The 144,179-nt window shown below is 39.0% G+C and overlaps 1 protein-coding gene across 1 annotated transcript; it reads right to left on the bottom strand.

Moving 5' to 3' along the window:
* Positions 1 to 26,088: 26,088 nt before the first annotated feature.
* fgf22 (fibroblast growth factor 22) lies at positions 26,089 to 136,053 on the bottom strand. The gene is made up of 3 exons (XM_060846039.1): positions 135,331 to 136,053; positions 33,950 to 34,053; positions 26,089 to 27,311 (listed from the first exon to the last, which is right to left on the bottom strand). The coding sequence occupies exons 1-3, from the start codon at positions 135,617 to 135,619 to the stop codon at positions 27,117 to 27,119; spliced, it is 588 nt and encodes a 195-aa protein (XP_060702022.1). The 5' UTR covers positions 135,620 to 136,053; the 3' UTR covers positions 26,089 to 27,116.
* Positions 136,054 to 144,179: the final 8,126 nt, after the last annotated feature.

The raw sequence follows: 144,179 nt of genomic DNA, 5'->3' as shown, positions 1-144,179 counted from the left end.
CGGTACAACAGTGTGTTACAAGGGGACATAAATTTAAGGTGAAGGTTGGAAGGTATAGGGGGAATGTCAGGGGTAGGTTCTTTACCCAGAGAGTGGTGGGGGCATGGAATGCGCTGCCTGTGGGTCAGAATCATTGGTGACCTTTTAAGCAGCAATTGGATTGGTACATGAATAGGTGCTTAAGCTAGGACAAATGTTCGGCACAACATCGTGGGCCGAAGGGCCTGTTCTGTGCTGTATTGTTCTATGTTCTAACTAAACAGTTTGAGTCAAAGGAGCTGAGAGCGTCTAACACGGTGAGTAGTGAAATTTATTGAGTGAGAGCTATTCAGAGGATTTTGAAAGGGGGGAAAAGAGGAAATGCCAGGAGGTTTACATTAACATGATTATGAATCTCTTTGAAGAGTCGTTGTGAAATCTAATTTAGAAATCAGACCATTAAGAAAGTGACTCACGGAGGGCTGGAATTAGGGAGTGTTCGGACGTTAGTAGATGGATAAATGGTTACATGCAATTGAACACTGATGACACATTGTAATGATTTTTTTTATTATAGTCTCCTTGTACTTTTTTTCAACTGTTGAGTTTGGATGTGTTGCTACTTGCCTTCGTTAGGTCAAAATGTTGCAAGTCCCTCCTCCCCCAGTGCGTGAGTCATACAGATTAGTGTCACTAAGGTTCGGGGTATTTGGGAGCTGGGTTATCTTGAGTTAGCAAAGTTCAATCACAGTCGTAGTACTCGGAAACTATAACTGTAAGGAGGGGGTGGCAAGGTGATGGTGAACATTGTCACTGGAAAGTCATGAGTAGGGTTTTGGTGATAAGATCATCTGGATCTGCTCTAACTAGTGTTAATGGCCTGGTTAGGCTGCTCCTGGAGTACCCAGTACAGGAAAGATATTATTATAGAGGGTTCACCAGGTTTGTTCTTGGGATGAACACAATTTAGGCAAACTGAGACTGATTCCTCTAGACTTTCAAACAATGAGATGATCTCATCGAAAGTAACAAAATACTTAAAGGGATAGACAGGGTAGAGCTGAAAATGTGTTGCTGGTTAAAGCACAGCAGGTTAGGCAGCATCCAAGGAACAGGAAATTCGACGTTTCGGGCCAGAGCCCTTCATCAGGAAGGGCTGATGAAGGGCTCTGGCCCGAAACGTCGAATTTCCTGTTCCTTGGATGCTGCCTAACCTGCTGTGCTTTAACCAGCAACACATTTTCAGCTCTGATCTCCAGCATCTGCAGACCTCACTTTTTACTAGACAGGGTAGATGCAGGTAAGATGTTTCCCCTGGTTGGAGAGATCAGAACCATGGGTAACAATTAAAAAATAAGAGGTCCCAATAAGGTCCAAGATGAGGAGAAATAGTTTTGCTTAGAGGGTTGTGAACATTTGGAATTCTCTATCACAGTGAGCTGATGAGCAGCACAGTGGCTCAGTGGTTAGCACTGCTGTTTCATAGCACCAGGAACCTGGGTTTGATTCCCTCCACACTCACTTCCCTCCAAGGCCCCAAGGGATCCTTCCATATCCGCCACAAGTTCACCTGTACCTCCACACACATCATCTATTGCATCCGCTGCACCCGATGTGGCCTCCTCTATATTGGTGAAACAGGCCGCTTACTTGCGGAACGCTTCAGAGAACACCTCCGGGCCGCCCGAACCAACCAACCCAATCACCCCGTGGCTCAACACTTTAACTCTCCCTCCCACTCCACCGAGGACATGCAGGTCCTTGGACTCCTCCACCGGCAGAACACAACAACACGACGGCTGGAGGAGGAGCGCCTCATCTTCCGCCTGGGAACCCTCCAACCACAAGGTATGAATTCAGATTTCTCCAGTTTCCTCATTTCCCCTCCCCCCACCTTGTCTCAGTCGGTTCCCTCAACTCAGCACCGCCCTCTTAACCTGCAATCCTCTTCCTGACCTCTCCGTCCCCACCCCACTCCGGCCTATCACCCTCACCTTGACCTCCTTCCACCTATCACATCTCCATCGCCCCTCCCCCTGGTCCCTCCTCCCTACCCTTTATCTTAGCCTGCTTGGCTCTCTCTCTCTCTTATTCCTGATGAAGGGCTCATGCTCGAAACGTCGAATTCTCTGTTCCTGAGATGCTGCCTGGCCTGCTGTGCTTTGACCAGCAACACATTTGCAGCTGTGATCTCCAGCATCTGCAGACCTCATTTTTTACTCTTGATTCCCGCCTCAGGTGACTGTGTGGAGTTTTTAAATTCCCTGTGTCTGTATGGGTTTCCTCTGGGTGCTCCAGTTTCCTCCCACAATCCGCAAAGATGATTGGCCCTTCAGTCCAACTTGTCCATGCTGACTAGATGCCCCACCTGTCCTAGTCCTTTTTGCCAGCATTTGGACCATATCCCTCCTAACCCTTTCTATTCATATACTCAACCAGGTGCCTTTTAAATGTTGTAATTGTACCTGTCCCCACCATTTCCTTTGGCAGTTCATTCCATACATGCACTACCTTCTGCATGAAAAAGTTACCCCTCAGGTCCTTGTTCAATCTTTCCTCTCTCACCTGAAACCTATGCCTTCTAGCTTTGGACTCCCCCACCCTAGGAAAATGTCCTTAACAATTCACTCTATCCATGCCACTCATCATTTTATGTACCACTGTAAGGTCCCTCATCAGTCTCTTGATGCTTCAGAGATAATAGCCCCAGCCTATTCAGCCTCTCCACAGAATTGTATGCAGTATTCTAAAAGTGGACTAACCAATGTCGCTGCAACATGACATCCCAACTCCTATGTTCAATGTTCTGTTCAATGAAGGCAAGTGTAACAAATGCCTTATTCTCCACCCTGTCTACCTGCATCCCTGTACAGTGTTACCATTATGTTAGTTTTAAATTTCAGATTTTTCTTTCCTTTAAATTAAGATATCATCATGAGGATTTGAATTCACACTCTGAGGACATTAGCTGGGGCTCTGGATTACTAGTAAAGTGATATTACCACCACACCATCACTGTCCCTAGTGCTTGATTGCCTCCTCACATTTCCTCATGCTTGTTGAGTGATGCGTCAAGCTATAGTTAGCAAATTGTCTCTATCTAATCAAGACAGAGATATCAATGGCCCTCTGTGACCAGTGGTTAATTTACTAGATAACATGATTGCTCCAGATATCTGTATTCCTCGCCCTCCCAACCATTCAAGTTCATATTTTCATTGCAGCAAATCATTTTCTATTCATTTGTGATAAAAGCATTCAGTTGCACAGTGTGCCCCCATCGTGCATCACTCCTGTTTGATCCACCTCCTAAATTTTTACAAGTAAGTTTTTACTAGACATAAAAAATGAGGTTCGCAAAACATCTGTTTGTTTTGCATCACACGCAAGTCCTTTGGCTGTACTTCAATATATACTGTTATCACTTTGTTCATATTGTACAAAATAATATGCTGTCATGTTTTCAATACCAGCAGTACAATCTATTTTACCATTGTAGAAAGTCTTAATCTGATCCAGTAGTTTCCGCTTAAGTGAATTATGAGCAAACATTGCAGATACTTTGGCTTTTCAGGTGGAAAAGGGGCATCTGACAAATGATCTTGGAGAGGCACGCAGATAGCTGAGAAAACACAGAAGGCAAATGCAGAATATTACCTTCACTTGTGAGAGGACAGGCTAGTGAAAGGATACCTTAGAAATGCTACGAAGAATTAAACTTTTCAGATAGTATGAACAATGGTTGGAATGATTCCCAGAGGAAATGTAGGTGTCAAAATCATTTAAGAAATGGTTAATGGTATGGAAAATGGTTTGCTCAGTGAGTGAAATAAAGACAGACCAAAAGGTCTTTCTCAATTGTCATGTGACCTCAAAACCTTTAGTGGGAGATGGCAGCATAGCCTTTTTAAAAAAAATGTAACCTATTTTTCTAATCAACATGTTCAGAGATATTATTACACAGGTGGGACTTGAACCTGGGCCTTCTGGCTCAGGGGTCAGGACACTATCACTGTGTTACAAGAGATTCCCTCCCCACCAGCTCAATTGTACTGTTACTGGACCAACAATCTAAATTGAACTAGGCTAATTACCTAAAGACAAGGGTTCAAATCCCACCATGATAGTTGGTGGAATCTACTTCATAGATCAGAAACATAAGTTCATCTAAATAATGGTGCATGTCTTCTTCCTGGGGGAGCCATGACACCTGACTCTGCCTGAAGGTGCTACTCAGGTCACTGTGGTCTCCGTAGTACGCAGGAATGGTTAGCATTAATATTATTCCCTGGATTAGCCACTTTGGAGCTGCAGGACTGGCTGCAACCTGGCTGCAGTGAGCTGGGAACACATTGGCCAGAGGCCTGCCCATAGCCTACTATGACAGGATCCCCTGGTTAACGGGTACTTCCATGGACTTTGGGAAGACTACTGCAAAGACCACATCATTTTATATTATTATTTTTAATTGTGGACTAAAATGGAAAACGGACAATTTGAAAAACCAAGTTATGTGAAAGGAATTGCTGCACTCTAATAAGCAAGTTACTGAAACCCATTGTGGTATTGTATTTACAGTTCTACATAGTTTAAGCAGTGAAGGGAGATGTCTAATGGAGGCCCTGACACTGGGGGGTGTATGCAGAATGCAATTTAGCTGGCAACAGGTAACTGATTGGTTTATGCAATTATGACCAATTGTGGATATTAAAGGTCATCAGCTGAATGATAACTTTCTGAATGCTATTTGGATAGCTAAACAGCTTATGTGTGACTGATACAGAGAAGCCTTCTCACTGCTGAAAGGAGTGAGTGAGTGCGTGCATCTGTGTAGTAAAAATGCCTGAAGCCTGAAAAAAGGTCAGCTAATTTCTCCCACCGGTTATTGAGAACTGTTATATTTCACTGGCAAGTAAGAAACCTTGTTTCTTGTGAAGAAGTGAAAGAACCTAGACTGAGGTGGCCAAAGAACTGATCGTCGCATCAAACAGAAGGAGCATCTCTGTAGACCTTTTAAACAGGTGCGACTGAACTGCATTTCCCAGATTTATTTCCCTCCGATAATAATGTCAATGATTTTGTTTATGTCTGTCCACATGTAGGTGAAGAGATTTAGAAGAGGTGGTTAGAGTGTTGATGACTAAAGCCATATGATGATAGCTGATTACTTGTTGTTAAAGTTATTTATTTGTAATAATTAGTGATTCCTGTTAAGTACAGGAATCTAGTCAATATCTTCTGTTATTGTTGTGGTTCTGTTCGCCGAGCTGGAAGTTTTTGTTGCAAATGTTTCGTCCCCTGGCTAGGCGACATCATCAGTGCTCTGGAGCCTCCTGCGAAGCGCTTCTTTGATGTTTCTTCCGGTATTTATAGTGGTCTGTCCTTGCCGCTTCCGGGTGTCAGTTTCAGCTGTCCGCTGTAGTGGTTGGGTCCAAGTCGATGTGTTTGTTGATGGAGTTTGTGGATGAATGCCATGCCTCTAGGAATTCCCTGGCTGTTCTCTGTCTGGCTTGCCCTATGATAGTAGTGTTTTCCCAGTCGAATTCATGTTGCTTGTTGTCTGAGTGTGTGGCTACTAGGGATAGCTGGTCATGTCATTTCATGGCTAGTTGATGTTCATGTATGTGGATTGTTAGCTGTCTTCCTGTTTGTCCTATATAGTGTTTTGTGCAGTCCTTGCATGTTATTTTGTAAACTACATTAGTTTTGCTCATGTTGGGTATCGGGTCCTTGGTTCTAGTGAGTTGTTGTCTGAGCGTGGCTGTTGGTTTGTGTGCCGTTATGAGTCCTAAGGGTCGCAGTAGTCTGGCTGTCAGTTCTGAAACGCTCCTGATGTATGGTAGTGTGGCTAGTCCTTTTGGTTGTGGCATGTCCTCGTTCCGTGGTCTGTCTCTTAGGCATCTGTTGATAAAGTTGCGCGGGTATCCGTTTTTGGCGAATACCTTGTATTCTGTTAACTTGATTCAACCAGATTGGGCATTTTGTGTGCTTTAATTAAATCATTAATTAAAGCCCTGATAGTGGTGGGGCTTGAGAATCAAGTTGAGACTATAGTTCTTTGACCTCCTTTCTCCAGGTAGTAAGAGATTGACTTCTTTGAAATGGAAGTGAGGAGGACCTGGGCATAGTATTAATGATAAAGGTAAAACAAACACCAGGTTCCATACCGCAAGAAGGAAATGACATTTAAAAAGTACAAAGGGTTTCCTGCAGGTGTCAGAGTTGTCCCTTGTAGTCTTAACTGAACTTCTGAAAACTAAGTTCCCTGATTTGGCAAGTAATTTGCCTGCAAAATGTAAGAAGGTGGAGATCATTAAAATATTAGCACGGTATTTGAGTTTAGTAGGTCGATAAATGAGATCAATAGTCTGTGTAGTGAAACATGGGAATCAGGTGATATTAAGATACAGTTAAAGTACTGTGAGCATGTAGAAAAAAATGAAAAAAAGCAGAAGATGGAGTTCAAAAATGAAGAAAAAAGCAAAGAATGGAAATGAGATGACAGCGATTAAAATTGTATAAGAAAAATACTACAGTTGAGAAAAGATGTTAGATGGTGGTTAAGTTGAGGAAAATCCTAATCATAGTCTAAAATCCAGTAAGGTAATGTTTAATTTTGTACAGTCCCTGCCAAAATGTAAGGAGGTGGATATGGAAGCATTCTCTATTTCCCTTTAGAAAATACCAAGACAAATGAATTGGCTGAAAGGAAATTAGACATTGCCAATGCAGAATAAGTTGACAGGCAAAGTACAGGAAGTTGTTGTGGTTCTGTTCGCCGAGCTGGGAGTTTTTGTTGCAAACATTTCGTCCCCTTTCTAGGTGACATCCTCAGTGCTTGGGAGCCTCCTGTGAAGCGCTTCTGTGCTGATTCCTCCGACATTTATAGTGATGTGTCCCTGCCGCTTCCGGGTGTCAGTTGCTGTCCGCTGCAGTGGCCGGTATATTGGGTCTAGGTCGATGTGTTTGTTGATAGAATTTGTGGTTGAAATTCATCAATAAACACATCGACCTAGGCCCAATTTACCGGCCACTGCAGCGGACAGCAACTGACAACCGGAAGCGGCAGAGACACATCACTATAAATGTCGGAGGAATCAGCATAGAAGCGCTTCACAGGAGGCTCCGAAGCACTGAGGATGTCACCTAGAAAGGGGATGAAACGTTTGCAACAAAAATTCCCAGCTCGGTGAACAGAACCACAACAACGAGCACCCAAGCTACAAATCTTCTCCCAAACTTTGAAAGTACAGGAAGTTTATGCTTCACTATCAGGGAGATTTCTAAGGATAATGATGCTGTACGTATACAGGTCAATGCCTGAAACGTACAGGCCAAGGTTTCTGAATTTAAGATAACAGCCTAGCAAACCTACATTGAATTGCCTCAAAATATTTATGTTAAAGAATTAAGCAAAGTAATTTTGACGGGCAGATGCAAGCAGTAAAAACTGAAACCATGTATGAAGTCCCTAAAGAGAGTATTCTGTTAGAGGAATTTAAAACAATCACTATCTTCCATGATTAGAACCCACATTGAGGGCCAAAGGGTTGCAACTGGGTGGTACAATGGTTAGTACTGCTGCCTCCCAATAGCAGGGACCTGGGTTCAATTCCAGTCTCGGCTGACTGTCTATGTGGAGTTTGCACATTCTCCATGTGTCTGTGTTGGTTTCTGTGAGCTGCTCTGCTTTTTATCCAAAGATGTGCAGATTAGGTGGATTGGTTATGCTAAATGATCCTGTAATGTCCAGGGATGTATAGGCTATGTGGGATAGCCACGGTAAATGTGGAGTTAAGGAGATAGGGTGGGATGGCCTTTGGAGTTTGATGCAGACCTGATGAGCCTTATTACCTCTTTCAGTACTGTAGAGAATTTATAATAAATTGCTAGACAGGCAGCAATAATGGCTGCTGATCCACAAAACTAAACCTTTTTTCTGTCATAAATTTTAAAGGGACAAGAAATAGGGGAGTGAGAGGAAGGGAAATATCCAGAGAAAAGAATGGATACCTGCGAATGTCTCAAAGTGGCCTCCAATCAGAAAGAAAAGTACTGAGTATGGAAATGAATATTGAAGGCCAAAGTATTTCCATTGTCACAAGTGAGACATATCTACCCAGAAAATTGCATGTCATGAGGACACCCCATCTTAATTATTGGAGTATATATGGGTGAGTCGAAAAGTGAATTGAACAGGAAAACACTACAGACCAACTTTTACTTGTATGTGATTGAAGGTAAACACAGCTGTGAAATGATTTTAGGATAAATAAGAGATGTAAAAGATTTTTTTTCTACATGAAGATAACCCCTTTAACTTTAAATGATGGAACAAAGCCCATAAATATACTGATGAGTGAAGGCAAAGTCACCATATTCTTACCATACCATTGGGCTATCTCTCAGTAGAGAGAGACAACTGGTGGTGGTGGTTCACAACATCTCAGACAAGGGAAGAAGTTGAGAAGGAGAGTCCTTCATGGTAACCTCAGCTAATGGAGGAATTGAACCCATACTGTTAAACGTATCACTCTGCATCACAAGCCAGCTATCCAGCCAACTGAATCAACGCTATAGAGACTACTCAAACTCCTTTGCAGGAGAATGATTTAGTTTTCCCTCTAGGGAGTTCAATTAAATCCAAAGTGTTTGTAGATTGAGTGCATAGAGAGTATATCCCAGTTCCATTGTACAAAATCCAGTTGGTGTGTAATTTGTTATCTGGGCTAGTGGTAGTTAAGAAATTATATGTGGACACAATAGTTTTATTCTTGGGGAATGATTTAGCTTTGTCAATGTTCATGGAATATCCAAATGAGGCTAAAGAGATAGAACAGTTGCAAGAACAGGTTCTGGGTATTTTCCCATTATGTATAATGACCAGAGTAAAAGATAAACAAACTCCATCACTAGAGGGCATAGTACTACTTGCAAGCAGAGGATAGCTGACGCTATACTTAAGAATGAGGATAATTAAAAAGATGTGTTTCCATGTCGTTGTTAATTAAAGCTCAAGAAACAGAGCCTGAGTTAAATAAGTTAGCACAGATAGCTCAAACTGAAGCTGAGGCTGAAGGAGTTCCAGAGTGCTATTATATTAAAAGCAGAGTCCTGATGAGGAAGTGGAGACACCCTCACAGACCTGCACATGAAGAATGAACAGTTGTTCGTCAAATAGTGTTACCCACAGATACTGGAAGGAGATATTGTGAATATCAGATGAAATTTCCATGGCTGGACCTATAGAAATATGGAGACTTCAATAAACTGGTATTCTACATGGCCAAGACTCCCTAAACACATAATGCAGTGCTGTAAACCATATCATATATTTCAGGCAGGAGGACAACATCAACATGTAATTAAACCACCACCCAGTTTTGAAGAAGCTTTTGGCTGTGAATTAGTACATTATATAGCATCACGATCAAAAATAAAAGCAGGATATCAGTGCATCGTTACCGTTATGGATATGACAATCTGATTTCCAAAAAGGATTCATTTTAATAATCCTTTCAGCAAAGGTAATAGATGAGAAGTTTACTCCAGTGTTTTTTTCTCATTAAATACTATCAGTTGAAATACAAACTGATCAAAGTTCTAAATATATGTCTAAACATTTCCAGGAAATCATCAGCATCTTGCATTGAAAGCAGTTGAAGTTGGCTGTGTATCATCCACAAACACAGTGAGTTTTGAAGAGATAACATCAGACTTTCAAAATTAGGGCATACTGTCATGAAAACCCATACGGATAGAACAAAGGATTAGATTCCTTATTATTTGCTACCATAAATTCCCCCCATGAATCTACTGAATTGAGTCCATCTGAAATGGTTTATGGTCATCAGATTAAAGGTCCATCTAATGGGTTCTTGGGGTGCAGTGGTAATGTCCCTACCCCTGGATGATAGGCCTGGGTTCAGATGTGTAATAACATCTTTGAACAGGTTGATTAGAAAAATAGATTAAATTAAAAGAAAAGGTCCATTAATATTGATTAGGAAGCTTGAAGCAAAAAGTCAAATTCTCAATGTTGGATTTTGTGTCTATGTTTCCAGAAAGACACTCAGGAACATTTAAGGATGTGGGAGCAGATTCCAGAAGCTGATGTACCAAATCAAAATTGAGGATCTGGCCAAACAAAATCTCTCTCTACTATAGCTAACTCATCCACACATTTTTCTTGCTATTGTACCACACTGATGTCTTCACTTGTATCCCATCATATCCCAAAATGCACTCCTTTAGTATTCACCCCTATATGACAATATATTGTAGGTGTGAAATATGCAGAAGAAATGATGACTCTAACTTTTAGAAATGTATAAACTCTATTTGATAGAGTTTAATTTAATAACCATCATTGCTAATTTGATTGTAATCACAAATCCATGTTCTTACCAATCCCCAAGAAACTTTCACTTGCTTTGGATAGGCAAGTCAAAAAGGATCAGAGCGTGGCAGGAAGGGAAGGTAATTGTAAACCTAAGAAAACACCAGCCAGAAGTTATAAACATAGTAAAAAGCAGAACGAAATGCTCTGTGTTTGAATGCATGTGGAATTCATAACAATAATTGATAGCACAAATAATAATAACGATATGTGATTTGGTGACCATAACAGGATCATGTCTGCAATATCGCGTTCTGAACATTCAGGAGAATATGACATTTATTAAAATTGGAAAGTCAGGAAATTGGTGAAGGTTTAACTCTGTTAGTTAAGGCTGGCTATGGTACAATAGAGAGAAATGACCTTTAGTTCTGGAGATCAAGGTGTCGATAAAGTTTGGGTGGATAAGATATAGTGAAGGTAAGAAGTTATTTGTGGGAGTAATGTGTAACCTCACCCCAGCAGTAATTGCACTATATGAAATGGCATACATGAAGACATACTGAGGATTTGTGAGAAAGGTAAGATGATAACAATGAATGATTTTAAACTACTTATAGTTTGGATGAATCAGATTGACAAAGATAGCTTGGAAAATGAGGATTAGTTAGATAGCAGGAAACAGTGCATAGGAATAAATATGTAATTTTCTGGTTGACAAGCCCTGTTGAGTAGAGTGTCACAGGGATCAGTGCTAGTGCCACAAATATTTACAATTTTTATTAAAGACTTAGGGACCAAAGGTATGGTTACTACATTTGTTGATGACGCAAAGGTAGGTAGGAAAGTAAGTTGTGAAGCAAGCTTAAGGAGTCTGAAAATGGATATATGCAGTTTAGGTGAGTGTTTAAAAAACCATAGGCGTATACTTTGGTAGGAAGAATAGACTAGTAGCATTTTATTGCAATATCTCAAGGTACACACGGATCTGAGTTTCCTAATAAGTGAATCAGAAAAGGTCAATAGGCCAGTAATTATAAAGAAAAATGGAATGTCGTTGTTTATTACAAGAAGAATGGAATATTCAAGTCGGCATGCTAAAGAAGAGTAATTTAACTTGAAATGCTATGGTGTTTTTCTCTCTCCACAGATACTCCCAGACCTGCTGATATTCTCCAGCACTTCTGTTTTGCTACAGTTGTACAGGGCATTGATGAAATCAAATCTGGAGTACAGGGAACTGTGATCAGTTTTGCTCCTTAGTTAGAAAAAGGTATAAATGTGTTCGAAGCAGTGCGGGAATGGTTCATTCAACTGATACCCAGAATGACTGGAGTGGGGAGGTCAAAGAGTGTTATGAGGGAAGGTTGGACACGTTAGACCCACAGTTTAGGATAATGAGGGATTAACTTATGGAGACATGAGTCTCTGAGGGAACTTAAGGGAGTGAACACTAAAAGGATGCCTGGGAGAGACTAGAATTTGGAGATGCTGATTAACTTTAAGGGGTCTCCTATTTAAGAAAGATTAGATGTTCTTTTTTCCTCAAAGTTCTGAGTCTTTGCAATTGTCTTCACCAGAGCGCAGTGGAGTCAGAATCAGAGAATACGTTTTAAGGCAGTCCTATTCTTGACTAACAAAGCAGTTAAAAGTTATTGGAAGAAGGTAATAATGTGGATATGAGTCCTCAACCTTATTGGTAATGATCTTATTGACTGACAGCACAGGTTTGAGCTGCCAATATGTCTACTCCTGTTCCTAGATTGTATATGTTTTTGAAATAAATTGGAGGACACTCAGAAGCTGAGTTATTTCAGTTAACAAATTGTCACCATCCTCTGAGATTGTATGTAGCAAGCATACTTTGCAGAACAGATGGATTCCAAAACTCTTGATTGCTAATGGTACAGACCACATACCTAATATCACTACACATATTTTATAACATGTGACGAACATTGCCGCAAAAATTGCCAAGTATCAAAATTTGTTTGGGGCCCTGTGTAAGATCATACAAGGAAAAATAAGCCAACTCTAAATCACCACCTCTGACCTGCAACAAAGAGAGAACATCTGCTGATGATACTATTGAATACATTATATCTTCCTCCCTCTCATGCTCACACATGAAGAATAACAGCTTGATCTTTAACTCAAGCACCAAAGATTGATGTATCACATTTAACATAAGATCTTAGGTCCCTTCACAAGGAAAGCAGAAGGTCAAAATCTGCCACTGAGTCACAAAAAATCCAACATACACGGGAGCATGCAATGCTGTATTTGGGATTTTTCTGGATTTTAGATTGCCCATTACACAATAAATGTAAGAATTATGTGAAAACACAACAAATTTTTGGTTTTTCAACCAGTCCATGTGTGGTTCCTAAATTGCAGACAGGATCAGTAAGCTTCATGGAGGAGTGAATTGGCTCTTCTACATTAGTCAAACAGCAAGTTGGTCACAGAAAGATGTTTTTTCCAGACCGCATGAATTAATGTTTAAAAAGGAACCAACTTAACAAGGCTTTCTTGAGTTAACAAAAGAGTGAGTTTATTAGTTACTAAGCATGCAAAGAAATAATAATGCAACATAAACAGATGTTAGGAATAAGGAGTGAGTCTGAAAAAAGAAAAATGTTAAGAAAAGACTGCCCGATCAGTCACTAATCATTTGTGAAGAGTAGAGAGCAGAACATTGTGGCCATTATAGAGGATGTGGCCAGTAGCATTGATGTAGTTGAAGAGGCAATTTTGAGATTTTTGCCTTTGCATGTCCTTTTTACAGGGCTGACTGGTAATACACAGAGTGAAAAAGTGTTTTTTTTAACCTTCCTTCTACCTGGAGTGCAAGGCTGTTTAATGGCTATCCTCAAACTATGCCCATCACAGATTAACATCAGGAGGTAACACGTTCAGACAAGTATTACAAACTGACCCAGACAAAGTTGCCCAATTTGTTATGGTTCCAGACAGGATATGCAAACTGTTAAGCTCCCAAATAAGGTGGGATGAATGGCTGCCTTTCTTTACACATTCATTCATCCCTTGATGGTTACAACAGGGTTATTTTGCAAATAATCCCTTCCTTTATGGATACTTTCCTCTCCGAACCGAATGAACACAAAATCTGATTGAAGATTTGTAGCTCGGGTATCCGTTGTTGTGGTTCTGCTCGCCGAGCTGGAAGTTTTTGCTGCAAACGTTTCGTTCCCTGGCTAGGGAACATCATCAGTGCTGTTGGAGCCTCGTGTGAAGCCATTTTGAAAGCCATTTCGAATGAACACATTTTAAAAGGAGCAAATGTAACTTAGCTTTTCTTGATTTAACTAAAAGGAATTAGTTCATTAATTATATACTTGAGAAGAAATGAGTATTAGATCTTGAGATTATCTACAGTGTGGAAACAGGCTATTTGACCCAACAAGTCCACACCGAGCCTCTGAAGAGTAACCCACCCAGACCCATTTCCCTCTGAATGATGAACCTAACACTATGGGCTATTTACCATGACCAATTCACCTAACCTGCACATCTTTGGATTGTGAGAGGAAACCCACATAGACACAGGGAGAAAGTGCAAACTCCACGCAGTCACCCAAAGTGGGAATCGAACTCAGGTACTTAGTGCTGTGAGGCAGCAGTGCTAACCACTGAGCCATGGTGAAACCCAAGTTACTGTCAGTATAGAAATACGAGGAGAATAATAAAAGATCAATTTTAAGAAAGAATTTGCAGATTAGTCTCTGAATTGTTCACTAAAGTGGATAGTTGAATTTTGTGGCATTTGCAATAGAGGCAATTTGTAATGCTAATGTTGGAAGTTGACCAGTTGGCATTCACAATCATTAGCTTTGCAAATTGGTTGAGATTCTGTAGTTCTGATTATTTTTGACTATTATTTGAATTCTGGCATTCAAGGTTGGAGAAAGTTCTTTTGTTGAGCTGCACCCTCACTCCTTCTATCCAAAGGAATGACAGCCCATTGGTCTGTCTCTCTCCAGGCAGTGACTTAATTTACTACCACCACCACTTTTGGCTGTACCACCCCTCTTTGGCAAAAAAAACACATTTTGGAGTTATAAATGAAAAATGTTCACAGAACTTCGGGTTCTGATGCATGATCATGACACCAGTGTTGAAGGCCCTTTTAAATCCAGTTTTGTGTCTATCCCTGGAAGGATAAAAAACAAACCTGTCTACAGGAGATGGGTTGCTGCTGAGAGGGTAGTCAGCCTCTTGCTATCTCTTCTTTTAGTTTTTCCATTTGAAGTCTAGGTGTGACCTTCAAGAATTCTGTTTCAAACAGCCACTGAATTTCCTGCAATCACCTTGGCTGGATCAATCCTATTTTAAAAGTGACACGTTAAATTAAAAGTTCAAAATGTCCATAGTGGGGTTGTGATCTGTAGTCATGGCACTGGTGTTGTGTTTAAATCAATGAGCTGGATTGTGAAAAGTGAAGGACAGGACAGCAGCTGAATGCTAGCACTTGAGGCATTTTATTAAATGTCCTAACATGTAAATAATATGTTTGGAAATGTTGAGTGGGAGTCAGAGAGCACAATGTCCAGTTTTTTTGACGATTCTGGTTTTTGGACATCCAGGTTTGAGGTACTGTACCTGTACAAGATGATCAACAATTTGTTAAAAATAATAGATATTAAGGGAAGTCTTAAAAGGGCAAAGCAAGTTAGAGAGGCAGAGAGTTTTGTAGAGAGGGATTTCCAGAATTTAGAGTTTAGATACCCTGTAGTGCGGCATCAGTTAAATTCAGAAATTTTCCAGTAGCCAAAATTAGATGAATGCAGATACAACACTGGCATCTACCTGACAACAGAAAAAATGGCCTTGGTAGGTCCTATACACAAAACGTAGGACTAATCCAACTTGGTCAATTACTACCTCATCAGTCTACACTTGATCCATGCTACCAACCAGCACTTGCTCAACAATAAACTGGTCATTGATGCTTAGTTTGGGAGAAAGCTCTCCATTAATTGGAGTCATACCTGGCATTAAAAAAAATGATGTTTATTGTTGTTGGAGATCAGTTACTTCAGCTCCAGGGCATCTGTGCAGGAGTTCCTCGGGTTAGTGTCCTTAGCCCAACCATCTTTAGCTGTTTCATCGTAACGCATCCATCATTAGATCAGAAGACAGGATGCACTGATGATCCAAGTGTACACACTTGGAGTATTGCATACAGTTCTGGCCACTGCATTATAGGAAGGATGCGGAAGCTTTGGAAAGGATTCGGGGTAGATTTACAAGGATGTTGCCTGGTATGGAGGGAAGATCTTGAGAGGAAAGGCTGAGGGACTTGAGGCTGTTTTTGTTAGAGAGAAGGTTGAGAGGTGACTTAATTGAGACATAAGATAATCAGAGGGTTAGATATGGTGGTCAGTGAGAGCCTTTTTCCTCAGATGAAGGGGACATAGCTTTAAACTGAGGGATGATAGATATAGGACAGATGGCAGAGGTAGTTTCCTTACTCAGAGTAGTATGGGCATGGAATGCACTGCCTGCAATTGTAGTGGACTTACCAACTTTAATGGTAGTCAAATGGTCATTGGATAAACATATGGATGAAAATGGAATAGAGTATGATAGATAGGCTTCAGCTTGGTTCCACAGGTCAGCGCAACATCGAGGGCCAAAGGGCCTGTACTTCGCTGTATGTTCTATGTTCAAAACAACTTTTAGCACCATTTCCAACTCTTCAGCTACTGAAACAGATAATGTCTAAATGCAGCAAGCTTGGACAATATCCAGTCTTGGGCTGACATATGCTAAGTACTAATGGTGCTAAACAACTGGCAAGCAATGACCATCTCCAACTGCAGAGAATCTAATCATCGCCCTCAATGGTCAATGGTATTATCATCACTGAATCCCCCACTAACACATCTTGGAAGTTTTCATTAACCAGAAGCTCAACTGGATTGGCCATATTAATGTAAGAGCAGTTCAGAAGACTGGGTGCCTGCAGCAAATAATTAATTCATCTCTTGAGTCCCCAAACCTGCCCACCATCTACAAGACACGAGTCGGGAATGTGGTGGAAAACTCCTTACATGCCAAGATGAGTGCAGCTCCAACAACACTCAAGAAGCTTGACACCATGCAGGACAAAGCAGCCTGCTTGATTGGCACCACATCCTCAAAACTTCACTCCCTCAATCACTGATGCTCAGTGACTGTGGTGTACACCTGAGTTCTGAAGAAGAATCAGTCTGGCCTTGAAACATTAACCCTGTTTTTCTGTCCACATATGCTGCCAGACCTGCCAAATTTCTCCAGTGTTCTTTGCATATGCTTCGGATTCTGGAGCATCCTGGGCCTTATCCTTTTCCCTTCAACAATAGCACTTGTCTTGACAATAAATCAGTGTCTCAAAGTACCTTAGGCATTTTCAATTATTTAATTCCAATTTATGTGTTTTTAAAAGGGTTTGCTGCAAACAAATAAGAACTATGGATATAAATCCAGTCATACCTGTAAAATGTCAGGTAAACTTCAAAGAGGGTGATTTAGCCGGAAGGGATAGCAAGGAAGATGACGATCTCCTCCCTCTAGGCTGAAAACTAACCCATGGAGACATTTTTCTTTTGATTTGCCCTTCTGGGAATATGCAAAAAAAGGTTAAAACCTGATTACAGCTCTTGGTGTGTTAGTGGACTGGAGCATCCATGTATACTGTCCAATGCATGATTGGTCACATTCAGGCACTGATGTGTTGTGAAGGTTACAGTTGAAGAACTACCCACTGTTCACACCTGAATTGTAAATAAAAGGATTGTCTTGCTTTGAATGCTAATGAACCAATAATGTGTTGGTTCAGACTTTAGGGTGGAGGCAATTTGCTCACTTCATTCCATAGTTTGAGGTGGTAGAGATAAAAGACTTCTTTATCTCTTTCAAAGAGGTAACTCAACAGTTACAGTGATTGTCCAATATTGGTCCTTATTACTGCAGAGTAAGCTGTTGTGAATAGTGCATAATGTTTACTTCCTCTTGCTTGAAGTAAGTGTTATTGATTACAAAGCAGTAAAGTCGATTGACATAAGTGCATACCAATTAGTGCTGGAGGCATATCCTCAAAGTCTGTACCCTCAGGGAACAGCCTGACCAAACGTACCTGGAATTTGAAAGGCTTCAGCAACTTGCTTTTGACCTCAAAGTCACAAGTTTGCCCACGTTACAGAGACCACAGATAAACACTTTCTGTTGAGTCAAGTAGCCTGAAGTTTATTTACAACATCATTTACAAGGGTATGATTATCCCAGATTTACATACTTAGTCTGGGTTTTGTACTTGTTAATGTCCCTGTACCTCATACACACTTAACCAATTGACTATACTGACTCCATTACACAAACAGAGTGACTGCAGGTGAAGCAGGTACCTTTATACTGGAATGTCGCGTGTCATAATGTCATGCAACTGTCTTAAAGAACTCTCTGGTTTGGAATCTAAGCCATAGTTCAACATATCATATGGGTGATCTCCATCTATCTGAAACTGAAAAGGCCATTGCTTCTAAAAATGCAGTCACTGTTATTTTTGAAGGCAAATATGCTGAGATAGTACATGTCATTTATTGATTATCATTTGGAATCTTGAACAATATGTATTGACTGACAGCAGAATATTGACCAAGACAGTTCTCTCTCCTGTGTTTTCGTGTTAAAAATTTGATAGCATAAATGAGAACAATGTTACTCCCATGCAAACTGACAGCTAAAATAAATATAGGTCCCATATTTCTGGCAACATATTCCTGATGAACCAGTAAAATGATGTTTTGTGGGCTCTTACTTGTAATGTGTCACAAACAATCTAAATTGACATGGAATAAATAAAATGGATGGACCTTTTAATAATACGGAATCCCACCATTCCAATAGAACCCACAACCAATGTGGTCGAATTTTTCTCCCCTTTATAGAGCAAGAATACAATTAATTAGCTCAATTTAAGCTACATGTAATACATTTCTATGAACATTCTTCTTTGTTAGTTTGGACAGAGTAGAGTTTTGCCCTGTGTCAAAAACTTCTGGGTTGAGATTCTAAATTTGTTTTGCAGGTTGTTAGAGACTGCAGACTGAATGTTTCTGCCAAAAGTACAGAGCATTTATGCAAGGACGGGGGCGATTTTGCAAGTTGCTAGGGGAAACCATTGCGCTTGTTTTCTAAACATTTTATGAAGGCTCCGTTCTAATATGTGCACAGTTTGCATTTCGCTCCTCTGGAAAAAGTCCGTGCTGTTTTCTCTTCATCTGTCTGTGATAGCTTCAGAAAACCAAGTGTTTGCCTGGTTCTGATTTTTACATATGTTCACAGTCAGTCATCCATAAGCCTGCCTGCACCAGCAACCCCAGTATTGTGCAGTCTATGTTGTTATTGTAAGTGAAGTGTAAGGCAAATGGCACAGCTCAGTCCTGCTTTTCCTTAGACAATATAATGTTATGATTGCTGGTATTGAATAACTGCATTGAATACCGTGCTCTGAATTACATCCACTTGCATATGTCCATCGAATAGCAGTGCAGGAAAAGAACATCTTGACTTAATGTTTAATGTCTCCCAATACTTCCATTGCAAAAAGTTTAACATGCAATCTTGTACTAATATTAAAAAAGGAAATATTTTGAAAATAACTGGAGCAAAATCTCCAGACTCCATTTCCAGGCTCAGGTTCACCTGAAACACCTGTCCATGATCTGGGAAACCTAAGCTGGTAAGGCCTCTTCCCAGCCCAGAGGGTACAAAAGCAGTAAATATAAAGTAATACTTGGGCATAAATGTACTAGTCATACTAGAGCATTGATCTGAGGGATACAAAACAAATCCGATCTGTTTGCATCATTCAACAAGTTTTACTGGTCTCTCCTTCTGGGGCTAGAAAACTGGAAATAAAACATCTTGCGGAACTGATTTTAACACTGTATAAGTGACTAGCATTGAATGGATTAATATTAAGCCCACAGCAACCTTAGGGTGTTCCAGCTGATGCTGGAGAGGAGTTTTTGGCATCGTCGTGAGATCAGTACAAAGAGGGTGGATTTGTTGTAAGTAGGGCTCTGTCTCAGCTGTTGCACTCCAGAAATGTGAGGCCAGAGATCTAGAAATTAAACACTATTAATCAGTTAGGAATAAATGGGAGTAGGATCTCACTATGGTTAAAATAATAGAAAGAACAATGTCTGATGATAAACAGTTTCTTACGTTACTTTTCACTAGTAATTTCTGCTTTTCGTTTCATTAGTAATAGTTCACATTGGAACATAGAAACAAGAGGAAGCAAAACCCTCAAGCTGCTGCCACCATCTGGGATCACCTCCACTGACTCATCTTTGATCCATGTCCATTAGTATTCTTACCAAATGATTATGTCTCAATCTCAGCCTTGAAAATTTCAATTGACCCAGCAAAAGTTAGCTTAGAATGATGCTTCTTTCTTTTCCCAATCTAGTGGCAAGTTACATGGTTTCACATTATGAGGATAGGCAATACAAATGACCCAGTAGTTGAACGCATCTCTCTGACTTACATTAATATGATTTTCTTTTCTCACTCAATGTAATCCCAAATCCAAGAGTATTTTCAGCCTTATTTGTTACAAAAGGTTTAAATGAATTAATAACAACAAAAAAAAACAAGTTTATTTTGAAGGGAAGTCAAGATGTAAAATACTTTTATCCAAAAGATACTGGGGGGGGAAAGTCCAATTAATTTAACTGTGAAGGTGGTCTTTAGGGGTTGTACAAGTGTATCTAGGCACATATTCCACAAAAGGAAAAATCTTGCATGACTTCAAATTGTGGTTACCCAGTAGTCATAAATGTGTAAAGCTTTCAGTTGGAAAATATACCTTTAGTTTGAAATATGACCTCCCATTTCCTCCCACAAAGTGACAGTACTGGCTGCACAACAGTGACTTGTACATTTTGTAGGAAAAAGAACACTGCGGGTAAGAAGTGTTTTATGCTCATGAGTCCAATGGTTCATTCACAAAGTACCATAGAACTTTTTTAAACAAAACAAGCTTAATCCCAAGTTCTTGTGCTTTGAAAAGCAGGAACAACTGCAGACCATAGAAGAGGGATTTAAAATGTTATTGTGCTTGTGATGGCTGGGGAATTAAATTTGTGGCACTCTGTCACTCTTGTGGATTCTGTGGGTATAGAGTGATTCAACCCTTCAGTTCTCCTTGAAAAAGAATTTGACATTTAGGGGATTGTCCAGTTTATTCATTCAATCAAGTCGTGAAAATAAACAACTGACATTAGGAAACAAAACAGAAGAAAATTACAGTTTTCCAAATGTCTGAGTTACAATTCCAACACAGATGCATCTAGCTCATAAACACAGTCCATCAAGAGCAATAATGACCACTTAATTCATAGAAGACAGAGCATCCTATTATAATGGTCTTGTAAAACTGCAAAAAGCAACTGCACTTGTTTTGTGTCAGTTAAGTTGTGTGTGTTTGGTTGAGCAAAGCATCTGAATGTTCCTTTTGATTAAGAATGGTGTGTCTACTGAAGGCTTTTTTTTAAAACTCAGATCAAAAGAGCCACTTTGATCTTGTTCTAAGTCCTACCACAGACTCTGTTTGTGCACTGCTGATTGAATCCCAAATTCATTAAAAACAAAATAATTACACCTTATCATCAGCTGCGTGGCTTTATCAAAATTTGCCTACAGAGGTGGTTGCATTTTCAGAAATATGATAAGATGTTGTGGGCTGGTCAGTTGGTGCTCTGTGATGATAATAAACCTCAGGACTTCAAAACAAAAAACAGAATGATAACACTTATTACAGGCCTTATTTCTTGTTGGGGTTTTGTCTTGAAGGGGTACACAAGACAAACTGCTTTGATAATTGCATGAATAATTTATCCTTGAAGATTCCCTTTAGTTAATGTTTCCAATATGATCAAAAGAGGGAACTCGGAAATATATAAAACCATATATATGAAACCTCACATATGAAATATACAAAACCTTATTACATCCCCCAAGCATTTCACATCCTGTTGATCTCTGCACACATGGCATAAATGTGAAATGACGAATGATCATTTTTCCTAAGTGATGTTGATTGAAGGAGGATCAGCCATCCTTTCTTCCAATATACCAGGGAAATTTTAACATTAACTATTGGACCTGGTACTTTCCATTCATCTGAAAGATAACATCTCCAATATTGTTGCCTCAACATTGCGCTGATGTGCTAGTCTAAATTGTGCTCTGATGTCATGGAGAGAGACTCAGCTCCGTGTTCTTTTGACACGGAAGTGAACATGTTACCAACTGAAGCAAGCAACTACTTTTATTAAAAGAATGAATTTGCAATTATGCTCCTGCTATGTGTGGAAGCTTATAGGTGTCTAATGATGTAGGCTAAGGGGAAATTTGCGGCAGAATTGAACGAGAGGTCCAGTAAGGCTGATCTTGACATCAGAAGCACCTCACATTTCCTTTGATGCTTTCCAGAAACAACATGATGAATTTTCCAGTAGGCAGCAGCAATTTGTCAATTAAGGGGCATTGTTGCTTGTTAAAAGCCTTGTTGATGGTCCAACTAAATCCATTAATATTCAGATTTCTATCTTACCAAATTCATCAAGCAATCCAGACGTGGACAAAAGTCAACATGGAAACCAGAACAGGTACGTGACGAATTCATCCCATCCCTTGTTCCGGAGGACCTCTGTGTTGGAGAGCGGGCTTCATCTCAGGGCACACTTCATGGGCAGCAGCCACCATACCTCACATCCATGGATCTTTGCATCTGCTATCTGCCAGCCCCTAAGAACCTTTATGATTCATTTGTGATACATGATGCTTCTGGACTTCAATGCTTCACCTTGGGCCACAACTATCATTGTAATGCTGCTGAAAGGACACTGTATGCCTATGGACACACACCCAGCTTATGAAATGGACTAGGCTGTATCTCTGCATTCTTTGATTGCTGTCATAGGACACAATCAATCTGAACCTACATGGATGCTGACAGCATCCCTACCTTGCATTGCCTTGCCACGCCTTTTTCCAAGTGATCTCAGTCAGTAATACCAGTCTCATATATCTCTTTTTTGCCTTTCCTTTGTGTCTGCACTAAATGGAAAGAAATGTGTCAGAAAGTCAAGTCAAGGGGAGATAACATTTGCTTAAGGGGTTCCAGGTACAGTCAGTCAATGGCAGTTTCCAATACCAGTACAGGGACTCAGAAATGGTTAGTCAAACACTCATGATGGTCAGAGCCAAAACGCTCTCCACATAACAGGTGAGGAGCTGAATGTTGGGCAGACCATCAGCCATCTCTTTCTGCCCCATTGGGGATTACTTTCCTCTTGGAATGATACAGAATAGGGTGGCACAGTGGCACAGTGGTTAGCACTGCTGCCTCACAGTGCCAGGGACCTGGGTTCAATTCCCGCCTCAAGCGACTGACTGTGTGAAGTTTGCACGTTCTCCCTGTGTCTGCGTGGGTTTCCTCCGGGTGCTCCGGTTTCCTTCCACAGTCCAAAGATGTGCGGGTCAGGTGAATTGGCCATGCTAGTGTTAGGTAAGGGGTATGGGTGGGTTGCGCTTCGGCGGGTCGGTGTGGACTTGTTGGGCCGAAGGGCCTGTTTCCACACTGTAAGTAATCTAATCTAATCTAATATTAAGGAAATCGAAGTGGCTGGCACAGCCATTATTTTTGAGGAGTTGGCCCGAAAAGTTGAGTAGGCAGTGCTAGCGGCATGCAGGTTTAGTGGTGTCAGGATTGGGGTGGGTGACAGTGAGCGAGAGAACATATTGCAGGCATTGAGAGTGTGAGATATGAGAGAGAAAATGATGGCGAAATGGAGAAAGTCATTGACCATATTCCTACATCGCTGTGTATCCCTTCGGATGCTGCTTTAATCAGGGTGGCAACTTTGGACTGGGATGTCATGGTCTGGTGTCATGGCCTCCGCTGCTGGTCCTGAGGGAACTGCGTCATTGACTTCCATGACGTGCCTGTAAATAGGTGGGGTAGTGCAGATGCAGATGTTCCCCTGTCTGCGATGTCCAGGGCAAATATCAGGAACCATATAGGGCAGCTCCAGACCGTCGGTGCCTATCCTGGTGCACAATGGGCTTTTAAAGATGAAGTGCAAGGGATGCCAGGGAATTCAGGGACTAGAATTGGGCAAATTTAGTAAGAATCAGTAAGAAACCTCACCAGGCCTCACAACAAAAATCCTTCAAAGAGCTCAACACACCTCAGACTTAGCCAAAATTGTGTAAAATTCAGCCCACTATAAGAGAATGGCTTTCAAGAGGATAGTAAACTTAGAATTGGTCCTCTCCTTAAACAGGGATGAGAGACAATCAGCATTGCATGAAAAGATATGAAATGTTAGCATGTTGCAATCTGAAAAACATGTATCCTATTTTTCACAATATACCAAAAATACCTTTAAAGCTTATACCTTTACACATGCTAAATTAACATTATTGGAAATAGAAGTCGTAAATTCAAGGATCCATTTCCCCTAATGCATAACTATAAACTAAGCAAAGCCATTTTCCCTAAAACATGCCTATTCTGCTTGGCAAATGGAACACCATTTGCCTTTCTTTAAATTAATAAAATTAAAGCATGCAACATTTTCGCAGAGAAAAGTAAAATCAAAGGTTTGTCCAACCACTCCTAGATAGTCTAACATCCTTTAATTTGTTTGGATTTGTAAGTGAAGATTTTATATCATTTTAATTATTATTGATAAATAACACAGAGATTGTGGGATTAAAGAGGGGAGAAGTGTGTGAAAGAGAGTTCAAAAATTAAATTAAAAATTAAAAATTGTCAAAAATTAAAGTATTTTTGTTGCCTTGGTAATAAAATATCATTACATTCAAAGTATTGTTTGTTTGTTTCATATAATAACTGCCATGGTTAACCTTAAATTAAGTTGGTTCAAATAAAAATTATTAAACACAATTTAATTTCTTCCAGATTGAATTTTCAATCTTTCAAAGGCTAAGAACAGAATTAGTGATATGGAAAACATTTGGAAACTTTTAAAAGAAAAACAAGCCGTAAAGTTCAAGTAAAGCATACTTGTAGAAACACATTGATATTGGGTGCAAGTTTACATTTGAGTCCTCAAAAATCCCTCCTAAAATAGGGTTTGACTTATACACCAAGTAATGTCAAGAAGTGTGGCACTGGAAAAGCACAGCAGGCCAGGCAGCATCCAGGAAGGAGGAGAATCAACGTTTCAAGCATAAGCCCATCATCAGGAATGTAGTGGAGGGAGGGAGCTGAGAGATAAGTAAAGGGGTGGGGCTGGGGGAAGGTAGCTGGAAAGGCGATAGGATGCAGGTCGAGGGTAATTGTGATAGGTCGGTGGAGTGGATAGGTGGTAAGGAAAATGGACAGGTCAAAACAGTGGTGCTGAATTGGAGGGTTGGGGGTGGGGAGATTTTGAAACTAATGAAGTCAATGTCGATGTTGATGCCATGTGGTTGAAGGGTCCCAAGGCAGAAGATGAGGCTTTCCAAAAGAGAACCATTGATGTAGTTGTGAGTGGTTCCCATTTTGAAATGTTGTCAGCATGCAATGCAAAGGGTGAGCATATCTTAAATTCCCAGACATCTTTACAACACAGTATCTCCAACCCGTTTGATCTCTTGCATCTGGTTATAAGGTATTGGTAAGTATTGATTCCTGAAGAAGGGCTCATGCCCGAAACGTCGATTCTCCTGCTCCTTGGATGCTGCCTGACCTGCTGTGCTTGTCCAGCTACACATTTTCAGCTCTGATCTCCAACATCTGCAGTCCTCACTTTCTCCTATTGATAAGTAAGCCACGTATACATGTGGTGAAACATTGGAAAAAACACATATCATGTTGTAGCTGCAAAGGAATGGTGGATATAATTCCAAATCAGGATGACGGATGACTTGGAAGAGATCTTATAGGTGGTAATATTCCCATCTATCTGCTGGTCCTGTTCTTCTAGTTGCTAGAAATCGTGGGTTTGGAAGGTGCTGTCAAAGGACCATTAGTGAGTTGCTGCTTTCCATCTTGTAGATGGTACACACTGTTGCCATTGTGCATAGAAATGGAGGGACTGAACATTGAAGATAGTGGCTGGGTTGCTAATCAAGCAGGCTGCATTGCTCTATATACTGTTGTCCTTGTTCAGTGTTATTGGAGCTCAATCCAGCCAACCAGTTTAAAGTCTCAGCTGAAAGACTACACATTCAACAGTAACACATTCCCTCAGTACTTTATTGGAGTGACATCCTAGACTTACTGCTCAATGTTTTCATGGGACTGAACCCACCATGTGGTGCCTTAGAGATGAGAGAGTTATCTAATGAGCCATACCTGTCATGGCTAAGATGATTAACAATGCTACACAAATTACAATCTTCCTTTCTCTTTCTTTACAGTCTGCAGACTGTGTATTTTGTTCAAGGCTATGTTTGAATTAAGAATTAATCTGATTGTCAGTATCAGAGCAGTAGGTGCCTTTGTGTATTCAACTCCAAATTTCTTTTAGTGTTAGACAGAGAGATTATAAGTAGAGCTCTGATACTTGAAAATATGTTGTTGAGTAAAGTTAAGCAATTGGTGAGGAATAATAATTGATTAACGTAACCATACTAGGAGATTTCGCTCAATATTTGCTTGCAACTGCCATTGATTTTTAGGCAATTTTTATTGCATTAATTCACAAATATGGTGAATACACAATAAAGGGTTCAGATAATGTCATAAACTGCAAGATTAATTAATAATTAGTAAGATACCACTTTATTCACTATGTTGTAAAAGAGTTAACACTTGAAGAAACACATTAAAAGCTTTAGGAATTCATCTCTTGCATGTGCTTTCTAAGAAAGAAAGAGATTTATTGAGTTGTTACATTACATGAAAGCCAGCTTCCCTGGTTCTGGTGTGATATTGGTAGTTTGGCAAATCCATTCCATTCCAATGAAATGTTTGATTGTATTAACCTACGAATAACACCATGATTTATATTTGCATAAATATGACCATTTCCTACAACAACATCAACCTGTGCAACATTTGCTACGTAGCACAGTCGTGAGCTGTAACAGAACAGTCACAAATCCATCTCTTCAGTGCTCACAATAAATCAGTTTGGACATCCCACATGTGGATCTTCCATGGTGGATCCAAAGTTGTTATGCAGTCAGGAACTTATGGAAGATATCTATTCATGGTTTGCTTGTACATAGTCTCTCTAAATCAGGTGCAAATTACAAATGCAGTCTTTCTTGGACTAGAGCATAGACTTCTGTGCAGTACAACAATTTTGAACTTTGGTATAGGTGCTCAACAATTATTCTGTCCTTTCTATCCTTCCCTCTCATCCAACTCCAGACACATATATAGTATTGTCAGTATTATTGTTCATGCTCTAAGCCAAAAAGAAAGCTTCTTTCAGGTTTCCTTATTTCAGAAAGAAACAAATAGTTCCATTAAATCCTACTGCTTTTTTCCCCCCTCTTCTGTCTATTGTGGCTGAAGGGTTTTCTTTTTCTCTACAGAAGTCCTACAGTTATATTGGTGAAGAGGTGCTGCAAATGGTCCCAAGAAAACGTATTTACAACAGTAAATGTTCTGTTGCTTGCGCAAGCTTTATGCAGAGAAAATAGCTCTGTATGTGAAATCCATGATTTAAAAAAAGGAAATGTGCATTTTTTTTGCAGCATCAAATGGCAAGACTTGGTAATGATGCACAATTCAGGGCATGTGAGCACAAGCTGATGTCTAGGGCACCATCATGGGTAGAAAGTGTGCTGAGAGATGTTTTCTCCTTGTTTTATGTCCCCGGCGAGGGGATCCCTTCCCATTTAATGAAATGAACATTTGCCGCCCTTTGTGCTTCCACTTCAGAGAGGCATAGGTATTGTAACCATTCTCTTCTATCCTTTCCTTAAACTTACAATTGTTGTTGTATTCTTCCTAGAAAAGGAACAAAAAGACAATCAACAGTTAAAGGACATTATCAAGCAATGATTTTTATCTTTTTTTTCACTTTTCTTACTTTATGGTTTCTTCATTTACCACCATCTCCAAAATACACATCTACACTACCCAGGGAGGGAAGCTTGCAAACCTCATCCCAGCATGGTACCAATGGAACTCTATAACTAACTGCTGGAAAGTGCAATGCAATGGTCCAAATGTGACTGTAAGGAGGAAAATCTTTTCAATGATGAGCCAGCAGGAATATAATGCCAGGGCTCAAATACCAGGACAGCTTAGAGATAATTCATTTATACAGAAGATGCTTGATTGTTTGTGACCAAGAATTCCATAATCTTTGGAGCAGAATTCATAACTTCTTTAAAAAGGGGATATAGACACCAGGCTTAAGAATGCAAATGCCTATGAGCGTGGCCAAGGGAGTGGGAAAAGACCAGTAATTTGTGAACATTTATGGAGAAAAACACCAGGATAAATCTAATGGGCCAATTGCCTGTTTCTGTGCTTTAACCACCTACAATTTGAAAAGTATTCACATTTATCCCTCAGCGAGTAGATTTGATGAGTATGCAATTTTAGTGGCAGAGTGGGTAAAGAGGCAGGCGGTATGTATGAAAATTTCCTTTGTTGCATCCATCGCCTGTACTTCCATTCAGAATAGGAGAATACTTTATGATTCTATGCATACAAGTATAGGCTATTTGGCCCTTTTGGCCTGAGCTGCCATTCAATATGATCATGGTTCATCATCCAACTCAGTACCCTGCTTGAGCTTCCTCCTCATAGTCTTTGATCCCCTTAGCTCTAAGAACCATATCTAACTTCTCCTTGAAAACACTCAATGTTTTGACACCAACCATATTCTGTGGCAGATAATTCCACAGGGTCACCACTTCCTAGATGAAGAAATTTCTCCTCATTTCCAATCCTAATTTGCCCACCCCTATAGTTTGTAAGCAAGATTACTTCAATCCTACTTCCAAAGAAGAATCACTGGACTCTCTCTCCACAGACATTGCCAGACCTGCTGAATTTCTCCAGCACTTTCTGTTTTTATTTCAGATCTCCAACATCTGCAGTATTTTGCTGTTACCTCAATCGCAATCAGAGACAGCAAACATGTAGTAGGAAGGATTGTTGGAAGTTTTTTTTATGTGTAAAAGAAATGTTTTGCTATTTGAATTCAGCGTTTTATTATGAATTACTATGAGAAATGTTTGGTTTCTATCTTTACTGCCAAAGTTTCCTTTCTCATTTGTCTCCACAAAAGGAGTTTCTAACCAGCTCGGAACAGGAGCTCACTGCAGACTTTTTCAAAGTATAAAGCCAGTCAGTCAAATATGAATTGTGCCATCTCCCCCTCACATTTACATGGTGGGTTTCACTCTATTTATCTGCCTACTTCAAGACCCTTCCCCCACTAGCAAAACAGAAGAATGAAAGTTGGAATGGCTGTTCAGTTCTCCAAGTCTGTGATGTAGTCTTCAGCAAAACCTTTAATCTGTAAATCATTAGCAACGACTGATTCATTTCAGTGTAGCTCGTTGACAGAATTTTCTATTCCTAACATTTAAGAGACATTGATGTGTCTGCTCCATCATTTTTCATTGCATTTCAGCCAAGAGACACTGAACTTCAGTTGACCTGCTGATAAAAGGTCAATGACCTGAAGGTTTCAGCCAATTGCGCTACAGTTGACATCATTGTCTGGAGCAAAGTGCAAGATAGTGGTGCGAGAAAAGCTGCAACTTGGAAAGTTGAGGATTACAAGGATTGAGATTCAAAGTGTTGAGTTATCAAACTCATCTTTGCAGGTTCTAAAAGGTCAGCTCACAGTGCTGCAAATTGTAAGGAGCACTGAACTGCAAGTAGTTTTCATCAAAATTACAATTATTGCATTCCATTGGGCTGGCTGACACTGCAATGCAGTGAGAAGGCCATGTTCTTTCCCACATTATAATTCACTAATTCACAGTCTTAGACTATAAAACATTTAACTGATGATTCCCGGAGTCAGCAAGTACATCAATACCCAGGTCATGAGTTTTTACCTGCCCCATTGTGAGTTTGAAATGTGGTTTGCAACTGAATCATGAATCATTCTACTTTATGCAGCATCTCTTCTTTCTGTCTATGTATGCACACACATATCACATAATAGTTAGAGAACAGAAGCCTGATCTACCAAACACAAATTAATTGTCGACACAGGAGTCTTCTCCCTCCATTTTTTAAATCTGTATCTGTCAGCGTAACTTTCTGTTGCTCTTTCCTCAATTATCTATCTTGCTTTCCCTTCATATTCATGACATTCCCTTCATATTCATGATATAACATTTTGAATAATATAGTTTGTTTACATACTTAAAAAACCTCAAGTGTTTAATACCACTGCAAAACATAACTTACGTTGCAGAATTGACCAACTCAAAGGAGCTTTTAAGATATTTTAGAAGCTTAAAGGTTAAACTTTCAGATTCCTCCCTGAGGAAAATAACACTAACTTAAAGGATGCAGATGCTGCAATCAAATATTTGTGTTACAGACATTTTCTCATAAAGTTCTTCAAAGATGTTTTAGATGGTTGAATACCTTTTGGTGCAACCAGGAAGGTACACAGATGTTTACAATGCAAAAAGAGGAACTCCACACAACACTAAAAAGAGATGTTCTGTGGAGAATGGGGTTCAATCATGTTGTTGAACGACAGTGAAAGAAGCATTTCTTCATTGCAGGAGCCTCGTGTCAGCACGGAGTCAAGAATATCTCAAAAGAAGGTGACAGTCCTTCTGGTGATATATTTAACATCAATGGGACTGTAATTTGCCCAGTACAGTGCCTTATAAGTGGGAGAAGTGCACTTTGTAGCTGGCTACATAATCCCTGGTTTGGCTGCTGAGGCTGCTCACCTGAGATGGGAAGCATTCCATTTTGTCAGCGATGAGCGCAAGAAAAGTTGATATCCCAGCTGACCCTGCCCCCACCCACCCATTTCCAGTCCAAGATAAAGAAAGACCAATTCACTGGGTAATTAGTGTGGTAAAACAAGTGCTTGTAAAATGTTTCTCAGATGACTCCAGGATAGTCTGGTGTATTGTGTTCCAGACCAAAGGCCGTAACCATGATATAGAAGCATGTGGTGAAATAGGAATTTACTGTGTGTCAGGTTATGAAAGATGATCCAGCTGATGTATTTCCTTTGTGTTTTGTTCCTTTGTTGCCCTTATCAGGGATGCAATTCATGACACTTAATATAGTATCAGTGGCAGGTATCAGAATCCACTCCAATGCAGGTTTGGGTGTAAAGTTCAGCAGAAGGCATTATTTTAACAGCTGCTATGTATTTAGTAAATAAATAATGTGGGCAAGTATAGGCTAATATCCTTGCCCTTTTCAGTTAATAAGTCCACAAAATTTGGGTACATTACTGAAGTAAAGTTACAGCCCAGAATCATGATCATTTTTCCTATTCTAGAGCAAAAATTGAACATATTACAGAGCAAGGTGACACTTTCACAATAACTGGCCAACAGAGAGGGAAAACATAAGGCAGGATTTGTGCTTCTTGCTGAGGGAGTGCAGGTCTCCATCTGCCGATTCAGGTGGAATGTAAAATGTTCAGGTGTCTGAGCCAATTTTCATCTCTCAGTAAAATCCACAAATATTGGCTTTGTTTGTGAGATTATTTTATTTACAAGACAACATATATTCATCTGCATAAGTGATGACACTTCAAAATGCAAATCAGTGCCCGTGAAGTCTCTGTGATGTTCTTTAAATATAGATAATGCAGAGAAATGCAACGTACTTCTTTCCAATCAGTAGTTAATCAAACATAATGGAAAATGTTTTATTTTTATTCATTTATGGAAAGTGGATATTGCTGTTAGTGCCCATCCATAAGTGCCCTGGAGAAGGTGGTGTTAAGTTGCCTTCTTGAACTGTTACATCCTTGAGATATAGGTTCACCCACAGCACTGATAGGAAGGGAGTTTTGAAATTTTCACTCAGTACCAGTGAAGGAATGGTGATATAGTTCCATGTCAGGAGAGTGTGTCATTTTCAGGAGAACATGCAGAGTCATGGTGTTCCCATGTGTCTGCTGCTCTTGTCTGTCTAGATAGTGGTTGGGAGTGTGGAAGGTGCTATTAGAGAAGCCTTGGTGAGTTGCTGCAGTGCATCTTGTAGATAGTACATACTGCTTCCATGGAGCATTGGTGGTGAAGGGACTGAACATTGAAGGTGGTGGATGGAATGCCAATCAAGCAAGCTGCTTTTTCCTGGATAGTTATTGTTAAGTGTTGTTGGAGTTGTACCGTCCAGTCATGGAGTGTCTATTCCAAAGCATCCTGATTTGTATCTTGTAAACAGACTTGCAGAGATAGGAGGGCAGGCTAGTCATTACCGAATTCCTAGTTGCTAATCGACTCTTGGAGCCAAAGTATGTATATGGCTCGTCCAATTCAGTCTCTGGTCAGTATTAAGCCAGGATATTGATAGTGGGAAATTCAGCAATGAAAATGTAATTGAGCACAAGATTAATAATTATAGTTATTACCTGAGAATTCACAGATGGTGCTGAACATTGTTCAACCAACAGTGAACATCCTATCCTGACTTCATGTTGTAACAAAGTTCATTAATGAATCAGCAAAAGATGGGTTAGCCAAAGATGCTACCTTGAGGAATTCCTGCAATAATGTCCCGGAGCTCAGATGTTGGATCTTCAACAACTCCAACCATTTTCCTCTCTGCCAGGTAATACTCCTACCAGTGGAGAGTTTTCCCCCAATTCCCATTGTCTCCACTTTTACTAGATCTCCTTGATGTCATACTCAGCTAAAAGCTGCCTTAACATCGAGGGCAATTATTCTCCCCTCATCTCAGAGGATCAGATATTTTGTTCATGTTTGGATCAAGATTGTAATAGAAGTCCACAGCTGAGGAGAACGCAAACTGAAAGTGAGCAGGTTATTGCTAAGCTAGTACCACTGGACAACACTATCGATGCACACTCTTCCACCACTTTGGAGATTATTAATAGAAGACTGCTAGAGCAGCAGTTGACTGAGTTTGATTTGTCCTATTCTTTGTAGACAGTGTATGCCTGGGAAATTTTAAACATTGATGCCAGTGCTTTAACTGCATTGGAACATTCTGGATATTGTTGGGGTTAATTCTAGAGCATAAGCCTTCATTACTGTGGCTAAAGTGTTGATATTTGTTTATATATTCCATGGGGTGAACCAACATTTGCTGAGAAATGGCATCTGTTATGCAGTAGAATTATGGTGGTCCATCCAATCAGTACATCTGTCTGAAGATGGAGGAAAATGCTTCAGCATTGATGTGCTGTGCTAACCATCATTGAGTGATCCCACAATGGGAGTATTTGAGGAGGTGTGCTACTTGTTATTTAATTATCCAACACCATTGATGATTAGTTGGCAGGACCGCAGAGCTTCAGTCTTTTGGTCATAAAATCACTTTTCGACATTGCATGTTGATTATGTTGTTTAGCATGCAAGGTGGCAGGTATTGTAGCATCACCAGGTTCATGCAATTCAATTTTCGTTATGCCTGGTGCTGTTCCTGGCATGCCTTCCTCTACTCTCCACTGAACAAAGATTGGTCTCCTGGTTCTGAGGAAGGGTCACTCAACCTGAAATGTTAACTCTGCTTTCTGTCCAGAAATGCTGCCAGACCTGCTGAGTTTTTGCATTTCTGTTTTTGTTCTTGATGTCAATGGTTTAGTGAGGAATAAGCAGACCATGAGTTTACAAATTGTGGTTGAGTGCAATTCTGATGTTGCTGAAAATCTACAGTGCCTTACAGACGCCCAGATTTGATTTGGCTGCTAGATTTATTTATGATCCATCCTATTTATCAAGATGGAGGGCATTCTCAAAGTCTCCACATTGACTCTGCAGTGGTCACTCCTACTGATGCTATCTTGAAGGGATGCATCTGTAATCGATCAGTGAGGCTGAATTCAGGTAGGTTTTATGTTTCTTGGTGGTTCTCTTAACACCTGCCACAGACTTAGTTTTCTTTGAGGACTTGGCCAATTCTGACAGTGGTGGTTCTGCCAAACACCAACTGGTGTTCAACATGGAGGAGTACTGATTCATCATGTGATAATTGGCATGAAGTTTCCTTGTACTTGCTTGAAATGATGCCATGAAATTTCAAGGTGTCTGGAGTCAATATAGTGGAATTCCAAAGCACTGCATACCACAGTACTACCATTGATCATTGGATGCCATTCTGACCCTGAGCAAAGGCCTTATACTGCAGTACTAGTAGTGGCCTCTGTTCCTGGTGATGCTGGTAGATCTGAAGAGCTGCCTGTTTCTGATTGGCCAGCAGTTCTTAGGAATGGGATGCTTTGCCTTGAAAGCCTTGTGAACCCCAACACCAGGCAATAGATTGCCAAGTTACAATTTAATGCACATCAGAGCTGTTGGAAGTCCACTTGGCAGGGTCGCCACTAGCATGTCAATCAATGGATGTGTCTGAGTGGCTATTACATTAAGTCTGATGTTTCTAAAGATAAATTATTGGATTTAGACTTTTAAATATGATGTGAAATTGTGCTACTTGTATAACCTTACCGTGCCGTATAGCTTTCCCTTCTTGTTCATGGCTAAATAAAAGCCAGTGTTGACCGCTTTGATTGCGACTACTCCAACATTAACTGACCTGATTTCCATTATACCTGTAAATGAAAGAGAAAATACATTTTAAGAATTTTATTTTCTCCCCATGTCTGATAAGCTCAACTTGTTGCATGGGGATATCACTGTCCCAATGATTCTATGTAGTTTTACATTCACGCTCAGAACAATTGTGCAACAGTTCATGTTGCATTTCCTTCACTTCTTATAGAACTTGCGTGTTTTACATGGTGAAGTAATAATGTGGGTTTTTCCAGTTGCTTTTAAACATAGACTGTCCTTTTTATAACATTCACATGCATTATTCTGTTCTGTTTTCAGGATCTAATTAATAATAAATATTGCCCGTTCAGAAAAATCTGCAAACTTAAGCCTTAATTATCTGACTAAGAGAGAAAAGAGGAATCTTGCTTTCATACTTTTTGATTGACTTCCCAAACATCATTACTGAAAATCAATTGGAAATAATTTCTGTGGCCAAGAGTAAGATGTGGCATTGTTCTATGGATTAACATGCAAGTTTTGTAGCACAGATTCTGAGGTCTGTTTCCAGATGTGCATTGTTAGGTATAGGAAAAAACTACATCTTCCATCTTAGTTTGAATAACGGAGGCTCTGTACTGAAAGATTGTCTTCCATTTTAACAAAAAGTTAAGACCAAATGAAAACACAGTAAAGAAAACTAGTTTGGAAATATGTGTACTGGCTCAAACTGGAGTTCCCTGTATGGGTATAGAGTCAACTAAGATCAGATTGCATTATTTCCAAGTTGTACTGTTTTTTTTTCCTTCTAGGAGTTCAATAGGAACCCTCAAACAAAGCTATAACCAAAGTGATAACAGGGCAAAATGATGAGAGCCCTGTAAGGATGGATGGATGTGGTCTTTGCATATTTAGTGTTACTGCTGCAAAGGGCAGTTGGCACTTGACCTTAACACTGAGAGTGAGAGGCAAGATGGGCTGAAAGGCTCATAGACTCATTGAGAAGCCCTGGGAAGCACGCCTGCTCTTCCTAACTCACAATAATTCTATCGTAAATATTTTCTTAAACATACCGTGGCCTCTTCTGGCCACTCCATGACTTTGCCAGGGTTTGGCCATTGGTAAGCCCCAAAATTTCAAACATTATGATACCACCATTTCTATGTAAATTAAGCCCAAATTGTGAGGTATACAGTTTTAATAGACGGAATAAAATGGTGTAGTTGGAACACTGCAGGAACGGTGGAAGATCCTCTACTCACTCTTACCCTTAATTCTCTCCTCACTTTCCACTGCACCATTCCCACTTTGTGGAGAGGTGTATGATGTGGGGTTAAATCTCATTGAACGGAACTCAATTTGTTTCTATGATTATCTCTCAGGCAATTATTTACAAAAAGATAAATTTGCCTCTGCAATCAAATTATTTCAGATTTAATGACTGAAAGATGACAGCTATGAAATCAGGCACACCATTTTTCATGTGGAAAGGAAAATGATTCTTGGGCCTGTAGCAGATGGATGTGTCTGTGAAGCTGTCAGGTTAAGTTTAACCTCTGATATTGTTCAGTTAATGCTGAGTCAGACAGAAGTTACAGTTTAATTTGCAGTTACAACAATCCTCAGCTTTGAAATATCCAAATAGATGGTATCTTATAATACCAACAAGACTGACATAGTGTTCCATTAAAAAAAAGGAAAAATTAATCATTGGGTGAAGAATACATTATTAACAGCAAATCCTGTTATCTATTACAAGGGATATGCAAATGACCATCCAGTTCTCTGAGAACTGTGAACAAAATCACAGAATACATTTCCCAAAACAACCAGGATCTTGCTCCAGTGTTGACAGTGGCTCTAAAGCAAGCATTGCAAGCTGAACAAATTTTTCCTACTGTGTAAAATCACTCCAAATTGTAATATAACAAGTTAGGTCCAATTGTGTTATATAAGGAGACAAACTGTACATTACCTTAGGAAGGAATGCAATATCACATGATGTTGCTCTCTCCTGCATCCCTTTGGCAAGACAAATTCACAGTAAGGTATACCAATACAAAGTTAATGTTTTCCTCATCCCTCAGCAGACTCTGTGTAAATATTCTTTGGCAGTGCATCAAGACCAAGAATATTATAAAGTTAAAAATCACATAACTCCAGGTTATAGTCCAACGGGTTTATTTGGAAGCACTAGCTTTCTGAGCGCTGCTCCATCAGGTAGCTGGTGTTGTGTGATTTTTAACTTTGTCTACCCCAGTCCAATACCGGCACCCCCACATCGAGAATATTGTACAACACAGAGGGAAATACCAGTAATTCCAAGACTTGGAAATGAACCTATTGGATGAATTGCACCTCCTCTTGAAGAATACAAGATGAGTCGGACTAGAATGTGTCATTTGCCAATTTTATTGTTTCTTCTTTCTGGGCAAATGCCATTAAAAATTCACTGACACTGTCTGACTTGCTGAGTTTCACTAATTCTTTTGTACATGTTTCAGATTCCCAGCACCTGCTTTTGTATTAGTTATTTGCTTCAATTAATTTCCAAGTTAGTGAGTGCCCAGGAAAAATAATCCTACATTGGTTTCATAGCTACTTTTGCATGTATGGCACATATGGGAGCTTTTTGAAAAACAAACTTATTCTTTTGGAAAACTCAGTATAATGTAGAAATTACAGAATTGATCTGAAGTTATCTTGCATCTGTTAGTATGGATCTCTAGTTTGGACCAGTACCATTATTTCCAAGTTTTACTGGTCTTTTTTTTCTGGCATTGTTGGCAGAGCCAACGTTGATTGTTTATCTCTAATTGCCCTTAAATTGAATGGCTTCCTAGGCAATTTCAGAAAGCAATGAAGAGACACCAACTTGAATTCAGCGGCACCTATGTCAGTCACATTGGGTAAAAGCAGATTTCCTTCTCTAAAAAGGCATTCATGAATCACATAGGTTCTTACATTAATGACAGTTTAACGGTCACCATTACTGAGCTTTTAATTTCAGATTTTATTTAGTGAATTTAAATGGCATGTTGGGGCTTAGATCATTAGTCTGAATTTCCAGATAACTAGTCCAGTGGTATAATCACCATGCCACCTTTCTCTGTCTAGTAGATGGGTGGGAATGTCATTTGTATCTGGTATTTCAGTCTCCATCACTGGCCACCCTAGTTTCAGTTCACAATGAGTACTTCCTGAAGCACAGCTCACTGTGGTTTCAATGGTTATCCATTAGTCATGTGCAAACTTTGACAGTGAACGCTGACAGCATTTTGATGAAAGAACAGCCCATACAATTCTGACCTCACCAGGCATCCCTTTACTGCACTCCCAGCAAAGGCTTCTAGATTGGAAAGTCAACTTTAGCTGAACTTGTCCTCCATAGTCCAGCAACAAGGAGGACAGTTGTAGCTACATTACAGTTACCTGTGTTGACATTGAGGAGCTCAATGCAGATCATGGGTTGACATCAGAAATTCTCTGCTCTGTAAAGCTGCCGAGCCCACACTGTCTCATATTTCTGAGCTACTGAGGGAAGTTACAATTCTTACATGTTAAATATCATCAGATTAGATGGCATGGCAACAGAAACAGGTCAGTTGGTCCAACCACAATGACAATAGCAATTAGGGTGTGCAAATGTACCTAAAGAAATCCCATGGAAGGAAGGATTGAATATCTAAGGCTCTGACATTTGCACTTGAGCAGCTCATTCATGGATAGACTGGGGGCTGGAGGTGGTTGGTGTCCAATATTTTACACCTTCACTATAGGACACCCTGCAGTTGCAGTTTACATTGGCTCTTTGATGATCTACCAGTCTTAATGGTTGTGACAGATGTCAATCACTTACTGGTGATTTAGCAGAATAGCTGTTGATCATGAACATCTAGGAAACCTCTCTAACCTATCTCCAAATGGCCGGCCTAAAACCACTGGGCAGGTAACCATCCTCACTGTGAATTAGCCTCCAGAAACATCCCATTGAGGTAACATGTCAGGCAACTGGTATGCCATCCTGCTGCATGAATTTGCCCAATTGCCCATCTTCTAACTCATGCAAATCTCCAGCCAAGTGGCTAAATGGCCTCCTAGATTCAAAGTCAGAACTCACAGGATTGAATATATTTTTTTGGATCAAAGCAATTGCAATGCACAACCATAGCAAAGATGATCAGGGGTATCAGTTGCTATGATTGCACCAGTCAGGATGGTGAGACTCAATGTGAAATTTTAAAATCAGATAATCACTCCTACAAAGAGCACAATCCATTTGCAAGAAGATGTGTTTGTTAATTTCAGTGTATCATTAAGTGAAAAATTGTCAGAACATTTTATCTCAACTGAAATGTACAATTATCTACCAGCTGATATCTTACTATTGAAAACATGAGGGCTGCAGGAGCTTAAGTCGCTACACCCAAGGAAGCAACTCGAGAGGGAAGTTATGTATATTCATATGAAAAATAATTGACTGTTGTAATATAATAGAACCAGCATCAAAACAAACTTGGTTTCCAAAACTAACTGGAGGCGAAGACATGCCACTTTCATAATCTGATGACCTATCATCACCTTGTTATGCATTTTTAAGTTGTATTTCCCTGCAACTGTCAATGTGTTGAGTCTTCTGGTATCTACAATCTTGTTGCTACGGGCTAGATGATACTATTTTATATGTCACTTTCCTAAAGCAATCAAACCTGAAAAGGTTCGCGTGTCAGGCTGTGACATTACTCATCACCCATAATTTCCAATGAATTCCAATAATGTAATTTGAACCAAAATTGGTAAAGTGTAAAATCAGACATTCTGTAACCAGAGATTGGGATTCAAGGCACTTCTCAGACAGAGCTGGAAAAATTCTACTCCGAATATAACGCATACTAAATGTAACAGAGTGCATCAATGTGAGACTATCTCAGAGCATTCATTTATGAACTTATGAGTGCTCATGGATTATAGATTGAAACAAAGGTTTTAGGAAAGTTTTGAGAAGTGAGGTACTCCCATCTATACAACCAGGAGACCGATTGATGTCTCTCATGGCCTTGGGAGTGTAGATTCACAACAATAGGGCTAGATTTAGGGTTACTGTGTAATGTTGAAGACAAGTCAGCAATCTCAGAGTGGCAATATATTAGTAAAAGCTGCCTTCACATATTGAATAGATCCAACATGAAAAGATTTGAAAATTTCAAGTTTTGATCAGTTGACAAATGAAGCAAATGACCATTGATTCTAAGCATTTTTAGTTTGCACTTTTTGCACTATTTGTGGGTTAGTGTTGTGCACCACTGCAATGAAGTCAACATGAAGTCAAACACTGCTGCCTGGAACTCATCTGGCAGCCCTGGAATCATTAAAGAAATGATAAGGAGAAGAAATAATATGATTATTTTTATAAGTATCATATCGAAAAGAGCACCATGGAAAAGCTTCAACTGGCATTGGAAAGGAGAGGGAACTGACTGAAATAGTTCATAATGCTTCGTAAACCACTGTGAAGGATATCGCTTTATTGGTGCGATGGCCTGCACCCAATTTCAGAGGCCAGCATTTCAACATGAGACACTGGCAAATGGTGCTTGTAGCAATTCTCTCATTCAGCTAACCAAACTTGAGCATATGAACTATAATAGCAATGGGCAAAAATAAACACTGAGGGACCTTATTTAAATGAGTTGGACTGAGTAAGAGTTTTTATTCTAAGCGTAGCAAGCAAGTAGTTTTGCATGATCCCAAGGCCAAGCTTCCAGTTTTGAATGCTGCCTTACAGCCCTCTGAAACACAGGGATGAGTTCTATTTGTTTGGACATGGAGAAAGAACATAATGCTGCAGGGATGGAATAGTCCTTGCCACACTGTTGCAGCAATAATTTTGAAAATGGACCCAAAAAACATTCATGACTGATGAAGACAGGTAATTTTAGTATTCCTCTCCAGTATTTACTACTGTTTCTGAGAAGAATCATTGAAAAATTTCATCATTAATTTACATTACTCATAACTGTAATGATGGAATTTCAATTCATGAAATAATATGTTTCATCTCAGCAATTAAAGGAAAAATATGGGTTTGGTGAGTGTAGCTGACGTAAAAGTTTCAAGACACCAGCTTTTAACTATTTTAACCATTTTTTTCTCTCCGTTTACCATCTGGAAGCATTGTTTGTTACTGAGGATCTGTTAGAAGTTTGTATCATCTGATGTCATGGCCAAGTGACTATTCTTCTTAAACGAAAATTGTTAGAAGGCTATTCAGATGCTGTAGGTTTGTTAAGGACGTACCAGCCTTATTCAATCTGCCGGTTTATTCCTGATGAAGGGCTTATGCTCGAAACGTCGAATTCTCTATTCCTGAGATGCTGCCTAACCTGCTGTGCTTTGACCAGCAACACATTTGCAGCTGTGATCTCCAGCATCTGCAGACCTAATTTTTTATTCAATCTGCCCTCCTGTAACATACACACACAGCTACAAGCATTGCTGCTTAGCAATTCGCGATGGGAAAATTGGTTTACTTTCCACCTTATTATCCAGTGGGATCTGCAAATGCAACCCAGACTAGGAATAGAGTCTTGAGTTATCCAGTCTGGGTGGCTTATTTACGCCTTTCCAACACATTTTATGCTGGAGTAGAGAAATTGTCTTAACAGAATTGCTCTTGAGCTTTCAGCTTTGTTCACATTCTAAGAATAATTACCAGGCACCAACTGCCCACAGAGAGGAGTAGAACAAAAATTGTTCAGTGAATGTTGGCTAGGGCAGATTGCCCAGTTGGTGTAGTTTTGACGCTCAGCAGTGTCCACTGGAGGCTTTGTTTGGGTAATTATGAATCTTCAGTGACTGATTTTCAGACTGTTTAAGTGAATAGTTGCAAAATAGGATGCTGCAAACCTGTGACTTTCCACAAATGCCACTGCTGATTGGAAATCAGCTCTATAGTTCACCTACAACTGCAGGGCCGCAGTGAAATTTAACATGTCTTGTGTGAATGCAGGGTACCTAGAGGTAGCCTTCAAACTCATTGTTGTGTAACAATAAACAATGCATTGTAAATTAATGATTTTGGCTACAAAGTAAGATGACCCTGATAAGATTATTGTGTGCAATTCATAATGAATTTTTCTAAATTATATTAGGATAACAACCTGGCATAATCATAACAGTTTAGCATTTGCATTCTGATTATTATCATTCTTTTGCCTATAAGCACTGCTTCCATGAAACTCCATAGCTCTATCACCTCATATAAATAAAAGTAAAAAGGATTTCCTTCTGTCACTCTATTTTAGTATCATAAACGTAGCGGGTAAATTTTGTCTGCGCCTCATTTCCACCCAAACTTAGATAGCAATCTGCAAGAACATGTTTACAATCCCATTAGAAATAACGATCGGAGCAATTATCCTCACTATGTTTTTTGATATTGATAATGCAAAGGAACCAGAGGAAATCTTCCTGCAATAAAGAAGTCAGTACTGTAACTTAATTGCTGCCAGCCATCTGTCTCTGGTGCATGTTACACTTCCATTATTGCCAGGGCCACTCTCTGACCACAAATGAATAGGTTTAATTCCATTTTATTACCTTGGATTCCAGGATTTCATTTTGTGGTTTCAGGAATCACATTTTGTAATTTTGCCCATCTATAATAATGCTCAACCATTTACAGTGGCTGAAAGTAAGTCAAATTCTGTTTGTGTTATGATAGGCTATGGATATTGTGTGGCTTTTTTCTGATGTCCTTGGGATTGTACTCCATGATCCTTTTCTCATAGATCAGAGATGGTGATTACTAATAATGTAATTAAGTAAAGTTATCACCCACATTTTGTTCAGAGATTTTCCAAATTTCAAAGCTTTATTCTGAATTAGCTATCTCACTCCTGTATAATTGAAAATAAAGTCTAAACTGTATTTAGTTATAAAATAAATCTGTAAAAATATTTCAAACCTTGTCTTCTAGATACTGTATATGTGAAATACTTAAGTCTTTCAACTCCATTTCTCTCTGATGCTCTTCAGCTGTTTAACGATGGAATACAAAGACACTTTAGGACTCTTTGTGAGGATGCATTTAGGCTTGCGGTGTGCTGAGAAGAAACTAGTTAAATGTTCTGGGCTTTGAAATAAAAGCTGTAACATGTTCGAAACATAAGAGTGACTCCGCTTCAGCCAAAAGGAAACAGGCCTTGTGGAAAAAAAAGACTGGGTATAAGATCAATCAACCATCTCTGACCTGATGGCCTGACAGGGCCTTTTGTCAGGTTTAAAATACTGTGTGGTCTATAGAATAAAGCTCTGACAAGGCTCCTTTTTGACCCCAAAGTGCTCACCTGAGAGTGGCTTCAACAATAGCTCCCAGTTATATTCAATGAGTGTACAAAAAAGAGTAAAAGGCTTATTAATTGTACAGATTAAAGGGCAGACCCAAAGTCTTCTAAGGCTTTAGTAAGCTTTTCCTGTGCCGGCCCCATCACCACAGCCCAGCTAGTACAATACTGCATGGGAACTCATCAAATCCCACCATGGCCTTCCTCTGATTGACATACCTTTTCAATTATTTCACAGTTTGCTCAGTTATAAATGGAGAGGGCCTGCTTCTAAGACATCTTTTCATGTTGACTCTGCATTTGTAGCTAATGACCGTGACTAGCACCTTTGATCTGGGACTCTGTGCCCCATGCTGGCTGCACTTGTGTAGGCTTAAGGTCTACCTTCCCATTTCAACACGCCTTTCTCATTCTAGCCCTGTAGTGGTGATCTGTCACAGTTAAATGTGAACAAAAGCTTCTCTTCACCCCTTGGATTTTTCTTTGGGTTGGTTTGGGGGGTTGGGGAGGTGAGCAGCGTGGGGAGAGGAAGCTGTCTGCTACAGCAAGCCTAACTTTGTAACCCTTTCTGCACTAGCCCACCCTTTGGAAGCTAAAGTAAGCACTTCTGGCAGAAAAAAAAACGTTCCTAACTACTTTACACCAGTGATCATCGAATGGAACTCAAATTTCACATTTTCGCACACAACAATGACATTAATCTTGATTCACTGTAGCAAAGTGGATAATGCCATTGCAGGCTTTTAAAATGTGCTTGAACATAATGTGGGAAACAATAGCACTTTAAAATTGTACCAATTTACTATCATAACACAGGGTTGAGCAAGAGTCTGCGGCTGCTTTTATTACCACTTCTAAAGGTGTTTTGAGGTGCAATATCCAGAACAAAGAGCAAATGGATACTGGCCCCTTCCCGTAATCTCTTCCGCAGATGTCGCTTTTATCATTTAGCTTTCAGTCCTTAACCATCAGCACTTTGCTTTGAAAAGCTGTGCCTTTAATTCTAAGACATATTTTGATATATCACTGACTGCCTCACTTGTCCATGGTACAACACAGTGACCTGTGTTTTTTTTAGAAAATCTTACACCAAAGAACAATTAGTTACATTTCTATCAGGGTTACTTTGAGCAAATATTTCATTGTGCCTGCTGCTGGGATATGCCAAATTTGCATCATTGCAAAATGTGTAAATGGTCTATAAACTTCTGTATATTGGGAAATCAAAACTGAATTGCACAATTTTATACCCCTAGCATGTGCCAAGGAGTGGTGCTGTGAAAATAGTATGCCTTTGTTTCATATTGCCTACCTGGGAGTCCACTATTGTGAACTAACTAGTGAAAGGATTGCCTTGCTCATTAAGTGTATCGATGTTGTAAATGCCTTTATGCAGATTTACTCCTGTTTTTAGTCTTAGGAAGATCATAAATTCTTCACAGCATTTGGATTTGAGTTTTTATAAGTTTGGAGAAGATTGGAACATGACCAGATTTCGTCTCATAGCTAGGAATGAAATCTAGTCATAAAACTGCTGTTGCATACAGTGAACGAGACTGGTGTGACAATTCACCCAACACTCAGTAAGAGGAAGGAACCTGGAGAAAATTGCAGGGAAAGATTTGTTACAGATGGTATCATTAACTGAGAAATGAAACTGAAGTCACTTACCAGAATCAGCTGAACAAGACATGTGGTTACAGATCTAATCTCATTGCTACTTAATTTTTTTTTAATACGTTAATATGGCTTTATGCCAGATGCTTATCTTTATGGATATTCTGGCAAATACTGGACAGTCTAAGCTGTGTTGTAAAGGCAAAAAAAAGGGAAATGTTTTCTTGAAAATGCAATCATTTTCACATTTAGGGAATAGTAAACAATGTAGTGAATATGACATTTAAAGTCTCTCTATATTTGAAATATCCAAGCATTTATCATCACGATTAAACTGCATGTGATCCTAGGAGCCATCAATAGAGTTGGAATCTTCCCAATACTGGAACATATTTCAGATAACAAACAGGAAGATGTACTAACTCAGAATTCATTCATCTGCCAATGAAAAAACAGCACTGAGAAATACTCTTCCCAGGCTTTACACACATTAAATTTAAACAGCAAGAAACTTAAAGGCAAACAGAATTGAATTTACATGCACCTCATGGGTTAGACAATCTGGATTCATAAGCTACATTTGACCTAAAGACAATGATTTAAATAGTATTGGTCAACATATATGTACTGACACCTTGTTTTTCTCATCCTGAACTGCTAATGAACATATTAATTTTAAATATATGGACCTCCCTTGGTGCTGCTCACAGTGATTCAGAGAAATTTTTATTGAACACTCACTATCCCTGTTAATTCCTCCCCTCTCCTACCATGCCATTCACCATGGTTTAAAACATCTCCCTCACCTTTAGTCTCCCTTTCCTCCCCTGGTGCTTGTGTTGTTGCCTCTCATGTCTGTACCTATCTTTGCAGCAGCTCCCTGTTTGACTCTCACAATCAGAATTGCAGCCTCTGCTATGGCTCTGAATCAGCCCAAATTGAAGTCACAGATGAAAGTCAGTAATTCTGACCATATTTTACTATCACTGCTTGTTCCCTTCAAAGTCTTTAACAAGATTAACATCACTACTTTACGACAAAATTTCTCCTCCTGTGACCAGTTTGATGGTAACCTTGCTTACTTGCATTCTTTCCAATCCAATCATAGAATCCTTACAGTGTGGAAACAGGCCCTTTGGCCCAACAAGTCCACACCGACCCTCCAAAGACTAACCCATCCAGACTCATTCCCTATTACATTACATTTACTCCTGACTAATGCGCCTAACCTACACATCCCTGAACACTTTGGGCAATTTCACCTAACCTGCACATCTTTGGATTATGGGAGGAAACTGAAGCACTCAGAGGGAATGCACACAGATCTGGGGAGAATGTAAAAAGTTCACACAGACAATCACCCAAGGCTGGAATCAAACCTCAGTCTCTGGTGCTGTGAGGCAACAGTGCTAACCACTGAGCCATCATGCCACCCCATGTATGCATGCAGTTTAAAAAATTATTTTCGTTTAGCATCGAAACATAATTTCTTAAGCAGTTGTTTCTCTTTCCAAGGATCCATTTGGGAATTCATCTTTGGCTTATCTTCCTCAGCTCAATAAAATCCTGATGCAGCACCTTCTGCAGAAATGGGATCAATTGACATCATTCAGCTCCATACCTTCACCAATTTCTGACTCTATTATAGCCTCTATATTTTGTATTTTATTTATTCTTTCATGGAATAATATTGTCTGTTTTGTCAGTAGTTCTATTGGATTGAGGATGATTTTCTTCCTATCTGGTATGTGGATCCTGAGGTAGAGTCTTAGAGTAATTGAGTTGCACAGCACGGAAAAAACTCATCCATGCAGACCACATATCCTAAATTAATCTCGTCCTATTTGCCAGCATTTGGTCCATATCTTTCTAAATCCTTCCTATTCGTGCTCATCCAGATGCCTTTTAAATGTTATAATTCTACCAGCCTCCACCACTTCCTCTGGCAGCTCCTCTGCATGAAAAAGTTGCCCTTAAGTCCCTTTTATATCTTTCCCCTCTCACCTTTAACCTATGCCCTATAGTTTTGGACTCCCATAACCTGGGAAAAAGACCTTGGCTATTCACTCTATCCATGTCCCTCATGCCATATGGGCACTCCCTGTCACAGATGGGACAGATGGGTCTTTGAAGAAGTAGGTGACTAAGGTATTCAGATTTTCATGTGTTCCTTCTGTTGGTTGTGCTTGACCTCTATTTGGATCTATTGGAGATGCTCAAAATATGCATTTGGTCTATGTAGACCCATAGTACTGTTAGGGAATGAATTTCAAGATTTTAATCCTGTGACTGGCTGCAGAATTCTTAGCCTATGACCTGTTCTTGTAATATTTATACAGCTGATCCAGTTCACGTTCTGATCAATTCCCACCTCAGGCTGTTAATAGTGGTTGATTTAGTGATGGTTTTGCCATTCAATGTCAAAAGTCAATGGTTAGATTCTGTCTTGTTTGGCATGTGTGTGGCATGTATGTTACTTGCTACTTGTCAGCCCAAGCCTAGATACTGTCTAGATCTTGCTCCATATGGACATGAATTGCTTCAGTATCTGAGGAGTTGAAAATAGTGCCAAACATTGTGCAATTATTAGCTTCTGTCTGAATTTATGATGGAAGAAGGTCATTGATGAAGCAGCTGAAGATAGTTGTGCCTAGGAAACCATTCTAAGGAGCTCATGTGGTGATCTCCTGGGGCTGACATAATTGCCCTCCAACAACTGCAATCATCTTCCACATGCAAGGTATGGCTCTATGCAATGGAGACTTTATGCAATGACTTAATTGACTCCAAATTTGCTCAGGTTTCTTGCTGCCATAAGCAGTCAAATGCTGTTTTGATGTCAATCTGAGTGAAATCACAAAACTAAAAATGCAGCTGTTACTTGCCAAGCAACATAATCATCAAGAATGGTAACTCTTAAGCTCACTTCCAGAGTTCAGCTCCTTCATCCAAGTTTAAATCAAAACTGCAATGAGGTCAGGAGCTGTGTCAGTTCTGGTGGAAATGAAACTGAGTTTCAGTGAACAGGTTATTTCTTTTGCAAATGCTGCACTGCCGATGGTGCCTTCCATTACTTTGGTGATGTAATGGCAAGAGGTTGCAAGAACCAAAAGAAAAGGTGAAGACAATATGTGGTGTGGGAAAATATCATGAAACTTGTGCACTGATTCGAACCAAGAGGTAGAGAAATACTTAAAGTGAAGCTTTTTGTGGGAGATGGCAGTGAGTGATGGACTGCAAGTCTCACCTAGGCAGCAAGCTACACACAAGGCCTAAAAGCACAGGAGAAAGTCCACAGCAGAGTACGTGGAAAGTGCAGCTACAGTCAGTAACATATTGCACAAAGTGGAAATATTTTTAGCAATGGGGAGGACATGAAAATTCTGGAAGTCCATCAATAGTGAGCTTGTGAAGAAAGAAGTATGGTCCACGTTATGAAAGAATGTTTGAGATTGCAAACATAGAGTCCAGGGGACAGCTACAGTGGGAACGCAGAGAAATAAAAGCCAGCCACTGAAGTCTGTAGCAACGCTAGCAGTAATGGGTGCAAAGGGGCAGGATAAACTCTTCCTGAGGGATGTTACAGATGCACAGCAAAACTCTGCAGAACAATTTCTGGTAAGAAGAGATTATATTAATGGCAGAATAACCAGTACTAAATTGGATGCTGGAGAGGGTGTGTTGGTCCTTTTCAGGTACTATGATATGTTTGAGGGAAAGAATCCTGAGACTATCTTCTATTCAACTGTAGAGCTTGGGAAATACTAAAAATCAGTGTCAGAAGCCAAATGCATGCTACAATTCACTACAATGGAAGAATGATTACACATGCATCATACCTAATCTGTATGGTTCTTTATAAAATGTATTGACTTGTGCAGCTTTAAATTGTCTATGGTTAGCAAGCACTGATGACTATGACTTTGAATTAGTTCACCAAGGTCACTGCTCACTATGGACACTCCAGCATTATAAGAAGGGAATGCACACCTCTCATTTCTCTCAAACTCAAAACTGAAAATGGCATGAAAATAATGAAACCAAAGAAGGAGATGGCCAACTAACAGGGGCATTCATGTTTTACTGTTTCAGTATATAGTCATAGAGAAGGAAACCATCACTCAGTTTGTTCATTTACTGGAATCTGAGACTTAGAATGTTCCTATACCTTTGATTTCAGGTGCACCATTTCTGAGAACCCAGTTAACTCTTCTGACATGCATCAGTTTTTTTTTCAGTAATTTCAGGATAATCAGTTTTGATGAATGGAAAGCAAAAGTAAAGTTGTCTACTTATTTTACAGCCCTACCAAGGAGATGCGGCAGCAGTCATGTGGACATAAAGAATTTCCTCCCACAATAAAAGATTGGATGCAGTTAAATGGGCAGGTGTTACATCTTTCAATAATTACAGGGGAAAGTGCCGTGGAGCTGTGGGGGTGGGGGTTGTGGTATTGGGGGTGAAAGAGAAGTGGACCAAACTGAACGGTCCCTGCAGCAGACAGACAAGGAGGGGAGGTTTGCTTTTCAGGCTGGAGGACTGTGACTAGTGGTGTCAAGGCGACAGGATCAATGCTGGGTCCACTGCTTTTTGTCATTTATATAAATGATTTGGATGTGAACATAAGAGGTATAGTTAGTAAGTTTGCAGATGACACCAAAATTAAAGTATAGTGGACAGCCAAGAAAATTACCTTAGAGTACAATGGGCTGAGTAGTGGCAGATGGAGTTTAAATTAGATAAATGCAAGGTGCTGCATTTTGGAAAAACAAATCAGAACAGGACTTATAGACTTAATCATAAGGTCCTAGGGAGTGTGAACTGAGGGATCACTTTTCTTCTCTGGCATTTAACCAACCATTTGCAGGAGTTGTATCTGTTTTTAATAGATTATTTACAAGGATTGGAATTATTCCCTAAAACATGTCAAGTTGGCATTAAGCTGTGCATGGTCTCAAAGACATGCTGCAATTGGCTTCTGCTACTGAAAGGTGGGCTATCATCCACTCTCCCTACCTCTGTTCTAACTGCATAATCCTTCTTCACTATCCTATCTACCTGTGACTTTACTTTCAAGGAACTATGAACCTGCACTCCAAGGTCTTTTTGTTCAACAATGGTCAGAGCGTTGAGTATAGGAGTTGGGAGGTCATGGTGTGGCTATCCAGGACATTGGTTAGGCCATTTTTGGAATATTGTGTGCACTTCTGGTCTCCTTTCTATTGGAAGGATGTTGTGAAACTTGGAAGGGTTCAGAAAAGATTGCTACCCAGAGAAGAAAAGTGATCCCTCAGTTCAAATTGCAACATGCCAATATTTAATGTGCAGAAGTTGCCAATCAACAGAGATGGCAGTTGGAGGCTGGGAAACCCATAAGCAAGATATAATAACTCAGAACAAAGTCAACAAGACCAAACCAGTTTGCAACCATCACCTGTTTCAAATAACCAGTATATGCAATTTGTTAATAATTCAACTGGCCAAGAGTCACTTCTGCTTCCATTTCAAAGTCGGAGATTGATATTCATGTTGGTTCAGTGGCGATCACTGAAGACTGATCGATTATTGTTTCATCTCCGCAAAATGGAAGGCAGCAAGGAGGTGTGCTGCCAAATGACATCAATAGTACATTGAGCACAGAGTTAGTGGAAAATAAGCCAAATAGTAACAAAGCTACACAATACAAAGCCTTAACTCTAACCAAATTATAATATCAGGATCATTTTAAACAGCAACAAATACTTACTTGAAAATTAAAAATCACACAACACCAGGTTCTAGTCCAACAGGCTTATTTGGAAACACTAGCTGTCAGAGTGCTGATCCTTCATCAGGTGGTTGTGGAGTATAAGATTGTAAGACACAGAATTTATAACAATCTTACACTCCACAACCACCTGTTGAAGGAGCAGTGCTCCAAAAGCTAGAGCTTTCAAATAAATCTGTTGGACTATAACCTGGTGTTGTGTGATTTTAACTTTGTACAGCCCAGTCTAACACCAGCATCTCCAAATCATTACTTGAAAGTATCTTTTGTTGGAAAAATGGTAATGCAATAATGATGACATTTAATGGTCTGTAGTTATACCACCGAAACATTTCTGAGTTAAAAATAAAATTGTCTGGAAGGAATCTAGTGGTTAAATCAGGGAGTGCTTCATTTACCTACCTTGAGATGACGCCCAAAGGAATAGAGCTAAAAGCAGTCAGGCAATCCATCCTGGAATTCCAACAGAAACCATAAAAGGCCCCCATGGACAGATTAAACACAATATGAGGTTTTTTCATAGTCGTAACCAGAGTACCCAGCCACTGATTAAATTTACAAAAAAATCTGAGTGTAGAGTAGAATGGCAGCTCGGAGTAATTGTTGACAATAGTACACATTCTTGGTGAGCTGGTAGATCTGATAAGTACTTTCATCTGGTATCTTTGACTGATAAGGGATATCTCCAATTGGATAGAATCAATTTTAGTGCAGGCCCATTATCAATGGCTCAGTAATAATTAAAGTTATCACGCAATGGGAACACAAAATGTTTTACCCTGGGGTAATAAGAAAACAGTTAGAATGTCTAATCAGGCAAATCAGCCCACAGAGATATCCTCAGAGACTTCAGTGATGTGGGAACAGCATATGAAGGTCTAAGATTAAAAAGGAATTATAAAGTTGGAAGATCTCTTTGGTTAAGTGCAATGAAAATCACTGGTCTGTCAAAAGACTGATCTGGATTTGAACTGTTAGCTTCCTTGTTACTTTAAAGTTTCCATGTGTGATGTCTAATACATCAGGTCACACAAATATTCTCCATTAATAGTTACACATCACTTTTAGTCAATTTTAATTCTTCATTGTTCGCAGTTCTTGCATTGTAACATCTTTATTTACTGACATATTAAACAAAGAACTCCCTGATCTATTGCCTATCCCAAAATGCGATGAAAAGATTGGTGGGCCTGTAGGTGCAGCTTGTTACACTGTGTAGCATGCAAAGCCCTTTTAAAGATCATTTGATGATGATTGGAGGCACCAATTGGAAGTTAAGAGCTCCGAAGAAGTGCCAACAGCATTATGGTCACAATGTCAATGCCAGCTTTTCATTTTCCAAATTCTTTAAATTGCATTCATGTTTTTATACTTATTAGTCCAAACCTTTGGATCTTAGATCGTAATGTATCCATTTTTTCTTATAAATGCAATTTACTTTGAAGCACAATTTGAGTTATACACTATTCATGTTTTCATGTTGCTGTCTCAAGAACTTACCTTCCCATTGTATGGCATACTTACCAAAATCATTGTGGACATCATGCAAAACTTATGGGTGTGAAAAGATAGATAGCCTGCCCTACACTCACAATACCTGCTGCAGCATGATTAATGTTGCCCTTTCTCTGTTCATCTTCACTCTGACAACCAGGTTAGTCTACAATTAGATACACAGACCTTCTGACACAAAAGTGTGAGTATTATTAACTGATCCAATTTGCACAGAAAAGGATACATTTGCTTGAGTGGTTTGCTACTCCAATTCTGAGGCTTCTAAGATACAATACTGCAGAGTCAAGGTATGCTACATTCCCTGACAAAAAAAATTAAAAACGATTTGGATGTGTGGTCTGGTTTTGGCCCACATGTTACCAGGTGTGTTCAGTTTGGTTGCCATGGTGTATTTTGAACTCATGACCTCTTTGTTGCTGGTACAAATGGAGGCCAAGTCATTGAATGTATTTAAGACAGAGATAGATGGATTCTTGATTCGCAAACAGATGACAGGCTATGGGGAGAAGGCAGGAAAATGGGGTTGAGAAATATATCAGCCATGATCGAAGGCAGAGCAGACTCAGTGACCTAATTCTGCTCCTATATCTTCTGGTCTACATGGTCAGAGGTTCTGTCTTTTAAGTGAAATGGTAAATCAAATGCCCAGCTGTTTGCAGAGTCAAAATTCTGGATTCCCTCCCTAAAGGCATATTGAGTCTTCCTAAGGGACATGGACTACAGTGGTTCAAGAGGGCAACTCAACACGACTTTATCCAGGGCAATTAGGAACAGGCAACGAATGTTGGCTGGCTAGCAATGCCCAAATCCCATGAGTGAATGAATAAGAGGGTACTCAAGATCCTTTAGCACTATTTGAACAAATAATGTTTTTGGTGTTATAGTCAATCCTTCAATTGACATACAGTTTAACTGATTATTTCCTCTCATTGCTCTTTATAGAATCTAGAAACATGTAAATAGCCTGTTACGTTTGCCTGCATTACAAGATTGACTACACTTCAAAAATAATTAATTTGTTGTAAAATGCACAAGGATACTTTGAGGATGTGAAGGATACTTTATATATTGAAATACTTTCTTTCTAATCCAGCAAGCTCTCCTGCACTCAACAGCAATCCTGAAATGTAGCCAGATTAGCTATTTCTGCTCTGGTCTGCTTGTTTTTATTTCCTACCATGTTGCTCACTCGCTTATCATCCTGCAGATGTTTCCAGTCACATCTATACATCTCTCTTCACAGGCCACAGCTTTCCTCCACTGATTGGAGAGTGAATAAAATCAAAACTAATTGATTAGATGATTTTAGCTATCATTCAAATGGATTTTGATTTAAACTATTGCCAAGTTAATTAAACAAATAAAGGCTGATTTCTTTAAAGCCCCTTTTAATTTTCTCCCATGTTGCTTACAACACTGTCCGGAGGTTAATTCCTGGAGTCTACAGGACAATCCTTAACGGGGTCTTGGCTGGTCTAAATGTTGCACAGTTGGGTATTTCACTTCTAAATGTGAAAATATTACATTGGTCATGTATATGAAGTCTGTCCAAGGCATAATACACTGAAAGCCTGGAATGCGTAGAACCCCTTGGGCTTTTTGGCTGACAAGGAATGTATGAACATCAGGAATATTGAAACTGGATTGAAACAACTCAGAACAGAACAAGGTACATGGAGAAAAGTTTAATTCTATTGCAATTTCTGTTATTTACAGTTTGCAACATTTGGGCTGTATGCCTGACAAAGAATATATAAGTATTGCAATCATATTGAGATACATAAAAATGGAACGTGCTGTGGGGGCACAGGTTGAATTTCTTTGCACCTTTTGTAATTTCCAAGTTGAAATATTTTCTAATATACTTTTTACAAATTTTTAGTGAAAAAAAGTCTTTTTTAACAGTCTTATTCAACCTTAAGTGGTGCATGGCTGCTTTTTACAGTTCTGCATTTATGGGTGTTGAATCTTCTGTATACAAGTAAAATCCTGGCTTATTATTCAGATGATTAAAATCCTAATTTAAAGCTTGCAGTTTCATTAGTACATTTGCAGTACCATCAGCCTCCCTCCACCCACACCACACCACTATGCTCCACCATTGGAACTCAGTTACAAGCATACTCATTTGCACAGCACAGAAACATCCTTCAGTGGAATATTTAATACACAAAAACAGGTAATATTACTACTTTGTAAATATAATGTAAAGCACCTTTATTCTGCATATTGTGTTTTATCAAAGGATCTTAACAAGATTTCCCTTAAATTTTGCATGAAATACTTAGCAAGATTAAATCAGTTCCAAAATGATTCCTTTTCACATGATATTGGCTAAAATCCAATCATTGTCTGACAGTGACCGTTAAAGCATGTAGATAAATACTTGATTGAAATTATTATTTTGCTTAATAAAATCATTTGTCATAAAGTATCAGAAAAGGGTATCTAATTTATCATTCTGATTCTCTCTTCTTTTCAGATTAATATTTCCCAGCTATGATGCAACAAGTATCAGTATCCCCTGGTACTTCAGCTAAATTCAGTTCTTGCTGTCTGAGGGTCACGGGTGGACAGTCTATTCGATCCTATAATGTATTAACATAATTTCAAGTTCTCAACAGATGTCCACTCATCAGCACTTTTCCGTAGGGAAGAACAGAAAACCAGCACACAGGAACACTGGCTGATTTTCAACTGACTAGTCAAATTCGGCTGAAGACAATTGTAGCACATTGTTGAAAAGTGTGGTGCTGGAAAAGCGCAGCAGGCCAGGCAGCATCCGAGGAGCAGAAGAATCGACGTTTCGGACATAAGCCCTTCTTCAGGAATCAATTGTAGCTCATTAGTTGTTACCCTAGCTAAGATCAACAAACTCAGTACACAGGCCACAAATTAAACTGAGAATTTGCTTTATCTTTCAGAGTGAAAATCAAAATAATAATAATTCAATTTAGATTTTTCTACACATAAGAGAAAAGCTCAGATTATTCTGAATCTTGCAACTGGGTATCAATGAAATATACTGATTATTACTCATAATACAGCATGTGCATTGATTTCTGCTATAGCTAAGCAATTTACGGGCAGCACAGTGGTTAGCACTGCTGCCTCACAGCGCCAGAGACCTGGGTTCAATTCCCACCTCAGGCGACTGACTGTGTAGAGTTTGCACGTTCTCCCCGTGTCTACGTGGGTTTCCTCCAGGTATTCTGGTTTCCTCCCACAGTCCAAAGATGTGCGGGTCAGGTGAATTGACCATACTAAATTGCCCGTAATGTTAGGTAAGGTAAATGTAGGGGTATGGGTGGGCTGTGCTTCGGCGGGTTGGTGTGGACTTGTTGGGCCGAAGGGCATGTTTCCACACTGTAAGTAATCTAATCTAATCTAAACGTAAACTTTGGGAACAGTTCACCCAGCATCTCAGCTGGGCCTGTAGGGGCTGACCGGACCTCCCTAGGCACCGCTATTTTAATTCCCCTTCCTAGTCCCTTTCCAACATGACCATCCTTGGCCTCCTCCATTGCCACAACAAACCAAACCACAAATTGGAAGAACAACGCTTCATCTTCCACCTGGGCAGCCTATATCCTGGAGGATTCAATACTGAGTTCTCCAATTTCAAGTAACCTCTTTTCCCTTCCTCAGACTCCCTTCCCAGTCCTGAAATGTCGCCTTCTCCTCCTTGTGATGCTGCCTGGCTTGCGTGTTCTTCTAGCCTCCTTCTAGTCTACTTTGGATTCCAGCATCTGCAGTTTTTAAAATCTCTACAGCTGAATAATTGGCCATGGGAGTTCAATGCATTTTTCAGGGATCCGAATGTTATTGATTGGACACGAGACATTGTGCTTCCCTATGACCAAGGACCTGTGATATTGTCAGTTTCAGATGAAAATAAAATCACTATTGTTTAATGCCTGATTTTATTCAACAAATAAATGTTGAAAAATGGAGCTGAGTGTTTTGTATTCCAGAGCAGTGGACATCATTTCACTGTGGAGGTTGTGCATTCTCTCGAACATCTTCCACACGTTTTGTTTCACATTCAGAAAAATGCTCCTGACTTTCTCTCATTAATAAATGCTGAAATGTCAGTGGGTCTCAGGAATACATATCATCTGAAACAAAAACAGAAATGGCTATAAAGGCTCAGCAGGTCTGACAGCACCTATGGAGAGAAATCAGAGTTAATGTTCAATGGTTCAAGGGTTCAAAGACCCTTCCTCATAAACGTGAAGAAAGTTCCCTGGACCCAAAATGTTAACCCTGATTTCTCTCCACGGATGCTGCCAGACCTGCTGGGCCTTTCCAGCAATTTCTGATTTCCAGCATCAGCAGTTCTTTTGTTTTTTATGTATCTTCTGAAACCCATCTCCCTTTACTTTAGCAAAGCAACCTATTTAACCTAGTTTAAACTATTTAATTTAGTGCCTTCACATACCCAGTGGATGCAGAAGTTTTAGTCAAATGTTGTAGCATCATAAATTAGCATTTCACAACACAATAATTTCAGGATCATTGTGATTATTCCCACAGATCATGGGATGTTTAATTCCTCCTTCACCTGCAAGAATGATCTCTGTTTGCAACGCTCCTTATTTCAAGTATAATATGTGTTGAATGCAAGGAGACATTTAAAGGTCCTGAATTGGCCAGAGCAGCAAAAATTGGCCATTCAGTCCATTAAGTCTACTCTGCCATTCAATCATGGCTGATAAGTCTCTCAACCCTATTCCCTCACTTTCTCCCCATAACCCTTGATCTCCTTGACAATCAAGAATGTATCTAAGTCTTAAATATACTTAATGACCTGGCCTCCACAGCCTTCTTTGGAAATAAATTCCATAGATTCATGACTCTCTAACTGAAGAAGTTTCTCCTTATCTCCATTTTTAAAGGTCTTCCCTTTACTTTAAGGCTGTGCCCTATGATGCTGGTCTCTCCTACCAATAGTAACATCTTCCCAACATCCACTCTGTCCAGACCATTCAGTATTCTGTAAGTTTCAATTAGATCCCCCTTATCCTTCTGAAAATTTTGTGAGAATTGAATACACTGTTTTTAGTGCTGAAACACCAGGTGGGAATAATGTACCTTTAAATTCTTTTGGAGTTTTTTAAAAGTATACTGCACTTTTACTCTTATTTAGATGTACTGGCTTGACTTGTGCACAGTCTGCTTTGGAACTTCTGGGTTGCTGTACAATTGCACAATGTAGTGGGTCATTGGTAAGAGCATCTAGTTTTTGCTAACATGGTGGGAAACTGCCAGTATGACAAGGCCAGTGCAAACATGAGACAAACTATGTAGTTGCTTTGAGTCGCCAAATTTGGGTGGTGGCAGCGGAGTAAAAAACTGAATAAATTATTAGTGAAACTGCATAAATAAACAGGCTGCAGCAGTGGGAATGAAAGGTCTCAATATACAGGTATGCACCCACATGTGCTGACATATGTACGGATTTCCATATATTAACATTACAGCCTTTCCCAAAATTGACTGTTACATTCCTCATTTTGTTTATGCAAAAGCTTCATAACTTTGTACATCAACATGATTATTCCAAAACACCATGCCAGTACATAGTATCAAATGACATAATTTAATCCAGCTTACTCTATCATAATGATTATTGATTGAGTAATCTGTGCATAAAATCATTGAGTAACTTCTTCACTCAAATGGTAATATTGGAACACTTGTCTCCAGATCATTAGTCTAAGCCTCATTGGTCCAGTAACATCACCCCATTCTATCATATTCTTAATGGTTGAGGATAATGATGTGAAGGATTTAATGTCTCCTAAAATCAGCATCATATTCTGACATCAGAAACTTTGAGATCATGAATAGTTAGTTGTTCAGTTCCTTCACTCTATTATTCTCAGTAATAACATGAAATCATCATCAACACTATGCAACAACGAATACTGATACTTTGAGGTGTTTTGGAGGGATGTGATGAGATGCTATATCAATGCATGTCTTCCTGTTGTCTTTTTATCACAACCTTCTCCTGAGTCATTATAGCTGTAGCTCGTTCAGTAGTTTAAACATTGGTATGCTATTTGTAGTTGCCGTCACGTCAACTTGAACAATGTTTGGTGTCATGCATAAGGCTTTTGATAGCCAGCTCATAGAATCCATACAATGTGGAAACAGGCCCTTTGGCCCAACAAGTCCACACCAATGTTCTGAAGGGTATCCCACACAAACCCATTCCCCTACATTTGCCCCTGACTGATGCACCTGATCCACACATCCCTGAACACTATGGGCAATTTAGCATGACCAATTCACCTAACCTGCACATCTTTTGGACTGTGGGAGGAAACTGGAGCACCCAGAGGAAATCCTCACAGATAAGGGGAGAATGTGCAGGCCAGGCTGAGACAGTCACCCAAGGCTGGAATTGAACCCAGGTCCCTGGTGCTGTGAGACAGCAGTGCTAACTACTGAACCGCCATGCCGCCCACTGGTCTTGTTCGTGTCTTCGACAGAATTTAATACTCTTTCCAGAAGTGGGTTTGGTAGCAGCAACATTTAATCAGACAGGAGGGTGGCGAAACGTGATCCTATTGCCTTTCACCTCTGCTCTAACCAAATCTATGACTGGAAGGCTAATGGATGGTCTGCTTGTCCTACTGCCAATTGAAGACTTTTAGTGGGCAACAATAGGTCACTGCCTGGAATCTCACCCTACCTCAGCTGTGGACTTTCTTTCCAGGAAGGCCAAAGAGTAAACCTGTTGAAAATAACAAAAGCTGGAGATCACAGCAAATCAGACAGCATCCAAGCTAATGTTTTGAGTAATCCTGTTGAGTTCTTCTCAGGCTTCCTGTAGGCGCTGTGCAGCCAAGGGTAAGATTGATCATCCACTGAGAGGAGACACCCATCCTCATCTGTGACACCTCCCCCACCTCACACACCATAGATCCTCCACACCCTCTCCATCTCGCAATTCCACATCTGCCATCACTCATCTGCTCCCTGTATCTCTTGGGGATCCTGGACCTCAGGTTGGTACCAACAGCACATATCAACCCAGCGGCACTAACCTTCAATGCCCAGCTGCTGGCCTCTGATTGCTTTGGCTGATGGGACTTACACTGCCAGCATCCTTCATCCTGGGGTAGGCCACCTCTGCCTAACTGAGAAATAATGTAGCAAACCTTCCCCAGAACAAGGCACCCTAAAGGCTTGAGAACATTCGAGGCTGTTAGTGCTTTCTTGAATGTCTGTCGAGAACGTCTACTGTTGCCCTATTAGTGATCATTCATACAGCCAATTCTGATGAAGGGCTTTTGCCTGAAACATCAATTTTCCTGTTCCTTGGATGCTGCCTGACCTGCTGTGCTTTTCCAGCACCTCTCTAATCTTGACTCTGATCTCCACCATCTACAGTCTTCACTTTCGTCCAGCCAATTCTATTGTACATCCAAATAAAAATTATTTGCACTCAGTTTCAAAATTATGTATTATTTTATAGGTTTAGATAAATACTTAGAGGTCTTATATGTATGCATGCATAAACTTATCATGATTTGGAGGTGCCGGTGTTGGACTGGGATGGACAAAGTTAAAAATCACACAACAGCAGGTTATAGTCCAACAGGTTTATTTGGAAGCACTAACTTTCGGAGCACTGCTCCTTCATCAAGTGGTTGTCCATTAACTAAATTTGTCATAATGATGAAAAAAAGATTACCTATTTTGAGATACCTTCCTGTATTGCATTTCAGAGTACAAATTTTGTACATTTTATTTCCTCGATGAAAGGAAAAGATTATCAGCACAATATATAGTTGAAATAATTTGTTTTCATGTTACTCATTTTTATGTTCTTTGTAGTTGATGTTGCAAAGTTACAAAACTAGACCTTGGAAAGCTAGCTGGTCTTCTTTCAACCAAATCATTGCTGAGTGGATCTAGCTCAAATGAGTTTTCTTTATAATGTAAGTCCTTTAAAGTGCTGAGCTGGAGCAGGAGAAATAGATTGGAAAAAATATCTCAACTGAATAGACCACTAATGCAGTGATCTTACATGGAAGGAATTTAGACCTTGAACTACAGTCAGCTGTGTAGAAAAAGATGCATGAGAAACCTGATTGAAGGGAAAAAAACTCTGCCGGTTTGTAATAGCCCTGAAGAATGAGTGATTCTTTACATCAGAGAACAAGCTAGTGAAGCTCAGAATTGCATCATCCATGTGCCTACACTTGGGATAACTTTCCTCTGCAAAGGTTTATTCAATAAACTTCTAATGGCAAGGCAATTACACCTTCAGAGAAAAATTACATGAAGCTTTAAGTAGCGGCCATGTGTCATTTCCACATTTGGAAGAAAAGACTGGTAACCAGAACAGACTCAATAGTGACAATTTTCCAACAGCTGCTTTTGTTTTAGTTTAAATTGTGCTTGATCTAAGTAGGAAGTTCAAAAGAAATTTGTATTCTTATTTTTTTTCCCTCACTGCAAATGACTAGATAAAAATCACTTGCTTCTGAAATGTAGCTATTCAGTGTGTACTTAAGGGAATTAGCTAGGATGTTCTTGGGCTATTAAGTGAATTAGAAGTATCCGATTTCCTCAATAGCGTGACTCGTTCTGTTTAAGGGTAGTGTGAGAAGGTTATTTAGGCAATCATGCAGTGGAAAGGGTCAAAGCGACTAGACCAGTGAGCGGTCTGAACCAGTGGAGGTGTGGGATAAATTCTGTGATAGATGAAAATGATCAGCTTAGTAGTGGTTACCATGTGCCCTCGGTCACACCATCCTTGCTTAAACATATGCAATGCATTATCAAAGGAATAATTAGCAGGCAATTCACTCTAGTGTGACTGACAGTTTATGTGTCTAGATGTCATGCTGGTCTGATCTTGTTCTTGTCAGTTTTCGGCAACACTGTCTGACAGACCCTGCTCTGCGTCAGGCTACTGGGGCGAGTGATATGATCAAAGGAGAAGTAACACATCTGATTTCCTCAAGCCGACTTTCTGCTTGGAGACTTTTTCCCCTCCTCTAACCAATAGTCCATTTCCCAACCCCCAATAGATTCCTATTGCTGCCACCCACCGCCAAGCTTCCTCTTCAGTCAGGAAGATAGAACGGCCGGAGACCATGGTCATTGTCAATGCCACTCTCTGATCAGCCGACGAGACGTACATGTCTCTGTAATGGTGATGGGCCTCCTTGCTAGTTTTTATCCTTGACATGCAGTGCTTGCTATGATCATGAAGCATTATTCTCTGACACAGTCTTTCGAGAGTTTTCTATACTTATACATTGTAGAATAATGTTTACTTCAAGGGCAAGTTAGAGAACCTAACATGAAGCCCAACTGAAAGTCCCTGCTATTGAAAAGACTAAGCTGCCTTTCAGAAGCAATTTTGCTATCCAGATGTTGACTCTTAGAATTTTTAAATTAAGGTTTGTTATTAAAGATTCTAAGATTTTAAGTGCGCTTTGCGGATAAAAATTGTGATTTGTCTGTTAACCTGGAGGGTATTGCAACTAATAAATTATCAGACAGCACATTAGTTTCATTTGCCTTTGGCTATTGGTTTAGAGCATATTCTTCCAAATATCGCAGAGTAGAAAATAGAAGTTGTTATTAATGAAGTAAATAGTTTAACCTCACTCAAACCTTTCTTGGACCATATTCGAAAAACTAATAGTGAGCTGCGTGGCACTCAACTTAAATGATGTTCCAAACTATGAGAGTGAACTTTGTTCAAGTGTAGCTTTCATTTAAAGTTAGATATTAAACTGAACTTTAACTCAGTCCTTTGCATTATTGCTTCATGCACCATAAGGCTGTGTGCTCATTACCAACAACGAGTCTTATCCACTCATAAAACACATGGCCAAGGATGTCCACAAGAAGTGCAAGTTGATGAAAAGGAAAGGATGCAAGTTTTCCTCAAGTACCTACCTGCATTTTCTTTTCAAAAGAAGAAAAATTTACTGTAAGAGGACTATAACAAGAGTAGACCATTGTTCCAACTTTTCAGACAGTTGCTTGCTTGAATGCTGCTTTGGCCATTTCTGCTTACTCAGATCCATCTTTTGATTCTTCTAATGTCCTGTTCACCCATTTTTATCTTGTACCATCATCTTTCATTTAGTTTAATCTTGTTTGCCTTCTCCCTTCTGCAGACTTTCCCTTTTGAGCTTTTCCAGTTTTCCCTATCCTTGCCTCAAACCCTTTCTTTCTCTAGTGTTTTCTAGTTCTGAAGAAATGTTAGCTGTCAGCCTTAAATGTTAACTCTTTCTTTCTCCACAGATGTTGCCTGACAATTTGTTTTAACAGAATGTTCTGCTCTTATCAGATTTCCAGCATCTGAGGTATTTCTTTTTGTTAGACAGACTTGTTCAGAACCATTTTGAAATGTTGCAAATGCAATGAATATAAAATTTCTGTAAAGTACAAGCGTATATTTTGGGTGCCAAACCTTTGCTGAGATACTTAGGAAAATGTTATTCTCTTCAAATTTATCATTTCAATGAATCACAGGGGCAAGGTTCTTTTGCAATAGAGCATCAGTATGGATTTGGACGTGGATTAGGACATAAAGTAGCTAATACTACAAACTGAGTCAAATCAATTCTTCCCCCACCTCCTCCATCCCAGCCCAATGGTGTCTGTCATTCTGCAGTTAAGACTGTGAATAGATGTTTAACTTTTCTAGTCACATAAATACAGTGTCTTCAAGAACAGGTCAGAGACATGGAATTCTGCAGTAACTCACCTCCTGACTCTCCAGAACCTGTTCACGATCTACAGTGTAAAAGTTGGGTATGATGGAACATTCTCCACTTAATTGGACAAATGTAATTCCAACTACACTCAAGAAGTTTCCATTATCCAAGAGAAAGCAGCCTGAATGTTTTATCACCACCCTATCCATACTTAAAACAATCATTCTCTCCACTAATGGCGCACTGTAGCAGCATTGTGTACCATTGTGTACCATTGTGATGCACTCAGCAAATCATCAAACCTCCTTTGATAGCATCTTCCCTACCCTGTGACCACATAGCAAAGGATGGCAGATAGACAGAAATACTGCCCTCATTTGGAATTGTTTCACCATTTTTTCACTAAACTAAAGGATAGTGAAGAAGGTGGTGGGTATGCTTGCCTTTATTGATCAATGCATTGAGTATAGGAATTGGGAGGTCATTATGCAGCTGTACATGATATTGGTTAAGCTAATGTTGGGAATTCTACATGCAATTCCGGTCTCCGGATGTTGTGAAACTTGAAAGAGTTCAGAAAAGATTTACAAGGATGTTGCCAGTGTTGGAGGGTTTGAGCTATAGGGAGAGGCTGAATAGACTGGGGCTATATGTTGTCTGGAGTGTTGGAGGCTGGGGGGTGACCTTATAGAGGTTTTAAAAATCATGAGAGGCATGGACTGGTTAAATAGCAAAGGTTTTTTTTTCCAGGGGTAGGGGAGTCCAAAGCTAGAGGGTGCAGGCTTAAGGTGAGAGAGGAAAGATTGAAAAGGGATCTAAGAAGAAACTTCTTCACACAGAGGGTGATGTTTATATGCCAGAGGAAATGATGGAGGCTGGTACAATTACAACATATGGATGGGTACATGAATAGAAAGGGGTTAGAGGGAGATGGGCCAAATGCTGGCAAATGGGACTAAATTTATTTAGGAATCTGGTCAGCATGGATAAATTGGACCAAATGATTTGTTTCCATGCTGCATGTCTCTATGACTCTCTAACTCTATAACATATATCAGCACTGTGGGTATATCCACACCATATGGAGTACAGTAATTCAACAAGGCAACTGACCAAAAATTCTAAAGGGCAATTAGGGACAGGCATCAAATACTGACCTTGACAGTGGCAGCCACATCCATAAAAGCACAAAAGAAAAAACACAAATACATTATTGTTTTGACCTTTTTATTGTGGTCTGGGATTATTCATCCATTTACTGTATTATTTCCTTAACCAACAGGGCAAGAATAATTTATTAACAATTCAATATTTAGCTGCTTGTGGGTTGGTATGATTCCAGCATTTGTCCACACAGCAGTTAATGCATTTCAATGTCATCTGAAGCTCTTAGGATGCCAATGAGGAAATGACAAAGTGCTATATGTTTAAATGAAAGCTAACAAAGGAACAGAAATAAATCAATATGAGAGTAACAAAGCAGTGCATACAGCAGACAGGAGAGTGAATGTTGGTGGCAAAGACATTGGATACAATGAATAAAAGAACATTATAGAGAATAATGAAAGAAGCCAGTGCGATTAACAGAAAAGAGCAGTTGCACTGATACGATTGTCTTCCTATGAACAAGTTGCAAGGGATTGACCCCACTTGCCATTCAAAAGAGCTGAATCTTACAAACACACGCTTTTCAGGATTGGGTCCTGTTAATGCAAATGAGAACATAATAAGTAAAACACAATTGAAGCAACACTCAGTATTTGCTATTTTTCTTGATTACAATAATTGTTTATCAATTTATTTGGCTGATGTACAATTAGAGCTTGGCTTTGTTACATTTGTGCTTATATCTGTTTTTTAAAATTGAATTTTATCAGTCCTAACCAGTTGAGAGGAAACATTAAATTTAGAAAACTGTTTTCAAACCTGATGGCAGTAACCTCCATTCAAACTTTTGAATGATGACTGGATTTCTTACTTTGCAGTTTCAGTTATTTAAGTTGACTTTTATTAACATATTAGAATTTGAACCGCAATAATTCAAAGCTCAGAACTTAAGTCATCACAACTATATTCTCTTTTCAGTTTGAGGCTCAGGACTAGTAGCAAACCCATTTCTAGGGAGGCAGAATTAGATGGAGAGAGAAAATCCATTGAAAGACAACTGAGAAAGAAGGAACCAAAACAGAAATTCTGGAAAAGCTCAGCAACTCTGGCAACATTTGTGAAAAGAAATCAACATTAACTTTTCGGGTCTAGTGTCCCTTCCAAGGAACCCCTGTTCTAGGAGGAAGCAAGTTCTGAGGAAGCGAGTCTTGATCCGAAATGTTAACACTGATTTCTCTTCACAGACGCTGCCAGACCTGCTGAACTTTTCCAGCAATTTCTGTTTTAGTTTGTGATTTACAGCATCCACAATTCTTTGATTTTGAAAAAGAACTATTTTTGTTGTTGAGATAATGAACAAGAAGTATGATTAATTGGCGAATGATAGTGGAGCACACATTGAATTACTGAATGGTGCATTTGACTCCAAAATTAACAGTCTGTCAACACATTGTTAAAATGTGAATTTATCTCTTCACCAAACCTTTTTCGGTATTTGGTAAAGTCTGCCTAAAATTTCAGACTTTCTTCTGAAAGTTTTAAGGAGTTAATTCATATCACGCATTAGTGTCAGCTAAGTGTAAAAGATGATAACTGTGGCTCTTGTCGTTATCTCTGAGCCAGGAGGTCCAAGTTCAAGTCCCACATACTCCAGAGATGCATGGTAACATTTCTAAGCAGCGTGATTAAAAATATGTGAAGGATGATAACTATATAGACAGGTACGATCAATGGAAGATACTGTGATGTTTGATTTGTTTCCCAACGCATTTGTATTAACTGGGCTTTGTTTGCTATTGTTGTGCTGAAAAATGTTGCAATAAATTTCACGTATTGAAAGGCAAGTGGATGAATCCCTTGTGGCTTCTCCATAGAATTGCACATATATCTGTGACATTGCCCTTTTCTATCAACCATCTTGGCATCTTGCATTATTCCGTGTCTCTTTTTTACTTATGCATTGCATCAATTATTTTTGCCATCTATTCTGCTGCCTACTGTATGAGTTCTTTGAAACCTTTATTGACTCCTTTCTGGTTCATAGCTCTAGTTTTCTCACTTTACCTCCTGTACTCATCAACCTCTCTTTGTTCATCTCATCCTTTGTACTCACATGCTGTTGCTCTAGATTTGACAGACAATTTCTTAAAAAAACTTTTAAATTATTTCATATTACATTCTGAATTTAATCTACATATTTATATGAACTTGCAAAGCAAATTTATCAATATTATGTTTTAACCCTTCAATTCAAATATATAATTTGCTTGTATCGAATATTCCTAAGTTTTAATTTAAAGCTCATGGTTAGTTGGGTAAAATGAGAATGATGGGCTTGAGCCATTTAATAGCTTTCTCAGTTTCCTATGTTCACACAACACCTGACACAAGAACTCCACTCTTTGAGCAGCCTTATGAAATTGTTGCAATATGAGCCTCCAGTGTAAAAAGTTCTGTCTTACCTTATCCGACACCGTAGGCTTCATTGCCTGATTACAGGGTAAGGTGTTGAGGCTTGATATAAATCAGTAAGATTACTTTTTGTCATTTACATAAATGATTTGAATGCGTGCATAAGAGGTACAGTTAGTAAGTTTGCAGATGACACCAAAATTAGAGGTGTAGTGGACAACGAAGAGGGTTACCTCAGATTACAACAGGATCTTGACCAGATGGGCCAATGGGCTGAGAAGTGGCAGATGGAGTTTAATTCAGATAAATGCGAGGTGCTGCATTTTGGGAAAGCAAATCTTAACATGACTTATACACTTAATGGTAAGGTCCTAGGGAGTGTTGCTGAACAAAGAGACCTTGGAATGCAGGTTCATAGCTCCTTGAAAGTGGAGTCGCAGGTAGATAGGATAGTGAAGAAGGCGTTTGGTGTGCTTTCCTTTATTGGTCGGAGTATTGAGTACAGGAGTTGGGAGGTCATGTTACGGCTGTACAGGACATTGGTTAGGCCACTGTTGGAATATTGCATGCAATTCTGGTCTCCTTCCTGTCAGAAAGATATTGTGAAACTTGAAAACGTTCAGAAAAGATTTACAAGGATGTTGCTAGGGTTGGAGGATCTGAGCTACAGGGAGAGGTTGAACAGGCTGGGGATGAGGGGTGACCTTATAGAGGTTTACAAAATTATGAGAGGCATGGATAGGATAAATAGACAAAGTCTTTTGACTGGGATCAGGGAGTGCAGAACTAGAGGGCATAGGTTTAGGGTGAGAGGGGAAAGATATAAAAGAGACCTATGGGGCAACTTTTTCACATAGAGGGTGGTACGTATATGGAATGAACTGCCAGAGGAAGTGGTGGAGGCTGGTACAATTGCAACATTTAAGAGGCATTTGGATGGATATATGAATAGGAAGAGTTTGGAGGGATACGGGCCGGGTGCTGGCAGGTGGGACTAGATTGGGTTGGAATATCTGGTCGGCATGGACGGGTTGGACTGAAGAGTCTGTTTCTATGCTGTACAGCTCTATGATTCTATGACTCGATGTGAAGCAGTGGAGTTCTTGAGACTAACCTAGATCTGTGAGACTTTGCAGTGTTGAAAACATGCAGTTTAACTGGACACAAACCAAGGGGAGATGTTATGGAACGTAAAGAAACAGTTTAGTTTTAAAAATAAAGTTAATAAAGTTGATGATTTTATCCAGGGTAAAATTAATATTATCAACACTGTTTTCTGTACCCTGCATATGTTTAGCACAATGCCATTTTGTCACAAAAGTGAATAGATATTTGGATAAATCATACATATGCCCAATTGGAAAGTTACATTGGGAAGGGGGTTTGGTTAACTGAATTGGTTAGTTGCAAATGTGTTGCTGGTCAAAGCACAGCAGGCCAGGCAGCATCTCAGGAATAGAGAATTCGACGTTTCGAGAATTGGTTAGTTGGCTATTGTGCAACTCAGAGCAAAGCCCATAATACAGTTTTCAATCTCTGTTCCAGTAGATTTGTGGCCTGTCTCTTTTTTATCTCGAATAAAACATATTTCCTGTGTGTTTGGCAAATGATCACCAGGTGCCCTGTGTTCAGGTAGAAGTATGAAGGTGAAAGGTCATTAAGCTCCAGACTATACAGCAAAAGTGCCAACCATACTTCAAATAGCCAATTGGGATTGCTTTAAGATAGGGGTTAAATTTTCATCTTCAGTACTCTCAACTTAGCGTTTTACACACAGAAATATACTTCAGAATTCTCTGATGAATTCCTCTCCATCAATGAATATTTTTCGATATGGTGTGAATTCTTAATATGTGCTTTGTGGCACTAAAGATGAAAACCTAGCATTTTATCTCACTTCTTTAACATGAGCAAATAGATAATAGTTTTTTTGGATCATTGTTAATTACAGACTGTCATAGTGATCTAATTCCAGGGCAAAGAGCAATATAGTGTAATTTGGGTCTGCTTTTGTTATATTTACATATTCTGACATTGTGCTGTATTTGAGCTTTAATATAATTGTACTTTAAATGTCAGAACAAAGTGTTGAAAAATGATTCATGATTTGCAAAATAACTGGAGAAGCTTACATTTTGACACCAAATCTGAGGTGGTCAATGTATTAAACAATCCATAAATATGACAATATCACTGAGACCGAACAATATAAAGTGAACAGATTTCCAGTATTTCTTGTGCACTATGTAACAGTATATTCCTACTAACTGTTATTGCTTAATATATGTTCTCAGCGGCATAGAGTCAATAAAAGTTCACATACCTATAAAATCAAATTTCTTTGCAAAATAATTATTGTAATATATTTGCAACATCGACTGTTGCTCCAAGTACAATGGTTGCACTGGCTAGACTCTGCTAGATGAATGATTAAAGCAATTTTTTACTTACAAAGGGATAATGGGGGCATGGACCGCAAGACTAAACACTTGAAAGAACACATTGCCATAGTAACCATCAGGGAAACATTCTTGTTTAAAAAACAAGTGACACTTACAAAGGTTGTATACTTGAGTGCATTAAAGTAGTGTAGCAGACAGCTACAGTAGACTAAATGTCAGAATTGACAAATCTCAGAATATTTTTAGAATTTAATTTGAGTGAATTTACAAATAAAATTATATTCTACAAATGTCTCTGTAGAACAGTTAAATACTGTTAGTGCAACATTTTTTAATACTGATGTTTAAACTCTTTGAAACAGATTGTGCTCAGCATGCTATTGGCCATTACTATGGGTATTGTTGACCATGAGCTGCCTGCCAAGTAGGGAATGATGTTATTCCAGACAACTAGCAAAATTACTTATCCTTTTACCCTAGAAAGATAGGAACAGAAGAAGCCATGTAGTCTCTTGTGCCTGTTCTGAAATCATTGAGATCATATCAGATCTGTGACAGCTATCTATCAATCTTAGTTTTAAAACTAATAACTGATCTAGCCTCAATCACCATTTCTAGAATAGAGTTCTAAACTCTACCCCTTTGTGCACATAGAAATTCCTTTGTGTGAAGAAATATTTTCTGATTTCACTGCCGTAAGGTCTAATTTAAGGTTTAGATTGTGCCCCCTTGTTCTAGACATTCCAACTAGTGCAAATAGTTTGCTTCTACATATTCCATTGGTGATCCTTTATATTTTGAAAGCTTGGATCATATCACGTGTTAAACTTCTAATTTATGGGGTGTATGACTATCATTTGTATAACTGCTCTTGTAATTTAACCTTTAGAGTTCAGATGCCATTATGGCTCAGTGGTTAGCACTGCTGTCTCACAGTGACAAGGACTTGGGTTCAAATCTGACCTAGGGTGACTGTCTGTGTAGAGTTTGCACATTCTCCCTGTGTCTGCGTGCATTTCCTCCAGCTGCTCTGGTTTTCTCCCACAATCCAAAGGATGGCCAGGTGAATTAGCCATGCTAACTTGCCCATAGTGTTAGGTGCATTAGTTAGGGAAAAGTAAGGGTCTGAGTGGGTTACTCGTTGGAGGGTCAGTGTGGACTTGTTGGGCTGAAGGGTCTGTTTCCAAGCTGTAGATAATCTAATCTTTGATTATTTTCTGTACCTGTTCATGACAGTTTAATCATCTAGACAACTGGACCCTCTTTAGAAAACCACTATTTCTAGCATTTTACAATTTAGAAAATACAATGTTCTGTCGTTCTTAGGTTTAAAGTGGATGCCCTCATATTTGCCTACACTGAAATCCACGTATTACTGTTTTGCAGAGTCAACTAAACCACCAGTGCCTTTTTATAACATTATGCCTTTGTCTACATTGTCCTATAACAGCATCCATAATTCATCATTGGCATATTTAAATATGCAGCTTTCTATCCCATCATCTAGGTTGGTATGGTGAATGATTGAGCTTCTGACACAGACATTTCTGGGAGACCACTAGATAACAGTTCCTGCCCATCATCCCTACTTTCTGTTTTCTGCACTCAACCAGTTTTCTAACTAGGTCAATAATTGTTTTTCAAACCAACTTTCCTTGACGTGTGTACAATTGACTTAATACGTAGGATGTAGCTTATGTGGAGCTAAGTTAATCCATTCAGAGCTCCCATTTGGTAACTGGTATTCACTAGAAAGAACCTCAACACATAATATAGAGCCTTAAAATATCGATCGTGTGCCTGGAATTTGCCCTTTGTTTAATCAAAACATTTTCTTTTGCAAATTAGTCCACATGTAAATACATAAAAATATCTATTCACTAAGCATGAGGATGTTTGTTCACAGAAACATTGTCTTTAGACATAATTACATTGATATTATTATAAGCTGCATGAGGAATAGGAAATAATAGATGCTCTTTGAGGTTGATCACCCTGTAGCTTGTCTCATTCAATAATCTAACCTCCTGGTTTAATAATGCAAAATGTTTCACTGAAGCTTAAACCTGAGATACTTGTAATTAGATTAAGTGTATAGGATTACAACCATTTCCTATTACATCCACTGTAAGCAGTATTATTGTTGCTAGGTACTTAGTTCAGCTATATTGTTACTTGAAGATATTAACAATGACCATCCAAATGATATAATCACGGTACACTTTTTTACAAACTAATCCACAGAAATTAGTCATTATAGATTTAAATTGCTTGCAGAACATAAACAAAATACAAAAACATCTCTCACTGAACAATTGGTCCTTGAACAATTACCAAGTTACGATTTACCACATTGACTCATGACACTTAATGCTTTTGTTCAAAATTCCTCTGTCATTTTCACAAAGATTTTCTTTCTAAATGGATAAATTCCTCCAATTAGAGGAACAGCATATAGTGAAGGGTCCACATGCTATTACTGTAAATATTAATATTCTGCTTTTAAATAATTTTGACATGTTAACTTCAGTCGTATTAGAATGCACAGATAGTAGAACACACAAATTTTATAATATTTTCTTTTCAGACCAGTTTAGTTTAAACCATTGTAATCACACTTATTAAAAGAGGACAAAAGATCTCAATCTTTACCAAAATGAAAATTTCGTTGTTTTAAAACTTATATTAATTTTGTCCCAGTTGGCAGAGTGATTAGCACACTGTTGCTAGGTTAACTACTTTACGTACAGCCTTAACACACATCTCTGTTCTTCTATGGTGTGATTTGAGTCTTGGACTCAACAAACTGAGAAATGGTAATACTGAGATATGTTAATATGGAGAAAGACAATAACTGATCAAATCAGGCATTCATAGGCAATATTAGATATAACAAGGAGCTGTGCAATTGATCAAACTCTAAAACATCAGTAGTTGAATATGTCTCTTTCCCACACCATTCACTCTCACTTATCAATGAGATTGTCTATGTGAAACTAATCTGTGGTTGAGTCATGTTCAACTTTGCACATGTGAACTTCAGTCCATGGGAGAATCCAACTGACACTCACTGTGAGATCCACAACTATTATCAAAAATTAAAGATGATAACCTTTGGAAAATGCATACTTAACGTAAATAAGATAGATTTGTTTTGCTCTTTCTTTCAAAGAAATTGTAAGGGGTGTGGGGAAAAGTTCAAAGGAAAACTGGGCAGAAATAGCTGACAACTCTTATTCAAGTTCCCCGAAGTTCTAGGATCATGATTCTGCTAGAATTGTTGCTTCCGGCATTGACTGCAAAGAGATTTGTTGAGGAATAAGCAAAAGCATCTAATGTGCATGGGGATTGTGATGAAGTTTCTTAATATATTATTATAATATTATTAATATCAGTATTAGCATTATTTGGAAACTTAGGTTCTAACATAGACAGAACTATGTACAGGTTTAAGATTTGTATTTCTACATTATGTGTACTAAGAAGGGAAGAATGGACTCACATTTTCGAGTTCTGTGAATTGTTCCAGGGTGTATGAAAATGTCTTTACCCTCATTAAAATGAGCTTTCTTTATATATAAAGAAAGCAATGAGCTAAGTAGATTTATGTTTTAACAAAAACAAAAGTAGAAGAAAAAAATATGGCAGTGTCAATGTGTCCTGTCATAGAGGGAAACAGAGTCAGAACTAGTTTCATATTTGAAAAGAGAGAACCTTCCAGAAGGTCAGTGAGTGAGCATTATGTAGGCGTCAGTCAGACTATAGTAGCAAAAGTGCTTTTGGCTTAGCAGTCTCCAAAGCAGTTCAGCTGAATAGAAATCCTGAGTAGTTTAATGTGAGTAGGCAAAATCTCCAAAATCACAATGCTATGGTAGAGGAATCTAAGGAATTCTTATTAAGAAATAAGTATTAGCAATTTGTTTAAGGTCTCAGGGAGAGGCATTAATGAAAGGAGAAATATCATCAAGTGAATGTAAATGTTCGCCAGAAGGAAACCAAGTGCAGTGGTACCAATTGAACAAGGAACATTAAAATGGAAACTGAGTGAGTCTTCGCTGAGCTTTAAGTACGTATAAGGCTGCTGATGAAGGTAAAAGGGTTGAATCTTCATTTCTGATATATGTCATAAAATTGTTTCAATTAATTGTTATATCAGGTGAAATAATTTATGTTTTTCCCCTTTTATGTAACAAGCATTAATGTTATTTTCTTAAAAGTGCATTGACAATCTTTCATGAATATGTTCAATGATTGATCACCACAGAAGCCAAATTGCAAAATAAAATCTGATTGGTCAAACAAGATTTCATTTTGGGATATGACTTGTCCAGTACTGCTGTCAGCTGAAATCATAACATGGACATACACATCACCACCAATGTGTATCCCCACAACGGCCAACATAATACAGTGCTTAATCAGTTTTGGAAGGTTGCCCACCAGCTAGAACTTCCCCTTGTCAGCATTTTCATCCTAAAGGCGCGGGCAGAAAACTGATGCCTTAAATGCAGTCTGTATAACCTGAACAATGGCAAAATTTCACTTTTTCTCTCCATTACGTCTGACCCCTGAGAATTACCAGTGGATGCTGGTGCATTTACTTGATTTACGGTGAAAATATGGCAGATCACTGCTTTACCAATGCTCCTGCCTTTTCCCCCATGAAATTCTGTCCCCAACTCTAGAAACTACTTTTGGGGGATATCATCATATCAATTTGAAAATTTGAATTCAATTTTGAAATCTTCAAAACTGATAAATAAAAACTGATGGTATTAATAATGGCCATGAAGCTATTTAATTGTCATGGAAATCTAACTGGGTCATAAATGTCATTTTGGTAAGGATTCATATGATATATTCTATAGCAGTGGTTGGCAGTATCATGTCATTGTCTTTTGAGGTGACCTAAGATGTTACAGGGACTGGCCTTATCAGTGGCATGTGTAACCCATAAAGTAGGTCCAGAACTCAGTACTATATTGGCAGTGTGGTCCAAATCCTGACTGTTTAGTTCAGTATAACCTGCCTTTAAGCCTTTTCCCATTGTTGCATTAACTAGAAATCTCAAAGCAAGTTAAAGGTGCAGAACTCCATGTCTGTCACAAAATTATTCCTGCCCCTGCCCGATTAACAATATGAAGGAATATGGAGACCGTGCAGGAAAATAACAATAAGGTAGATTAGCTGTGATTTAGTTGAAAGGCTGAGCAGACTTGAGGGGCTGAAAGGCTTACTTCCACTCTTATTTCTTATACTTCTACATTCCCATTCTCCATACATATGCTAATTGTACGCCTAATTGTTCTTAGCACATAACAACATTCTTTGTCCTAGGAACAGTATTAGGCAATTCAGTCCCTTAAGCCTCCTTCACCATTAAATACCACCATGGATGATCTCAAATCAGCCCCAATTTCCTGACTGCTCTTCATAACCCTTTAACCCATTACTAATTTAAAATCTGTCCATCTCTTCCTCAAATTTACTAAATGTCCCTGCATCCACCATACTCTGAAGTAGTGACTTCCACAAATTCACGACCCCATGAAAGAAGTGACTTCTTCTTATCTCTGTTTTAATTCTGCTTCCCCTTATCCTAAAACTATGACCTCTCATTCTAGATCATGAGAGGAAACATCTGCTCTGAATCTACTTTGTCAATCATCTTTCTGATCTTTAATACCTCGATTAGATCTCCTTAACTCCAGAGGTTTAAGCTGCTCAATCTCTCTTCATAGGAGAAACTGCTCATTTCTTGAATCAATCTAGAGAACCTCCTCTGAACAGCCTTAATACAATTACATTTCTCCTCAAGTAAGAGGATATTAATTGTACATCAGGTGCTGTCTCTCTAAAGTCTTGTTAAGTTGTAGCAACACTTCCCTAATTTTATAATTTATTCCTTTAGCAATAAATGCCAAAATTCCATTTGCTATCCTTATTACCTGCTGTACTTCATTCTCATTTTCTGCAGTTCGTGCACAAGGACACCCAGATCCCTCTGCACTGAAACACTCTGAAGTTTCTCTCCTTCTGGATAAGTTTCCTTCCATTTTTTTGACCAAATGGATAGCCTTATACTTATCCACACTGAATTCCAACTACCAAATTTTGGTCTATTGACCTGATCTATACATATCCATTTGCAAATGTATTATGTCTTTATTATAACTAACTTTCCAACCTATTTTAGTGTCATCTGCAAATTTGGCAATGGTATCTTTTATCCCTGCATCCATTTCATTAAAGTAGATTGTATATAATTGGGGCTTGAGGATTGAACTCTGTGTCACCCAACAAGTTATATTTCGCCGACCAGTAAAAGATCCAGTTAACCCAATTCTCTGCTTTTTGTTGGTTTGTCGATCTTCTATTTAAACTAATGAATTACCTTGTGTATTAATCTTCTGTGCAGCATCTTCTCAAATGCCTCAGTTGTGTTAGTTTAAGGGATGGGTGAATATTCAAAATAAGGCAGGAAATGACCATGTTTTAAAGTTGCAGAGAACTTGAAGTAAGCAAACAAGTAGTGATATGTAACATTATAGTAAAGTAAGAGTTAAAGTCAAAACTGAGAAAGAATGGTTGGAGATGAAATGGTGCATGAATAGTTTCCTAGCAGACAACGTTGTTTTTGGTTCCATCTAAAACTGAGTGAGAGTGGAGCAAATATTGGCATGAAAGAGTACAATGAGCTTCTTCGAGGCATTATCGGCACAGGAGATATATTTTCTGTAAAGGTATCAGAGCCAATTTTCAGAGTGCACACAGACAGCAGAGAAGTTGGAAAGTTGGTGTGTAAAAATTCTTGTAATTAATTTTTCAAAATGTAATTTGAGTAGATGCATGTAACCATTAATAGTTCAGTGACTGTAACATCACATATAAACAAAGAAGATAACAAATTTGGAGACTGGACTACTGAGACTTTAATAGCACCATGAACTTTGCCCACACACAGTAGCTGCAAACAACCATTGCTTAATTTCATTAAGGGCTGGAAATGGGGATCAGCTGTCACAGGGATTTTGTTTTTCGGTTCCTGGAAACAATTTTCTTTTGTAATTCCTTTCTTTGTTATTATCCCAGAGTATTTCTTTAAAAACGTTAAAATAAGTCATAGAGTCATAGAGATGTACAGCATGGAAACAAACCCTTCGGTCCAACCCGTCCATGCTGACCAGATATCCCAACCCAATCTAGTCCCACCTGCCAGCACCCAGCCCATATCCCTCCAAACCCTTCCTATTTATATCCCTGCCATCCAAATGCCTCTTAAATGTTGCAATTGTACCAGCCTCCACCACTTCCACTGGCAGCTCATTCCATACCCAACCACCCTCTGTGTGAAAACATTGCCCCTTAGGTCTCTTTTATATCTTTACCCTCTCACCCTAAACCTATGCCCTCTAGTTCTGGACTCCCCGACCCCAGGGAAAAGACTTTGTCAATTAACCCTATCCATGCTCCTCATAATTTTGAACCTCTATGAGGTCACCCCTCAGCCTCCGACTCTCCAGGAAAACAGCCCCAGCCTGTTCAGTCTCTCCCTATAGCTCAAATCCTCCAACCCTGGCAACATCTTTGTAAATCTTTTCTGAACTCTTTCAAATTTCACAACATCTTTCTGATATTTTCCCTTCAATTGATGCTTATGGTGATATATTAACTGATCACAAGTTCATCCTAAATCAGGCATGAGTTCTTTAAGTGTTGAGCATTTAGTTCATGCACAACAAACAGCGATGACTTGCCGAATTGTTCACCTGAAATATGACACTAATAACAGTGCAGCATTGTCTCAGCATTGCTAGATTTTGTGTTCAAGTCTCCAGAGTTGGAGTTAAATCCAGGCGAGGTGAGAATACTATTAACTATGCCATGTATGGTAGCTTCAAACACACAGACAACAGTATAAGGAAGAATATAGAGAATTACCAATCCAGAATACATTTTCATAATTTTGGATTTACAGATATTTTACTTTCATTTTTTTCCAAATGTTTACTCCAATTGATGTCTTCTCTCTGAAGCAGAACTGCGGCTCTGCATTTACACAGCATGTTCATTTAAACTTTAAGAATATTTTATTCAGCAATAATAACCCTTCTCATTCTTTAGGGAAAAGACGATTCACACTGTTTGGTGAGTTTGTAACAAGAAAGAATACCTATGAGATTAAGAAAGTGGAGAAGTGTTTGGAGAATTTTGTGTGTCCAGAAGATTTTTGTTATGAAGAAGGTCTTATCAAGGATGGTGGTGATGGAGTTATCCTTTAATCGTTGTCAAAACTGAAGTGAATGTATTGTTGGAAAGGGAAAAAAGGGATGTGGGGAATGTTGATAAAAATTAGGCCCGAGGAATAGGTTATAATTGATATTTACTTCTGTGTGTAAAATTCTGATTTTTTTTGTATCATTAGCACTACCCCTTGTGTATATCATAAAACATCAAATATGAACAGCGTTATATTTTCAATATGATATTCCTCACTGCTAACAATGCAGTTTCCTCACTGCTAACAAAGGTGGAAACTCGGATGATTTAACAGGAGACCATAGCGACCATTGAATTCTCTTTCAACAGCCCAAGATCTTAATATCAACTAGCGATATTTCTCAGTGAATGAACACATGATGATATAGAACAAATATAATTGTGATGGTAACCTATTTAAAACAGTGTCTGCATGAAAAAGGCAGACAGAGGAATCTAATATAAACATTAATTATTTTGCTTCAGTGCTTTTATTTATATATCTGTGTAAAAACCAGTCTCAATTTGTTAATGTCTCTATGGCTATATAAATCAAGCTGGCTTTTGCAATGTTATTTTTCAAATAAAGTTAAGAATGTGATCTGGCATGTATCTGTTCATTAAATGGGGAAACATAAAAACTAGCATTCCTATACTTGTATATTTCTTACACAGCATAACAAAACAAAACTGGAAGTTCTGTAATAATCTTTGAATAGTTGCGCATAATGCACTTCTTCCCTTGTGTTATGCACAGACAATAAAATCCTCCATTTATTTTCACTTGAGCATATCTCTAATTTTCATTTGACATACCTGTTATTAAATATGACTACAACATAAAACAGATCTGTTCACAAGAAGGAAACATTTAATTAGGCAATTACTGATATAAAGCAGATAAAAGGAGTGTGTCCATAGAAAAGAGTCAAAGGTCTCCAATTATACTATTTCCACAAATTACAGGGCAGTCTCATTATTGAGAGACTAAAGCTGAAAGAAAATGGACCAGAACTTGGGTCTGTGAAGTGAGGCATGTGCTTTGTTGTTAAACAGAATGGGGGCTTCTGTACTGAGATGCATTGTGCTCTCTGATGTGGCAGAAATCCGGGATTATGTGTAATACTCTGTGCCCAACACACCCTGTAGTCTTATGCTAACACCGATTTCCAGAGGTTTAATATAATTCTAAACAGATCAAGAAACTTTTATTTTTTTGAAACTCTAAGTGTAGTTTGTATTTTTCAACTGATTCTGCTGTCCAGGTTATCTTAGCTACATAATATCATAAAATACAAATCAAATCGCTGATTACAACTATATTGCAATTTTGCTGCAATTTTCCTGTGTGTAATTTGTCGTGTATTTTTATTTCGTAGAATTTTCTACAATATTGCATTGTAAAATATTTGTCCTCCATTTGTTTGCCTGCACTATTGCTGCTAAATGCAGATCCATGATATAAAATCATCCCAGACTTTCCGCACAGATTTAAGAGAGGAGCTGGAATAAACAATGTGGAAATCAGCATAAAAATTGCAAAAAGATAGACTAATGCTTCAGATGGAGCACTTTCAGCCGAACATCCTCTAAAACAGTGCCCCAAAAAATTAACTTATGTTCTTCAATTTAAAAATTGACGGAAGTGCTGTATATTTCCAACATGTGCAAACATTTTTTGTAGATTGCTCTATTGCTTCCACCAAGAGAAGCTGCTTCCAGTTCCAGATGTTAAAGCACCATGGGAATAGTATTCTGACTTCTTTATTCACAGACACAATGCACAAGTGTAGGATTTGTTTCACCTATCCATGCTACAGTGTACCCTTAGTGGAGCCAGGAAATCTTCTTCACATGTAGGATCACAATGTAATTGATTCAAATTGATCAGGATCTTTGATCTTCTAACTGCACTGTTCACTAGACCCCTATCTCTTAATGTTTCAAGTGATAGAACTGAGATTAACAGCAATGCTAGCTGTGTTCAGTAAATAATAAACACTGCATTTTGCCACCAAGTTCTGCATGTGGGTACAATTACAATGTTTAAAACACATTGAAACTCTAAGTGTAGTTTGTATTTTTCAACTGATTCTGCTGTCCGGGTTTATCTTAGCTACATAAATATCATAAAATACAAATCATAACGCTGATTACAACTATATTGCAATTTTGCTGTAATTTTCCTGTGTGTAATTTGTCGTGTATTTTTATTCCGTAGAATTTTCTACAATATTGCATTGTAAAATATTTGTCCTCCATTTGTTTGCCTGCTCTATTGCTGCTAAATGCAGATCCATGATATAAAATCATCCCGGTACATGAACAGGAAAGATTTGGAGGGATATGGTCCAGGAGCAGGCAGGTGGGACTAGTTTAGTTTGGGATTATATTTGACATGGGCTGGTTGACCGAATGATCTGTTTCTGTGCCGTGTGACTCTATGACTGTGGACGCTGCAAATTTGAAACAAATACAGAGAATGCTGGAGAAACTCCGCAGGGCTGGCAGTATCTATGGAAAGAGAAACAGAGTTAACACTTGGAATCCAGTATGACTGAAGAAGCGTCATATTGGACTTGAAATGTTAACACAGTTTCTCTCTCCACAGATGCTTCACAGACTGCTGAATTTCTCAAGCACGCTCTGTGTTTGTTTCCTTTGTTCAATTCTCAGAATCTAATTTAAAATAATATTCAATTTAGTCACATTGAGGCATGAAGGTGTCTTTAATTTTCTCACCTCTCTTCAATGATTGCTGAATCCCAATGTGGGTGAAGTAAATGGGATGTGGGTCTAAACCGTTCTGCTTTATTGGTCAAAATTGCTAAGCATGAAATTGAATAAATAGTCCATTTGTGAGAAACAGGAGAAACCTATAAGTTAGCATTATGGTAACAACAGACAATGTGAGGGTGGGTTAACATTGATCCCTGGAGTATTATGCAGAAATATATCAACAACATGGGTTCAATGCCAGATGTGGTAGTTCAAGATGCTCAATATGGATTGGTGTCCTTCAAATAATATGACCATGGTGTCCTCCAACAAAGAAAGATGCTTATGGCCCTCAATAGACCATGGCCAGTCAGGGGACAATGTTTACAATGAGGCTTTATCCTGTACCGTTATTGTCATGCATTTTGGAGGCAGAGTCAACTTCATACTGGATTGATTCCTGGCAAAAATTTCTCATGAAAGAACCTCAATTAAGTAAACATAATGTATCTCAGTGGAATTGGAGACTAAAACATCATCAAGTTTGGCTTTTTGTACCTGTTGTAGGTAAGACCTTTCGCTGTGGAAGTGGCTGAGGAACATCTGTGACTTCAGAATGGAAGTAAATCTCTGTGACATTGTTTGTTAACCTGATATCTGAACAAGAAAAATCTATCTCACTCCAGACTGTTACAATGCTGCAGCTTAATGAATTCTTGGGACAGCTACCAAATGTTTTATAAAATTAGCTGGACTCTTGGTCACCATCAGATAAGTTTGCTGCTATCATTCTCTTTTTAAGGTTAGGAACTAAAGGGCCTGCTTTGCCTAGCTTGATAGAGGAAAACCACATGGTGGTCTAAAGAGAAGAAGCCCTTGTCTTAAACAAAGAATAATTTATTGCATGGAAGCAATCAAGTGCAAGTTCCAATTGATATGGTTGACATTATTACAAAGATTATGGGGAGACCACGTTTAGTAGGTCTTTCCCCAGTGGGATCCAGAGCAATTTTGTGCTTTGCAATTGAATTCCTTATGACATCGTCAGGTTAAGTGAAGTTTAATGCAGTCTTCAGCACTAACCCCTTCAGAACCCTTACCTTACCTTGGTATTTGAGCAGTTAGCTCAAATCATTAATGAGACTCAAGTGGATAGATATTAATATGGGGGGGACTTCATATACAGCTGCAAACCAATGCTGAAAATGGCTCTGATGGTACTGGCTGGAAGAAATCTATCCGCATAACACTGCGCTAAATTTGATCTCATCTGGGCAATAATATGCTGTCCAGTGGGATTACTGTTATAGAGTCATAGAGTCATAGAGACGTACAGCATGGAAACAGATCCTTTGGTCCAACTCATCCATGCTGACCAGATATCCTAAAATAATCTCAGTCAGTTTGCCAGCATATCCCTCTCAACCTTTCCTATTCATATTCCATCCAAATGCCTTTTAAATGTTGTAATTGTACCAGCCTCCACCACTTCCTCTAGCAGCTCATTCTATGCATGCACTACCCTTTGTGTGAGAAAGTTGTCCCTTAGGTCCCTTTGAAAAATTTTCCCTCTTTCTCTGAACCTATGCCCTCTAGTTCTGGACTCCCCCAGCCCAGGGAAAAGACCTTGTCTATTTATTCTATCCATGCCCCTCATAATTTTATAAACCTCAGTTGTTGATGAGCCAGGAAAAACAGCCCAGCTTATTAGGAAAAACAATGACTGCAGATGCTGGAAACCAGATCCTGGATTAGTGGTGCTGGAAGAGCACAGCAGTTCAGGCAGCATCCAAGGAGCAGTAAAATCAACGTTTTGGGCAAAAGCTCTTCATGATGAAGGGCTTTTGCCCGAAACGTTGATTTTACTGCTCCTCGGATGCTGCCTGAACTGCTGTGCTCTTCCAGCACCACTAATCCAGAGCCCAGCTTATTAGGCCTATCCCTGTAGCTCAAACTCTCCAACCCTGACAACATCCTTGTTAATATTTTCTGAACACTTTCAGATTTGGGAAAGCCAGTAAGAAAACAGTAACTTTTGAAAATGAATGTACTGGTAATACTGGAGCACTGGTTATGAAGTATACAAAATGAATCGGACCAGGATGTGTCATTTGCAAGTTTTAACATTTTCCTTCTGGAATGATAATTCATCCTATTTCATCTTTGTGAAATAGGAAATTGCTGAAGGTGTCAGCAGAAAAGATGAAGAAGTAGTTTTGACATTGGTAGAAACAATAGCTTACATTTATGCTGTACGAAACAAAAGCTATTTTCTCAGTCGTATGGACATTTCGTTGCAGAAACAGTGAGGACTGTGTTGAAGGATATTTGTGTGTCTTCAAACTTGTTTAATTTTTAAAATTAAAAAAAGCAATATATCATGACAAACTGAGTTTGTCATGATATATTGTTTTTTTTAATTTTAAAAATTAAACAAGTTTGAAGACACACAAATATCCTTCAACTTTAGAATGACTGAGTAGTAGTTTCTGTTTTTCAACAAAGTTAGCCAAATAACATAACTTCAGAGTAGGATCTTAACCTTTATCAAGAAGGATGGGTAATTACAGCTTCTGAAAGGGACAGTTTCATGAAACCTGAATTTGACAGCAGTTCAAATGCAGTTCCACTGTTTGCTATCACACCTGGTTTTAAAATGTATTTTGTGAGTTCTTTGAACTATCATCACAAACTCAAAGTTAATTTAAACACTGATTGCTGAAATGAGGAGCATTAGCAATAATAAGACTCACAAATATAGTAGCAAATAGATATAAAAGGCAATTAATGGTAATTTTTTTCACCAAACCTTATTAGGCCATTAAAATAAACTTAAGCAAACTGGAACTTTAGAAAAAAAATTTCATATTGGTTTAAGATTGCGTATGTGTGCAGTTGGCAATAATTGGCAGTCGACAATTATCATTGGTGTGCTGGTATCACAAACAGACACTAGTTGAAGACCCTGGAAAATCCTGCTACTCTCACCCATGTGCTTCAAGTTTTAACTAGAAGAAGAGAACCATACATGTTTGTCAGCAAGCATAGAAGCATCTTTTCCTGGATGTGTGACTTCCAGTTGGAATATTGACCAGCTGTTTGCAATTTGGAATTGATACTGAAACTACTACCCTGGTATTGGAATAGATTACTTAGATCAGATTACTTACAGTGTGGAAACAGGCCCTTTCGGCCCAACAAGTCCACACTGACCCGCCGAAGCGCAACCCACCCATATCCCTACATTTACCCCTTACCTAACACTATGGGCAATTTTGCATGGATAATTCACCTTACACGCACATCTTTGGACTGTGGGAGGAAACTGGAGCACCCGGAGGAAATCCACGCCGACAAATGGAGAACGTGCAAACTCAACACAGTCGTGAATTGAACCCGGGTCTCTGGCACTGTGAGGCAGCAGTACTAACCACTGTGCCACCGTGCTGCCCATTAATGAGCTACATTTTCAATACTCCCTTCTTTCATTCAGAGTCCTGAGCCAGCATTCTTGTGTTAGTATGTATATAAAAAAAGGATTTTTAAAAAATGCATTTATGTCTAAAAATAAATTCTGACAGCAGTCTAGGATCCTCAGAAAATGTGCCTCCTTACTTAATTTGGGTTTATTAGTGTATGAGAAATTCAACCCAATGAATCAGAAACGACAAACGAGGGTTGCGGTGAAATTGACAAGCGGTTTATTAGACAAAGCGATATTGCGAAAGAGGAATTAACCAAGCTGACACATAACTGATTATCTGCACAGATGGACAGGATTCTCTTCCTCAGGTGGAAGGTGCTGGTTGGTTTTATAGGGGTACAACACAAAGGTGATAATTGTAAAGCAGTTATAGTACGATGGTGAAAATTGTAAAGTGACTAAAACAAGAATAAACTGAATGGAAATTAATCAAGTATTCAGCAGCAGCAGCAGCAATTCATTTGTAATTGACGAGAGAGTAGGTGAGAATGTTTTCGAGAAGATTCTTCGGTGTATTTCCTGTCTGCACGAATATGTGCAAATGTCTCTTCTCCTGGCATCCGGGTCTGTCCATTGTGTTCCACCTGTGAGCGAAGTCTTCTGGGGCATCTCGGTCTGCCTGTTCATTTATGTGGTATCAGTTTCAATTGGGAGCAAGCCTGCCCTTAGGGTATTGGGACCACAGTGCTAATTGGGGCTGGGAGCTTACTGTGAAGGCTGTTTGGTAAGGCCATTCTCTGGTCTGGGAGTATCTTGGCCATGTCTGGTTTCTTTGTTAGCCTGTTTGGCCAAGACTGGGGCATCATGGGTGTGTTGTGTGTGTGTTGGCAGGCTTGATCTCTGTGTTTCGCAGGCCTGATTCTGTGTTTCTTATGTGGTCATGCTGTAGGTGGGCAGGATAGCAGATCTTTTTCCCACAACTAGATCATTCATTTTACTGTGAAAAACCCCATGTGGGACATTTTTCCTTATTTATTTTATGACTATTGACATTGACATGAAAATCATTAGTGTTGGGGAATGGAATACCATTTTCACCCAATTTTGAAGAATACTATGCTACCTCTAGGTTGTCCATTGCTTTGATTATGTACCTCATTCTCAAACTTAGAAATACACCCCTCTGTTACTTCTCTGAAAGAAGTATCAAAATTAATCATGTTCTTTCTTTTGTTCTCAGATACAGCAAAGTTGCATTTATTTCAAATCTCTAGTTATCCTGAGCAAGTCAGACTTTCACTTTAAATAGCAAGTTTGTTTTGATGATGATACTTCCATAATAATACTAAGTAGTAAATGCCAGGATACTGACCCAGTGATGTTGGGGAGTGGTGATGTATGTCCAAGTCAGGATTATTTATGATTATCAGATAATGATGTTTTCGTAACATTACTGATTTTGTCCTCAGTGAAAGACCTCCCAGGAGACAGAGGTGCAGTTGAAGTAACATGAATGAGTTGCTGTAGTGAATCCTGTGGATTGTACACACAACAACTTTGGTATACTGGTGCTTGACTGGGTGGAGTATCAATCAAGTAAACCGTTTTGTCCTGGGTGGTATTGAGCCACTTGACGGTTATTGCAGCTGTTTCCATCAGGGAGCCAATAAATATTCTATCATGCCTCGAGGAGAAGATAAGGAGAAGCTCTGTAGGGATGAGAACTGACATTCATTGCGACCTCTGTTCTACTCTTATAAATAACTGTTTATATGTCAACTGTGTGGCAATTAAATGGCACAGTCTTCATAGAAGAATGGGATATAAGAAATTAGATGTCATAATACATCCCTACAAAGTCTGGTTGGATTAGGAAGCAGTTTCAGAATCTCAGATTATGGAGAATATATTGATCCTGGCTGGAGTGCAACAGAGATTTGCAAGAAAGATGCTCGTATTCTAAGGGTTAAATTATAAAAAGGGATTATATGAATTAGGACTATGCTCCCTGGAGATTTGAATCACCCTGAGGGCTAAATTTAAATAATGTTTTCAACATATTATCTGGAATTATTAGGGTAAAGAGAAACTATTTTTATTGTTTTGGAAATCGGAACCTTATCAACGTAGCCTATCAGGAGTGAAGTGAGGCTACACTTCCGGATGCAAACAATGGTGGAAGTTTGGAATTCTCTTAACCAGATGTTGATGCTAGGTCAATTGTTAATTTCAAATCTGAGATTGATAAAATTCTGCTAATTAAAGATATTAAAGGATACCGAACAGACATGAGTAAATGAATTTCATCATGATCTCAATGTATGGCAGAAAAGGCTAAATGACCACTCATGTTCCTATGATTCAACAATTGGAATAGTGTGGCACAGTTATTGTCAACTCAAAGTTGATCAGCCCAAAATTTTACAAATTAATTATTAAGCTCCTTCATAGACACAGACCAAAACCAAATGCCACAAGTTTAAAATCCAAACCCATAAAATAAATGATATTTATTGATAAATAAATTGCACATCTTAAATCGCAACTACCCTCAGTGCATCAGGCAATGGGTGTACGATATGTTATGTATTACATAACTGTCCATTTGTCCAACATGTACATTATGTCGTAGGCAATATTCGACTCTCTTCCACAGCTGCTTTTATTTTGAAGTTATTTGAAATTGACCATATATTACCTTCAGCCCAAAACTGGATGTTATTTAGAGATTGCTGTTGGTTTACTTATGTTGCAACATTATTAGAAGAGTTATGAATGAAGCTGGACATTGAGATCTACAGAAACCTGCTGCATGACTGATCTTATAACAGATGTAAGAACACGATTGTAGCAGTCTGACAATTGTTGGACCAAGGAAGCTTCACTGGGTAATAGCTATGGTGCTAACTTTTAGGTAGATTTGCTTTCTTGCATTGCTTTTCTAATAAATTTTGCATTGATACAGAACTCATTTGGTATTCAATTTAAATGCAACAGATTCATAGAATCATAGAATCCCGACAGTGAATCATAGAATTCCTACAGTGTGAAAACAGACCCTTCGGCCCAACAAGTCCACACTGACCCTCCAAAGATCAATCCACTCAGACCCATTCTCCTACTTTACATTTCCCCTGACTAATGCACCTAACCTGCACATCTTTGGACTGTGGGAGGATACCGGAGCACCTGGAGGAACCCCATGCAGACATGGGGAGAATGTGCAAACTCCACACAGATAGTCGCCCGAGGCTGGAGTCAAAGCCAGGTTCTTGGTGCTGTGAGGCAGCGGTGTGAACCACTGAGATACTGTGCTGCGCGGAATTGCCGCCCGGATTGATATGAATGTATTTAAGGGAGACTTTTGCTTTGCATCACACTAGTTTCTGTGGTCTTACACAGAGCTGTGTCAAACTTAAACAAAATCCAACAATATAACACATTTCACATTATTAAGCTCTTCTTACACTCCAGGAATCCATGACAATGTTAATACAGGTATCCCCAGCTATCTGAAAGTACAGCGTTCCCAGGAAATCTTTCATAAGTCAAAAATGGCGTAAAGCAAAAGTGCATGATTTATATGGGAAAAATGTTGCTGTTTTTTGTAAAAGCAAAAATCCTCTTTGGATTTGTGAAAACAGGTGCGAACGTAAGTCTTTCGTAAAAGTGAAATGGCATAAAGTAAATGTTCAAAAAGGGATATCTGTACAAGACATATGCTTTTTGCACATGTGTATAATTCTTTTAAAGTTCTCCATCTTCAGTGCCTTAGCCCTGCTCAATTTTTACTGGAAAAACTAATAGCCCTAAAATAATGCATATTCAATTTTCTGATTGCCTTCATCAGCAGTCTTAACAGTGGTAGCAATGACCTACCAATAAAGAACTAGACAATAAAATGTGTGTTAAATTACTCCAATTTAGAGCTGGTGGCAAAAACATTTTTTAATGTTTAAAACCACTTCACTTGCTCCCATAATGGTGGTTTGAACACAAAACCTTATATTAGATTTGCTATAGAATTTTAAGTTCTCTTGTTTGTATGGGATTCTTTGAAATTTATGACAACTGAACATGTGAATAGGACGAAAGGTTTGTTTAATTTGCAATCTTACGGAAGCTTAAAATGACCTCATTAAGATTAGTGACTAATGCAATAATTTCAAAATAAAGGCAGCCAAGAAACAAAGTTGAATGCCCTCCATGATGCATTGTACATGTTGGAGTATGCAAATGGACAATTGTGTAAAACATAGCATATAGTGTATCCACAGCATGATGAGCCTTATACAGTTGTAATTTGAGGCAAATATCATTTATTTTATGGTTTGGATTTTGAACTTATAGCATGTGGGTTTGATCTGTGTCTATGAAGAAGTTTAATGATTAACTTGTAAGTAATCATTTCTGTAGCCATTGTGATTTCTTTTAAAACATAATATGAGAGAGAAACTTCCGGGACAGAAAAAGGGTTTTGTTTAAAGTCATAGAGACGTACAGCATGGAAACAGACCCTTTGGTACAACTCATCCATGCCAACCAGATATCCTAAATTTATCTAGTTCATATCCCTCTAAACCCTTCCTATTCACATATCTTTCCAGATGCCTTTAAATATTATAACTGTCCCATTTCCACCACTTCCCCCGGCAGCTCATTCCAATTTGACTGAGTTTTATAAGTGAACAAAGTAAACAGTTGTGAATAAGCTTTAGCTGGAATGAAAATTCTCTTTTTTTTGGCTTAGGGCAAACATTCATACCTTTTGTGTCCAGGTATTACTGGATTCTTCTGCTATTTAGCTCTGGGGAACAAACTTAACAAGTTCATTTGGTGACATTATTTCTGCAAAGAATAAAAAGTTGCACGAATGCAGAAGGAAGATTTTTTCTGAAATTGGTGCCAAAGTACATTTTTGGTCCAGAGTAGTCACCCCAGAAATCCTAACAGTCAAGCCCTGGTGTACCTATGGGAAGTGAGAAAGAGCTTTCTTCATTCTCGCAATGCCTGACAGCTGCGAATCAGAGAAAACTGCATTATAATGAGAAATAATTGCATACATGAGTCACAAAATGTTAGCAATGCAGTTACACCAATTATTGAGGAAGACTAAATGTTGGCTCAATTGCAAGGAGGGTGAGGAATAAAAGGATTACAGTTGTGCCACAATTATGCAGGGCATTGGTGAGAACACACCTTGAATACACTATACAATTCTGGTTTACTTACTTAAGGAGGGATACACTTGCACTGAAGCAGTTCAGTGAATGTTCACTATGTTAATTCTTGGGATAAAAAGGTTGTTGATGAGGAAAGGTTGAGTTATTTGTGTCTGTATTTTATTGACTCTTAGAAGAATGAACGATGACCTTACTGAAACATATAAGTTTCTGATGGGGCTTGTCAGGATAAATGCAGCGAGAATGTTGGAGAGTGCAATTACAAAGTATCAGGTCTTCTATTTAAGGCATAGGGGAGGAGGAATTTCCTTTGGAAGAAGGCTGTTAAATTTTGGGATTGTCTGTCCCAGAGAGCAAGTAAGGATGTATTTAAGGTTGATTTAAACAAATATTTGATCTACAGAGGAATCAATGGTTAAAGGAATCAGGCAAAAAAAAGGCATTAAGTCCAAAATCAGATCAGCCATAATCTTATTCATTGGCAGAGCAAACTCAAGGAACCAAATGTCCAACTCCTAATTCTGTTTCTAGTGTTCTTCTGTAAGGAATTCTAAGTCTTAAAAAGTAGATTTTGTTAAATTATGTTTGTGTATTCCTTGAATAAACAGTAATATCTGGCACCAGTAATTTGTAAATAGAAAGAAAATTAGATACACTAAGCAACTTTTCAATTGACGCGACAGTTAAGCACGCAATGAAGAGCTGTCCTTTAAAACTTTTATTGCCCTAGGAGCCAATTGAACAGCAATGTTCAGCTTAATTCTTTGAAACTCTTTTTGTGTGATTGTTTGAAATGTTTTGAAAGTAACTTTTAAATATATACTAGCGGGAGGTCCAGACATTCGATGGCGGCTGACTGGGAGGCCCTTCTGGATTACAAGGAATGAATTGACATTCTTCTTTGTATTGTCCAAGTTTGCAACATAATTTAGCTACCAGTACAACTCCCTAGACTTACAATACAGCCTCAGTGGTAGAAAAGGACCTGACAGAATCACAAATGACTTGCTACATTAGGAGCAGTGTGGACAGGACAGAGAGACAGAGGAATAAGAATGGACAGTTGTTGCTCAAGGCAGTATGGATGTGCAATGAAACCCACAGAAATTCATGTATCATCCTATGCGGGTGGCCTGAAAAATATTAGGTCCAAATGTGCTGCTAATACACAGTTAGGTCTGTAACATTTTTATGTATTCACTCAAAGGATGTAGACAATGTGGGCTAAGGCAACTTCTATTAATAATTACCCTTGCAAAGGTGATAATAAGTTGACTTCTTGAACCACTGTCATTTTAAGTGTATAGGCACACCCAGAGTGTTCTTAGAAAGAGAGGTCCAGATTTTTGCCCCAACAAAAATGAAGGAAGAATGATTAGATCTGAGTCAGGATGACATAACACCTGGAGGGGAACTTGCAAACAATATTCTGACACATCTCTTCCCTTGTCATTGAGTCATAGAGTTGCATAGCATAGAAACAGACCCTTTGGTCCAACTTGTCCATGCTGACCAGATATTCTACTTGGAAGTATAGGTTACAGATTTGGAAAGTGTTGTCAAAGGAGTGAATCTTGCAAACTATCATCATTGTTTGTCAGTGGTGAAGGGAGTAGAATGTTGAATGTGTTAAGTAGGGTGCCAATCAAGCAGGTTGCTTTGTACTGCATGGTGTTGAGCTCTTGAGTGATTTTGGAAATTCAATATAGAATTTCAAGCCTATAGCTTGCTTATATAGCAATGGTTTTTAAATGGTTAGTCAGGATGTTGATAGTGCTGAACTCAGCAAAGGTAATACCATTGAACATCAAAGTGGGTTGGTTAGATTCTCTCTCATCTGACATAATAATTGCCTGGCACTTGTGTGACACAAATGGTACTTGCCACATGGCAGACAAGGTCTGGAGATTGGAGGATTAGGTAAAATCAACCTTGTTAAGGGAAGAGATACTATTGTGAAGGGATGTCCATGTGGGATCAAGTTGTTTGAAGTATTTGAGGGTGGGATGGTAACATTTATGTTTTTGCATAACTAAATGTATTTGCATGTTTTGCTGTATATTACTTTTAGAGATTTATCATATCATACTTGGTTGAAACATGACTACTGATGAGTGTTATGAGTATTTTGGGATTTATTCTGGATCTGACTCACTATTTTATTGTGAATGAGAACTTTTTGAGAGAAAGAGATACAAGTATTTAAGTATTTTTGTCTGATTGTATCTTCATGAAAGGTAAAGTCAAGTAATCGATTAAATGGTAACTTTTAAATATATCACTCATATTGATAATTTGAGAGTCTGACAACGCGCACAAGTTTCTTAGGTCTCCAAGCCAAACCATGCAGGAACTTGTCTACATTGTTTCCATTCTCTTCACCTATACACAAGGAAAACAATTATCTGTGAAAACACTACTAATGATCTCCACAGTAGTGAGCTGTGCATTGTTTCAAATGATGCTTTCATTAACTAGCATATCAAAAGTATAAAAAATCCCTAAAAAAAAACCCTCTTTGCCAGAGGACGGGATGATAGTGGTTATATGGTAAAACTTTGATATGGATTGAGTTCTGACTTCTTTGACAAAACTTTGCTATGTCTACTTACTATTGATGTGATCAATATGCTTGCACAAAATTTGTGGGCGTATCTTAAGATTTCTTGAATAGAAGAGTTACATTTGTTACTTTCCAAGATGTAAGACCTTACCAGAATCCAGGGAAGTACAGAAAATTAGAATTGTTACAGCTACTATTCAGCAGCTATGTTTCAGACTCATGCAGGAAAAATCTAGATAAAAATCACATGACACCAGGGCATAGTCCAACAGGCCTATTTGGAAGTATAAACTTTCGGAGCACTGCTCTTTCATCAGGTAGCAAGTGGAGTAGGATCATAGGACACAGAATTACAACAAAAGATCATAGAATCATAAACGGGTGCGATGTATTGAACAAGTCATGTGATTTTTAACTTTGTCCACCCCAGTCCAACACTGGCACCTCTACATCAGGAAAACTGCCTGCAAACTTTACAGAAGCAAAGTTTTTAATGATGTTTTTTCAAAAAAATTAGCTTTGATAATTGTTTTATATTGTAGCCTATGAGTCATAAACTTCTCGCACTTCTTGAAAATAGAAGTTTCATAAATATTCTTAAAAATTTACTATAAAATATCATTTTCAAGGTAACTTTCACTTTCTGAAGTACTGAGTTGCACATTTCAAAACCTTAGATATATGCACATACATCCACACACACTTCAATGAAGGCATTATGAAGCTATGTAGCACTTAGTCATCTTAGCCAATATAATTTAAGTCTCACAGCATTAAGATTATTGTTCACTACATTCACAGATGACGCTGTACTCACAAATCATGTAGATCTGGTTGCGTGTTAATTGTATCTCCCACATCCTGTGTTCGTTTCTTGGGTTTATCGGTTGGCACGACAGGGGACATAATTGAAAAACAACTTTGCATTTACAGTTTACATTGCTCACCACAAAATTAACCAGAGGCATAGCATAACACGCCATTAGGACAAGGCAGCCCTTTGGATCCATGTCAAATACAACTCCCCCCCTCCACCCCCAAGGTCTTTTGACCATACTTGAGCCCTAATTGTAAATATATTCCAACAAGCCCAGCCACTAGTTTTCATAATAAGGTTTCAGTATGAGTTTCAGCAAGTCTCAACTGTTGCATGTGAACTCCTCAAGGATTATAAACCAATAAAGAAGTGAATTAATCTTCAAAATAGTTCATTTAGATGTTTTAAAGTGTCAAACATCTACAACAAAATAAAAAACTTACATTTACATGATACCTTTTATGAATTTACAACTTCTTCAAGCACTTAACAATTTGTGAAGAACTAACACAATGTAGTAATTGCTGTGATAGAGGAAAAGCAACAGTCAAATTTTGCACAGCAAAGTTCAACAGACAGCAATGAGATGAATGACCAGATAATCTGTATTAGTGATATTAGGTGAGGGATAAGTATTGGCTAGGACATCATAGAGAACTTCCCTGCTCTACTTGGAATAAAGCCATGGGATCTTTTACATCCAACTGACAGAGCAGACAGGGCTGTGGGTCAGTGTCAGCTAAAAGACAGCACCAACAGTACAGCACTTTTTCAACCTAAATTATGTGCTGATGTGTGTGGAGTATGGCTCAAGCTCACAACATTCCGACTCCCTGGCAAGAATGCTGTTATTGAATAACAGCTGACATATAAAATGGTCCAAAGAACCAAAAGAAAACTAGTAGGATAATTTGATTTATTTCATATTAATTGTAATCTAATCTATCTGCTGGGGAATGGCTAGGATTCAATCTTCCATGTACTTTACACCTTGTTTGGTTTCAGCTTCCATCGATATCAAAGTCAGGAAGGCTTACACTTGATCTGATCTCATCAGTTTTCCTCTGGGAGGTTGGATTAAAGTGATCCCTTTGGTTTTCAAAATGCTCACTGCAACTTGTTTTATAGACTTTGGAATATTTTCATTAGTCTAACTGCCCCTGGCCAGGAATTGCTGTCCATTAAGCTTTGTTGAAAGTACTCATCCAAGGATACTGGAAGAGGACAAATTTAACCTCCAATGTGTTATCCTTCACAATGGCTGTTCAGATCTGTCCAACTCCCAGTACCAAAACTGAACATGACGACACTGTAGAAGCATATTTCACCACTAGATCAGGTAGACAGGAAGAAGCGTTTCCCCTTGATTGAAGGGTGAATAACCAGAGAGGTAGGGATTTAAACCAAGGCCCTAGAAAGTTTAGAGGAGATGTGAGGAAAAGTTTTTTTCATCCAAATATAGATCTAGATATAAAATCCCTACAGTGTGGAAACAGGCACTTTGGCCCAACAGGTCCACATCGACCCTCCGAAGAGTAACCCATCCAGACCCATTCCCCTATGCTTTACATTTACCCTAGACTAATACACCTAACCTACATATCCCTGAACACTATGGGCAATTTAGAATAGCCAATTCACCTAACCTGCACATCTTTGGATTGTGGGAGGAAACTGGAACTCCCGGAGGAAACCCACACAGACACGGGGAGAATGTGCAAACTCCACACCAACAGTCGCCCAAGACAGGGATCAAACCCAGGTCCCTGGCACTGTGAGGCAACAGGGCTAACCACTGAGCCACTATGCCACCTCACCATGCCGAAGAATGGTGGGAATCTAGAATTCACTGCCTGTAAGGATTGTGGAGGCAGGAATCCTCATAACATTTAAGAAGTATTTAGCTGAGCACTTGTGATGTCAATGCATTATAGGGCTACGGACCAAGTGCTGGAAAATGGGATTGGAATAATTAGGTGGTTGTTTTTGACCAATGGAAGTGCAATAGACCGAAGAGCCTTTATCTTTGCTGTACATCTCTGTGACTATGAATCTAAGACTGTCCACAGGGTGTGACTTTTCTCTCTGTTGGTTTCTATCTGTCTTTTCCAATTGGGTTACCCTTAACATTCCTTTTGACCAAGAATATGTATACTGCATATGTGTTTGGAGATTGAGGTTCCTTACAAATTCTTGTTGTCATACAGGGACAACCTGCTGAAACTTTGTGGCATGTTTTCAGGTTAATCACTTAAATATGCACTATCATCTAAATAAAGATACAATGCATGTATAATTTGCGAAGTGTTCACTAAGAAATAAATATATTTAAAGATTATGCAGGTGGTACAGTGGTTCAGACATTGTTGGGCATTTTGCATTCAACATCATCACCTCTCTGAATCTGATTGCAGATTCACAATTGAGTACAAGTAAAGATTAATGTGTGAATCCTAAAGTTGGGGCACTGTCATTAACTGCCGTGTCACAGGTCTTATTCAATAGCCAACAGTTTGAGCAGTCAGTGAAATCAGTTGAGAAGATGTTGTTTTCCATTCTCATTGTTGTTTGTAATCCCATAAAAAGGTAAGTCTTGTTTCAATGTGCATAATTGGATTTTTAACAGTGATCTAGATAATAATTACTATTAAACAACCAATCTGTCCCTGAAGTGCAATTTCATCAAAGATTTTGTTTAATGTTTCCATTCAGAATTTATACTATATGCTTTAAACTTGATGGTGTCAGTTTTAAGAAAAGTAGACTTAATTGTGGCATATGTTCCAATCTTTGTTCTTCATTTTAACAAATAATTTAATTATTACTATGTTTAATTTTTTGCTTCATTGTGCAAAGTTTTTCACAACACTAATTGCGTAGGTAGCTTGATGGCATCACTGCAGTTTGACACTGGGAATTTCTATTAAAATTCATTACAATCAATGGCATATCAAATGAAGTAGATTTTTTGTGAATAGGTTGCTAAATAGCATTGCTTTCTTCAAGGTCAATGGGGAATGCACAGCTTCATTGCTGATCCTAAAATTCCAACTTCGTAAAATCTAACATTGACAATTTGAAGTTAAACATTTCTTTCCTCTTGTTCTTGCATAGCACAAATGTTGGAAGCCTCAACACTGTTTCTTGTGGACCTTTGGCTTGTAGTAATTTTGCAATCTCACTATGGAATGCTGGAACAAAGAAGGAAACATTGAACCCTAGTCAAATAGAAGGCTTTTTTTTTGCGATTGGATCTAAAAACCATAATTAACTCCAAGAAAAACCTGGTTTCCTCCACATTTGGGTATGTTATACATGAGCTATAACTGTTTCATACTGAAGCTGAGAGGCAGAGCCTTCAATTTCAAAAAAATGACATCTTCACTTTGATAGATACAAAATTCCTCTTAATGGTAAATTTTAGATTTCAAGTCATTCCCTATAATCCATGGCCAACTGAAACATTCCATTCTCAGAAGTTGCAAGTTTGAATGAAGTACGCTGCTCTGATTTTGTTGTTATGCTTGTGATTTTTGGCTAAAATTATCTTTTAATTCATAATTTAAAAAGAAAACAACAATAAATTTTTGTCATTTACATCTTCACGATATCCTATGTCAATAAATTAAATTGTTGCTTGTGGGCAAATATAGCAGCCAATTTCTTCACAGAAAGTTCTCAAAAAAAATGTAATCTAAGTAATGACCGGTTAGTTTTGTCTTGAAGGTTTGGAATAGGGATGAAGTTTAACCAGGATGCTTGGTCTACTCTCTACTCTTTGAAAAGCTGTTTGCTGCCCTGAAAGGCAGCTGCTACTCAGCTTTCAAGGAGCAGTATGAAAGGAGCACCTCTGACTATGTGACATTCTTACTGTACAATTGAAGTATTGTCCTAGGTTACACATTTGAAGTCCTCGAATAGGCAATAGGTTCAGTGCTTTCTAGCTCATAGGTAGGAGCATACCATTGAACAAAATTGACAGAATACTATTACAAAAGTTTGCATATATGACAGCCTTCCAATGCACAAGGCATCGAAGACCATTTTAATCTAACCTGTCACAAAAGAAATCCGTGTCTTAGGCTACATTGTAAAACTGGAGTCTCACTCAAACCTATCAGCTCCTAAAGAGCCAGTTAGTATAAAGGTGATCGCTTACATCTATTGCAGCAGAGCTTGTAGGAAGTTCTCTCCAGGACACAAGACTGTCCTGAAGTGAGATAATGTTTCCTTAATTATCATGAGCAGATTAAAACTGTTTGTTTTAAACCAATCTCTTTGGATGTTTTACGAAACACCTTTGTGGCTATCATATCCTGAGAGGGGACTTGAACATGGACTTGTTGGCCCAAAGATGAAGATACTGCCACTGCATAGTTTCTTTTCATTGAGAATCTCAGGTGAAGGGTGAAGGCCGACAGAATATGACACCATCAAGACTGAAAGACAGAATTTAAAAGTAAATATTCATGGGATGTGAGAATCACTAGTGAGGACAGCATTTGTTGCCTGCCCTTAATGGTTTCAACTGAATGGCTATCAAGGCCATTTCTGAAGGTATTTCAGGGTCAATTATATTGCAGGCCAGTCAGGGTAAGGTTGGAAGATTCCATCCACTCAAGGACATTAATGAATCTACTGGGTTTTTATAATACCTGTTAGTGGTTTCACGGTCACTATTAATGAGGCTGGTCTTCAATTCTATAAATATTAATTAATTTTTGTTAAGTTATTGAATTCAAATTACACCAGCTCTCATGGTGATATTTGAAGCTACATCTGCAGAGCATTAACCTGGGCTCTGGGTTGCTGAGACATTATCATTATGCCAAAATGTCTTCATCAAAGAGGTAGATCAAATTAGGTGGAATTGTTGCACTTAAATGCCAATACAGTGTAGAATGGATAGAGAATTGAAGGAGCTCCAAAATGCTGGGAAAGAATAATTGAAATAATAAATGGGGCAAACACATTCTTAGCAACTTAATGAGCGAAGAGTGATAACAGCATCCCTCTATGTTCTGTCTAATTCATAGGTACCACTCAATTTAAATTAATATTTTCATTTCTTGTGCTAGTTACCATTTCTATTGTGTATAGAAAGGATACAGACCTGCAACTAGAAAGCGCACCTTCCCCTGATTAATTTATTTCCCATTTTCTAATATTTATGTCCTTCAAAGATGTTTTAATATAGATATATAGAGGGGTGGCAATGGTCTAGTGGTATTATTGCTGGACTGTTAACCCAGAGACCCAGATAATGTTCAGGGCAATGCCCTCATCCGATGAGTGAATAAAGGAAATATTAAAATTCCTTTGACATGACTAACTAAATAATGCAGGACTACATATTGTGCAAGTGGACATTTGGTAGTTGACTGTAAAAGGTCAACCTCTCCTTCTCCTGATTGGATCCTGTTTAAATCTGACATTAAACAGTGAGCAAGCTTGTTTTCACCTTCCATCTGATATGTTAAAGCCACTTTGCAAACACAAGTTGCTGTTGAAATGAAGCAGCTACGAAATATATTTTCATAAAAAGTAACAAAATCTTATCAGGCAATCTTTCATGGTAAATCTGAAGTACTTTGCATCACACATACAAAAATAATAGAATCACATAATTGTTACAGTGCAGAAGGGGGCTATTCAAGCCATTGTGTCTGCATCGGCTCTCTGATCATTTTGATTAGAACTAACCTCCTACCTTTCTCCTGAAACCCTGCACATTATTTCAATATAAAAAAATCATCAATGCTCTTCTGAATGCCTCAATTGAACCTGCCTCCACCACACTTCTAGACAGTATATTACATACCCTAGCTAGTTACTATTTGAAAATGTTTTTTCCTGCCTTGGGTTTGAAAAAAAGAAAAAAAATAAACCTATGTGTATTAACGTACTGGAGAAAGATCGATGTACTCGATCTCACTGTTAGGGATATGTTAACTAGCGTCTTTTACTGGTGTTATATGGCTTAGCCAGAGGCTATTTTCTGTTCTGTCCAACTTTGTATTATCATCCCACCTCATTAGTATCGGCTAGTTAGATCATTTCCTTCTTTTCCCCATGTTTTGACATATTTAAAGCTGTTTGATGTGCTAAATCCAACATGAGAAGCAAACTACATTTTGCAATACATCCACATTTTAAAATTTCTCCTCCACAATGTAATTGATATACAGAAAAATCAATTATTAAAATCAGCGTAAGAATCAGTTATAGTTTTCCATATTTAAATGTGAATTGTCTTTATATTTACTCAGCTAATAATACGCCTTGATGACTTCTGTAAATATCTTTTAAAGAAAACATGACCCTCAATGCTTTTGTTTCCTAAATTATTTATCTGGGTCTGGGTCCAACTGCAGTAGAATTCCTGACCCAGTGACTCTTGTGACAATGGTGCTCTTCCAAATGATTCAAAAAGATTTCAAGTGAGAGCCAGGAGTTCTGGTACAAACAGTGAGTCTCTTTATTCAGGACCTTTAGCTTCAGGCAATTGAGATTGCAAACTCTTAATTTAGTGAATTTGATGTGAAAATTAAAAGTGGTCATCAGCATTCTCCCCTCCTTATATTTTCACGAACCTTGCAATCTAAATTACATTATGAGCTTAATGTATGTGCCATTATTGTGGATATTTATTAATTCACTCATTCTTTTCCAGCACTTTCCGACTCTGGAAGATGTATGTTGTGAATTGCCATAAGTGTCTTCATCCACAAGTGTCTGTACAACTTGCACGGTCAGCCATTTGTTTCACAGAATTGGGAATTTGCCATCATCCTTCCTATCAGTTCCCAAAACTTTGCAGAAATTCTGCATTAGATTTAATTAAGCCCACTGAAGAAATTTAGGGTTGTTACTTAATTATGTAAGAACCCTTCTAATGAGAAGATTGATGTTACTGCAATGACAAGGGAACAATTAAAACTACGCTGTCTCATTCCTACAGGTCGTAAATTGCTTGTAGAGGTATGCAGAAATCAGAAGACTTTTTCTGTTTCTTTCTGTCTCTTTTTTTTTCTTCTTCTTATCTTCTTGGATGCTGGATTATGGTTCATTAACATTATAAAATTCTCAATATTTTGCTACCCCCCTAGAACTGGTCAGCAGCATGACAGCACCATGATTTTCCCAAATTTTTCAAAGTTTAGGAGGCAAAAGTGTGAGGTGGCAACTATATACCAGCTGTGCCATGATAACCCATTCTATCACTTGCCAATAAGCTCATTACAGGCAAAACATGGGTGAGTTTCTTATTGGCTGATAGCTTCTGAGTCCCAAAGATCGCTGATTGAAGACTACTCCTCAAACAGGGAACCAAGCCGTTAGTGTGAGTGTTTTTTTAATTTTCTTGTTGCAGTGGTAAGGAGAGTGGATGTCAGGGGATTTGGTGGCAACCAAATTTTTAGGGGCCAACTACTGACTCCACAGCCTCTGATTGGTTGAGACTTACGAATTTGAAGACCTCTTCCCCAACCTGGTAGGCAGGTCATCTTTGGGAAGCTGGCCTCCTTTCATGGCTTCTGCTGAGGCAGGGAATTGGAGGTATGGCAAGATGAAATCATTGAGTGGCAATAAATCAGCCACTTAAGAGTCTTAATTGGTGACAGTAGAGAAAATCCCAAAGCACCTTCTCATCCAAAACCTAATTTAGATGAGTGGTGAGAAGAGCAAATACTTAGGCAAATTGGCACTGGAAAGACACACATCCATCTTACCATCTCCAGGGAGGGGCAGTTCTGCTGAATTCTCAGTGTAGCTGATCTGTTTTCACTCATTATGTAGTAATGTGTTAAAGCAAATTACCTTAATTTTGTGTTATCCTTCTAAATTTCAAGCCAGAACCCACTTTCTTAAGTATTCTCTTACATATTCCCTTTCATGGACAATTAAGGATGAGAAACAAATATTGATTGTGAACAATGCCAACATCCCATGAACAAATTTTAAAAGTGCACTTCAGTGTTTTGAACAATGAAGTTTGGTTATTTACTTTGCTTTCGTAATAGGAATACAGCTTTTTCAATAATCTTCTTTATCCTAAAGTTTAGACAAAATTCTTCAGTGTACCAGGTTGCATTGAATTGCAGAGGTTGATGATTAGAGTTTTAGCTTTTTAAAATTACTACCATCAAGTGCTCTTTGTCAAAGAAATGATGCAAATTAAACCCCAGAGTATTTATGGGAAGATATCATCATTAGTATATGTCTTAATTATATCTAGCTTTTTGTATCTGTTTTATGTTTCCAAAGTCTCATGCAATGGCATTCTGACTAGTTACGTGTGATCTCTGGTTTATAATTTTGACAGTTTGTGATTGATATGAATATGACTTCCTATCATTTCTATTAGTTTAACATCAAGATAACTCCCCTCACTATAGCAAAAGAAAATTCAACAAGACAGCAACCATAAGAATTTGTAACATGCCAACACTGCTGAAGTTAATGATGTATATAATGTTTTTCACATCTATCTTATTATACGTAAGTTTTTGATTGGAATCAAGAGTGTGGTCCTGGAAAGCACAGCAGGTCAGGCAGCATCCAAGGAGCAGGCGAATCAACGTTTTGGGCACAAGCCCTTCATCAGGAATGAGGTTGGAGGGCCAGGGGCTGAGAGATAAATGGGAGGGGGTGGGGTTGGGGGGAAGGTAGCTGAGAATGCAATAGGTAGATGAAGGTAGGGGAGAAGGTGATAGGTCGGTGAGCAAGCTGGAGCAGATAAATGGGAAAGGTGATGGACAGATCAAGAGGGCAGTACCGAGTTGGAGGTGTAGGACTGGGATAATGTGGGGGAGGGGGAATGAGGAAACTGGTGAATCCACATTGATCCCAGTCCCAAGCCTCCAACTTGGTACCACCCTCTTGACCTGTCCTTCACCTTTCCCACCTATCCGCTCCACCCTCCTCTCCGACCTATCACTTTCTCCCCCACCTTTATCTACCTATGGCATTCTCAGCTACCTTCCCCCCAGCCCCACTCCCCTCCCATTTAATCCCTCAGACCCCGGCCCACAAGCCTCATTCCGGACGATGGGCTTTTACCCGAAACATTGATTTTCCTGCTCCTCGGACATTGCCTGGTTCCTGTACTTTTCCAGCGCCACTCTCTCAACCCTGATCTCCAGCATCTACAGTCCTCACTTTCTCCTCATAAGTTTTTGATTGGTCATAAACATGCTGCCTCACCAGAAGAAATGCAAGAATGCTAAATTGCATTCAATCATTCATCAGGACAACCACAAGAATGCCAAATTTCAGTTAATCATTGCAGCTATTCAAAATTTAGCATTTTTGTATTTGTCTTAATGGTGATGTTCCGTATGGATTGGTAATGGGTCCACTTTTGTTTGTCATATATGTAGTTATTTATATATAAATTGTTTAGATAATAATAAAGAAGGCATGATAAGTAAGTTTGCGGATGACACCAAAATTGGTGGTATAGTGGACAATGAAGAAGGTTATGTAAAATTACAGAGTGATTTTGATCAATTGGGTCAATGAGCTGAGGAGTGGTAGATTTGGTTTAATTTGGACAAATTAAAAGCTATTGTACTTTGCTAAAGCAAACAAAAGCAGGACTTATACAATTATATTTAGAGCCTTTGGCAGTGTTGTAGAACAGAGAAACCTAGGGGTTCAGCTATGTAGTTCTTTGGTGTTTGCATCACATGTAGACAGAGTGATTAAGAAGGCATTTAGCATGCTTGCCTTCATCTGTCGGACCTTTGAGTACAGGAGTTGGGATGTCATGTTGAGGTTGTACAAGATTTTAGAGTATTGTGTCCAGTTCTGATTGCCCTGTTAGAGGAAGGATATTATTAAATTGAAAAGGGTTCAGAGAAGATTTACCAGAATATTGCTGGGAATGGAGGTTTTGAGTTATAAGGAGAGACTTTTTTCAGTGGAGGTTGAGGAGTGACCTTATAAAGATTTATAAAATCATGAGGGCTATAGATAAGGTGAATGGTGTGTGTCTTTTCAAGTAAGGGTTTTCAAGACTGGGGGGATATTTTTAAGGCGAGAGGAGATGAAAGAAATGAGAGGTATTTGTTTTTACCCAGAGAGTGCTTTATATGTGGAATGAACTTCCCGATGAAGTGATGGATATGAGTACAGTTACAATTTTAAAAACAAACACCCAAATAAGTACATGAATAAGAAGTGTTTGGAGGGATATGGGCCAAGCCCAGGCAGGTGGGATCAGTTTAGTTTGGGATTATAGTTGGCATGGACTGGTTGGACCAAAGGATCTGTTTCTGTGCTGTATGACTCTATGACTGAGTGCAAATTGAAAAGCTTCAACAAAATGTCTCTCTTTTCAGCAATACATATAAATTGATCAATCCAACAAAATTAATGTATTTAATTTTCAAATAACTGTCCATATATCAACAGGCAGTGTGGGTTTATCCTGATGAACCAATGTTCCATCTTCATTCAGCTCTTGCATACTTTATCTCACAGCCTGTTTCAATGCTTCTGAACTCCCCCCGCTATTGCTCCCTTCCTGCTCCCAACACTAACTCACTGGGTAGTATCTCCGCCTTGCACAGCATTCTGGTTGCCAGCTGACTGCCTTGGTTGTTGTACCTCTCACACTGTGAGCAAATCACAGGAAATGTACAGCATCAAATAATTGAGGGGAATTTATTATTGTTATAAATTATTTCTCCTTCAATGAATCAGTGAAGGAATACTACAGGAACTTTGCCTTCAGGACAAAAATCTTTGTGGATGGTTGACTGAGCATTAATAGCGCAATCTGTCACCTTTGTTATGATCACATGACACAAATTCATTTTATTTTATTCATTCACAGGATATGGATAACACTGGCTAGATCAGCAGTTACGATTAAACCCCAATGCTGTACATTTCTCCTGACCTTTCCTATACCTTAGTGTGATTGCATTATAAATAGTCTCTTTAATAGCCAGCCTGAAACTCATGTGGCTTATCCAGTGGAGGCACATGAAGGGTGAGACAATTGAGGTCCTGGGTTTCCTTACCCAAGGGACACCAGTGAATCTGGTGGGTTTTTATGACAACTGGCAATGGTTACATGGTCACCATTACATTACTCTTTATTTCAGATTTTTATTGAATTTAAGCTTCATCTCCTGTCATGGTGGGATTTGAACCCGTCTCCCCAGACCATGGGCCTGTAGTTCTGGAATGTTAGGCCTGTAACATTACCATTACGTCATCACTTACCCCATGATGCATGATATTATATACATCATTGCCATTGTGCAGCCATAAAGCAAAATGAACTTTGTTCTCTACTCTTTCTTTAATACTGTCCTCTTCATGTCATGAAAATTTCCATGGACAGAATAAAACAGCTGAAAATGTTTGTTTGGGAACATTACGAGCAGAACTGGACAAAGCAAATTCCAATGAGCAAATCCAGAAAGCTAATGGATATATTTCAATGAATCTCATTTGTAATTGCAAACAATTTCAAGGTTTGTTCAGCAACCTTTCACCTTGAGAATGGGTTTATATGCAGCGGGGTAACTCCAGCAATAATGCACACAGTTTATTTGCTCGCGAGAACTGCTCTTTGAAATGAACTGCCTCCACTGGATTAGCCACAAGTGTTTCCGGCTGGATATTAAAGAGACTATAATGCAATCACATCAAAGTATTGGAAAGGTAAAAATAGCACAAGATTAGTTCCAACCCAAAAAGCAAACTTAAATACCTGTGTGGTCTCTATTTCCCCAACAGTATCCTGTTTCCTTTTCAACTCGTAACAAATCCTGGAAATCCACCAGCAGGCCAAAGTCCATATCCTAGTGCCAACTGTGCCAATGAACACCAAGTTCTTTCTCCACACTGCTGCCAAATCACATTGTATCTCCCCTCGCTGCCAATCCCCAGCATCTTCCCATCCACTTACAACAACTGCCAAACTCTAGTGGGCAGCCAGTCTTCAGATTCAGCCTAGTACAGCCAATCTTCAGAATCACTCTCTGTTTGTCAAAGTCCAAAACAACTACATTAGTGCTGCCAAACTCCTAACCCATACCATTTCTGGCAAGCACACTTGATTTATAGTAGTCACAGAACCATAAATATTTATGGACATCAATCTCAAATTTCTGATCGACATTCTAAAAATGCCAAGTACAAAAACAGAATTAGACTCATTCCATGACAGTAAATCAGAGGTGCTGTAAAAACACATTCGGCTGGATAAACCATCTCAGGCGGAAGCAGAGGTCAGGTCTGCTTCTTAATTCCAGATCTTCCCCACGGGGCATGCCAGTCAATCAGTGGAGTTTTAACAGGCTCTCCATCAGACAGTGACTGGGCTCTCCAAGATATCAGATGTCTTCCACCTCATGAGAAACAGTGGGCTGTACTGGAATGAAGGAAGGGAAAGAGTGCTTCCAAATGGAAATGCCCTCGCTCCAAAATATTCATATCAACTACTAAAGAAAAATGGAGTTAAAAGACAAGCCATGGCTACGGGGAAAGGAGTAGCCTGGGGTTTCTTCTGTTCCCATGCTTACAATTATCTCATTACCTATGCGCCACACACTCATAGAGTTCTGATCATTGCACTTTCCTACTCATCAGAAGTGGAATTATTGTCCACTGCTAGGAACTGCTTGGATTCCTGGTGTCAGTTTTGAAACCAAGTTGTGCATCTGCTTAAATGCTGGCAGACTGCAGCTGCCCTATATGTATGTTATATTTGCCCTAGACACATTGGATGGAGACGAGGATCTGGAGCTCCTGCTGGATGCACCAAGGTGTGGGGACACACAGACAGGATGAGGAAGTATGCAGTTGCTGCCCATGGGGCGTTCCTTGTGATACTGATGACAGATGGAGATCTGGAAGAGCATATGTTGCTTTTGAGTCATCAGGTTACAACTTTGACTTTCACATCAGGAATTATCATCAACTAGTTTCTCCGCAGCAGTGGGAGAATGAGAAGCTGCATAGCAATGAGGTGAGACAATGTAATAGTGTGGATATTACTGCATGCAAGTAGGCCTCACTACTCAAAAGCAAGAATCTCATCTCACTGTTCAACACTTGGTTGGAACATGGGACCGTTTCCTCTTAACAACAGAAAGCCACAATTCTCCCAGTTTTTTCACCAATGACCATGTTATTGATGATATAGGAATATTCCATCTGCTACATGTTCCAGAAAGCTGAATGGTGCTCTCGAATGTGTTCGCAACTCAAGCGATCTTCTGCAAGCGATAAACTTTGTTATAATGTAAGGATCTGAAGGTGAATGTTACTATTTGAAGCAGTTGGCGCAAGTCATTCTCTGTGCTGCTACCAAGATCCCTCATTAGCCATTTCCCACCACGTGTTTTCAAACTGCTTTTCCAGGAAATTTTGGATTAAATTTGCGGTATCAAATAGCTGAATTTGCAGACAAAATCAGAGATCACATCTTTTAAGGAAACTCAAGGTCAACAGCTCTTGTTTTCTTGAAGCTCTTGCCTGTCTTTTTGAGGAAACTTCTGCTTCATCCTTCACAACATTAATTTTAATTCACGGTGAATACACATACAATTAAGGGAAAGCTGGAAAATTGAATGTGGGAACGGAATAGAAGTTTTTGTGAATCACTTTTGATGAAGTGGCAGGTGGTTTTTGTGTCTCATAGACCAAGTGGACCAAAGGGTTTGTTTTGGGCTGTTATCGCTGTATAACATATTCATTTTACAACAGCATGTCACTTTTCTTAAATTCTGCTTTGTAGTTGAGTTTATCAAAAGGCTCAGTTTAACACCTTATTATTCCTTATCTGACCACACCTATCCAGAGTATGTGCAATGCTCAAGTATGATCATTATATTACAATGCCATTACAAATACCTAAGAGCACTATTCAATCCTCTCTGGCGATTCTCCAAGAGCAACCTATCAAGATTTAAGATACAATGAGATAGCAGAATTAGATGTGCTCACACAGTTTAACAGCAGGCTGGTTTGGTCTGGCCTCCTTTGCTGGTCTTGGGAAAGATGGTGTCCTAATTCTCTTCCATCTTGTTCAGCAGGACCTCCAAAGTAGTGTGCTAGATTTCCCCTGCTGGTCATGTCCAGGGCAAATGTCAGCAACTGGATAGCTCCTGATTGACAGTACTTGGCCAGGTGCACAATGGTCTTTTCAAAGATGGCGTTGGCTCTGGAGACATTAGTCAGTTCCAGGATTAACAGGCAGTGGTAAATTGTTCAGGGAACAGTGCATGATAAGATAGGGATAGAATCGGACACGAGGGAATGCCTTAGGGATGGAGCAAGTGCTTAATGAGGCAAATTTGGTAAGATACAGCAAGAAAACTTGCTGGAGCTCATGGCAAAAAGCCTTCCATGATAGACGACGTAACCGCCAGTCAACTAAAAAATAAAATAAAATTCATCTCAAAGTGTTTCTAAGGCTTATGAAGTTTATAAAAATAAAGAAAGAAAAGTTCATGAGAGGTTCTAAATTTAAAGTCTGTAGTGTTTAATTGTTCTGCGATTTATTATTTCTGTCTGTTGAGTATTGATGTTAAGTGTGCTTGATTGGCTAAGTCTCAGTGTGGACTCAGAAAACATAGAGAACTAGCAAGAGTCATCAGACTGAGCTGCATCATGGCATAGATACCTTAATGCAAAGCAGGATGTGGATAAAATCTGTAATATATGTAGAAACATGTATCATCTCTACATTGCTTTGAGAATATAAAATATGCAACATGGACAAAGACATTGTTAGGTAAAATGAAATCACCAAATGAGTTGCACAGCCATCTAAAGTATAGTCCTGCAAGGAGAAATTGCGGTCATCACGAAAAAATACACAAATGTAAAATTGAAATAAAATTGAAAAGAAAATGCTGAAAGTATACCAGGCTCATTAGTGTTTGATCAAACAAAGAATATTGCCTTCACTATAGTAAGTGTTGATGGATCTGCTATGCAATTCCAATATTTTCTGTTATCGTGATCAGGGCAACTTAAATTTTTAGAATAATTTCACTTTGCACAATACACTCTTGCCACTGTCATTTGGAAAATCAATAACATTTTTCATGCAGCTTGCTGTCAGAATTGTAGGCTGATGTTTGTGGATTTAAGAAACAACATACAAAGTTATGAAAATCAATTACGTCCTTTGGAATTGAACTGTACCTTAAATTGTTTCATCTTAATATTATGTTGTAGTTTTCTGCAAATTTCTTACAGTAATGAACAATATTCTGGGTAACATTTGACCATGAGTTGTTTGATCAAACATCCCCTCTACAACATTAAAGGTCAATTATACCAATGTATCTGGATTCCAAACAATACAACTGAAGTATCTCAGTTGTATCACACACATCACTTGTTAACCAAAAACCATTCTGAGTTTAACGGTGACAAGTCCAGATGAGATTATATGAAAGGAATGCTATTTCCAAGGATAGCGAAAACCTTATCACTCACTCTTTCATTTCTGTAGGAACAAAGGGGGCTTTTGAACCGGATCTTTTCTCGCTCTTTGTGAACAGTGGGTCAATTCAGATAAATTCAGTAAAAGCCTAACAGCTACATTTAGTGATATGAATCCCTTCCAGACTGCAGAAGATCAATCTGAAATAGAGACTTGGTTAAAAACTTGAATCGATCTGCACAGCTCCTTAGAGTCAGTCACAGGCATTTTCAACATACTGCAGATGCTTGCACTTAAAATGAGTTCAGTGAAAACCCTTTGTCAGATATCTTAAAGGGGGCTGTATCCATTGCAGCCATTGTCTTACAATGCAATGTGTTACCAGAAAACCAAAAGCCTGGGGTGTTCGAGTTGTTTTACTCGTGTGGATTGATGTTCTCAAAAAGATAGAGTATGACACAAATTCTTAGTGCCAACATCAGCTGGGAAATCTTGTACTGGCACTTCTTGTTTGCTGAATTCTGAATATAAAACATTGTAAGTAAAGGTTAGCACAGTTCACACTGACCATCTCCTATTTCTCCCTGACATTACAGTGCAAATGAGATAATATGAAACAACGTAAAAAAGACGCATAATTTTAGAATAAACCTAATAAGGGAAAGTATATTTCTCAGGTCATCATGACCCCAAATGATCTTGTGTCTGCCTTCAGTTATGTCAATGAGACAGCTGATAAATGATAGAGCCAAGAAAGTCAATGAAGCAGAAACAAAACAGGGATGAACAAAACTGAAACACTGTAAATGTTGGATATCACACAACACCCAGTTTAGACCACAAGAGAAGGATTACTGTCATAAAATAATTGGGGAGTTAGGATTATAATTTGGGACTGGAAGATAAAATTCATCCTTTGGCATTATAATAATATGCTACATGCATATGCATGGCATGGAACCATTTTTTAGCGGATGTCCCTTTCATTGATTGGTTGTTTGACACACCACGTATACACAACTGATGAAATCTTCTGTTTGCCTGAAGTCTGCTTTGATCTTTTATTATATTTAGTTTTCTGGGGAAAAGTTGTAAAGATTTTAGGGTCAATTTTTATCCTCAGATCTATGTCAGTTTTAATTAGTTTGGTACTGATGTTAAATTTTCCATTCTATTTCTGTTCTGTTCTGTTTTGTAATGTTATATTTTCAAGCTTTTGAATTCTCATGTCTCATCCCTGACAGATTAACTAAGATGGTAGCCAAGCAATTCATCAGTTCACCCAAAACGAGCAAACAAATATTCACATTCACCATGGTAAGGATGATTCTATTTGTATTGATATAGTGCCAATGGGGGAAAATTCAGCTTGCACCATATGTTGGCATGAATCATCCAATGATATTGAGGTAAGGCCCTTGTGGAATTGAGCTGCAGGCTTCATTTGGATTGAGCTGGTAAGCTATGGATACTAGTCCAGCCAGCCTGTTGCCAAACACTTATATCCTGTTCTGGTAAGCAGGCAGTCTCCACATAGTTCCTAGAAGGGGTAAGTGGTGTGACTTGAAAGGCTGAAAGCTCTGAACCAACATGGCTCAAACAATTCCTGATCAATTTTGGTCACATCCCACAAACTGAGTTAGGACTCTGAATTATGTATTTGTCAGACACCCTACATGCCTAGAAGTCACTGGTTTCCAATTTGGTTGGCACATATCAAGGTGATATCATGACCTGAGAAATATTTCTCCAATAGTGATATAGAACAAACAAATGAAGTAGGTGCAATGATGATCACTTCCTCTTCTAAAACATTTGAAGTATGAGTAGTTTGTTCTGGTGGTTTGTTTGGCATGTCCTATAGCTTACGCCTCCATGCATAGGCATTGAAATCGTTGTGCCATTGCTTCTTAGGCTCAAATTAACACAGAAGGATGTTAAACTAAAAGATTGGGAGTCATGGTCTATTGTCCCTCAGCTGGACACTGAGGATGCAGAAGGTCAGCTCTTGTAATTACGTATATCTAGAGAGAGAGAGAGAGATCTACCAAAAACAAATATGCTGGCCTACCAAACAAAACGGACCACGTGGTTTATTATTTTTTACTATTGATTTCTGGGGAAAGAAATAGAATTGAGTTAAGTGATTGGAATGTGCTGTGACTGTGACTCTGTATGCTCACATGCTGTCTGTGAAACCAGGTAGATGAGTCATTGATATCGAGCCTTCTCTCAAAGTATTTCAGTGCACCTTTAAAAAGATCAGAGACCCAGATGTGAGGGCATGTAAAATACATGGATAGCTAGTTCATTTCACTCAGGACACCAGTGGTTGCACCACAGATTATGCTATTGTACAGTTTGATGCTGAATCATACAGGTGAGTTTCTCAAGCCACTTATGTGATTGGCTAGCACCCAAGAGAATATCTAAGGCAGACTTTCAGGTTTGTAATATCATCCTGAAAGGTTCAGTGTAATTAGCACTCAGTTCTCCAGTCCAAGTTAATTTGCGTAATTACTCACAATTCCAAGCATGAACTCAAAACTGTCCAGGGGGACACTAATTCGCAGTCCTGAGTCAAACAGACCAGGGCCAAGACAGATGGCAATCCATCCAGCATGTAAATGTGGGAGTTTAACTCCTTGTGTAGACACCACTAATCTTCTACCTGAATCAGAATTCTCTTGCTCCTCCTGGGTAACAAATTAATTTATTTCCTCTGGTCAGGAGTCCCCCTGGCGTGAGGCTAAGTGGAGAAGTGATGATAGTCTCCCAATACTAGCATTAGGTTCAAATCGCAGTTAGGCCTAGACACCATTATCACTATTTTCTCTATTTTCAGAAATGGGCCCATTGCCTGGTTGAAATTACAGGTTAAAATTGCAACACATAGGTTCTGGAGTTGGTGGGTGGCTATGTCATCACAGTCATAGTCTGCCTATCAGAATTAATAGCATCAGAACAAAAATGTAAATAAGAATAGTCACAAAACTTACTCAGCAGGCCAGGCACCATCCGAGGATCAGGAAAATCGATGTTTCAGGCTTATGTCCTTCATCAGCCCTTTCAGGATGGAGGGATTCTGCCCAAAACGTCGCTTCTCCTGCTTCTCAGATGTTGCCTGACTTGCTGTGCTTTCTCGGCAGCACCCTTTCGACACTGATCTCCAGCATCTGCAGTCCTCGCTTTCTCATACAAAACGTAACTCAGTCATTTCTAATTAACATGATATTAAATACATGATACAAAATAAATTCATGCTGTTAGGGACTGAGTATTGATAATTTTTGGCCTTTTGCCGTGCTGAGTTTAAAATTCCTCTTGCGTTTATACTTGCAGTCCAGCACGATAGTTATCAATCCTACGTCCGTAGAATTCAGAAAGCCAGAGAGCAATGGATGCTGGAACACTGTACAAATGTAAGGAGGAGATAGACAGATCTTTAATTGGCAACTGGTTAAAGGAATATGGAGAGCAGGCAGGAGCTTGGAGTTAAGGCCAAGATGTGATCAGCCATGATCGTATTTAATGGTGGAGCAAGATCGAGAGGATGAATTGCCTACTCATACTCTGAGCCCTTACAGTCTTATGACACTGCAATTCTCCAGTTACAGAAAGTTAGCATCTTCCAAGGAGAAGGAAAAGATACAACTTGTCTGTAATTATGTGGTCTCAGGAAAAGAAGAGTCACGCGTAAGCAACAAATCAATAGATGTGTCGTGCGAAATTCAGGAGGTTGGTGCCGGAATGATGATGGGTCTGTAACTCAATTTTCTGCAAAATTGCAAATTGGCAAAGATTAATGAATTCCAGAGAAACCTTAATTTCCAGTGGGACAACTGAATTTGATTGTTTTAGCAATCATGTTTAGAAATGCACCGAGCATTTCTGCATCACTGGACATGCTGCCAATTTGTACTCAGGAATATTATAGGAGTCTTCTCTTTCTTTTTGTCAGTATGAAGAGAATGACTTGGTCTTTGTTACCAATTAAAGCATATCTTTAAGATGACATATAGCACAAAATTAAACTTGGTCCATTTATAAAACATGTTACTTCATTCTCAAGCGTTGTTAAAGGTTGACAATGCCCTAGTATAAGCTAACGAGACTCACTGTGGAGTGATGAATTGGAAACTATTCAATCAGACAGTTAAAATATCATACACGTTCATCACAACTGAGCTTTATTCTTGCAAAGATTGAGAGAGAGAAAAAGAACAGGATAAAGGCCAGCCTTCGCCCACTGGTAATACTCTCAAAGTGCACCATCAGCTGTCAACATTGCAGACAAATCAGGGATCAAGTTACTAACAAGAAGGAAAGGTGAGGAAAGATAGTTGCAACCGAGCCACTAAATCGGCTGAGAAAAATCCGCCCACCTAATTTGACATGTGGTTAGCTCAAAAGCTTGCCAAAACAGAAAACATTTGTGCCTGTGATAACAATTATTCTTTTTGTTAAAAGGCATTTTGTGTCAGGAACTTCAGCTATATCTGTTTACACATCAAAGGCTGCTTGCAACTTTTTAAATTGTCCTTCATTATATTTTAAATCCTGTACGTTACAGCAACCTTAGCACTTATTCTTAGCTTTAAGCAGACTCTTGCTAAATTCTTCATGTTAAACAACTGCCAACCTGTGTTAAAATGTCAATTTTGTCCATTAGGCAGACTTTTATAATAGGGTAAAATTTTTATTGGCTTAGATCTGTCCATTGTGTTCCTCATTGATTAAAGACAATTGATTAACTTCCTTAATTGCCCAGATGCATGAACTCAGCATCATGCACAAAAATAATAGTTTAAACTATTTGGGGGAGATTGTGTTATTTATACTGGAGCAAAGATCAGTTTCATTTGGATCCTTTCTTCTCGGTCATATTTTTTTCTTTTCCATCTCCGAGTGGGTCTGGCTCTGTGGTATTATAACCAGTATCCAGGCAAGGTCCCCTAGTTTATTATGGTTCCAATCGGGTTAATCCAAACTATCAATCTCTTGGGTGTGGACAGATAAACTTGTTCCGTTTCTTTATTCATCCAACCCCTCTGTTACTTACAACAAAATGGGTCCCTTCGTATGTGGAAGCCTTTCTCCCTGATCAAATTTGTTTTAAGAGGGGTCAATTTTACTTGGCCTTCTTGAATTAGTGAAAGAGTGAGTTTATTAGAGAATGCTAGAAAAATTAATAACCACACAAATACATAAATTAGAAATGGGAAACAAGTTCAAAAAGGTCGAAGTTAAAAGATATATAGATCGATGTTTGACTTATTTGTGAGGAGCAGATAGAGAAACATTGCTGCTGTTACAATGTGTGACATTGTAGTTGTGCCATTGAATTCAAGATTCTTAGCTTTACAGGTTAGTTAAAATTAATGTGTCTTGATTTTCCTTTTCGCTAAGTTGTAGCACTCAGAGCAAGAGTCACTTTGATTTTTGACCTGCAGTGCCAGACTGTTTAATGTCTGTCCTCAAACTGTGGCCTTCACGGCATCCACATAGAGCAGGAATGTTCAGACAATTTTTTTCAAAATTTGTGTTTTACATATTCCAGGAAGGATGAACACAGACATATCTATTAAAGCATGCTTGTAGTCTGGAGAAGAACCCAAGGATTTGTTTTCCTGATGAGAGGGGGTAATTAGATTGCCTCATACTTCTGCCTTCTGAAGTCTATCTTTCTGTAGCTTGCTTGATAACTGTCATGTGTGATATTCCAGGATCTCACTCAAGGCCAAGGATAATCCATAACAGTCTTAAAAGCAGTCACTGAATTGCATTGTGCAGAGTTTTCATTTTTAGTGTTTTTTTGGCTTTTTGTCCTCTTTTAGAAAACAAAGACATTGCAATTAAAAATTCAGAATGCCCATAAATGATGCATGGTTACAACCCATCATTGTGACAGTTGTATTTTACTAAAGTTATTGTTATCCATGTTTAAGACAGACATTGTATGTCAGCATGAAGTTTGTTCATGAAGATTGAGGGCATTGAAGGCAAGCTGAAGTCTGTCTTCATTTGATTATTAGTTTGTATAATGCTAATTATAGTCAGGGTGGTAACTCCTGTTGATTATTTTTTAGCCCACTTTCTATTCCAGGGAGATTATTCTTAAGTGTATAGACCTCCATCTCAAATGCAATTAGCTAACATTAACTGATTAGGAAATGTATTTGGGCTCTCTCTGATTAGCTGATACAATTTCAACAATGATAACTTAATTTAATGAAAAATAGCTGCAAAGTTGTAAAATCCACCAATATCCAAATATTAGGAGTCACGGAGGTGCATGTTACGGAGCCTTAGAGGCCACACACAATACCTTCCACTGTATCTCAATAATAGTAGCAATAGTGAATCAAATCAAAAATCAAATCAAACATGTAAAAATTGTATTGTATTCACATGGACTTGCATGCATCTCAAGTCAGTAAAGCTAATCATTTCTCATGCTTATATTTAAGACCTATCCATCATCTTTGCTAAAATAGAATTTTCAATACCTCAAATACAATAAAATACAAATAGAATTAAACAAGTGCAAGAAGAAATATAAGCACAAATCACACTGAACTTCCACAGGCGTTTTCCTAACCTTTGCTGTGACATGGGTAGGAATATAGAAAAACCCCAGAGAAACAGCATAAATAGACGGAATTATTGAAAAGAGGATTTCCTGCAAAAGTGTATTAGTATCATAGAACATCAGCTACATTCCCACTTCTGTACTTATTGTGAATTTGTAAGTTTAAAGGAAGGCATATCTGATTGGTGCACTGTAGTAATTTGCAAAGGAAGTGGCATCTTCCAGACTTCTGCTGTCTAAAAGATTGAAGGCACATGGGAATACCATTACCTGAAAGGTTCCCATCAGGTAACATCCCATCTTGACTTGGAAATATATTGCTGTTCCTTCAACATCACTCAGCCAAAGACCTTTCCCTCCCTTCATTACAGCTTGCATTCAAATCACATTTACACAGGGCAATTATTGACAAGCAACAAATGTTGACCTTGCCAATACCACCCAAATCGCACAACTGAATACAAAAAAAATGAAAAGAGGAGCTTTTCACTCTTACTGATGAAATGATATCCTATATTTTGCAGTGTTTCTTTTGAATCCTTGCTGTAGATGGCATTTCACATTCTGCTTCCAAAGTAGCTGTGCTTTTGGAATTATTATGTTCCCATTTAGCAAGCAGTTGTTCAAATATTGATGACTGACTTCACGTTATTCACTGAAAACAAGCATATTTGATAATTGGGCAGAAAGTACCAAAATTTGAAAACATATAACAACAGATTCAAGAACAGCTTCTTCCCTCACTGATATCAGACTTCTGAATGGACTTCTCGTCCTTCTCTGCATCTTCTCCATAGTTGTAACAGTATATTCTGTGTTCTTTCTATTCCCTGATGTACTTATGTAAGGTATGATTTGACTGGATCACATACAAAACAATACTTTTCATTGTATGTTAGTACATGTGAAAATAGTAAATCAAATCACATCATACAAAAAATATATTTTTAAAGGTGATCTGTTAAATTGTAAATTTGTAAAATTAATACTAGGTTCTAAATATAACCAATATTATATTTTGTTTTTATTCTATTTTATTCTATTTTATTTTTAATCACCATTTCTACAAACAACTTAATCTTTAACTAACTATCCATTTACTAAAAATCACAAAAAACCATATAATTAAGAATTTGAACTTCAGTTAATGTCATTTTGTTCATTCTAATTCAAAGGACTGATGACCAATTATTCACCAGTCTGCATGGTGATAGTTTCTCCTGTTCCACTAATGATAAAGTTAAAAATCACACAACACCTGATGATCACAACCACCTGATGAAGAAGCAGCGCTCCGAAAGCTAGTGTGCTTCCAATTAAACCTGTTGGACTATAACCTGGCGTTGTGTGATTTTTAACTTTGTACACCCCAGTTCAACAGCAGCATCTCCAAATCACCACTAATGATAATTATTGATTGGAATCTTTCATCTTTCTCTCTTCCTAACCTCCTGTCAACTATTTACTTCTGTTTTATGTGCATTTGTAAACTTACAGCAGATGTTGTGCAGAATATCTGCTCCCACATCACATGCTTTGATACTAACTGATAGTGAGGTGTGGATGGGGAAGTTATGCTATCATCTTTCCTATTTGTAAGGTTTTTGTAGACTTTTTCAGACAATATCCAATCTAGATACTGGTTATTTGATCATTAATGTACAGATCAGTAAGATGTTTCTGTATTGTGGTACTCTCTTGGTCGCTGACCTATCTTTCCAGTGTCCACCTTTCCCCAAAGGGCTACCAGACTAGAAAATCCAGTCTGCCTTGTTCGGACAGAAAAAAGGACAAACACTAAATGGTTAAATGGGCACAAATGTAAACTATGGTAATCAGATCAGTCATGAAGATGGAAGAGAGGAGCAGTGAAATCTTACTTCTGGCTGTGAATTTGAGAGGGTGAAAGAAGAAGGAACCTAAAATACGACTCCAAGTATAGCATATGTTGAAGCTAGATGGTCCACAAGCTTGGTATGATGAGCTGCAGATTCAGCTCTACTCCAAGTCTATCTGTCCTAAGCTTAGTTGGTCAGGCAGGGAGGCATGCTCCAGCAGCTCTCACAAATTGACTATCATCTGGAACAGGTCTGACCAACTGATTTGGAAACAGACCATATCAACACCTTTTCATGTTGATAATTAACTTAACAATTATTTTGTCCTATCTTAAAAAAAAATACATAAAGTAAACTTGCCAAACTGAATACTAAAAGAAATATTAAAGTGGGGGATTTTTCTTCAAAAAATGGAATATTTTACATGAAAGTCAATTTAAAACGGCATTAACCTGACAATATTTTGTTCCTATTTTAAACATTTTATTCCCATTGAAGTTCGATATCTCAAATTTTCAAATAAATGCCAGTGATCAGATCCATTGTAATAACGACCTACTGACTGTATTTGGACATTGCTGAACACCATTTGTGATGGTTTACACAATGGTAGAATTCATTAGCTAGCTAGTACCTAATTTTCCAAAATGGACACGACCATGGCAGGCAGGAGTGAAGTTGATATTCTTATGCAGGGCTCTTGTTGAAGCTGATGACTTTTGTTCCTGATGTGTGCAAGTCAAATTTTAGCTCTGTGAACTGAGATTAATGGATAACCCTTAGTAGCGCCACTCACACATGTACAATAAGGATAATGGTCAGCCCTGAATAGCCACTTCATCTTTCTGCTTCATAACATTGGAGCTTGCCTATATTTGTAATAGACCAACAGCTAGAAATCAACACAAACTGGACATCAAACCTAGGATTTTAGGAGTCAGTCTTGCTCCACTTGTCACTGCTTGGACGAATTATCAATCAATGGTGCCTGAAAATGTTTTGCATAATGTATCTAATTGAAGATAGCAATACCTTTAAATTATATTGTTAGATAAGGCTGCAGGGTGTCGATTAGTATCTGGATCAGTGGTGCTGGAAGAGCTCAGCAGTTCAGGCAGCATCCAAGGAGCAGCGAAATCGATGTTTCGGGCAAAAGCTCTTCATCAGGAATCCAATTAGTCAATTAGTAGTTTTATTTATAAATGGCAGTTCACTACATTGCAAAAGTTTAGTGAATTTTAATAGTATTTGTTAAATAATCTGAAAATTAAATATTTACTCTGTAAGATGTTAGTCTTCTGAAGCATGTCAAATCTTCATAACATGTTGTTAGAAGTTTATATCATTAAATTGTTAGAAGTCAGTATGAAACAGGCTCAGTGGCCAAAAATGCACTTTATTGTTCCAACACACTTAATTCTGCACTGGATCATTGCTCCCAATGTCCTAGCTGGCATTTGGCTCTTATCTAAGGAAACTAAAACTATTAGTCACTAATTTCATTTGCTGCTTGTAGAACTTTGATGTATGTGAACTGACTGCTATCTCTGACTACATGGCTGTGGCATAAGCACAATTTAAAAGGCAGCAATAACGTTGTTAACACTCCGGAACTCCTTGAAACCTTGAACAGTGTTATATAAATTTATTTCTTATAATAAATTTTCAGAGGGTCTATTGAAAAGAGATTGCTCATGGTGTTAAGTACATCCAGATTAGAGTGGTGCTGGAAAAGCACAGCAGGTCAGGCAGCATCCAAGGAGCAGGAAAATCGACGTTTTGGGCAAAAGCCCTTCATCAGGAATGAAGGCAGGGAGCCTCCAGGGTGGAGAGATAATCTTCATTCCTGCCTGCATTCTTGCCCATTTATCTCTACACCCTGGAGGCTCCCTGCCTTCATTCCTGATGAAGGGCTTTTGCCCGAAACATCGATTTTCCTGCTCCTCGGATGCTGCCTGACCTGCTGTGCTTTTCCAGCACCACTCTAATCTAGACTCTGATTTACAGCATCTGCAGTCCTCACTTTTGCCATGTTAAGTACTTTTACCTACAGTTCTCAGTTCCTGCAGCTACCAGAAATAATCCACTCTAAATTTAAATGGAAAACAATGTATTTGGTTCAAGCATAGAGATGATAAAATTGTACTTTTGTACAATTGTATATTTTTTGTATTTTTTTCTCCTAATCAAATTTTTAAAAAGGACCTTGTGATATATTTTAATAAAACATTAATCATTTTTAGACTGCCCTGTCTTTTGGTAGAAATTTAGCAACTATCAAACTCTAAATAAAGAACGATGTTTGTTCCTCTCTACTGACTCATAATTTGAGCTCAAACAGTTCAAAGACTTGAACAGCTGCAGATCCCCAAAGCTCAGACTCATTTGTCTGCAGTGTTGACAAACACAATTAAAGTAGTATTTTAATGAGAAATAAACAAAACAAACTGTTGAATAAAATATGCTACTTGCTTTTACATTCATCGTGATTCTTACGACAAAAATGTTTTCAACTTCTTTTTTTGTTTTGGGAAACATTACCTACCATTTGAATGCATTGCATGTTTGTAAATCAAAAACCCGAAAAACTTTGGTTAAATATTTTTCTTGATCACTTTAGTATTCAGATTGCCACTACATTTGCTGCACTTGAAGGGCTAATAAAGTCTACCTTGCTTGAGATCAAGCTTCTCAGGGGTTTGCGGAGATATAGGACACTCTTTAGACCTCAACTGGATTATTGAGTACAGTTCAGGGCACTATACATTAGGAAGAATGTGAATGTATTGAAGTTAGAACAGCAGTGGTTTACAAGAGTGGATCCAAGGATGAGAAACTTCAGTTTGAAGATGGATTGGAGAAGTTGGAACTATTTTCCTTGGAATGGAGGAGGTGAAGAGAAGATTTGATTTCCGTTTCCAATGCCATGAGGCCTTTGGACTATATAGATAAAGGGAGAAACTGTTCCCACTCAAAATAGATTAAGGAAGAGAAAGTACTGATTTCAATTGATTTGTACAAGAAGTAAATGTTGACAGAACTTGGCATGCGCCTTGTGAACTGATCTCAACTCAAACAATTAACCTCAAAGTTAAAGAGGGGAGCATTATGGTTTGGATTTCTGCTTCTAATCATCATCCAGATATATTCCTCTCTTCCTTCTATTTTGATACAAGTGTTATTCATTTATAAAATACATGTTCATGTCTCTGCTAAAGTAATAAATGAGAATTTGAGAGGAGCACATTCAGTCTTCAATCATTTCTGCAACTATATGAAGGACATGTATCGTACCAACACTCTTGACTCACTTACTTTAACATTTTTGAAAACCTGAACACACTTTTAACTAAGGCAAATGATTCTCAATGCAAGTTTTGGCACCACTGCTCTGCTTAGAGTTTATTTGATGCAGTACAGATTTAAATGCACAGCAGAAATGAGTATTGAGTTCACAATTAATCTGTGATCATTAGGCACTTACAGTCAGCATTCGGTAATCAAGCTATAGTTGATAAATGATTTAATAATAGGCAGTACTTTATTCAATATCATGCTGGCACTGTACAGAGAGAAATAAATAGCACAATAATTACTCAGAGGATTTCTGAAGATGTTTTAAAAATACTTTGGGAAGATTGACTCATTCTCAGTCACAAACAAAAAAATAGAAATTGCTGGAAAATCTCAGCAGATCTGGCAGCTTCTGTGGAGAGAAATCAGAAAACAGAATTTTGAGTCCAGAGATCCTTCTTCAGTATTGTAGCTCTGAAGTTCTTAGACCTGCTGAGTTTTTCCATCCATTTCTGTTCTTGTATCGGATTTTCAGCATCCACTCACAGATTCTCAGTGTTTAGAGCCAGCGCTAACATTAATTATTTGGAGATAATTTTAACTACAATCACTTGCCAAAGAAAAAGTGAGATGTTATTGGGCTACTTCTTTCTAAATAACCCACTAAATAACCCACTTCTGTTTCAATGAGGGCCATGTTAATGTAATGATTGACACATGAGTGATACTGAACCAGGCACCTATTTTATATCCAGTCTGATATTCGTTCCTACAAAAGACAATCAATTAATTTGAATTTAAATTGCTTCACTATCATCTGTTTTCCATCAAACAAGAAGGTTAAAAATGATTCCCATTGACTGTAGAGGAAAGGGAAACCAAATAAACTGCAAACCAATGATCCAATATGCCTGTTGATAAAAGTAAAACATAACCTCCTAAAGTCTCACTCATTGCTGTTTACTTTTCATCAACCTGTACGGTGATGCTATGATTCACCTCTGTGGCAGATGGAAATTGAACCTGGACTTTCTGTCCAGAGACAAAGACAGACTGTAGTAGCAGAAGTGGGTACTGCAGATACTGGAGATTAGAGTCTCGAACAGAGTGGTGATGGAAAAGCACAGCAGATCAGGCAGCATCCGAGGAACAGGATGCCTACCTTGAAGAAGTTCTCCTCTCTCCACAAGGATCTCAGTGAGTCCCAGCTCATTCCTGATGAAGGGCTTATGCCCAAAACATTGATTCTCCTGCTCCTCGGCTGCTGCCTGACCTGCTGTGTTTTTCCAGCACCACACACTTGACTCTGATCTCCAGCATCTGAAATCCTCACTTTCGCCTAGTAGACTGTGGACTGCAGACTAGGGTAGATCAGACTGTGCTAGAAGACATCAAAACGTGTCACTCATACATTACTGGAAGGGCTGTAACAGTCCAAAATCAAATGATCTGAATTCTAAAAGTGTAGCAAATCTGTAGAATTCCGGAATTGACAGAAGTTCGTTGTTTAAATCCAGCATTTTCATTCCATTGTGGTTATATTCTGATTTTTCCAAAACTGCAATTTATACACTGTGGAAGTCATAACATCATGTTAGGACCTTTAAAAAAAAACTGTGTTTGTTGTGTCTTCTGAAAGAAAACAAGCACAACTTCATGGTGCAGTATAATGGTCAAATAACTGATCAGAACCTGAAGCTTAGAGCAGATACATGTGGATTCATTTTCTCCTTAAAATAATGTTATTTTGTATCCTGATGGTTAGCACTGCTGCCTCACAGTGCCAGAGACCCAGGTTCAATTCCCACATCAGGAGATTCTCTGTGTGGAGTTTGCACATTCTCCCTGTGTCTGCGTGGGTTTCCTCCGGGTGCTCCGGTTTCCTCCCACAATTCAAAAATGTGCAGGTTAGGTGAATTGGCCATGCTAAATTGTGTTAGGTGAAGGGGTAAATGTAGGAGTATGGGTCTGGGTGGGTTGCTCTTCGGCGGGTCAGTGTGGACTTGTTGGGCCGAAGGGCCTGTTTCCACATTGTAAGTAATCTAATCTGATGGGTTAACTGCCCACTCCCCTTTTATGTCAGAAAATATTACCAATTTTGATTTTTCTATTAAGCTGGAAGACACAGTTTGTAAACATGCTGACTTTTAACTGGATTCAAACTTCCAGATTGAAATGTTTCTGTTACTTTAATAGAGCAACACGATTTTATCAGTGAGCCCGAGGATTTGTACTGACCCATTTCATAAGCCCTTCTGCTCAGATGGCTGCAAGGGAATGACTGTCACGGTGGTGGTATCTATTTTAGTTATCTCTGTTGTTCATCAATCCCAATTACAGCAGTAGTCTACTCTCCTTCCTTCCATGATTTCCCTAAAGATGTAATCTGAGTTCCATAGCAGTCTGATGGCTTTGTTTTCCCTGGTGGCTTAGTTGGTTTACACATCTGACTGAACTGCCGATTGTCAAAGGAACTATCTTTTTCTAATGTCCCAGTAATATCTAATGCTTCAGATGCAGCTAATTTCTGACGCTGAGTTAGGGGACCAGGGCCTGTAGTTCTCATAAATGTTTGGCATTAAGAACTATCCTAAAATATCATCTGCAATGGCGACAATTTTAAACACCTGTCCCAACAAAACTGAGAGGAATTAGGTCAGGAACGAAGATAAAAATATAAAAGATTTCAAAGCTAATGCTAACCTGCCTCAAACCTGTGTAATCCTGTTTTCAATGGAGGTCGTATGGGGTACAGGTAACCAATCGATTTTCAGCAAATGGTTTGTTGGTGAGAGCATTTAAGACCATATGCCTCCATTTTAACTAAGCTTTTATTTTTAATCAATGCCAGGATGGTTTCCCTGGCCTCACGGAAGTTGGAAGGTAAAAGGAGATCAGAAGTAGAAGATCCATTAAGGCAGCGGCTTTACATCCCTGTCTCACAGGCAAATGGGATTAGTTCAGTTTGGGAAACCTGGTCGTGATGGATGAGTTAGGCCGAAGAGTCTGTTTCCTTGCTGTATGACTCTATGACTCTACGACTCTACGTGTGCTTGTCTCTGGTTTAAAAAAACTATCCAATACTACCCCAAAATGTCTGACCAGCCACCTTTATCATCCCTGACATCTCAATCTCCTTTTATCCCTAATGGCTTTGCTTGTAAACATACACAGACTCTCATGATTACTTCTCTCATAGCCACCACTTTGCTTCAAATCATGCTCAACTCCTCTGCAAATCCATGTCATCCTCTGTCTCAAGCCCCTGACTGCTCCCCTGCCTGCCCATTCCTCCTTTTGCTGTAGGGTTTCCAAGTAAATATAAAAAAAACAAAGTGTCTTGTGTTAGGACGGGCCCCAACACTTGTCATTAAACTGTCAACCAGGTTAGAGTTGAGGTTTAGAGGTAGCTTGTCTTGATGAAATGTCCGTGTCTAATTCTGAAGGTTATGCACTTTATGAGCTCAGCACATTAATAAGATATAACTCAACACACAAAGTCCTGATCTACCTGGACTGTTTGGGGTAAATTTCCAATGTGTCCCTTGTGTTTCTCTGCCATGATTTCACTCGAAGCACCTTGGAAAAAATATGTAAATGTTGCCAAAATTCACTCCTGTCAACCTTTGAAGGAGTTGCTAAATCTGCCTGCCTGCTGAAGTCGCACAGAAAGAACATCTGATGCATGAGCCAACACTTCTACCATCGAGAGAAAACAATATCCAGTCAGTTGGTTGCTTTTGAGGATGTCTTGCTGTGTGTGGTCAGTGCAAGCTTCCCTACACAGCAATGGTGCTTTTAGTGCAATGTCAGTTAACTTTTTTCTATTTTTTATGGTGTTGATTTGAAGTGAATCAGTTTCATCCTAAACACAACTATCTTAATAGTTCAACATTTGTGTTCAAACAATGAACAGATTTCACATTGCTATAAAAATGGTAAATATGGACTACTGAATTTTCCATTATTTGATTGTTAAACTTTTCATTGACTAAAATGGTTCTTAAAAAAGACATAAATGGACCTAAAATGGCCATAGTGATCACGACCTCAAATTGAGGCAAGATTCATGTGGAATAAACAAGAATATTTGCACTGAAATTGCAATTTTTGCTGACTGAAATTTGGAAATTGTGTCGGCATCAAGACTTTTGCAGTTGTTTCATTCACACATTTGTAATAATGTCATATATCAGAAGATAAAAAGCTTGCCTGCTTGGAAAGACAATGGAGCTAGAGTCTGGAAAACACACTGACATATACTTCAACAACTGCCATTGAACAGTAGACCTGAGAGAAGAACATGGATTTATAACAGCAGAAGTTAGAAGGCTTGCTCTCTTTCTCTCCCCCATATGCCTTTGTCCCAGTTCTCCCAGCATCTCAGAAAAACAATATCCAGTGAAAAAGCAACTTGGGGAAACAAACATTCATCAATAACTCAAGATAGCTCCAGTTTCTCCACTGCTATAGATAGAAATCAATAACTAATCAATTATTTCTCAGGCCTTTAAGATCTAGCACTTAATAGACTTCAAGAACTTATAAATGGCATCACCTTAAACACTCTTTTTTAAACATCCCACCCGTGTATGCTGGATGAAGCATTTTTTCTTATTTTACATCTGGGTTGGTAGGCAATAAATTCCACTTTCTTTCACTCAAGAAAACCTTGATAATTGCCTCCATCATTTTCTTATCAATTACATTTTAATTGAAATGTGTTAGCTGTATGCTAAAAAGAAAACAACATTATTTATTAAGCCCAACTGAGGGGCGACTGAAAAGAAGGGAAAAAGTGAGGACTGCAGATGCTGGAGATCAGAGCTGAAAGATGTGGTGCTGGAAAAGTGCAGCAGGTCAGGCAGCATCCGAGGAGCAGGAGAATCGACGTTTCGGGCATAAGCCCTTCTTCAGGAATGAGGCTGGTGTGCCAAGCGGGTTGAGATAAAAGGTAGGGGGAGGGGCGCTGGGAATACGATAGGTGGAAGGAGGTGAGGGTGAGGGTGAGGGTGATAGGCCAGAGAGGAGATGGGGCCAGAGAGGACGGGAAGAAGATTGCAGGTCGAGAGGGCGGTGCTGAATCCGAGGGTTGGGACTGAGACAAGGTGGGGAGAGGGAAAATGAGGAAGCTGGAGAAATCTATATTCATCCCGTGTGGTTGGAGGGTTCCTAGGTGGAAGATGAGGCGCTCTTCCTTCAGGCGTCATGTGGTCAGGGTCTGGCGATGCAGGAGGCCAAGGACCTGCATGTCATTGGCTGAGTGGGAGGGGGAGTTAAAGTGTTCAGCCACGGGGCGGTTGGGTTGGTGGGGGGTGTGGACCTGACGAGGGAGTCGCAGAGGGAGTGATCTCTCCTGAATATTGATAGGGGTGGAAAGGGAAATATATCCCTGGTGGTGGGGTCTGTCTGGAGGTGGCAGAAATGACGGAGGATGATACGATGTATCCGGAGGTTGGTGAGGTAAAGGTGAGGACCAGCGCGGTTCTGTCCTGGTGGCGATTGGAGGGGCGGGGTTCAAGGGCGAAGGAGCGGGAAGTGGATGAGGAGATGTGGTGGAGAGCGTCATTGACCACATCGGAAGGGAAATTGCGGTCTTTGAAGAAGGAGGCCATTTGAATTGTTCGGTAGTGGAATTGATCCTCCTGGGAGCAGATGAATGCGGCGGCAGGGAATATGGGATGGCATTTTTACAGGGTGCAGGGTGGGAGGAGGTGTAATCTAGGTAGCTGTGGGAGTCAGTCGGTTTGTAGTAAATGTCTGTGTTGAGTCGGTCGCCCGAGATAGAAATGGAGAGGTCTAAGAAGGGGAGGGAGGAGTCTGAGATGGTCCAGGTAAATTTGAGGTCGGGATGGAAAGTGTTAGTAAAGTGAATGAACTGTTCAACCTCCTCGTGGGAGCACGAGGTAGCGCCAATACAATCATCGATGTAGCAGAGGAAAAGGTGGGGGTGGTGGTGCCAGTGTAGCTGCGGAAGATGGACTGTTCCACATATCTAAGGAAGAGGCAGGCATAGCTGGGGCCCATGCGGTGCCCATGGCAACTCCTTTGGTTTGGAGGAAGTGGGAGGATTGGAAGGAGAAGTTGTTAAGAGTGAGGACCAGTTTAGTCAGTCGAAGGAGGGTGTCAATGGAAGGGTACTGGTTGGGTCGGCGGGAGAGGAAGAAGGGGAGGGCTTGGAGGCCTTCATGATGGGGGAATGGAAGTGTATAGGGACTGGATGTCCATCGTGAAGATAAGGCGTTGGGGGCCGGGCAAGCGAAAATCATGGAGGAGGTGGAGGGCGTGGGTGGTGTCCCGAACGTAGGTGGGGAGTTCTTGGACTAAGGGGTACAGGACAGTGTCGAGGTATGCAGAGATGAGTTCGGTGGGGCAGGTGCAGGCTGAGATAATGGTCGGCCGGGGCAGTCGGGTTTGTGGATTTTGGGTAGGAGGTAGAAATGGGCGGTGTGGAGTTGTGGGACTATGAGGTTGGAGGCAGTGGATGGGAGATCTTCTGAGGTGATGAGGTTATGGATGGTCTGGGAGATGATGGTTTGATGGTGTGAGGTGAAGTCATGGTCAAGGGGGCAATAGGAGAAGGTGTCCGCGAGTTGGCATCTAGCTTCAGCGGTGTAAAGATCGGTGCGCCAAACTACCAGTGGGCCTCCCTTGTCTACTGGTTTGATGGTGAGATTGGGGTTGAAGCGGAGGAAGTGGAGGGCAGCGTGTTGTGAGGGTGAGAGGTTGCAGTGGGTGAGGGGTGGACAGGTTGAGGCGGTCAATGTCGCGTCGGCAGTTGGATATGAAGAGGTCGAGGGTGGGTAAGAGGCCAGCACGGGGTGTCCAGGTGGATGGGGTGTATTGGAGGCGGGAGAAGGGGTTGTCAGAGAGTGGGCGAGAATCCTGGTTGACGAAGTAGGCGCGGAGGCGAAGGCGGTGGAAGAAATGCTCAATATCTAGCCGCGTGTCGAACTCATTGATCCAAAAAAGAAAAGAAGGGAGCCAATTCTCATTTCCCTTCTGGACATAACAACCTGAACATGCTGAAATACTTAAGCTGTTCAAATGCACATATAAATTTCTCCCCATCTAACCAGAGAATGCAGTATCATTAGTTATGATTCACTGTGAAAAAGGCACTTAATAGGGAATTGCTCACATTATAAGCCTGGCAATGTTCCCCTTACAATATTTCCTTGCATCTGGGTATCTTTTTAACTCAAATAGTGTTTAATCTTCTGAAAATTTCCCTCTCTCTTATGCGTATTATTAATTTATAATAACGTTATACTATTAAATTGTTATGTCAACTCTTGTGTTTGGACAATACCACTAGCTTTCTGTCAGTGTAGAACTGAATGTCTTCTACTTTGTAACCCACAATCGAGGGAAAATCAATGCTCCCAGTTTATTAGGCTAAAGAGAGTTCTCTAATATTTAAGGTTAGTACTCATAGCTAAACCTTTAAATGTTTCTAGAAGTTTATAAAGTGAAGAAATTACCTCCAGCACTTGGCTTCAACCCCAACATAAACTGATCGGGTGAAATTCCCATCCCTGCCGGCTTTGCGTCTCATGCTAAAGGAATTTGGAAAGTCTCAATCCAGATTCCAGGTCGTAGGGCTACGTCAGAAATTTGGCACTGACATTTTAGATCAGGGAGGCTGTGTAAGGGGGAGAAGGAAAAATGCTGCACTGGTAAAACTCTTCTGAGCTTGGCGCTGCTGGATATTGTTGGGGCTGAGTGGAGTGAGCAGAGTTATTGCAACATCGGGTCAACACATCAGAACAGAGGAAATCTCACTATTCCACAACATCTTGGCTGAAATTCAACAGCGACTCCACATTCCTGCCCTATCCCCATTTCTCTTGGTTCCCCTAGTGCCAAAACTCTATCAATCTCCATCTTGAACAATCACAATATCAGGTTTCCACAATCCTCCAGGATAGAAAATTTGAAAAATTCATAATCGGAATTAAAGAATTGTTACAGTGGAAGCTATTCTGCCCATTGTGCCTATGTCATCTCTGAATGAACAATCCACTTGTGCCATTCTCCCATTTGGCACATTCTTTCTTTCCAGATAATAGTGTTAAATTCCTCCATTTAACCTACCTGTACCACACAATGACATTTTAGAACCTAAACGTTCACTGCTTGAAAATGTATTTCCTAATTTCACTTTTGTTTTTTTCACCAATTACTTTAAATCTGTGATGTCTCACCCACGACCCTTTCATGAATTTGAAGAAACACAGACATACAAGGTCACATTATGAATAGATGTGGCTAGGTTGTACACAAAGGAAATGTGATGGTCAGAAATCCAACATTTATGGTTTCACTCTTTAACCCAAGATTGTGAATTTCTGTTTATGTGTCCTCTGAAAGGAAGTGATCACTCATGATTAATCAGGAGCAACATCATTCATTTTTTTCTGCTGAAACATGCTTTAATCACTTTTATGTGAATATCCTAATGAATGTTATCATTGAGAAAGAATTTGTGTGATCATTTCGTAAGTTAGAACAAGGCAACAATAAGCTGATATCATAAAGGCATGCAAGATTCAGAAAATTATTTCAAACTAAACTACGAAAATGGGATATGCTAAATCATATCCAGACCGGTGAAAGAAGACATTTTGGATGGATGTCAGGAGGACAAATATTCTTCTACAGGTAGAGTAATGGAAGTCTAAACGTAGAGGCTTTAGTGTAGGGAGAGATCGTTCAAATGTTCTATATCTGTACTGAAAGGGATAATTTAAGAACCTGAATAATTTAAGAAGCACCCAGATGATATGAAGAAATTGAAAGCTGTATATGAAGGTTCAGAATTGAATGAATTGTCTTTCGCATTTTTTGGATAAGAGAAAATATAGAGGAAGTAGAGGCCTTTAAATTTGTGAAGAGCTGTACAGCTAAAGTTAGGAGTTAAAAATATATTTCAGATAAAGAGGTAAGAGGACATTACTTAGAGAGTGGTTAGATGGTGTGAAAAATGTTATCACAGGAAGTGGTTGAAGCAAATGTCTCAGATTCACAAAAGTACATGTGAGAAAAGTGCATTGCCCACTGCCCAATATGCTGATGTCACATGGACTTAGGTAGTGGAACAGCTTAGGATCTTGATAACTCAGACCTAACTTCTAGGTTGACTTCATAATCTCTAACAATGTCTATCCTACCATTTGGACCTATTTGCTATTGTACAATGAATCTTAACCTTCGGCTTAAGACATGAATCTATTTTTATTTGATTTTCAGCTTGTTTTCCTCTACCAAACTAAACTAAGCAAGTTCTGTAGATCTCTACCAGGACAGAGAATAGAGCAACATGCTGAAAGACTGAGGTGCAAGAAGGAAAAGGAGGAGACTCATGTAGAGTTTAAACACCAGTGGCAGCTAGTTCTGTTTCTGCGCTGCCTTTTCCTTCAGTCTTCTGCCTGAAAGCAGGTCCAACCCATAGCAACATAAGCTGCACCACAAGCAAGGCAAGGGGAGAGGATCCAAGACCACCCCAACCTGAACAAAGATCAAATATAATCACAGGGTTGGCCATTCATTCATCCCATTGAGCCTAGTCTACTTTTCAATTAGATCATGGCTGATCATCTGCCTTAATGCAACTTGCCTGTGTTATTACATATCTCTCAATTTAATTCATCTCCAGAAATCCAACTAGTTTTGTCTTGAGCCCTCTGGGATTGAGAATTCCAAAGATTTGCCACAATTTAAATGAAGAAATTCCTCCACACCTCTGTCCTAAATTGCTTACCCCTGATTCTAAGACAATATCTCTTGGTTCTAGAATCACCTGCCTGGGGAAGCACCTTATCTACATCTACCCTGTCGCAACCTGGAAGTATTCTATAACTTGGAGTGAGATCCCTGCTTGCACTTCAAAACTCTACAACCCAGTTTCTTCAAACTATCCTCATAAGACAATTTTACCGTCAAAGGGGTCGGTTTGGTGAATCTCTATTGCATACCCCACATAGAAAGTATCTGCTTCCTTAGATATGAAAACCAAAATTATAACCAATACCCCAGGCGATGGATGTTGCCTGAACTGCTGTGCTCTTCTAGCACCACTAATCCAAAATCTGGTTTCCAACATCTGCAGTCATTGTTTTTACCTAGATGTCTCAAAAAGGCTGTGATATCCAAACATCTAACCATCCTCTTGATTTGTCTAGTTGCCAGATGAGTAATGGAGACAAATAATGTTAATGCTCTCCTGCTTTTACGTTTAGCAAGACTTTCATAATTCCAGCTTGACTGGATTATTTAGCCATTTTTACCTTCTCTATCTGGACCCAGGTATTGGAGTAGGGACATGACTGAGATATTGTTCTGGAAATGGTGTTTTCAAATGGGCTGAAGGAACATGCCATCTAACCTTGTGTGTGAACTCAATGGCTCACGTTTACAAACTGCTTCCTCCCAACAATAATCATGCATGTTTTACTCCCCCAGGCCAGCTCAACATTCAAGGCCACTTTCCTTGTTTAGCTTGAGATGCATCATTGTGCAGAGCATCAGTGTTTCACCTGGTCATGTCTTGTATGAAGGTGTGAAGATCTGAAAGAGTTATTCTGAGGAGTGCATTAAGTGCTGCCCTATATGATGAGGTCATACTGACTTGGGCTGAGGGAAACTGCTTTGAGGCCGAAGGAAGACATTCTCACATTGCTGTCTCCATCATAGTGTCTGTAGCAATGTCTTTTTCTCATTATATTAGTTTAATTAGTACCTAGTTGCTATATCATACAGTAATCTAGACACTAAATTTTACCAGAAATTAGCTTAATGTCAATTTTGATGAATTTCATGGAAGATTTCGCTCCAGAAATCCGAGGGAGATTTCTCACAGTATTCTCCAAAATTTGCCTCATTAACTAAGTACCTTTATGGTGCCCCACTCATCCTATCTTCCCTCTGTCCAGAAGAAGTACTCACCACTGTCTGGATCTCTGAGATTCCCAACACTGGCATAATTTTAAAGCCCAACCATGCACCAGGTCAACCATTTCCAACCAACCTGCACAGTTCATACACTGGGAGGGAAACCAGAACACAATTGGTAGCATGACTGACACTTCATTGCAAATACAAGTGTACATTTATAAATGTATTCATACCTAAAGATTAAGCTACACAGGTTACCAGTTCTTAGCCTCATCCCATCTTAGAAGCCTGAGTAAGGGAGTGCTAGTCTTTCTACAACTTAGTCATGCCAACCATCGTGCTGCAGTGTCCTCTCTTTATTGAAGTCAAGCTGGTTGTAACCTCCCCCATTACATTTAACAAGATCTCCATAATTCTAGTCTGACAGGATAGTTTAGCGATTTTTAGCTTCCTTATCTGGACCCAGGAATTGGAATATGGACATGACGCTGAAGTTGTTCTGGGTTGAATGTCCTGCTTTGGCCCTTATACCTTATTGGTTTATAAAATGGGAAAGGCTGGAAGTATCTGCATGATTACTACCATGCACTAACAAAAGCGGGCTTCTGTGTCTTCATGCTGAAGAATGCAAATGAGCCTACATCCCCCCAAAATTAGCAAAAATAGGAAGTTAAAGCACCTTTAATGCACCTGAGATGTCATTGGCATTCAGTCAAAATAATTATAACTTCTTCAGTACAATTCTAGGAAATTGAAATATGAATTGCTTCAATGTAAAGGACCTTTGAAACAGCTTCACAAGGATTTTTCTTTTGTCAAAACAGGCCATGTTTTTATTCAGAGCAGGTACAATGGCATTCAGTTACAATAACAGGTAATCTGGAAAGATACCACTTATGTATTATGAATTTTAACCCCTTGTGTCATTAACTGCTTTTTAACCCCTTGAGCGCTTTATTTTCTGAGAGACGATGCTGTCAACAGTTTTATTTTCCATTTTCTTTTCAGTCAGCAATGAAAATCATCTCAAATATTTAGTGTGGTTTTTATTTATTTAAAAAATGTTCTTGGGATTAGGGCTGCACCATTGAGGCCACATATATTGCCTAGTTTTACAATAGAGAATCTCAAAGGCTATTAAAAATGGAAGTTTTAGATTCTCTATGCTGAAGGGTATTAGTGAACAAGTTGGGATTTAAATGGCAAGCCAGAAGTGTTGCTGATTTTTTTTTTCAGATGGCAGCTCACAAAGAATCAGGATTATTGAATACAACTGCACAATTCGCAATGGTAAGATTCAGAATGATTATCTTTTGAATTTCTAGCTAAGTATCATAATCATTATGTTACTTGGATCAATCCTCTTCATTCAGACTTCACCATCTATCAAATTGAAATCCGTTGCTACTGTAAACCACTGCCAGCCACTGCTGCTAGATTTCTATTCTCAGAACATTTTACAGGAAAAAGGAAGAGATTTATTTTGTAGAATCCAGTACATTTTGGACATTGCTTTTCAGACACAGTGCTCATTTTAAATACACTTATTCAACACATGAAACAAACAGCCTTGATAGCCATCAATACACAGCCAGTTCACTGACAGATAACAGATTAGGAATTCATCCCTTTGTCCTTCCATGCCCATTTTGGACAAGTTATTCACATTACTTTGAGCTGAGGATCGTAGTGATTTATACTGCAACCAATTTGTATTGCAAATTTTCAAACTTTGTATTTTGATCTAGTTGTTTACAGAAAGCACAAACTGTTATCTTCACATTTTTTTCATAATTCCATTCTGTCCCACAGTTAACATCAGTTATTTACAGAGTAATGTGAAATTTAAAATTCACATCTTGGAACTCACAATTTGAATCATGCAAAATAACCAGCATAAATAATAGCATTTTATTTCTGTGTATTTTAGCAAGTAATTCAAGACAGCCGTTTTCCTCTTCCTAATACAATTGCTGCAGGAAGGTTAATTTAGTATGGTTATCTGAATTCATATTTATGTGTTTCACATTTCAGTCCACTCTCCTTCTAGCCCAAGACCCTTCCCGTATGTGTTGTTTTTAGTGTTGGACCATTACAATATGCAGGAGAAAGTGAGGAGTGCAGATGCTGGAGATCAGAGCTGAAAGTGATGCTGGAAAAGCGCAGCAGGTCAGGCAGCATCCAAAGAGCAGGAGAATCGACGTTTCAGGCACGAGCCCTTCTTCAGGAATTCCTGAAGAAGGGCTCATGCCTGAAACGTCGATTCTCCTGCTCTTTGGATGCTGCCTGACCTACTGCGCTTTTCCAGCAACATATTTTCAGCTCATTACAATATGCAGACATGTGTGCTTCTTTGTTGACCCAACAGGAGGCTCACTCAAGTTCTGTGTGAAAAGCCTCCCAGCCAAATTTTCTTCTCTCATACACATGCTGCAGACAAGAGCTTCTTCAAACTATTTTGCTATTTTGATGCATTTTGCCTCAGCATCAGGTACTTAGAGTCGGTGCGCAACAGGATATTGCAGTTCACTTCTTTGCAAACCACCAATTGCTGTCGTGTCTCTGGATTACACCACAAATTGGCTAATTTTACAAGTTCAGTTTTTTAAAAAAACACTAATTACCCACACTCTCACGACAACCTCAACGACCACAGCTTCTGCTTATAGATGGTAGAGGTTCCTCCACTAATGTAAAATGTTTTTCAAGAACAGAAATAGATAGCTGGGCTGAAAGTGTAACTGTATTTTCCTGAAGTCACTGTGTGTACAGAGTCTATGATGATTCAATAGTCAGTGTGCACATTTTTTCGAAACTTAAGCACCAAAAACAAGACAACTTTTTCTATGAAGTGGTCATTTAGTAGAAAATGTCAATATTTCTGAGAATAATTGGGCATTGATGTCTAGGCCTGAGATAGTTCCTTTGGTCCTACTTTGGTGTTGTGATGAAACCCTCATTTCACTGCCTAAGATTTCTATTGAGAATTGCATGCTCTGGACTGAGTATTAAGCAGAACACAAAAATGTTAATCATTAATTTTTACTGCAGTAACAGTAAGCAAGTAAAGGATATTATGAGGATTATATGCTTCCTAACTGGTGCAAAGAATTTATACAAGAAAGAGCCACATATAAAACTGCGTACACAAAATACATAAATGTATTTTATGTCAGAAACTTTATGATTAAACTTCTAGAGATGATCCAAAATGAATAACGATGTTAGTGATGTGTTCAGACAATGTCACCATTTTAATGATCCTAATTAAGAAAAGTATCTTGATATGGTGTGACATCCCTTCAATTTCTGCATTTGGTGCATTTTTCTGTTGAAGTGTTGCAACTTCAGATATAAGATCCCAGAAAGTTATAGTTTTCACATATATCTAAATAACAACAAGCCACGTTGAAAGAACTCAATTGCCTAAGTATCATAAATGGCAATTCTTTAATATCAATAGAGAGCTAATTAGTATCTTTGCCTTTAGCATTTAAAGTTATGAAGATAATGTCTTGCCGCATTTACTAAAATGGCAATAATGTTTGTTAAATTATAATGATGATATTCCTAGACTGTAAGCCTCATTTTAACACTGGGCAGTATATCTGCAAACTGATATATTGTAAAACCCCATGTATCAGATGCGGTTCAGTCAGTAGCACGCTTTTGCTGAGTTAGAAGGTTGGGGCATTCATATCAAGCCTTAAAAGGAACATTTTCGCATTCTGGTGGTGTACTGTGTCAGTGGTTTAATGTAGAAGGTGCTGTCTTTCTGATGGGATGTTTAAATGAGATCCTGTCTTCTCTTTATTGTGAATTTGAGAGAAGTACTCTATAAATGCAGTCCTTCATTTGCAGCTGCTTTTAATGTAAAGATGCAAAATTTGAGGAGGCTTGGATTCTGTCCTCGAAACATCTATGTGGAAAATCTTAAGTACAAAGGCTATAGAAATCTCAACATCCGAATAATATCAGAACAGGAAATCATACAGGCCATTATCAGTAAAGATGACAACACAATCAGCCTCAGCAGACAGAAGTGCAGATTTAATTCTTTGTCAAAAGATTGTTGTCTCTTTAGCCAGGTAACCTGAAGCTCCAGCTGATGTGAAATTGGGTGCTGAGCCAATTTCAAGGTTACAGACATAGATTCTCCTTTGATTAGCTGTGTGTCAGTTTAGGATGAAGATTTGCAAATAATATCCAAACTGAAAGAGGTTGCAGTATGTAGTGTCAGGACAGAAACTGGGAGGTTTTAAGGCTCAACTGGCATTTAAGTATGCATGCAACCTATAGACTTTTTTTTGTTATTACCAGTTAAGCTTTACATACTGAAAGATAGGATTCACCAGTTCATTAACATTTCATTTCTATTGCTCGAAAACAACACAAAAAAATTGAACAGTTTTGAGAACAGGTTCATTTTCAGTTATGTTTCAATGACGCAGGCAATACAAGAAAAGCACCAATACTGAACAGTTATATCGTATATTAGTGACCTTATTCCTGTTCTTTGCATTGGCCTATCCACAGAGATTTCCTTTAGCCTGTGGTGTTGATTTCTCCATTCTTGCTGTCACTACCCATCTCAGTCACTGGTTTTAAGGTCTCCCCTTCATGCTCTTTGCCCATCATGAAATATAAAGCTCTTCTGTAAGTTATATATGAATAAGGACCAGGAGGAGGCCATTCAACCCGTCAAACCTGCTCCACCATTCAATAAAAGCATGGCTGATCTTATTGTCACCTCAAATATGCATTCCCACCTGACCCTGACTACCATTTACTCCCCCAAGAATCAATCTATCAAGAAACTACCAACATCTGCCTGAAAAACATTCAAGAGTTCTGCTTCCACCATCTTTTCAGGAAGAGACCGTGAAAGAAACATTATCCTCTGGGAGAAAAGATTCACCAAATCTATGTTTTAAATGAGTGACTGCCGACTTTTAAACAGTGATTGCTGTTAAGTTGAGGTACTCCCTACAGCAAATCAGTTAAGAATTGGTTAAATTCTGTCCCGGAATGAGTGAAGCATCAGTCTGATCTGTCAAATGCCCTGCACAGTGTAACAGCAAAGTTCATGAGTTCCTGCCTTGCCATTTCTATGTGTAATGAAGGGCAGAGTCTCAGCTTGAGTCAGCAAGAGGAGACATCCAACAGAGAGCAGGCGCTTCCCCACAGGATGTGAAAATTGGCAGGTGACGCATCCAGGCCACTCTCCCACACCTCTGAGCCGCTAGCTACCCAAGCTTAATAGAGACTGAGAGAAGTGCATACGCTGGGGGAGGGAAGAGGGAGAAACAAACAGAGAACTGGGGACATTTTAAAAATGCTGAAAAGAAATTGTGCAATAAAAATAAACATTCACACTCATAATTTCCAGTGTCTATGTGAAAAGGGAATCCATCACTCAACGACTGAAAACACCAGAACAATTCATATAAGCGCCTGTTGTTAAAGGAACATGTACAATCGGAAGCTTTTGCTCATGTTCATTGAAGACTATTGCATCAGTGCCCTGAAATCCTTATCTCTGCATTTTTCATGAGCATCCCTGTCTAGTGTCTTTTTTGTGCAGTCAATAACATGTAACATCTGTGCACTGACCTATGCTGGGCAGTGGACATAAAGCAGAGATTCACTTAAAAATGTTTCAAACAAGTTTTTAAAATCAAATTTACCTGCAAATTAAAAGCCTAAAGTCAAAATAAGGCTAATAGTTGATGGCAAATTGAACTCACTATTGTAATGAACATTTCCAGACAATCACCTCTCTGTGGGAGTTAAAGAGTATTATGATGTGCTGTATCAGTGAAAACAGCAGGAAAATGTTTTTAAAACCTAGAACTTGTTCCTTCAAAATAAAATATGTCTGGGATAGCCCAGATCATAAGCTATGTGCTGCATATGTCAGTTTATTTTCTTTCATTGTTCATTGAATCAAAAATCAAAAGAGCTCCGAAGAGATCTGATGGTCAATTCATTTTGGTGACCATTAACATTTTAGTGAAAATCTTAATGTAACTGCAGGGCAGTGCTGAAACAAATATCAAATTGTTAATGGTCTTTTTTGTAAATGATCACTGAATTGGTTGAATTTGCTTCGATTGGGAAAGGGTTAATCCACATGGTGGGGTATGAGTAAATTTCCTCTGTTAAACACAACCACTTCCCCAAAATGAAATCTTTTTTGCAAAGATTATAACTTTATTAAGAAGGACTCGATTACTAGTTAGGTTGCCTGAAATTCCAAATCACCTCAATCAAAATTGCAAGCACACTATTTTCATACTTGCAACACATTCAAAAGGCACTCAACATTTAAAGCGAAAGTTTGAGGGAAGCTTTAGGGTTATTTTCTCACTGTCTCTCCCCCTGAACCACACAACCACCCACACCAGAGTAATTATTAGGATCACTCACTGTGGCTGAAACTGATTTTTAAAACAGGAGATTGACTTACTGTTCAGGCAGTTCTTCTTTCTTGTCCCATTTACCTTCCCAGCTCTATCAATCTTGAGGAAGTACTTTGTGGCCGAGTAGAGTCTCCGCCACCGCACATCGCCCTGCAGATGGTTGTAGCTGCGTGTGTGGCGCTCCAGGCTTGAAGAACAGTTTGTAGCATCCAGCGTTAGCGCATCTTCGGGCTCGCCACGACAACTGGCGGAGGCTGAGCAGGCCAGGGAGAACAGAAGAAAGCAAGCAAAGTGGGGCAAGGGCGAGACACCGCTGGTCAGCATCCATTTCCACATTGTAGTAAAATTCCTGGAGTGGGATCTAGGAAAAGACGCATACTGAAGCAGCAATGAATTCACCTGGACAAAGCGAGAGTTCCACACACAGACTTCCCTTCGCAACAATCTTTGTGTTAACGTCTCCGAATTGCCCCGATGTTGTTGTATCCATGACCCAGTCACACCTGAAGCATTAGTCCAATTGCCTTTAATAATTCCTCAAAAACAACGACAGAATTCAAATGGGCATGAAGTTCCCTCCTTCACTGGAGCTGGCTGAAATTTGTACAGGAAGGATGAAAATAAATAAGAAAACACAAACAAACTTCAGTCTTGAGTTTCTCTGCACATCTAAATTTGCCTCATTAAAATGAGAGTCTTGAGAGACTGCAGCATGTAGGAAGGAAAGGTTGTGTTTTTATCAATGCCTCAGACACTACAAACAGCAGGCTGCTTGTCATCTGCTTACCATTCAACTGACAGCTCAGAAAGGGCTGGCCCTTTTCAGATAGGAGGATGTTTTTTTTGTCCTAAGCCAGTAGTTTGTCGCCTGATGAAATGTCATTGGAGGGTTGGGCATTCAGTCAAGTAACTTACTAGCTACAGCTAACTGGGAAATAGCTCGTAGTGGTTATGGTTAACAGCTTACCTAAGTGTTATTGACTTTAATGGCATCTTATAGCATTTTTACATTTCCATGTCTGAAAAATACTTCTTAACATTTCTAATCAGGGATTAAATGGTGTTTAAAAATGCATCTCATCTTACTGCAAAGAAGTTGGTCAAGGGCATGAACATTTAAAATAACTTAGAATTTAAGTTCATAAATTTATCTACTGGGCAAACATTAATGCTATCATCTGAAATCTCTCTCTCTCTCTGGTAATTTAAAAGTTATCCCATTTATACTAAATAGACTAATGGGACTGCTAAACTATGGAGGGAGAAGATTCAGGCATATGTGTTTATGCTCAAATGTTGATATTTCAGAGTGCAGATTCAGAATCGAATAATTAATTTCTCAGTATTGTAATTTTTTTTCCTGGAAACATGGATTTAAGAAAAGAGGGTTGATGGCTGTTATTTTTTTTTCCCTCTGTCTGTCATCCAAGACCTCCAAAGGATTGAAGTTGGTTTAATAAGAGGCTGATTTTGGACAGCTCTCTAGGGAGTCTCAAGACAGTGCTGTGCTGTTGGTGTGTGAGAATCACTGCAAATCCATCAGTCCAGTTACACTTACTCAAAGGAAAAACAGCAGCTGGCTTCTCAAAAATCCTTCATTCTACTTTTGTTGCAAGCAACACATCCTAAAAGTGGAGGAACCAATAAATTTTCTTTTCACCTGTGTCTTCCATTAAAGTGCTTTTTAACCTCAATTGCTTTGTAAACTGGATCCCAACTGTACATCACAGTGTGGCACTATGTTTTCTTTTTTATAACCTGGGGTTTTGATTTCCTTTGGTGGTGTGCCCACTTTAAAGTAAACAAATTAATGACCGTGTTAAAATAACATACATAAAGAATTTTGCACAAGCACATTAACCAGTGCATTACCAGGAGAAGTTTAACCACTAAAAGTTTCAGAAAATATTACCTGTCTTTTTCATGTATACAGGTGATTCATTAACTAATCTGAGAATTTAACTCTTTCATTAGGCCTGTCATTTGGATCAACCAATTAAGAGCTTGAATCTTAGGGCTGACTGAGACTCAGGATAGTTCATTTCTGTTGGGGGAATACGGTCAATTGGCAGATGGGAAGCGAAGTGAGCTGAACTGCCCATTGCATGGGATGGTCAAGAAGATTTAGCTGAGACAAACAATGCGTTTGACTGGTCTGTCTAAAAGTGATATCAGAGAGCAGGGGATATAATACTGAACCTTGCTCACTTCGAGTATTTTACTTTGGTTAGTTCCCTTCCCCCACAGTTCCCATATAACCACTTAAGTTTTCTGTGATCGCTATCAGTATGTGGTGGGGAAAGCCTAGACCTTTTTTTATGTTTTATAGTCCCTTTGACACTGTGGCTTTTCAAGGCAAGACACACCCATCAAATAGCCTGCCGAAGAAGTGATGAACCTCATCAAACATATTGGTTGACAGGCTCAAGTGTCATCCACAGCTGGGGCTCAGACTCTCAGCCATACTAACATGAAGGGGCTTACTTAGCTATGCACTACTGGACAGCTCTACTGTCAGCTCTTGTATACTCAAAGGGACCAATGCCCTTTACTTCCAACCAATTATATCCATGTCACATTCACTTGCAATATCAAAAACCTTCATTCAGTTAAAAAAAAGTCCACAAACCTCCAGCTTGTCAATCAATGTTGTCAGATGCCGATGAATGAACAGACAAAGTAAGGTATCATTTTTAAAACTTAAAATCTATCCATAATAGTTTTGACTTTCTGCTGAAGATGTCAGATTGTCCTAACTCCTACCTCATAAGTGGCCGGTGATCCATTTATAAGTATCCAGAATTGTTTGCTGCTGGCTTGATTACGCCTGGATTGGGATTATTTACGGAGCACAGACATATCTAGGTTGAAAATTGTAAAGTATTGAAGTAGTTTTCAATTCGCTGTCTAAAATTGTTTAATGTTACAGAGTTTATTCTCCAAACCTTTACAGTCTAAAAATTACTAAACTATGCATTAATAGTTTAATAGTTATAAGCCTCCATTGAAAAAACAGATGGAAAACTATTACACACATGTACTAAGCATCTCTGACGCATCACTCTTGGCTTATAAATCACAATTGATTCCTAGAAATCAGGTATTAAACACATCAGAGTTGCTTGTGATTACTATGGTTTAGTAATCTGACTTCATTTAAGCAGTCTTGATACAGTCAGAGTTGATGTATAGCACCATGCCTGTGTAAATGCAACTTGTTTATATATGCGACAACTTAATGTTCACCAAAGATTTATGTTTCAGCAGTGGGACATAGAGAAGAAAATGTGAGTGTGTGTTTTCCCTGCTGAGATGTTACAAGCACAGCTATTTTCCAGAATGAACAAGCAGCAGGATCATTGTTGTGATTTGAATACCTGATGACAGTGTGTTACAAGAACATTACAGTTCTCATGCCATAGAGCACAGAAGTGTCACTTGAATAGGTTGATGTCTGAAGCAGATCCCGGGGTTGTGTTACAAGGCTTTAAACACAGAATGGGTCATTGGGGGGCAAATTTCTTGGAGGCTTTATTCGGGGACTGCTGTTTCACAGGAGCACAAATGAGAGAATCAAGAGTATTGCACAATTCTGCACTCCACCCATCAAGTCACAGTCTACAAGTGGCCTCTATGAAGTTCCCCACTTGAACTTTTCTTTCATATTAATATATGGAATTCATATTTTGTTAAAGAATATTTAAAAATTGAGAAGAAGAATCAAGAACAGCAAATACATGGAAATGTTACCACCTGGAAGTTTGCTGCCTGGCTAAATTCAATCCTGACTTGATAATATGTTACCATTTCTTCATTGCTATTCAGTCAAAAACCTGGCACTCTATCCCTAACAGCACTGTGGATATCCTTTTACCACGTGGACTGCAATGGCTCAAGAAAATGACTCAGCAACACCTTCTCAATAACTGTCTGTTTGATCTGCAATGTGTTTATCCCCTGAATGAGAAAAAAGAAAACATTGACCACTTGGGACAAATAGTCTACTTCTGTGTAATACATTGCATATAAATTTATTAGCTGACCTGATAGAAGTGTTATTATGAGTTATGTTGAGAAGGAGAGTGTAATACCTAATCTACAATGAAGAAGCTTTCATATTTCATAGATAATCATTGTAAGCCACAAGTGAGTACTGGGCATAGTCTGCTGAATGGCACAGATATTCTTCACTCTGCAGTAAGTTGTGTCACTTGAGAAGGTTCATATTGTGACCAAGTTTTGGATATATTTTGCTAATCCTCTGAGCTTCTCCTATTTCATGCATGAGAGATCTCAAGCATTTGTCACTACAGTCAAACGTCTACTTTTATAAGTCAATCAAATCTGGTTTTCTGGCCACTGAACTTTGCCAAAGTCAAATTTGCACCAACAAGGCTGTACAATGGCACTGAAATCTGAACACACCCAAGACTGGAATACAATGTCAGTCTACATGGTCTGGTGCCACAGTGATGGTCCTGCCATTTGTTTACATGTGCTGCCAATGGTCTTGTACCTAAACCAACAAAGGGAGACTAGCCATATTTATGTGAGTTTCAATGATGTTAGATACAGTGCCAGTTTGTTGTCTATTGACAACCAAAGCCAGCACTGACTTTGGTGGACAATAGCAAATGCCATTTGAACTGTTCAGTTTGTTGTCGTGTTTGTAACAAGTCAGCCCAGCTGGACCTCATAGAATATGAGTTCCATGATTGGGGCAGTTAACCTGGCCCAATCAGGAAGCCCAGACTGACATAAAAAAAATGAGTGTCGGGGATACTGCTACTCAGGTGCCTGACTCGGTATGAGATAGTACTAGAGTCAAGGACTATCCATGTATGAATAAAGGGTGACTTGGTGATGGGATACCAGCCTGTGTAGAGTTATTTCAGTTATGATTATTAATTCAATGTTGTAACATTTTTGCAGAAATGTTTGATTACTGTACACTGCATTCTCCAAACTCCAGAGTTGAATTGTTATAGTGACAACTAATTAAAGTAAGATCAACATAACATCATAATAACACTTTTATCAGGTTAGTTAATAAAATTATGTGTAATGTATTGCACAGAGGTAAACTATTCATCCCAAGTGGTCAATGTTTTCTTTTTTCTTATTCAGGGGACATAAGTATTGCAAACTGGCATTTATTGAGAAGGTGTTGCTGAGTCATCTTCTTGAGCCATTGCCACAGTGCCATTTGGGATAGAGTGTCAGGTTTTTGACTGAGTAGCAATGAAGGAATGGTAACATATTACCAAGTCGGGATTGAGTTTAGCCTGGCAGCAAACTTCCAGGTAGAAATGTTTCCATGTATTTGCTGTTTTTAACTTTCTAGAAGGCAATGTTAGGATGCTTGGAAAGTGAATCAGTGGAGCTTTGGGGAGTTGCTGCAGTGCATCTTGTGTTGAAAGGGACCAACTGTGTGCCAATATTGAAGGGAATGATCTTGAGGGTGGGTCGATGGGCTACCTACCATGCTACCTGCTTTATCCTGGATGTGTCAAGCTTCTTGAGCGTACTTACTTAGACAAGTGGAGAGTATTTCATCACATTCCTGACCTGGGCATTGCACAAGATAGACCTTTCTTTCAGAAGGCAAGAATTGAATTATTGTTTCAGAATTTCCAAATTCTGACCTACACGCAGCCACGGTTTTTATGTGCTTGGCCTAGTAAAGTTTCTGGTCAAATTATTTTCTCAAAAAACACGCATTATTCATAAAATTTGTAAAATAATTCCAAAAATATTTCTGCTTGAATCCTGCAGACTTTGCAATAATATTCAATTTATCTCCACATACCATGTTCCACTCAATACGATTGTAATAGACTTAAATTTTTAAAATGCTTTCTGTCACAAAGCTGGTCCCTTTTTTCTAAAAACTGTTCCTTTTCTCAAGGATGCTGTGACCTTGATTTTTTTCACAGGGGTCATAAAGCCCTCCCAGCTCTGAGGTGACTAGTTTGGTACAGAGATGATAAAGGATTTTGAGAGGCCTTTTGTTTATATGTAAACAGATGAGACTGCAGGTCAAAGTGGTCATGTTTTAGAATTGACCTGTATAATGAAAAGGGAGTGGTCAGCCTTCTAGTTGAGCAGTTCATCCAGAACTAGTTAGGAGTTCAGCTGGTAAACTCTCCCTCTCTCTCTCTCCTTCTGCCCCTCTAACTTTAACCTGTAAGCATTTATTCCATTTTTACTGTTTTTTAAGTGGGTTTGCTTATTGAGACTGTTGTGTATGTTCAGAACAGCATAATTAAGTATACTTTGGATAGACTGAGTTCTGTATGGGTTCTTTATTCTGTCCTTTGTGTTTCATTGTGTAATTTTATGAATAAATTTTTGTCTGCTTTAAAACCTGGTCGTCAACCGATCTATCTTACTCCAGGTAATTTTCACTGTACACTAACAGAAACAAATTGCAAAGGTATGGTCTGGGTTGCCTGCTTAAGAATGTTTTGAGTGATCTGGCCTAGTCCATAACACTTCATATAAGCAAGGAGCAAGAGGAGGCCACTCTGCCCTTCAGGACTGCCCCACCATTCAATAAGATCTTGGTTGCTCTGCTGTTAACCTCAATTCTACATTCCTGCATACCCCCAATAACCTTTCATCTCATTGGTAATCATGAATCTATCTATCTCTGCCTTAAAAACATTTAAAGATTCTGCATCAACTGCCTTTTGAGGAAAGAAATTCCAAGGACTGTCATAAACTCTAGATTTGCTCACAAGAGGAAACATCCTTTTCACATGCACATAGTCAAGTCCCCTCAGGATCTTTTATGTTTCAATTAAGTCATTCCTGATTGTTCTGACCTCCAGAAGATATAGGCCTAGTCTGTCAAGCCTTTCCTAACCAGATAATACACTCATTCCACATGTTATTTCAGCAATCCTTCTCAATGTCTTCCAATGCCTCAACATTCTTCAATGCGTGTGGTAACCAGTAATGAACACTGTAGTTGAGATGCGGCCAGCATAACTGAAGCATATGACAATAATAAATCAATAAACAATAAATAATCATAACCTCTCTAATTTTGCATTCAACTCCTCTCACAATAAAACAACATTCTACTAGCATTCCTGATTATCTGCTTTACCTTCACACTAACTTTATGCACTAGGACACCCAGATCTCTCTGCATCTTAGAGCTCAGCACCTCCTTACCATTTAGGTAAATGCAATTCTGTGGTGGTTTTGTGCATCCCTCATCACATAGTCCTGAACCTTGGAATGTACCAATCTCCAAATCCTGGTTGAGGACAATTCCTTGTACAGCAAGGGTTTTGGGGCAGGCCAAAGAGTATCTCCAGTCCTCCAGCTGCAGTTTATGTTGGTATGTGTCTGCAAACAGTCCATAGAGCACAGAATCATTCATCATGGAGCTGCTTGGCATGAAACTTGAGCCATGAATACTACTTCTCTCTCCAGACCATCTTTGCAAAGGCACATTCCATAAGGACGTGGATAACAGTCTCTTCCCTTGAGGGCAATGCATGGAGGGAGTGAGACTCCAGACATATAGGAAAGATCTGCTAGGGAGGATCTTTCTCATCACCAGTTAAGCTACATCTTGCTGTTAGTTTGTACTTTCTGGCAATGAGACATTGTGCAACCATGAATTTAACAGCATACTCAAGAACCTTTCAAGAGGTTCTACTTTCTCCTTTAGACAGGGCCTTGAGCATGTCATGCATGTCATGGACTTGTGGTAAAAGGCTAGTTGCTGCATTATGTGTTATGTCTGTCTCTTGGTGGGCCACGTGGAACATTCCTTTCCTAGTCCTATTCCAGCCCCCACCCACAACTCTTTCTCTAATATATCAATGATATTATTGATGCTGCTTCCCTCTCTCATCTGGAATTAGAACGGTTTATCAAGTTCACATCCAATTTCTATCTTCCCCACACTTTCATCTGGTCTATCTATGACACCTCCCTTCACCTCCTTGACATATCTGTTTCTAATTCTGGGGATAGACTGGTCACTAATATCCACCATACACCCACCAACTCCCACAACTACCCGGACTATAAGTCCTCACACCCTGCTTCCTGTAAAGATTCTATTCCATTCTGTTAGTTCTTTCGCTTCTGTCACATATGTCCCAATGATGCCACCTTCGAGAAGGGAGCCTCCAAAATGTCCACCTTCTTCCTCAACTGAGGATTCCACAGCACCATTGTTGACAGGGTCCTCAACCAGATCTGACCCATCTCTCTCACTTCAGTTCTCACTCCTCTCTTCCCTCCCGCAACAGCAAGAGGGTTCCCCTTTTCCTTACCTACTATCAACATCCAGAAGATCATCAGCCATAAATTGCAGCAAGATGTCACTACCAGACATATACTCCCTCCCCTCCCTTGTCCATTTTCTGCGGAGACCATTACCTCCGGGACATCCTAGTCCACTCTTCCTTCCCTCCCAACACACTCCCACAGCCCCCGGCACCTTCCCCTGCAGCTGCTGTAGGTGTAATATCTGCCCATTTACTTCCTCTCTCCTCAGTATCCAAGGGCCCAAATATACGTTTCAAATAAAGCAGCATTTTATCTGCACTTCACATAATCTAGTCCACTGCATTCACTGCACATATTGTGGTCTTCTCTATATTGGGGGAACAAAGCATAGACTGGGCGACTGCTTCACAGAACACCTACATTCTGTCCACAAAAAAGACCCTGAGGCTGCTACTTCAACACCCCATCCTGTTTCCTGGCCAAAATCTCTGACTCAAGCTTCTTGAAGTGCTCCAGCGAAGCTTAGTGTAAGCTGGTGGAACAGTAAATCATTTTCCACTCAGGACCCTGGACCCAATATCAAGTTCAATAACGTTAAGGTTTGAGCTTTCCAATGTCCTAGCCCCAACCCCTATGCACC

This window comes from Hemiscyllium ocellatum, chromosome 28 (genome assembly GCF_020745735.1).
Source record: "Hemiscyllium ocellatum isolate sHemOce1 chromosome 28, sHemOce1.pat.X.cur, whole genome shotgun sequence".
NCBI lineage: Eukaryota > Metazoa > Chordata > Chondrichthyes > Orectolobiformes > Hemiscylliidae > Hemiscyllium > Hemiscyllium ocellatum.
This window is presented reverse-complemented; position numbering and strand designations above follow the sequence as displayed.

Coding starts and splice junctions, on each gene's coding strand:
- fgf22 (XM_060846039.1), bottom strand. CDS start 135,619: ATGTGGAAATGGATGCTGACCAGCGGTGTCTCGCCCTTGCCCCACTTT. Junction 34,054..135,330: donor AAAGAAGAACTGCCTGAACA/GTAAGTCAATCT, acceptor TTTCATTTACAG/GTATAATGGAAATCAGGTCA. Junction 27,312..33,949: donor AGGGAAAGCTATACGGCACG/GTAAGGTTATAC, acceptor TTCCTTTTCTAG/GAAGAATACAACAACAATTG.